Genomic DNA, 144,179 nt, shown 5'->3' on the forward strand with positions numbered 1-144,179 from the left:
TCATTCAGGTATTCTTGTGATGGCCTATCTCTCATTAATGTATCTGGCTTCTTTCAGATTACATTATGGTATAAATTAAATATCAATAATATTATTCAACTCTAAAACAACAATTTTAAAATAGGAAGCCAGCTCTCCCTTAGATGCCCCACTCTCTTCATCAGTACCACATACATTAACATCTTTTAAAGAGATCTAAGACACATATGCGACTGTTGAAGTGATGCTAGGTACAAATTGAAAAGAAAGACAATAATGTTTTTGTTTGTTTTGTTTTGTTTTGTTTTTATTAGAGGGCAGATCAACTTCTCATTTTTTTTTTCTGTATTTGCTTTTCCTGTGAAGATTTTTTTTTATGTGTGGGTAAATTTAGTATTTGAGGAAAAGAGTAAGGCTGAAATATTGTATGTCTAGAAATATTAGAACTAGAGATTAAATGTAAGTAAAGAAAAATGAGCTAAAGTTGATTATAATTATTTTTAAATACTACCCACTGCTATTCTTTTGCATAATCCATTCAGAGTTGGCTATGAGGATTAGGTTCAATGACCCAACTACATGACAGCAGAGCTTCTAAACACTAGCTTATTTTTCTTGCATATAACCAACTGAAATACGGAAAAACTTTGTTTTAGTACTTTCCTCCTTTCCCTAATCCCTGGACCTCCTCCAAAAACACAAAAACAAAAACAGAAAGAAAACCTAAGAAATCAAATTTATGGAGTTGTACAGACGAATTAAGGGAAAAATCAAATATCTGCCATCTAAATAAAAGTTTGGATTAAACAGACACCTTTGCTTATCCAACGTAATTTTAACTTTTTAATTAAAAGTAGTCAAATTTGAGGTAGCACATAATCTGTAAACATCCACATTTCTCATCCCATAAGGACCCCTACAATAGTGAATGTGGCTGACCATGGCAATAAGTTCTAGATAAGTTCAACACAATGTGTATGGCAGCATGTACAGAGTTCAATTAAGGGGAAAATGTTTTTTTTCCTTTACCCAGTTCATGTATCCTTTTTTCCCTCTCTAATTCTAGCCTATTTTCAATCCAAGTCTGCTGGCCTGATTCCCAAAGAAATTTGCATTCTGTCTTGCTTAGTTTGCCCTGAATTTAACCTTCCTCTATTGCATAAGTAGACTGTTCTTCCTGATTCCAAATCACTTCTGAACCAATCTCTTCTTTTACCATTTCCCCTCTTCCTCCACCTCTGATGTCTGATTACTCTTTAGTATTTTTGGTATCGCCTGGAGGACACAGAGAGCACTCTTGATCATACAGTGAGGCTGTAGAAATTAATATAAATGGACAATATGACAGAGTCAAATCTATACATAAGGTAATAGATTAGCACAGAATTCATATCTGAAAATCTTGGAACTATTTTTTTTTAATTGGTGACAATTTTTTTTCTAAAAATATATATGTAATATCTAATGTTATCTTGAAATTAAAGCAATATTTCACCTATAAAGGCTTCAGCTATTCAACAATTTCACCTGTCCAGAACATAGCTTAGAATCAGTAAATTTTAAAAAAAGCTTCTAGCAATTATAACAACATTCACAAAGTGGATGCCTGCCCTGATGCTCATTTACTTTACTCATAGAAAATCTCTTCAAGAGCTTATTCCTCACAGTTCTAACAACCTAGTTTATAAACCCCTAGTAGCAACAAAAAATGGGGGAAAGAAGCTCCACTGCTGTTTCCCCAAACATTCTCATATCTCCTCAAGCTTCTTTTAGCACCTCTTTCCCCTACTCCCTCAGCTGAAGCCCTTACTCCATATTAATTGGCAAAAAAAAAAAAGTTATGCCATTTTCTTTTCCCTTCTTTTACTTCTCACATTACTCAGATGTGGCCCACCATCTACTCCATTCATGACTCAGATGAAGAAGTAGCCTTATTCCTTGTCAAAGCCAATTCCCTAACATTCTCTCCACCCCTCTTCAGCTTCTTTAGCAAAATACCCGACTGTCTTCCACAAATTCACGTATATTCAAACTCTATCTATTTACCAATCCTTTCCTGTTGCCCATAAGCATATCTATATCTTCCCATTCTAAAGAAAAACAGAACCAAATAAAAAGGAAAAAAAAATAACCTTGATCCAACCATCCCCACTGGTTGCCCTTTTTCTCTTCTCCCTTTCCATATTATGCTCTTCAGAAAGTTGTCTCCATTGGAGTACAATCTTCATAACCCCTCCTACCCCTTCTTTTAAACGCATTAAAATCAAGTTTCTGACCTTTTTATTCAGCTGAAACTCCTTCCTCTATAGTTACAAATGACTTCAAATAATCTAATCTAATGGTCTTTTTTAAAACCCTCAATCTTCATAATTTCTTTATAATATTTTATAATATCTTCTATTGGATATTCCCTCTTTTTGCATTTTTATGGTACTCTTTGTTTCTGGTTTTCTTCCTATCTATTTTACCACTCTTATTCATTCTCTGTTGCTGGTTCTTCAGCTATGTCACACTTACTTTTCATGGATTTTCCTTAAGGATTTGTCCTGGGACTTCACTTTTTTCTCTATAAACTCGCTCCATGATCAGTTCAATTATTTACTCAATTATTATCCCTATGAAAAATATTCCAAGATTTATACACCCAGTACAAATCTCTCTTTGCTGATCTCCAATCTCTCATCATATTGGACATTTTAAATTAGCTGTAACATAAGTATCTTAACATATCCAAAATGGAACATTATCTTTCACCCAAAACTTTTCTATTGTTAGAGCATCACTAATACTTCAAAAATCTTTCTAATTCATCTCCCTGCTTAATCTCTCCCTAATACAATTCGTCATTCATTCAGCTGTCAATTTTATTTTTCTAAAATGTAGGTCCGAGCATGGACGCAAAGAAAATGAGTTCTAAAATCAATGGAATTAATGACTAGTGATTCCAAAATTATTAACAAAATCTTATTAAAATAAAGCCAGTCACTCTAGAAATCATTTATTACAATTGTATTTACATGTAATTATATATATATATAATATATACATAAACATAAAAGTATATGTGTATATATACATATGTATATATATAATTATACATTAGGAAAACAATCAGCATAATCACATTAAAAACAAAACCTTCAAAATCATGACTATATTAATAAACGAAGAAAAAAATTTGACAAAGTATAACACTCATTAACTTACAAAGTATATGCACAGAGATATCATTTTAATATCATGTATATGTCTATGCATGTACATGTGTAGATATACATACATATATATGTATGTATGTATGTATCATATACATTGGGAATACAACAGAACCCTTCTCAATAAATATAGGAGTAAACAAGGATGCCAACTCTTTGTTAGATATATGACATTTCTTGAGCATAAGGTTACTAGGTTTATTTGCTTCAGTCTGCTATATGCCTAATTTGTTCTACTGATTGACCTATTTTTTTTTAACACTTACCTTTCTATGATTGCTATTTTGTAGTATTGACAGTTGGTATTGCTAAATTCCCTTCCTGACCATTTCCCCCCCTTATTTCTTTTGAAATTTTTGATTGTTTTTCTTCCAGAAGAATTTAACCCAGAACCTTTTCTAGCTTTACAAAGTAGTCCTTTGGTGGTTTTATTGGTAGAATGTTGAATGAGTAAATTACTATAGGCAGTATGATTGGTTTTATCATATTGGCTCAGCCCATGAATTAACAATAAATGGTCCTCTAAGTATTTAGATTTTATTTCCTTAAATAATATTTTGTACCAATATTTATATCATTTCTCTGAATATTTTGGTTGGAAGACTCCTCTACATTTATATATTCGGTGCTTATCTTAACTGGAATTTCACCAACAATTTTTAATGGGATTTAGTTGGCAAAATACAGAAAAGCTGATTTTTTTGTAGGATTTATTTTACATCCTACAACTTTGCTGACATTATTTTTTTTAAATTAAAAATGTTTTACAATAATATGTAAACATGTTTAAACGCTCCTTTTTAAAATTTTTGTTTGAAATTCTTTCCTTCCCTTCCTCCCCTCTCCCCTACATGAAATGAAAAGCAATTTGATGTTACACATGTGCAGTCATGCAAAACATTTCCATTTTAGTTATGTTGTAAAAGAGAACAAAGACAAAAAAGAAAAAAGAAAAATAAAGTAAAAAAAAAGTATACTTGATTTGTATTTAGAAACACTGTCCACCACTTTTCCCCTCAACTATAAAAGCTCTTTCATTCCTCTTTTCTTTGAAGTAATTTACCTGTTTCTACCTCTTTCTTCCTCCTGGAAGTGCATCCCTTTTTCTAACATCTTAATTTTATTTATTTTGGGATCGCATCCCATCATAATCAACTCATACTTTTGCCTTCTAACTCCCCTAAGAATGGTAAAGTTCTTAAGATTTATAAGTATCATCTTCCCATATAGGAATGTAAATAGTTTACCCATATCAAGTTCCTTATAATTTCTCTTTCATGTTTACTTTTTTATGTTTCTCTTGAGTCTTGTATTTGAAAATCAAAATTTCTATACTGGTCTTTTCATCAGAAATACTTATGTATCCTCAATTTTATTGAATATCCATTTTTCTCCTGAAGGATTATACTCAGTTTTGCTGGATAAGTGATTCCCAATTGTAATCCTAGGCCCTTTGGCCTTCATAGTATCATATTCCATGACTAATGATCCTTTAATATAAAAGTTGATAAATCTTGTATCACCACAATTTTTATAACCGGTGTCTCAGATAAAGGTCTCATTTCTAAAATATATAGAAAACTGAGTCAAATTTAAAAGAATAGAAGTCATTCCCCAATTGATAAATGATCAAATGATATGAACAGGCAGTTTTCAGATGAAGAAATTAAAACCATTTATAGTCATATGGGGGAAAAAAGCTCTAAATCACTATTAACTACAGAAATGCAAAATAAAACAACTATGACATACCACTCAAATTGGCTAATATGACAAACAGGAATATGATAAATGTTGGATAAGATGTGAGAAAATTGGAACACTAATGGATTGTTAGTGGAGTTGTGAACTGATGCAACTATTATGGAGGGCAATTTCAAACTATGTCCAAAGGGCTATAAAACTATGTATACCCTTTGAACCATCAATATCACATCTAGGTCTGTATCCTAAAAAGAACATAAAAATGGGAAAAGGACTCACATATACAAAAATACTTATAACAGATCTTTTCATGGTATCCAAGAATTAGAAATTGAGGGGATGCTAATCAATTAGAAAATGGCTGAACAAACTGTGGTATATGAATGTAATGAAATGCTATTGTTCCATAAGAAACGATAAGCAGGCAGACTTCAGCAAAACCTGAAAAAACCTTATATGAACTGATGCTGAGTGAAGTGAGCAGAACCAGAAGAACATTGTACACAGTAACAGCCACATTGAACAATGACTAACTTTGATATACTTAGTTCTTCTCAGCAACACAAGGATCTAAGATAACTCCAAAAGACTCATGTTGCAAAATGCTATCCACATCCAGAAAAAAAACCCAAAAAACTATGGACTCTGAATGCAGCTCAAAGCATACTATTTGCTCTTTTGTTCATTTGTTTGTTTCTCCTTTCCTGTGGTTCCTCCTATTGGTTCTAATTCTTTACAACAAGATTAATGTGAAAATATGTTTAATATTAAAATATACATAAAGCCTATATCAGATTGCATGTTGTCTTGGGGAGGGGGAAGGAGAGGGAGGAGGAGAAAATTTAGAACTCAATATATCAATGGACGTGAATGTTGAAAACTAAAAATAAATGAATTTTTAAAATATCTTGTGTTAACTTGACTGTGGTGCCATAATATTTGAATTGCTTTTTTTTTTTTCTGGCTGCTTGTAGTATTTTCTCCTTGAACAGGGATCTCCAGAATTTGGCTATAATATTCCTGGGGGTTTTCATTTTAGGATCTCTTTTAGAACGTAATTGGTGGGTTCTTTTAATTTCCATTTTCCCCTCTGGTTCTAGAATAACAGGGCAATTTAACTTGATAATTTCTTGAAATATGATGTCTAGGCTTTTTTTAAAAATTGTTATGGCTTTCAGGTAGTCTAAAATTCTTAAATTACCTCCCCTCATTCTATTTTCAAAGTCAGTTTTTTTTCCAATGAGGTATTTCACAGTTTCTTCATTTTTTTTTATTCTTTTCATTTAATTTTAAAGATTCTTAATGTCTCATGGAGTAATTAGCTTCGACTTCCCTAATTCTCATTTTTTGGGAATTATTTTTAGTGAGCTCTTGTAACTCCTTTTCCATTTGGCCAATTCTTTTAAAGAAATTCTCTTCAGTGGATTTTTGTGCCTCTTTTGCCATTTGCTCTATTCTGTTCATAAAGTGTTTTCTTCTTCAGCATTTTTTTGTGTTTCCTTTACCAAACTATTGACTATTTTAATGATTTTCTTGCATCATTCTTCTTTCTTTTCCCAGTTTTTCCTCTATCTCACTTATTTGAATTTTAAATTTCTTTTTGAGCTCTTCAAAAGCGTGAGTCCAATTCACATTTTTTGGTGAGGCTTTTTATGTAGTTGTTTTGAGTTGTTTGTCTTCTTCTGAGATTGTGCTTTTATTTTCCATGTTATCATAATAGCTTTCTATAGTTATTTCCTTTTTTCTCATTCATTTTTCCAACTTATTGCTCGACTTTATCTTTATGTTAAAGTTGGATGTTATTCTTGGGTTGGAGGTGGCAATGTTCCATGCTTCAGGATTTCATGCATTTATTTTCAGAGGTAGCTTTGGGGGGTGCAAGCTCTCATTTTTTCCAAGGTTGGCAAGCTCTCACTTCTTCCAAGGTGGTATGATCTTAGGAAATGTGTGGTCACTGCCCTCCTGTCCTGTCTTCTGGCCTGGGAGCCGTCATAAGCATTCTTTTTCTCATTGGAATTGTGATCAGGCACCCTGCTCCTCCTAATACTCCTCTTCTCTTTGGAAATGCATCCTGGAACCACATATGACAACTGAGTCCTGATTCCAGTGTCAGCATAGGGTCCCTGTATTCACCTTCTGAACAGTTGTCTGACCCCTGTACCTTCTGTGGAATGAGAGCTCTGGAAGCAGCTGATGATGATGATTCAGTTACCCTGATGCCTGCTGCTGGTTTGCTGGGCAAAGACTTCAGTGGTGATGCCTTCACTGGACTGTGCTCCACTCTCCCCTCCTGCCCAGTCATACACTTCCCGCCAACCTTGTAAGTTGCCTTGTGCTAGAAAATTTTTCTACCCCATCATTTGGTGTTTCTGTCAGTCCAGAATTCATTTTAAGCAATTGTATTAACATTGTTTGGAGGGAAATTTGAGAGAGCTCAGGTGAATCCCTGCCTTTACCATCTTAACTTTTTAAGCACCCACATTCTGTTTCTATTAATTTTAGTTAAATCTCTTGAATTTTCTGGGTATACCTTCATATTATCTACAAAAGATGCTATTTTCCCCCCTTATTCCCTCAATTATTTTTTTTTCTTATTCCTACAGCTATTCTGGAACTATCTGAAACACTAGTGGTGACAAAGAGTACCCTGATTCTTTATCTGTATTCTTATTAAAATGTCTCTAATTTATCCTCATTATATGTAATGTTGGTTTTATAATATTATGTATGTAAGGATTCATTCATATTTTCCTAATGTTATTTTAACAGAAATGGGAGTCACATTTTACTGAAAAGCTTTCCCCACCACATCTGTTGACATAATTGTATACACATTTTTGTTCTTGTTATCTTATTAAGAATATTGGTAGCTTCCATAATATTGAACCAAACCTACATTCTTGCTTTCAATCTAACCTGGCCACAGTATAAGTCAAAAAGATAAGCCACATTATATTTGTACTAATATTTTATTTAAAAGTTTTGCATCAATATTCAATAAAGAAATTAGTCAATAATTCTCTTTTTGAGTCTCCCTTATTTAAGTAGGAATACCAACATATTAGTATCACAGAAGTAATTTGGTAAGTTCTCTTTTTCTATTTTTACAAGCAGTTTGTTTATGGCTTGTTCTATTATTTTTTTTCTGACACCAGTTTGCATATTTGGTTTTAGTGGCATATTCATATCATCAAATGGATGACTTATGGAACTTCATAATTATAAAATTCACTCAAAGAAATAATAAAGGTAGAAGATCAAAGGAAATTTTTAAGGCAGGAATAAAAGGAGAATGGCACAGAGGTTAAACCATATTATAAAGCATCAAATATCCTACCTTCTAAAGGATTCCTCTCCTTATCCCTCTCAACTGTATCTTCCCTCTGTTGATCATCTTGTCATTTGTATGTTGTTTCCCCTAAGCAGACTGGCTCCTTGAGAACATGGACTTTCAACTTGCTTTGTATCCCTAGAGCTTAACATAGTGCTTGGCCCATAGTAAATAATTAATGATTTTATTTATTGACTGAATTTTTAAAAAATTAGTATTGGTTAAAAATAGAGAAGTAGATCAATTGAACAGAGTAGACAACTAAGAATCAGTAGTAATAGAATTCAACAAACCAGTACAGGCATACCTTATTTAACTGTACTTTATATTATTGTGCTTCACTGATAATTGCATTTCTTACAAATTGAAGGTTTTGGCAACCCTGTGTTAAGCAAATCTGTTGGTACCATTTTTCCAACGGTATGTGCTCACATCATGTCTCTATGTCATATTTTGGTAATTCTTGCAATATTTGAAAATATATCATTACTATTATATCTGCTATGGTGATCTGTGATCATTGATCTTTGATGTTTCTACTGTAATTGTTTGGGGGTGCCATAAACCATGTCTATATAAAACAATAAACTTAACTTATAATATCGTGCTCTGACTGCTCCACGCACCATCCGTTCCCCATCTCTCTCCCTCTCTGTAGGTCTCTCTACTCGCTAAGCAATAATAATAATGAAATGAGGGCAATTAATAACACTACAGTGAACTCCAAGTGATCAAATGAAAGGATGAGTCCATGAATGCTGCAAACTTCATTTTCCTATTTTAAGAAATTTCTACAGCCATCTCAACCTTCAGCAACCAACACTCTGATTGGTCAGCAGACATCAACACTGAGCCAAGACCCTCCACTAGCAAAAAGATTTTGACTCACTGAAGTTTAGCATTTTTTATCTATAAAGTATTTTAAATTATGGCATAAAATTTTTTATACATAATACTATGGCACACTTAACAGACTAGAGTATAATGTAAATATAAATTTTATGTGTACTGGGAAACCACAAAAATCATGTGACTTGCTATATTGTGATATTCACTTTATTGCAGTGATCCAGAAACAAACCCTCGATATCACCAAGGTATACCTTTATTCGATGAAACCCCAAATATATATCACGTAGGAAGAAAAAAAAATTGACAAGAACTTCTGAGAAAACTGGAAAAAAAATCTGGCAGAAATCAGGTTTAGACCAACATCTTATAACATATTCCATAATAAATTCAAAATGGGTGTTTGCTCTTAATACTAAAGATTGTGCCATAAAAATAGAAGAAAAGTAGATCATAAACATTTCACTGCTATGAGTAGGAGATACATTCTAAGATGAAGGATAGAGACAATCAAAAAAGATAAAATATATTATTTCATGAACCTAAATGGCTTCTGTGCAAACAGAATTAAAGCATCTAGGATAAAAAGGAAAACAGTTTAATAGGGAGAGTGGGAGGGGGAAGTATCAGATTTCTCAGATAAAGGTTGAGTACTTAAGATATACAAAAAACTAACAAATATATAAGACCAGAAGATCGTTCAAGAGATGATTGGTCAACAGATATGAAAAGAACTGTAGATTATTAACAATTATATTAAAGAGTGCTCAAAATCACTATAACAAGAGAAATATAAATCAATTTTAAAAGCATTTGTTCCCAAGCAGCTTTACAGATCTTGCTTGAATTGTTTAAATTAATTTTGCTTAATTACATTTGATTTGCATTAAGGGGAAAAGTAACTCTTATTTTTGTTCATAGTTGAATGCCTTGATTAACATTTCTTTTTTCCTTTCATTTTTGAAGGATATTGTAAAGATTTGCCTGGTTCCTCAATTCTTATTAAATTTATACCCATGGACATATGATATCTGGGGCTTGAGGCCATCTGGTTATTTGCTTTGATGGCTGATGATCTTTTGCAATTTGTCTCTCTCTGTCCCTTGCTCTACAATAGTTATTCTCTTGAACACTATAAATCATTTCCTGGTTAGCAAATCCAAAAACATTTTCAGAGTCCTTATCTTCTTTGATCTCCGTGAAGTAATCTGTACTGTTTACTACCATGCCTTCTTCAGCCATCACAATACTGAACACAAGCACTATCCAACTAACCCATTAAGCTTCCCTGAATTCTACTTTTATTGATATAATTCCTTCTTGTGTCCCCACCAGCCAAAAATTGGATCAAGCTGCTAAGTGTTCTCACCTCACAATTCCATTCCTGTCAGCAATCTGGAGTAGTAAATTATGGAAAAGAGTCTTGGTTAATTTAGCTACTAGATTTTTTTCCCCACTAGTTCTATCAATTTACCTTTTGGATGTTCTTGATGTCTCTAGTTTGATTAAGCTAATGACTTTTCAAAGAGCTTGTTCTCCCCACATGTCCGTGACAAATGTTATTTGCATTTATATTAGTGACATGCTAAGGTATTCTATGTTAACGTTCTGACCACCTGTCCTAGAACCATAATAAAATGAAATCTGCCACTCCACATGGAAGAGGTGTATCAATCTACTTCCCAATGGGCTCACTTACCATCCTTGCATAGAGGGAATCTAATTTTATATGTTGACACTTTTAATAAAGGAATGTATGTAAGCTAGAGAAATGAAAAAAAAAAGCAATAGAAGAACTTAATGCTCAGAGGAAAAAATACTCTGGATGCAAATGAGAAAGATGGTCCAAGAATCTCATTTTTAGAGATCTAATTTGCATACAACCATCAATGGGAATCTCCATTAAAGTGACAACTACATGAGAGTAGGGTCTTTATTTTGTTATTTTGTTTTCCTTTATTAACTCAGGGTTTAACACAGTGTCTGGGACTAAGTACTTAACTAACTTTGAAGGTCCCTTTGAGGATACCATCTAAGTAACTCTTGCCCCTAAAAATAAAGCTAAGAGAAAAGAAATATGTATTGTCTAGTTACAGAATACATAATTCCAATTTGAGTTTTTTGTTATCATTTAAAAGAAAGAAACAAAGCAGGCAGCATAAAGTTAGCTGAGTTGAACTTAACTTAGAACTCATAAAAGAGCTCATATCTATGAGTACACCTCAGGAGAGACCAATGTTTGATTCTGGGAAATGACCTCAGAGCTCTCACTACTATCTACTGCTTAGAAGAGGAAAACAGACCTCTTCCCCTGTATTGACACAGGTAAAAAGCCTCCTTAGAATCTAAAAATGCACCTGGTCTGGAGAAGTTCTATGGATCCCATGTTTCTTTCTTTCTTCCTCTTTCTCATTCTTTTATCTATTCGTTGTCTCAGAGTTGATTCATTTTCTGTTTTCTTTGGTAGCTGTAATTGCTTCTCAATGATCTATATGTAGGAATTCTCCAACATCCTGTCCTCAACTTCACACTCTTCCCCTTCTCCCCCTTAATCATTCCCAATATCCCACGTGTTCACCCACAGCATCACCTCAATATAGAAGGCTACCCAAATTATGTCTCCAGTTACTGGCTTCCGTTCTAAATTCCAGACCCATATTTCCCAACAATATGACAACCATCTCCACCTCCAAAGTTCTTCAGTCTTATTTACTGTATTAATGTAGGACGTTTTATTATTATTATTATTTTAAAAGAAAAACCTGACATCTTTTACTGTCAGTTAAAAATGCAACTAGACTAGCTCCAGATACCCATGGTGGGATGCTTGTGAAAGCCCTAAGCCTTCCCATCTCCTCACCCATCCTGCCAGCTAAGCTGGGATACCGGGGCCCCAAAGCTGGGAACAAGTCTCAGAGCTGGGTCAGGAGGCTGGTGGTCCCCCCTTGGAGAGCCCCTGGCACCCTGGAGAACCTGCCAAGGGGAAAAAAACAAACACAACAACAGGTGGCCAGGAGTGGGGAAGGCGGGGCAGGGATCCTACCAGGGGGTGCGGGGTATGCGGTAGGAGCCCGCCAGGGAGGGGGCCAGGCCCTAGTCACCTCTTCGGACAGCGGTTTCCGAAGAGGGGCACAGCAGCGGCGCTCCTGAGCTCGGTGGGCGCCCCAAGGCCAGGAATCACACTGAGTCCCCAGCCTTCGGGGCCCGCCCCGCTCGGGAAAGAAGCCAGGACGGACGGGGGTCACTAGGTGGGCTTCCTCAGCCCCGCCCCGCAAAGGCCTGTTCTCAAAGTGCCATAAATGCGCGAGGCTCCGGAAGGGGGCCCCCGGCTGGCCCTTGTCCTTGTCCCTCTGCTCATCCCCCTCCCCCTCCCCCCATCTCTTTCCCCTCCTCTTTCCCCTCCCCCTCCTCTCTCTCCTCCCCTTCCTCTTCCTCATCCCTCTCCTCCACCTTCTGCCTTCTCCATTCTCTTTTCCCCTTCCTCTCACTCTTCTTCCCCACTCTGCCTTGTCTCCCTCCTCTTGTCCCCTCCCCCGCCCCTTCTCCTCTCCTTTCCCCCTATATTCCCTCACCTCCTCTGGTTAAACCCTAAATCTCTTCCTATAGAAAAAGAAAAAGGGGAAAAAAACTTGTCATTTAAACTTTTCTATTATCATTATGTATTAGAACCACCATCATTCTTATTACTCCGATCAAAATCTTGTAATCCTATTTCCCTCAATCAACAACTCCTTACTAGTTCACCTTCATAATTTATCTTAAATCTTGTGGTGATGGCAATAGCTTTTTACCAGTGTCTGGCCACACAACATCTAAAGCCTCTTCTTCTAATTCATTCTATGTGAATGCTGCCACTTTGGGCTTGCTAACATACAAATCTGTTCATGTTAGTACCTTAATTGAAAGTGTTTAGTGTTTCCACATCACCTGTACCATAAACTCTAAACTCTTAGCTCTAGTAGTCACAGCCCTCCATGGTTTTGCCCCAACATCTTGGTAATCTTAAATTTCACTAATATAGTTTGTTTCAAACAATGCATCTAATGTCATTAACATATTTCACACTCTCTTCCAAGCTTTTCCTCAAGCCATTTTCTCTTTTATAAAAGAGCCTTGACACATTTTATCCTGTTAAATATTTTGCATATGCTTCAATGCCCACCCCAACTCAAAAGTTAACTCCTAAATCCTTCCTTAATTTCCATAGCCAAAAGATATCTACTTCTGAAAACCTATAAAACTTTTAAAGCATCTCTTTGAAGAAGTTTGGTGGGGCTAACATGGTTTAGGAATGCTGGGACTCCGAGAATGCCAAGACAGTGTTAACTGGAATGAATTCATACACTCAAGCTGTCTTTCAATCAAGTGGCAGTTTATTGTAACACCAATAATAGAGGATGAATTTCTTTTGGAAAACTTGTAACTTAATGGGGATGAATCTAAAGCTTATATAGAAGAGGGGCAGGGAAAGGAATGTTAAGATGCTAATTAGGTAATGAAGGGGTCCAGGTGTCTTGGGAACAGGCATCAGTGATCTATGGATGGGAAAATGTAGGGAGTTTTGTAGAGATAATTTTGTTGATACTAGACATTAAGGGACAAAAGAGTTTTATTTTTGTTTTTGTTTTTAGCTGCCAAAGGCATGGACCTTGGGGATCTGGCTCTAGGGAGAGTTCTTGGGCCAGACAGAGACAAAAATCTTTGGGCCAGACACCCCTGTGTCTGTTCTGATAAGAGAATGTGTTCTGCAACAATACAATTTTTTTTTCATGGAGTAGGGACCTACTAAGACTTTAGGAACCTTCCAGAGATATGATCTTAGGGCTTTTTGGGGTTCAGGTCCTACCACCTCTTCATCTTCTTACTAGATATCAAAATCTTCCCTGTACTATATTGTTTCTATGTCTTATCCTGTACTAGATCATGAAGTCCTTGTGGGCAAAGACTATTCTTTATTCATCTCTCCACCACATCAAAAAGCCAAACAGGAGAGCTAGAATTCTTTCTCTTTTTTTTGAGGGGGCTAGTCATTGGGGTTAAGTGACTTGCCCAGGGTCATACAGCTAGTAAGCATCAAGTGTCTGAGGCTAGATTTGAGCGTAGGTCCTCGACTCCAGGGCCAGGGCTCTATCCATTGCACCACCTAGCTGCCCCAGCAGCTAGAATTCTAGGCCTACAGTCAGAAAGACCTGAGTAAACTTCTAGCATCAGGTATTTACTAGCTGTGTAAATCTGGGAGACTAGCCTTTCTTTTATCTACTGAAGTTTCTTCAGGTATAAAATTGGAATAATAATGAGCATCTACCTCTCAGGGATGTTGTAAGGATCAAAAGAGATAATATTTGTTAAGAACTTAACACAGTACCTGGAGTTAGACATAATTATCATTCATCTCTATGTTACATATATGGAAACTGAAGCAGATGGAGTTTAAGTGACTTGCCAAGGGTCATTTAGCTAGTCAAAGTATGTGGCTGGATTCGAATTAAGCTATTCTTGATTCTAAATCCAGCACTCTATCCACCAAACCACCTGTTATTACACTTATTAATGTTTTGTATATAGTAGAAAAATAAATATTTGAAAAAGTGAAACTTTATTTAAGTGCTGAAGGGCTAATATACTCAATTATCTGAAAAAATGAACTTTCCTAAATATTTCAGTTCCTAAAGCTTCTGGATAGCAGAGGCTTTGTTTGATCAATCTTTTCAGTGACAACTAGAAAGTTTTATAACTCATTCAATGGACTCACAATAGTTCTCAGAGTTTAGATAAGATTGGGTGAAGCCTCTCATGTGTGTGCTATTCAAATCTTGAACAGTTTGTCATTTGTCTGGGTGTATTCCAGGAATGAGGCACAGAGGGATTTGATTTCCTCTGAGTCAACAAAGTATTTGCATAATTTTCATAGATTATGCTTTCTTCTTCCTTCTTTCTTTCTTTTTTACTTGTGTTTCGTCTCCTTCATCTGAACACTGAATTTCTTTATTATACTTGATCACCTGTCATTCACTATTGCAAATGAAGTGTCATTTTATGTGACTTTTGCTAAGCAGATGGCTTTCATGTTTACTTAAGAATACAGACGGAGGAGCCAGGGATGAGCACATCACCCAGATGCTGTACCATGTGACCCATGGTTTAATCTATTTCTCAAATGGAAGGCAGCATTTTCATTCTGAAGACATTTCAAGTTCTAAGCACTTCACCTGTTTCTGCTCTTATTTTCTTTTTCCCTCCATAATTCTGCTTTAGTTACATTATGCAAATGGTGACTAGGATCATTTTTAAATTAACATTTATGTAGAGAAAAATTAAATGTGAAATTAGGTACTGGTGCTAAGCAGATGTGATCACATAAAAATATAACTGTGTGCTCATTTTAAAAAACAAGGTAGTGGGAAGAAGGAAGGTAGTAAACAGATGCATGTTGATATTTCAATCACATTCCCTGTTGATTTGACTGAAGTAAGATTTAATTATTGAATAAATTATTATAGGTCATGTACATTGAGCTAAAAGAAAGACACAGCACTGCCACCTAAACATAAGTTGATGACTTTTGAAAGCCTCCAAGTGAGAGTGAGAAACATCTCCTAAACCATTTTTTAACTCCATCGGTACCTATAGCAGTTCACCTTTAAATAGTGACAACCTATAAGCCCAAAATGTTATTTAAAAGCATTTCCCTTAAGGAGATTACAATACCAAGAGATATAAATAGTAACAATGTGGATGCCTAAGTTTAATTCTAATTTATACTAAGTATATACTTCACCAAAATTGAATATTCAGCTACTTAATGATCTAAACTCTCATAAATGAATTTTCATGTCAAAATTCCCCACAGCAGAGATGACCTTTAAGAGTTTAGGAGACAGAGTACATTTGGAAGGGATATTTGTAAAGCTTTACTGAAATGGAAACATGATGGCACATGGCTTGAGGTAACAGGCCTGCCTGGTACAATCATCCCTATTAGTTGTGTGGTGTCAAAAGCTGACAGATTCCAGTAGGGTATGAATAAGAAAAGGATAAAAATGGAACCTCAAATAAGGCTATTAATATACCACATGTGCCATTCTCTCTTTTTTGACATTTATTACTCTTTCCCTCAGGGAACATTAGTTTAGGGGGACAGAAGGTTAATGTTTCCCTACATACATGTGGTCATGATTAATCTTTGGGGAAATAGAGGGGGTTGTACAAATCAATACTTGTACAAATAACCAAATAACAAATCTGTTGAAAGGGTTCATAGAATATTTCGACTGTAATACTATGGATGAAGAGGAGTCAGAGGCCCTCTAGTCCAACTCCTTCATTTCATGGATGAAAAAACTAAGGTCCAGAGAAGTTAATTGAATTTCCTATTTTCACACAGGTGGTAAGAGTGGTAGAGTCAGTACCTATTTTTTAAATAGGGATTTTCATTGATGTTATCAAATATTAAATGATCAGTTTCATTATAACTGTTTATAATAATAAAAGGCACCTTTCCAATCTATTTTGTACAAATGTTTTTGATACATAAACAAGGAAGAGACAATTCAGAGAAATATTACTATAGACCAATATGCTTAATGAAGATTGATGCAATTTTTTTTTATTTTAACACATTTGCATTGATGTATTTGTTTTTTAAATTGCCATGGCTTCTTCCAGTGCTCTTTTCGCTCTTCCTCCCAGAGACCCATCCAATGTTACTAGTATTTTTTTTAAGAAGAAGAAGGAGGAAGAGGAAGCAGAAAAATCAAAAAGGAAAAGGAGGAAAAGGAAGAGAAGTAAAATCAGTGCAACTGTTTAGCAAATTGAAAAAAATACAGAAAAATATAGAATGTATAACATCTGTGGAGCTCCCACCTCTGTAAAGGATTGGATAGGAAATGCCCTTTCATGTCTTTTCTTCTGAACCTTGCTTATTCTTTATATTTTGTAACATTAACTTTTGACTTGTGTGTGTGGTTATTCTCTCCATTTTCAGTGTTGTAGTGATTGTGTACACACACACAAATACACATACAATCATATATTTTTTCTTGTCTCTGCCTACTTTATTTTGCATTAGTTAATATAAATATTTCCATACCTGTCTTTATCACTTTCAACATTTCTTCTAGCATGACAATATTCCATTATATTCATGTGCCAACCAATGAGAATCTACTTTGTTTCTAATTATTTGTTATCATGAAAAGTGCTACCGTAGTTATTTTTATGTGTATAGATACATTCTTCTTTTCAGTGGAATCCTTGAGGTATAAGCTTAGCAACTTCATTTCCGGGTCAAAAGATATGGACATTTTATTTACTTTACTTATACAATTCCAAATGCCTTTCAAAATAATTTTATCAATTCACTGCTCCACCAACAATGCACTAATGGGCCTATTTCCCTCCTTATAATCTTTGCCAATTTTCAGGGAACAAGATGAAACCTCATTGATTTGCATTTTTGTTGTCAATTGTGATTTGGAGCATTCTTTCATGTAGTGGTTGATAGTTTTCAATTCTTTTGAAATTTATTTGTTCATATACTTTGACCACTTACCTACTGAGGAATGCTGTTTATTGTTAGGTATATAGATACATAAAGTTATAGTTTTTTATATATGACCATTTTTTCTTTTTATTGGTATGTTAATTTTGTTTGTGCTTGCTTTACAGTTTCTTGAAATCAAACATATCTATTTCATATTTTAAAAACTTACATCTATTCCTTATTTTGTTTGACTACATCTCTTGTTCATCCTTTATTTTTGAAGAGGACTAATCACATCACGGTGTGATGTCTTAATTCCTGCATGAATTGGATTTAAGTGAAGCACAGTTGCACAAAGCCATCAACTTCACTTTCTTCCAGAATCATCTAAGTCCAGTGGCAAGGCAAAAGTCAAGATGACTGGCAATGGCTTGGGATTCAGTGGCTGACATTGATGTCTTCAATGTCTGACAAAGCTCTAAATGCCCCACAGCACCTGCTTCAGCCATTGGAACAAATTGGAACAAAACATCAACACATTTTGCTGGGGGGTGTCTTCACATCCTTAGAGTAGAAATCCCCTAGCTCACCAACTAATCTGAGACCTGTTGGTTACCCTAAGCCTGGTTTAAAAACTGTATCTATTCACAGCTGTGAGAAGTATATAATCTGTTTTTATCATTTTTATACTGTAAACTTTAGTATTAAATATACATCAGTTTAGAATGTATTTGGGGATATAGTGTAAACTGTTGGTCTTAGCCTAATTTTAGTCATACTGCTGCCTAGTTTTCCCAGCAGCTTTTATCAAATAGGAAAATGCTGGTAGAGTCAATATTTATAACAACTCCAGAAGACTAGAGAAAATGCTTTATGTAAATGGAGTAGTGACAGTCTTAATCAGAGTAGGTAAAATAATTCATTTAAGGACACAATTGCAAACAACATGGAAGGATTAGGAACTTCTAGGAAATAATTTTACTTTAGTAAATCTTATAAAGATGTATCTGCAGAAAAAATATTTTGGAGAGCAAGGGACCTCGCTAGTTGTGTAGTCAAGCCTATCAACAAAAGAGATCCTCCAAAATACACCATATTAGAGAAGTTCAATGGAATTTTGAAATATGTATGTATAAATGACATAGTTTTATTTTAAATATATTATAAAACATGACATGTATAAAATGTGTATATGTGTACGTGCATATATTTGTGCATATATATGTATGTGTGTATATATATGTATATATGTATATATATATATATATGTGTGTGTGTGTGTGTGTGTGTGTGTGTGTGTGTATTCGTAAAATATCTTTATACCACTGATAGGAAAGTAAGGAAGCCAATGTGGCATAGTGAATAGAGGAGACCAAGCCTGGAGTCAGGAAGAGCAAGGTTCAATGTTTCCTCTTGGTATATGTTAGCTCTGTGATTCTTCAATTCACTTAACTTTTTAGTGACACAGGCAACTCTCTAAGAATATAAGTTGCAGAGAGGTTGCTGATATTAGTTGGTTTTCTCACTGAGAATTTCTTGTAGTAATTCAATCACAGGTCAAAACAAAATTATATGACCAGGTCTGGTTCCATCAATATGCAAGTATGGCTAAATTGAGTGATGTGTAACTAATTGTCTAACCCACATAATTCATATTGAAAAATTACAATATGTATGTACAATTTTTATTATAGATCTTGTTTCTAGTGACTTTCCTTCTAAGATGTGTTATTTGACAAAAAAAAGTTTGCACCTCCCCCCTCCTCCCAATTTATTATAGCAATGTTGTGGCTTCATCTACTTTCTCTTACAATTTCCAAGCAGGCTTTAGGTATGTAATGTTTTATTGAATTATGCCTTAATGTGATTCTCAAGTGTTTTTTGCCTTTCATGTTTGTCATTATCAGACTTTGATTTGCCATGGAGCAGCTGCTGCAAATTCAAGGGTAGCCAGCACTAACATCCCATCATGGCAGCTGCCATTTTGCTCACAGATCTAGCAATAATGATGACTTATATTTATACAGTGCTTTAAGGTTTGCCAATATGTTAATATGTATGTGACTGTCTTTGAATCTTCACATCTCTCCAAGATAGAGGAATAATGCTGCTAACAGATTGCCTGTATTCCAGTTTCTTGCTTTTGTTCCAAAACATTCAAAATAGGCAATGGAAATTGGGAGAAAAGTCAGTAGACCAAAGAGTGAAGAAGAATTGGAATCTAAATTAGCATAAGCATCTAATTTAATCACAAGTTAACAGAAGTCATTGATAATGACATAAGCACTTCCCTTGCACAGGTGAAATAAAACAGAAAAATAAAGTTGTAGACAAAATAATTATTCAGCATCAATCAAAACTCTTCCCACTGGGAAAAGTGTTTAAATATAGATAACTGATCTTGTTATTTAAATAGTTATTATCCTTCAAGTTTTAACATTATCGGAATGAAGCATCCTTTAAAACTTTCTTTTATGATGTTTTTTATTTCAAGCTAATTGATACATCCTCTTGATAATTAATTTTACTTCCTGTGGTGATGAATATACAAATTCAGAGGGAGCTAGTGTAGTCATTTAGTTATGGCAGTTGTACTTTTTTAATATATCTAACAATAACTATAACTCATATGTATATAATGCTTTAAAGTTTTACTAAGTGTTGTTATTTAATTTCATCTTTATTGCAAGCTTAGGCAGGAATAGGTACATAATATAATTATCCTTACTTGGCACTTGAAAAACTGAGACTAAAATGTTAAATGATATACCTAGGATCACATAGCTGGTTTTTAAGCCAAGATTTGAACCTAGGATTTCAGAACTAAAAGGGACTTTCAAAGGCCTTCCAACTGCTTCCTTTTTCAGATGAAGAAATTGAGACTTAAAGAGGGTAATTGATTTGTTCCAAGCCACAGAGATTGAATGTGATAGAGCCAGTATTGGGACCAAAGTCATCTAACTTCTAGACTAGTCAACTCTATTTCCACTTTTCAATATTTATTTCTCAGTCTGATTTTGGGGGTTATTTCATGAAAACCTTGTGATCATATCAATTCATAACATTATAGAGACAGGAAACAAAGGATCCTAAAGGTCATCTAGTGTTTATTTTACAGATTAGGAAACTGAGACCCAGAGATTTGGTGTCTTTTTTTAAGGTCGCATGAGTAACAAGTAGCAGAATGGGGATTTGAACCTAGATCTTCTCTAAATTCTTTAATTTTCCCCCGATACCTCTCAATCTAATGACTCTTGGGGCAGCTCTACATGTGTGTTAGGGATTTCTTCCTTTCATTAAGTTTAATTTTTAAAAACATAATTTCATATATGGTTCAGCCTAAAGTTTGATTTTATATTTGGAATATGCAACTGTATGGATCAAGCTACAAAACTTATTTTTATATTTTAACATTCTTATTAAAAAATTTGAATTCCAAATTTTCTCTCTCCCTCCTAGCCCTGCCCAGTAATACTCATAGAAAAGGCAAGCAATATTATATCAATTTTAACTGTAAACTCATTCAAAATATTTTGATATTAGCCATATTAAAAAAAAATTTAAAAATAGAAGAAAATGTGAAGTATCTCATTGGAAAAACACTGAGCTGGAAAATAGATTGAGAAGAGATCATTAAATAAATATCTGAAAGACATGATCAAAAAGAAAAGGGCCTATATCAATTTGTACTCAGTTCTCTCTCTGGAAGTGGATAGGATTTTTCATTATGAGTCCTTTGGATAATTCCTTTTGGAATTATCTTGAATCATTGTATTAGTCAGGGTAGCTAAATCTTTCATAGTTGATCATTAATACAATATTGTTCTTATTGTATACAATGATCTCCTGGATTTGCTCATTGCACTGTGTATCAGTTTATTTGTTCTCCCATATTTTTCTGAAACATCTCCCTCAAAATTTCTTATCCAAAGGACTCATTATGAAAAATCCTATCCACTTCCAGAGAGAGAACTGAGTGCAAATTGAAATAATTTTCTTACACTTTCTTTTTTTTAATATGGCTAATATAAAAATGTTGTAATATGGCTAATATCAAAATCCCTTTTGAGCTCTTCCAAGGCCTGGAACTGATTCATATTTTTCTTGGAGGCTTTGGATGTAGGAGCTTTGATTTTGTTGTCTTCTTCTGGTTGTATATTTTGATCTTCTTTGTCACCAAAGGAAGACAATATAGTCTGACTCTTTTTGCCAGATTTGCTCATGATCCCAGCCAATTACTTGAGTTTTAAACTCTTTGTTAAGGTAAGAGTCTGCTTCCAATGTGGAGAGTGTACTGTCCTAAGCTTCAGGGGTTTTTGTAGCTGTTTTCAGACATACTTGTAGGGACCTGTAAATTTTCAGTTCTTCCAAGGTGGTATGATAAGGGGCGAGGTGTTTACTCTTTTCCTGGCCTGTGACCACAAGTATTCCTTTCTGTCCCCGTAACTGTGAGGAGGGGTTTCTCTCCACATCCACTACAAGCTCCACCACGCCAGCGCTCCTCCTCACCCCAGCACTGCCGCCCAGAACTGTGACCCAGATCCACACAGGGGCAAAGCAAGAGATTCCTGCCTCAGCACTGGCAAACACATCCCTGCAGTCCCTCTCTGATCAGCCACTGGATTCCCCCTCAGTCTGTGGGCCGGAAGCTCGGGAAGCAGCTGCCCCACCAAGGCCAGGCTCTTGGGGAATGGAGCTGAGACCCCACCTTCCTCTCTGACCACCGACAGAAACAGACTTTTCCCAATGACCTTCTAAGTTGTCTTTCACATTCGTGGATTGAGGAGTCTGGAAACCTCCACAGCTGCCCTCGATTCAGTCCTCTGAGGCCTGCTGCAGGTTTGCTGCGGCCTGCGCACCCATGCCACGCTGCGCACCCAGCCCGGCGCCATACACCTTTCTGATCAATCATCCAGGTTGTCTTGGGCTGGAAATTTGTTTCACTCTGTCTTTTTGTGGGTTCTGCTGCTTCAGAATTTGTTTAGAGCCATTTTTTATGAGTATTTGGAGGGGTTTGGGGGAGAGCTCGAGCAAGTCACTGCTTTCACTCCACCATCTTGGCTCCACCCCCTCTTATGGTTATTTTCAAGTACCAGTCTACATAGTACCATTAACCATGTAATTTTTCTGAAATTAATTTTATGCTTTTCCTTTGAGAATAGTAGGAGAGTCTAGATAACAATTTCTAAATTCCCTCTAGACTAAAATTCTAAGATTTTTATAATCCACCTGCCCTATATCAAATATGAATGTATCTCTTTGCAATATCCACTCGTTGCTCCTGATTGACATAAAAGTAACAACAACAATAACAGTATCTAACATGTACATAGAACTTAATGTTTGCCAGGCACTATGCTAAGGACTTTAAAATTATCATCTCATGTGAACCTCAAAACAACCCTCAGAGATAAATGCTCTTATCATCTCCATTTTAAAGATAAGGAAACTGAGGTTATAATTTGTCTAAAATCACACTGCTAGTAAGTGTCTATAGCTAGACTGAACATAGGTCCTCCTGACTCTAAACTTGACACTATTCACCACACCACTAGCTGCCAGGTTAAGTTTAATCCCTCTTGCATAAGATAGCCCTTCATATACCTGAACAGAACCTCAGTGTCTTGAGTTTTATCTCTTCCAGGCCCTATGCTCTTAGTTCCTTCAACTGATGTCTTGTATATCATGGACCCAAACTCCTTAACCAAACTGTTTTTTTCTCCATTGGATACTGCCCAGCTGAGTGATGACTTCATAAGCCATAGTACTTAGAACTAAACTTCCCATTTTGGAGGTATCATTCAATTAGTTCAGTAATCTCATCACTACAAGATTTCTTGAATCTAAAAAAAAAAGTGTTTCCTAATTTTGATTGCCTAAAAGTTTCTAGATGATACTTTTGAAGTGGGATAATACTTTAAAAAGGGGGGGGGAGAATTCTAGTAGTAACCGAGTGAAATGATAAAATTAGAGAGAAAGAGAAATTTAGACTTTTTCCCTTTGATAACCAAAGGGGGAAAAATGCTAACAAAACTGTCAATATATGTAGCATATAGGAACAGTTTTTCTGGGAAATACCTGTCCCACTGAAACACAGATGCTGCAGCATACCACTGGTAAGAAAGAACATAATTTTGGTAATAGTTTTGACTCTTTCCATCTCTGAGAAGAGCCTATCTCTACTCCAAGTACCTTTATATGTAATAGATATAAGATGTAAATTAATAAATTATTCAGTGCTTATACATGTCTCAATTTTACTAAATCTGGGGTCCTTTGGAATAAGAAATAGAGTCATGCAAGAATTCAGGAAGAATAAAGTTCCCATATTGCTTCTGACACCCACTGGCTTTATGAATCTGCCTAAGTCATTCTCTCAGTGATCCAGGCAGCTTTCTAATATTATAAGTTGCAGAGAAAGTGCTGACTTGCTTTGGAAGAGAGTGTTTCTTTCTACAAGAGTAAAGTATATGAATTAAATCATTGATCTAGCCCTATTCCTATCTATTTTTCTTCTATTCCTCAATTAGTGGGAACTTGTCCAAATCATTTAGTTTTATGTCGTTCTTCTCCCACTAAAAATTAAAGAGAGTACTATGCAAAATTTAAAGTGCTATACAAATGTGTTGTTAATAATATATACAACTTTGATTGCATTTAAGACCTAAGTAAAGACTTTTATCTAAACTATTTGAGAGTTGCTATTTCTAGGTCAGAGAATATACCAAAAGTAATGCCTAAACTGTCTAACAACCTCACAGAGATATAAAGTGGTTATTGTGAGATAACAGAAATCATATTTTAAATGCTTCCAGTTTATAAACAAAGGTTAATCTATTTATGAACATATTGAATATCTCAGAATTTATTACTATTTTGTGTAAAGAAAATACGAAACTGATAATGCTAAAATATCTAATTTCCATCGTACTTCAACATAAACATAAATGTACCTACCAATATACATTTATCAAATGCCTACCTAATACATGTCAACAATTATTTGTGAGAGAGAAAGCAAATTAAAACAGTCCTTGCTTTCAGGGAACTTATACTCTAAGCATGAGGGGAAGAAATATCATGCACAAACATATGTGCTTAAAAGCAAAACAAAAGAAACGAAAAAAACAAACAAGAAAACCTTGTGACGATGGTGGGAAAATATGAGAAACTAAATGAATCATGACAAACTACATGCAGAAGCATCATTTCATCTGAGTCTTGAAAGAAAGTAAGAATTTTAAGAGGATATGAAGAGGAAGGAGAATATTATCAGAATGGAGTATGGAGAGTCAAAATTCAAAGGGCCATGAGGTAGGTGTCAGGTATAAGGAACAGCAGGGAGGTGAGGTTGGGTTGACTTATAGAGTAGAAGAAAAGTAGTAATGAGTAAAAAGGTAAGATGAAGGCATATTTCGAAGAGCTTTACATGACAAACAGATTTTATATTTCATCATAGATATAAAGAGAGCCACTAGAATTGTGTGTATATGTATGTGTGTGTGTTTGTGAGAGACAGACAGGGAGAGAGAGAGAGAGAAGAGAGAGAGAGAGAGAGAGAGAGAGAGAGAGAGAGAGAGAGAGAGAGATGTGACACAGTCAAACTTGCACATTAAGAAAAATCTCTGTGGTAGATATGTGGAAGATGGATTAGAGTGTGGAAAGATATGAATCAAGGAGACCAATTAGGAAGCTATTGCAGTAGGATAGGTAAGAAGCCTAGGAATTCAGGGAATGAACTAGGGTATGAATGTGGACAGGTAAAGTCAACAAGATTTGTGAACTAATTGCACAATTCAAAGTGAGTGAGAGAGAATGGAGAGTAAGTATGACACCAAGGTTGAAAACTAGGGTGACTAGAATTATGGTAATTATGTTTCACCATTGTGGAAATTTGTGAAAATATCTCCCTGGCAATAGTCTGAATGCAAAGTGATTGAAAGCTAAATGGCTGTTTTCCTTTTTAAGTTATAGTTGATATTTGATACTATCATGAAGGACATTGATAATCTGGCATAGAAGAGCATTTGAGAACTTTGAGAAGCAAACACATCACACAGTGGGTAGAATGCTAGTCTTGGAGTCAGAAACACCTGAGTTCAAAATCTGCCTCATATTTGCTGGCTGTGTGACTGTAGGGAAATTATTTAATCTCTCTCAATCTCAGTTTCCTCATCTATAAAATGGAGATAATTATAACACCTACTTGAAATGGTAGTTAGGAAGATCTGTATTTATATCTATGTCTATCTAGATCTGTATCTTTACACACACACATAGACACACACACACACACACACACACACACATACATTTTCCATTAGCAGCTCTGCCTAGTTTCTACTACTCTGTAGGCATCTATAGATGCCTATCACAAAATATGCTGATCACTGTTAATCTCATCACCATGCTCCTAAATCAAGCTTTGGATACCACCTTCCACAGCCTCCTTTCCCCTTCTGAGCTCTGATTAGAGGGCTTGAGGAAGAATATTAAACTCCCTCCCAAAGCTGTCCTTTATAGAGGGTAAAACTTGGACTTCCATTTTGCTCCACTTTCTATCTGCAGCTCTGCCTGGTTTCAATTCCATTAAACAATATAGTCTCTGTTGCTACATTTACCTCCCACTCAATATGAAAATGCCCAGAACTAAGAGATAGAGTGTCTTGTTCATAAAAAAGCCAGGAAGTCAGTGTTGCTGTATTAAAGAATTCATGGTGGGGATTAAGGTATAAAAAGATTGGAAATATAGGAGAGAGTTAGGTTATGAAGGGCTTTCAAGGCCAAACAGTATTTTGTATTTTATCCTGGAAGCAATAGGGAGCCCAGTAGCATTTATGGTGTGTGCTGGAGTGGAGAGAGGTTCACTCAACCTACACTTTCAGAAAATTTCTTTAGTGTATGATTGAAGAGACTTGAGTATTAAAATCCACCAGTGTGCTATTAATAGTGATCTAGGTGTGAGATGATGAGGGCATATACAAAAGTGGTAGCAGTGTCAGAGAAGAGAAGGGGCATATTTGAGAGATGTTGCAAAGGTGAAATCAACAAGCCTTGGAAATAGATTGGATATTGGTAGGGTTGAAAGATAGTAAGGCATTATGGATACCTCATAATTTGCAAGCCTGTTGGACTAAGAGGTTAGTTTTACTCTCTACAATTATATGAAGGGGGGGGTAAAGGGGAAAGAAAATGTGTTCAATTTTGGATATGTTGAGTTTAGGATTTCTACTGGACACTCAGTTCAAGTTGTCTGAAAGGCAGTTAGAGATTTTCTACAAAGTCATTTGAGAACATTGAGAAGCAACTCCATTACACAGTAGGCAGAGTGCTAGACTTGGAATCAGAAAGATGTGAGTTCAAATTCTACCTCAGACATTTGCTAGCTGTGTGACCATAGGGAGATTATTTAATTTTTTTTATCAATCTCAGTTTCTCATCTGTAAAATGGAGATAATTACAACACTTACCTGAAATGGTAGTTTTGAGATATGAGATTGCAGGTCAGCAGAGAATTTGAGATAGGGAAGGTAGATTTGAGAATCTTTAGCATGGAGATGGTAATTAAATCTTAAAGAGCTGATGAGATCATCAAGGACTAATCTAGAGGGAAGAGAGAAGAGGGCTCAGGGCAGAACTCTGTGGGATGCCTATGATTAGGGGGCATAATCTGGATTAGGATTTATAAGAATTTCAAGTTGTTCCCCAATTGATAAAAGAAGATATAGGAAGAGCAGCCAGATTAGTAGGATGAGAAATCAGGAGAGAATATGTCCCCAAAACCTAAAGACAAGAGAATATTAAGGAGGAAAGAGTGATTAACAGTGTCAAAATCTGTAGAAAGATCAACGAGAATAAGAATTGAGAAAAGACCATTGTATTTGAGAAGTAAGAAATTATTAGTAAGAAGGAGAAGATTTGGTGGAGTGATAAGGTCAGAAGTCAGATTGTAAGGGAGTAAAAAGAGTAGGGAGAGAAAGTGAAGACACCTACTGTAGATAGATTTTTCAAGGAGTTTGGCTAAAAAGGGCAGATGAGATTTAGGGTAAAAGTTAGCAGAGATGGAAAGACCAAGAGAGGCCTGTTGTACCTGTTTTTGTTTTTTGTTTGTTTGTTTGTTTTTGTTTGTTTTTTATTGTTGTTTTGTTTTGTCTTCAGGATATAAGGGAAATTTGCATTTTTATAGACAGAAGGGAATGAGCCATAGATAGAGATGGTAAATATGTAATAAAGTAGATATCACAGAGTGGGTAATATTTTGATGATATGGGATAGAATGGAATTGCTTGAATCAATAGAAGGGTTAGCCTTGGCAAGAAATAAAGCCATTTTATCATGTGAGATAATGGTAAAAGAAGAAATAGTGGCAGAAGATACAAGTAAAAGTGAAGATGGAGCTCACAATGAGTGGTTTCAATTGTTAAAAAAAAAAAACTGATGAAATATTCTCATCTGAGAGAAGTGGAATGGGGAGCCTGGAAGCCTTTGAGGAGAGATTATAAGTTTTGGGCAAAATACTTGGAGAGTGTGATAGTGAGTTCATAGGGAGATATAAAGAGATTGCCTAGCAACAGTGAGAGCCCAGTTGATATTACGTAACACAAATTTGTAGTGGAACCAGGGAGAATGGTTGTGTGATTTTTCCCATTAGCAGCATATATATGGGAACAAGGCAGTGAATGGCAGGAGTGATCCAATGCTGAAACTAAGGAGGAGAAGAAGAAGGAGGAGGAGAAGAAGAAAGAGGAGGAGGAGGAGGAGGAGGAGGAGGAGGAGGAGGAGGAGAAGAAGAAGAAGAAGAAGAAGAAGAAGAAGAAGAAGAAGAAGAAGAAGAAGAAGAAGAAGAAGAAGAAGAGAAGAAGAAAAGAAGAGGAACAACAACAACAAGGCAAGAACAAGAACAAGAAGAACAAGAACAAGAACAGGAACAAAGAAGAACAAGAAGAACAAGAACAAGAACAAGAACAAAAAGAAGTTGTTTAGCATTTCAAGTAGTCTTTTACTTGATTCTCTAGGATTCTCTAAGTATACCATCATATCATCTGCAAAGAGTGGTAGCTGTTTCTTAATTGCCTGTTCTAATTCTTTCATTTTTATTTCTTTTCTTATTGCTAAAGTCAAAATTTCTAGTACAATATAGAATAACAGTGATGATAATGGACATCCTTGTTTCACCTCTGATCTTATTTGAAATGTTTCTAGCTTATCCCCATTTCATATAATACTTGCCAATGATTGTCAATAGATGTTACTTATTATTTTAAGGAAGAATCCATTGATTCTTATGCTCTCTAGTGTTTTAAAGCAATGGGTTTTCTATTTTGTCAAAAGCATTTTCTGCATCTATTGAGATAGTCATCTGATTTCTGTTAGTTTTGTTGTTTATGTTGATAGTTTTTCTAACGTTAAAACAGCCCTGCACTCCTGATACAAATCCTACATGGTCATAGTGTATTACCATTGAGATTAGTTGCTGTAATCTCTTTGCTAAGATTTTATTTAAATTGTTTGCATCTATATTCATTAGGGAAATTGGTCTATAATTATCCTTCGCCGTTCTATCTCTTCCTGCTTTAGGTAGAAGCACAATATTTATGTCATAAAAATAATTTGATAGGACTCCGCTTATTTTCCCAAATACTTTATATAGTGCTGGAATTTATTATTCTTTAAATGTTTGGTAGAATTCACTTATAAATCCATGTGGCTGCAGAGATTTTTTTTCTTAGGGACTTCACTGATAGCTTGTTCAATTTATTTTTCTGAAATGGAGTTAAGTATTTTATTTCCTCTTCTTTTAATCTGGGGAATTTATATTTTTGTAAATATTTACCCATTTCACTAAGATTGTCAAAGTTATTGGCATACAGTTGGGCAAAATAGCTCCTAATTATTGTTTTAATTTCTTCTTCATTGGTAGTCATTTCACACTTTCCATTTTTTGACACTGGTAATTTGATTTTCTTCTTTATTTTTTTAATCAAATTAACAAAAGGTTTATTTATTTTATTGTTTTTTTTCATAAAATGAGCTCCTCATTTTATTCATTATTTCAATAGTTTTCTTAATTTCAATTATATTAATCTCTCCTTTGATTTTCAGTATTTCTAATTTGGCATTTAATTAGAGATTTTTAATTTGCTCTCTTTCTAGTTTTTTTTTTAGTTGCATGCCTAATTCATTGATCTCCTCTTTCTGTATTTTATTCATGTAAGCATTGAGAGATATAAAACTTCCTCTAAGAGCCACTTTTGCTGCATCCCATAAGTTGTATATTGTCTCACTATTGTTATTCTCATGGATGAAGTTATTGACTGTTTTTATGATTTATTGTTTGGCCCATTCATCCTTTAGGATTAGATCATTTAGTTTCCAATTCATTTTTAGTCTATCTTTCCATGGCCTTTTATTACATGTAATTTTTATTGCATTATGATCTGAAAGGGTACATTTAATATTTCTGCCTTTCTGCATTGGATTATGAGGTTTTTATGCCCTAGCATACGATCAGTTTTTGTGCAGGTGCCATGTACTGCTGAGAAAAAAGATATATTCTTTTCTATCTCCATTCAGTTTTCTCCAGAGCTCAACCTAGAATTGCGCCCCAGATCCAAGTATGGGCAAAGCAAGAGAATCCTGCCTCAGTGCAAGCAAAGAGATCCCTGCAATCCCACTCTGATCAGCCACTGAATCCCCTCTCCATCTATAGAAAAAGAGCTCTGGAAGCAGTCGCTGTCCCAGCGTTGTGCCTGGCCTGGGGCTAGACTGAAGTCCTCTCTCACCATGGTGCAACAGACCTTTCCTACTGACCTTCTAAGTTGTCTTTGGCATTTGTGGATTGAGAAGTCTGGAAACTGCCACAGATTCCAGTGATTCAGTCCCCTGAGGCCTGCTCCAGATTCAATGAGACTGGTCTTTGCCTGCAGGGCCCATATTGAACTGGGAACTCCTCTCCCTGCCTGGGGCAACAGACTTTTCCTGCTGCCCTTCCAGGTTTTCTTGGGCTGGAAATTTATTTCACTGTCTTTTTGTAGGTTCTGTTTCTCAAGAATTTGTTTAGAACCATTTTTACAGGTATTTGGAGAGTTTTGGGGGAGAGCTTAAGCAAGTCACTGCTTTTACTCTGCCATCTTGGCTCTACCCTTCATATCTAACTTTTCTAAAATTCTTTTTACCTCTTTAACTTTCTTGTTTATTTTGTGGTTAGATTTACCTAATTCTGAAAGGGGTAGGTTGAAATTTCCCACTAGTATAGTTTTGTTATTTCTTCCTGTGACTCCCTTAACTTTTCCTCTAAAAGTTTGAGTGTTATAACACTTGGTGCATATATGTTTAAGTGTAATATTACTTCATTGTCTATGGTACCTTTCAGCAGGATATAGTTTCATTCTTATCTCTTTCAATTAGATCTATTTTTGATTTTGCTTTGACTTCCTTCCTTCCTTCCTTCCTTCCTTTCTTTCTTTCTTTCTTTCTTTCTTTCTTTCTTTCTTTCTTTCTTTCTTTCTTTCTTTCTTTCTTTCTTTCTTCTACTTCACCTGAAGCATAATATATTGTACTCCAACCTATTAATTTTACTCTGTGTGTATCCCTCTGCTTCAAATGTGTTTCTTGTAAATGATGTATTAAAAGATTATGGTTTTTAATCCACTCTACTATCTGCTTCTGTTTTATGGGAGAGTTCATCCCATTCACATTCACAGTTATGATTATTATCTGTGTCTTTCTCTTCATTCTATGCCCCCCACCTTTATGCTTTTGTCTCTCTTTCTTCCTTTCCCTCCTTCCTAGAATTTTGCTTTTCCCCACTGCCTCCCTCAATCTGCCCTCTCTTTGATCAGCCCCTCCCTTTTCTTTACCTTTTCCATTATTTCTTCTTCAGTTTTTTTTCCAATGAGGTATTTTATGTTTTCTTCTTTTTTTCATTCTTTTAGTTTTGTTTGAGAGAGTGTTGTTGTCTCCTAGAGTCATTAGTTTCCACTTGCCTATTTCCAATTTTTAATGAATTGTTTTCTTCAATTAGGTTTTGAACTTCCTTTTCATTTACCCAATTTTACTTTTTAGTGAGTTCATCTCTTCAGTGAGTTTTTGTGCTTCTTTTTCCATTTGCCCAATTCTACTTTTTAAGGAGTTGTTTTCTTCAATGTACTTTTTTCTTCATTTGGCTAACTGTATTTTTAAGGCGTTGTTTTCTACAGTCAATATTTGTACTTCCTTTTCCAAACTATTGACTCTCTCTTGCATACCTCTCATTTCTTTCCCCATGTTTTCTTCTGCCTATCTTATCTGACTTTTAAAATTCTTTTAGAGCTCTTCCAAGAAGGCTTTTTGGGTTTGAGACCAGTTCATATTCCTCTTTGAGGTTTTAGATGTGGGTATATTGACAATGTTGTTTTCTTCTGAATTTGTGTTTTGATCTTTTCTGTCCCCAGAGTAAGAAATTGTGCTAATTGTCTTTGTCCTTTTTGCTCATGATGTTTGCCTATCTCCTGGCTTTTAAAGTCGAGCTCTCCTGCTGGAGCACAGAGGCCACTGACCCAAAATTCTCTTGCTGAGGGCTAGGGACCTGGTCATTGTCTTTGTGTTCTAGGGCTTCAGGTACTGGCATCTGGACACTGTAGGAGTCTGGCAGCTTACTTGGTGCTGAGCAGGGGTCAGTAACACTGAATCTTTTTGGGGAAGAGGGGTTCTGAATCTTGCAGGATAGCTGTTCTGAAGCACCAGAAGGTGTGGCTGCTGGAGGACACTTGTTTGTTTGGAGTTGTGCTGAAGCACAGGCAGTTTTGGCTAGTAGTGTCTACCAGTTCCCTTGCCTGTGCCAACACACTGTGGGGGTCCTAGTGTTGGTGCTTGCCTGCTCCACCATCTGGGGCTCAGGATCTCCTGCTCATTTGCCTATGTTGGGCTTGCCACTGGCTTGCTGGGATGCCTCCTATTCTGTACTGCTCCCCTTCCACCAGAGTGAGAGGGATCTTTTCTGTTATTCCCCCAAGCTTCCTGGGTTAAAAAACTGCCGTACCTCTACTTTCTGCTGACTCAGCTGTTCCAGTGTTTTTCCTGACCGATATTTTCTGGGTTTTTAGAGGTCAATAAGGGAGAGAGAGAACAAATTATTTCTTATTCCACCATCTTGGCTCCTGGAAGTCTCAGAGTCCAGTAATACAGTTTTTGAGGAGCAAATATCAAATATGTTAGGGGCCAAGCTAAGGTGGTAGAGTAAAAGCAGTGACTTACTTGAGCTCTCCCCCAAACCATTCCAAATACCTGTAAAATGGCTCTACACAAATTCTAGAGCAGCAGAACCCACAAAAAGATAGGATGAAACAAATTTCCAGCCTAAGACAACCTGAATGGTTGATTAGAAAGGTCTATTGCACCAGGCTGGGAGAGAAATGCATTTCAGCATAGGTGTGCAGGGAAACACCAGGCTCAGCGAACCTGGAGCAGGTTTCAGGGGACTGAATCACAGGCAGCTGTGGCAGTTTCTAGACTTCTCAACTCACAAATGGCAAAGACAACTTAGACGGTCAGTAGGAAAAGTCTGTGATGGTGATAAAAGAGAAACTTGGTCCCAGCTTCAGTCCTGGTGTAGCCCCTGGGTGGTGGCTGCTTCTGGAGCTTCTGACCCACAGACTGAGGGGGAATCAAGTGGCTGATTGGAGGGAGATTGCAGGGATCTCTTTGCTGGTGCTGAGGTAGGATTCTATTTCTTTGCCTGTGCTTGGATCTGGGTCACAGTTCTGAGGGGAAGTCCTGGGGTAAGGAGAAGTGCTGGCGTGATACAGCTTGTAGTGTCAGTGAAAAGAAAATCCTTCTCACAATTCCAAGACAGAAAAGACTGCTTGTGGTCACTCATAGACCAGAGCAAAGGCTAGGAAAGGAGTAAACACCTCACCCTTGATCATACCACCTTGGAAGAACTGAAAGTTTACAGGTCCCTAGAAGTATCTCTGAAAACAGCTGCACAAAACCCCTGAAGCTTGAGACAGTACACCCTTCACACTGGAAGTACAGCCCTACCTTAACAAAGAATTTAAAAGCCAAGTAATTTGGCTGGGATCATGAGCAAACTGCACAAAAAATGTCAGACCATAGCATCTTTATTTGGTGACAAAGAAGATCAAAACATGCAACCAGAAGAAGACAATAAATTCAAAGCTCCTACATCCAAAGCTTCTAAGAAAAATATGAATCTGTTCCAGGCCTTGGAAGAGCTCAAAAAGGATTTTGAGAAACAAGTAAGAGAAGTAGAGGAAAACTGGGAAGAGAAATGAGAGTGATGCAAGAAAATTATGAAAAACTAGTCAACAGCTTGCTAAAGGAGACCCAAAAAAATACTGAAGAAAATAACATCTTAAAAATAGTCTAATCTAAATGGCAAAAGAGGTCCAAAAAGCCAATGAGAATAATGCCTTCTAAAGGAGAATTGGCCAAATGGAGAAGGAAGTCCAAAAGCTCACTCAAGTTTAAAATACTTCCTTAAAAAAAAGAATAGAGAAATTGGAAGCTAGTGACTTTATGAGAAATCAAGACACTGTAAAACACAATCAAAACAATGAAAAAATAGAAGACAATGTGAAATATCTCATTGGAAAAAGACCTGACCTGCCAAATAGATCCGGGAGAGATAATTTTAAAATTATTCAACTACCTTAATACCATGATAAACAAAAGCCTAGACATCACCTTTCAAGAAATTATCAAGGAAAACTGCCCTGATATGCTAGAACTAGTGGGTAAAATAGAAGTGGGGAAAGAATCTATTTGTCACCTCCTGAAAGAGATCCCAAGGAAAACTCCTAGGAGTATTGTAAACAAATTCCAGAGTTCCTAGGTCAAGGAGAAAGTATTGCAAGCAGTCAGAAAGAAACAATTCAAGTATTGTGGAAACACAATCAGAATAGCACAAGATTTAGCAGCTTCTATCCTCTGCAGAGAAGATAGTATTACAGCCACGAATGACCTACCCAGCAAAACTGAGTATAACCCTTCAGGATATTCCGTGAAATAGAGGAGACTTTCAAGCATTCTTGATGAAAAGACCAGAGCTGAATAGAAAATTCGACTTTCAAATACAAGACTCAAGAGAAGCATGTACAAGTAAACAGGAAAGAAAAGTCACAAGATACTTATTAAGGTTGAACTGTTTATATTCCTACATGGAAAGATGATATTTGTAACTCATGAGACCTATGTCAGTATTGGGGTAGTTGGAGGGGAAAAAAACAAAAAAACAAAATCAACTTATATGTATACATAGATTGACAGATAGAGGGCACAGGGTGAGTTGAAGATGAAGGGGTGATATATGGAGAATAAAATTAAGGGGTGAGAGAGGATTATACTGGGAGAAGGATAAAGGGAGGGGTTGAATGGGGTAAATTATCTCATCTAAAACACAAGAAAAGGCTTTTACAGTGGAGGGGAAGGAAGAAGGTGAAAGGGAATGAGTGAGTCTTATTCTCATAGGATTTGGCTTAAGGAAAGAATAACATACACACTCAATTGGATATGGAAATCTATCTTAACCTACAGGAAAATAAAGGGGAAGGGAGTAAGGGAGTAGGGGGGATGAAAGAAGGGAGGACAGATGGGGGAGTAGGTAATCAGAAGCAAACACTTCTGAGGAGGGACAGGGTCAAAAGAGAAAATAGAATAAATGGGGGTGGGATAGGATGAAGGGAAATATACTTAGTTTTCCACAGCATGACTACTATGGAAGTGTTTTGCATGACTACACATGTATAACCTGTATCAAGTTGCTTGCCTTCTAAATGAGGGTGGGTGGGGAGGGAGGAAGAGAGAAAATTTAGAACCCAGAGTTTTCAAAACAAATGTTAAAAAAAATTGTTCTCACTTGCAACTGGGAAATAAAATATACAGGCAACGTGGTATAGAAATCTATCCTGCCCTATAGGAAAATAGGATAGGAATGGGATAAGAAAAGAAGGGAATAGAAAGGAGGGCAGATTAAGGGAAAGGGTATTCAGAATGCACACTGTCTTGGGGTTGGTGGAGGGACATGATGGGGAGAAAATTTCAAACTCAAAATCTTGTGGAAGTGAATGTTGAAAATTAAAAATAAATAAATTAATGAACTTAAAAATGGTAAAAAATAAAAAAAATTACAAATGTATTTAGGAGAAATTCATTTTATTGTTCTGGGTCACATGGCTAGTTGATGTCTGAGGCCACATTTGAACTTCATCTTCCTGATTCCAGCACTAATTCGGTACTAGCATTCTGTCCACTGGGCCATTTAGCTGTACCTAAGTAAATATTAGTCAAGGAATTTTATATACAACAGCGGAGAGAGAGCAGACTACAAGTAATTAATACCTTGCCCATAAACAAAATAACCAAGTATACAAATTACAGACATACAGTAATTATTAACTGTATCCAAATATTAAAGGTAGCATAGAGCCCTGGACATGGAGTCAGAGGTCTGGAGTTCAAGTGTGGCTTCAGATACTGACTATCTGAAAGACTCTGGGCAAGTCAACGGACATCTCTCAGTCCCAGTCTTCTCATCTGTGAGATGAGGCTATTAATACTATCTACCTCCTGGAATTATTACAAGGATAAAATGAGTTGATATTAAATACTAGCTACTATTATCATTGTTGTTGTTGTTATTACAGCACCTACTAAATCAGTATCATTTCGCACTTGTACATAGTCTTGTAAAAACATATGCTTAATGAAATAATTGACAGCATTGGAAAAGTTACTTTGGACATATACCATTTTTTGAATGTGAAAGCTCACTAATCATGAGAAAGGGCATGAATAATAGAGAAACTAAAGCAAAATAATGAAATAGAAATTATTTGATGGAAAATCTCAAATGTGAAAAATATAAATAAATGCAAAGAAAAAAAATTCTAAAGGTTATTTTACTTTTCTTACAGTGAAAGCCCAACTGTATTTTACTATGTTACTCATATTTGTTGCTTTTGATTCTTTGAAACTGTTGAAACATAGGGTCCAGAATTTTGTATTATAATGTTGACAGTTTATCTGTTATATAAAAAAAGAAAAACAAATCCTGCCAGTATTGTAAACCTGTTACATGTTTTTGGCTACAACCTCTTGTTGAAGTTATTATACATTTTAAGAATCATTCTCATAGGGTGCTGGGTGACATTTGAAACTGATATTTAAAAAAGAATATACATAAATAAATTTACAGTGAATACTTCAATTTTATTTCAAGCTAAAATCAACAGAATTATTAACTCACCTATAGAATGAGGTATGGCTAAATTAATACAGTGTTGTATTCTGGAATTTTAAAATCATTTTGCATTATGATTTCCTCTTCTTTGACTCCAGTTTTTGGTACTTGCATTGAAAACCCATGGAGTCTTTTTGGCTGTGCCATTGGGAACTGAATCCTTTTAACTGAGTAACCTCAATAGCAAAGCTCTGTTTGAAAGCACATTTTTTTTTTAAATTTTCCTACCTAACAGCTATACAATGTGCCGTGATCAGATGAGCAGAAAAGATGGGTATAGAAATATTGCCTTTTGTTGTTTGCCCCCATCTAGGGATGTCTAATAACTCTTGTTTGGAAATATCAGCTGGAAAAGGTTTGATTCACTAGGCTGCATACTTACTGCACTGGGTATTAGGAACATGTCTGCCTGAAAGGATGCACAGCAATGTTTCCTCCTGCTAGAGAGTTATTGAAATGCCACATGATGAAACAGGCAGGAAATATAAACCTATTGCTGCATATAATGAAGTTCTGTCTGCCAACCCTGACAGTCTTTGTTATCAATGCTTTCTTCTCACATAAGGGTTTCTCAATATTTTGATAATATTATTACTATTTTCCCTTAGATGGGTTTTTTGTAAATAATTATTAACAGCTTTATTTTTAGAAAGAGGGACATGAGCACCCCAATCATGCTACAGACACTTTGTTGGTATAGTTACATATGTGAGGCTTAATGAGTTTCCATGTCAGACCTACCTTTCTGTATTTTAAGAATGTGATTAGAATTTTTACTTCTCAGTTCCCCCAAGGTCTTTCTGCCCCCTAAGTAGGTTAGCAATCTCATCTTCTTTTGCACATTCTTTATAAATTTATGTATGCTAAGCTCTTTTTTCAAATTGGCTTCAGGAATCACCCAACTGATAAGCATGTTAAACTAATACACACTGAACTAGTCTGCTGACTACAGTAGTAGTTGTTTAGTAAGATTTCCTGCCCATATTTATGCACATGTAATTTGAGCTAGTGTATCTATCTATCTCTTTAATAGCTAGGATGCTATATAGTTAGTCTAATATTTCACTGGTACACCAAAAGTATTTTCTTGGTTATACAATTGTGGTCAGTTTATTCTGTTTTCCCCCTAAAGCAAGTGCAACACTTTCCCCAAATGCCAGATGGAAAACTAATTATGTATAGAACAAACACAGCTGTGGCTAGAGCAATACCTTTCCTACTAGTATATCTTATTCTGGCTTGAAGGAATATATGCAAGGGGAAAAGCCAAGTGTAATATTTTCATGTCTAGTTTGTCTTCTCAGATGGTCAATACGGATGCCACTTTCAAAGAGAGTTAAGATGTATTTTTCTTTGATAGAATTTCACAAGGAAGTTGCCAAAGGAGAAGTGCATGCTATGTATGGACAGAATATAATATATAACCAGGGGGTTAAAACAGTAATAAACAGGAAATGCATGATAGGAATAGAAGATAGGCTGGTCACATGGCAAGTGTGAAGAATGACAGGCAGAAAAGAATATTGTCTAATACCTTCACAACGTCAGAAGAAAACCAGGTAGTTGTATATAATATTGGGTAGATTCTACATGATAGACTTACGTGAGGACATGGAGAAGAGTCTTACATTTCTTAGTTATCTTTAATCTCTCCCTCTCTTGATTGCTTCCCTACAGACTCCAAACATTCTGAGCGTCTCCTCCATCCTCAAAAAAGACCCAAAAACTAAAAAAAAAAATCCTCACTTGCTCAATCCATTCCTGCTATATATTATAATTTACTTTTCTCTCTTTTTGTGACTAAATTCAGAGAGGCAGACATCTACAATTGGCACCTCTTTTTCCTTTCCTGTCATTTTTTTTTCTTAGCTTTCTACAGCCTTCTGATCTCATCATTCAACCAACACTACTCTCTCAAAAGGTACCAGTGATGGTCTTTTCTCAATCCTCATCCTTTTTTTTTAACCTAACTGCTGCCTTTGACACGATTAACGACCTTCTTCTCCTTGATACTACTCTCCTATTTCTCTGTTTTCATTACACTACTGTCTCCTAGTTCTCTTTTCTGATGCTCCTTTTCAATCTCCATTCATGGATCTTTATCTCCATTACACTACTAATTGTGAATATCTTACAATATCTCTCTTCCCTGACTCCCTCTTCTCTTCTCTCTCTACATTATTCCAGTTGGTGATCTCACCAGTTCCCATGGTTTTAAAAATCACATCTTCAATCTTCGCCAGCCTTTATCTTTGTGCCAACTATATACATATATGTGTGTGTGCATGTATATACATATGTATATTCATATGTATAAAGACACATATATTTATACATATATGTGTATGTATATGTATGTGTGTGTGTGTGTGTGTATTATATATATATATATATATATATATATATATATACAGATACATATACACACAAACAAACATCACGCACACATATACACAAATATATCCGTATACAAGCATATCCCTCTCTCCTGCCACAGTCACCTTTTTGGCAATGGTTCTCATTCTCTCAAGCCTGGAATATATCGCAACAGCCTGCTGGTTGGTTATTCTCCTTGCCTCATGTCTTACTGCACTGAATTCATTCATCTACTCTGCTTTGAGAATGAACTTCTTAAGATGAAGTTTGATAGTGACATATTCCTATTAAAAAATTCCAATAGATACCTACAACTTCCACGATGAAATAAAAAAGTGCTGTCTTTTGGTGCTCATATCCCTTCATAATTCATAGCTCTTTATTGCTCCTCATCCCATCTTTCCAGTCTCCTTGTACCTTATTTACCTCCATGCACTCTGGGATCCACTGACACTGGCTTCTTTGTTGTTCTTTGTTGAAGAGACACATTTTTTTTTTTTGCCTAAAGGACGTCTGAAGTTCTTTTTTTAACTCTTAGACACTAACATTCTAAATTGTGCCGTGCCTCTGTGGCATGACCTCTGACTGAATGACCTTGGCTAACTTGCTTAACAGTGACAAAAATCAATAGTGTGTAGTCCAGTTGACAAATATTTGAAATAAAATAAAAGAGAAAAGGAAAATTTTCATGATTTATTTAACACATTAACAGTATGGTTAAATATTGTATCTGGTAACCATATGCAAGATATTATTACATTTGAAGTGTTCCCAGTTGATCTAGTTCTTCTCTTTAGGCACATAATGTTAACAACATAAAATTCCCTAAGTAGTCTAGATATATGTTTGTGACCTTGAAATTTTGGCATTGAAGTTATAAAAAGATGATATCATAGAACTATTAGCAATGTAAGGTATGTTAATGTTGTGATTCAATATCTCTGAAATAAGTAGAGAATATTGGAGAGATTGAGATTCATGCATAGAATAGTCCTAACTACAATGATAATTGCTTAATGAAAAATCTGAAAGCTTTGCTAGTATAAGATGGGGATGAGGAAATGATAACAATATAGTTTGTGTCTGTAGAGCACATGTATTTGCCTTTTAGTTTACTGAAGAGATGGTTGGAGAATAGACATGGTTATTTTTGAATTTGTGTTCATAAAGAAGCATGAGATAAATGGCCATTCTCAGGTGATCTATTTAATACATCTTATAAAGAGATCAGTGGGCTGTATTTGTGAATACTTGACTATATTTACTAGATTGACAGACTTTGAGAGCCCATTGTAGACTTAGCAGCCACCTAATCCAATTAATACACTAAAGGAGCCTCCACTGTGACATCCCTGGCAAGTCATCATCCTGCTATTGTTTGAAGATCTCCAAGGAGAGAGAACCCAATTGCTTTGAGGTAGCCTATTCCACTTTTGGACACTTCTAATTATTAGGAAGGTTTTTTCCTCCTTGACATGGAATCTAAACTTGCCACTTTGCAATTATGATTATTAGCCCTTTTTCTGGTTGTACTCTCTAGGGCCAAAGGGGGAAAATGTCTCTTCTCCACATGATAACCCTTCAAATATTTGGACAAAGATATCTCTACCACCATCCAAAAAAAATATCAAGCTGTCTAATCCAACATTGCATTTTTATCACTTGATCCTTATATGACAAAGACTCAAGACTTTTGACCATTGCTGTTGCTCTCCACTGGACATTGTCTAGTTTATCAATGTCCTTAAGCTTTGGTGCCATCAACTGAACAAATTCACCACCTGTGGCCTAATGATGGAACACAGTATGACTATCACTGCCCTTTAATTACAGAAGGAATCTATGCCTTCTTAATGTAGCCCAAGATCACATTAATATTATTGTGCTACCAAATCATATTGCTAAGCCATATGAAACTTACAGTCAATTCAAATGCTTATATTTTTTAAAGACTATTCTGCCTCTGATATCTTCTGCTAATTAAGTGAAGGGGTTTTTTTGTATGTAATTTTAAGAATTGACATTTATCCTCATTGAATATTGTCTTATTATATACCACCCAATGATCTCGTCTGTCACGATTCTATTGTATCTTGACTTAACAATCCTCTGGGTAACTTTGTGCCCCTGAAAATTTGATGAGCATTAAACCTCTGATTTTATCCTAAATTTGATAAAATATTTTAAGTTGTTTGTATATATACATATGTATGTATGCATATCAGTATTTGTGTATGCATATGTAATGTATATATTTGCATATGTATGTAGATAGATGGATAGATAGATAGATAGATAGATAGATAGATAGATAGATAGATAGATGGATAGATTCTTTGGACACACCAAACATGACTTGCCCCCACTGACACTAAATCCTTAAACACTACTGGCTGTTCAATCAACTTGATATTCACCTTTTTATATTATTGTCTAATATATCCATTTTTCTCCATCTTTTCTACAGAAATAGCATGTAATACTTTACTAAAAATTTTCCTAGTAAAATAAACTATATATGTGGTATCTCTCTCATCTATTAATTTAGTAATGCTTTTAAAAAAGAAATTATGTTAGTTAATGAATGACCTGTTCTTTGATGAAAACATGCTGGATAGTTCTAAATGTTTCTTAACCACCTTTTAAAAAAGTCATTCTAGAATATTTCCAGGAATTTAGGTCAAACTTCTTGACCTATATTTTATAGAGTCCACTCTTTCCTTTAAAAAAAAATTCTAAATATTTTCCTTCATCCAATCTCATGTTGAGATTTTGAGCTATTAAATTCTGATTAATGACTGTAATTTCTTACCCCTCCACCTCTATGATTTCCTTTCTCTTCCTTTACCTTTGCTTTCATAACATGAGAAGTCCACTCATACTTGACCTGAGTTTAACTCTTGCTTTAGCCAATAACTTGCTATGTGAACTTGAACAAATTTAACCTCTCCATATGTAAAATGATGATAAAAATAATCACTTACCTTTCAGGGGAGTTGGAGGACTAAATGAGATAATATATGTAAGATGTTCTACAAACATTAAAACATATTAATTTCAACTATTACTGGTCTCTTCCTGTGTTCCCAATCTATTACTAATATCATGGCTTTGCCTTCCTCACTATGCTTTTTTGATGATGTGGGCAGGCATTTCAACTCTTGAAGCTGGTTCAAGCCCTGTGCATATTTTCCTCCATTGATCACCCCGTCTCAGTTTGTAGGTTCAGAGAAATGAGTCATTAGGAAAGTCGAGATTAAAAACATTATCAAGGAAGTGAATGATTGGTAGATCATCATCATCATCATTATCATTATCATAATCATTATCATTATTATTTTGGCAATATGAAGTTTCAACTACCTACTTTCTAATGAAGGACATTGATAAGAATCCCAGAGAAAGAGAACACATGGATGTGTTATGATTTGAACCACTGGAAGGGTTGTCCACATGGATGACATCAGAGGTACATCCAAGCTCCAAAATATGCAAATTAAACTCCATACATCAACTCAAGGAAAATTGGATTTTTTTTTCACTTTCCATTTTCCTCTAGAGTTCTCTCCCCAGAGGGCCTATTTTTCTCTACAATCACACATTGAATTGAAAGTGTAAGGGCAGCTATGTGGTGCAGTGGATGAGCTCTGGCCTTGGAGTCAAGAGGACCTGAGTTCAAATCTGGCCTCAGACTCATAACAGTTACTAGTTGCATGGTCCTGGGCAAGTCACTTACCCCCGATTGCCTCACCAAAAAGGTAGGAAAAAAAAAAAAGTGTATCATCACTTGAGTATAAGAAACACATAAAATTTAGTGAAAAACTCTTAGCTATTTTTAAGAGTAGCCAAACTTACTTTTGTTTATAATATTGACTTGAGAGATTTTGATTATCTTGGTTTTGTAAAACAAAACAAAACAAAACGAAACAATGCTAAAGGCAATGTGGTAACTCAGAGATAAATCTTTTATGTGAAAAATCTTAGCTAGGAAGTTAGGTAGGATAGTGGATAGCATGGCTAGACTTTTAATGAGGAAGATCTGAGTTCAAACCCAGTCTCAGATACTTGCTAGATGTGTGACACTGAGAATGTAACATATGCTTTGTCTGTATTAATTTCCTCATCTGAAAAATGAAAAGAATAATATTACCTACCTCCCAGAGTCATTAGGATAAAAAGAGAGATATAAAGCACTTTGTAAATCTATGTGATTACCTATTATCATTATTACCTAATTGTTCTGTATAGATATGACAACATTTGAACCAGAAGGTATTTGCTTTATCTCCTTATATGGATATTGAGGGGCACTGTAGTATTACTGAATGTTTAACAGATTGAAATTGAGTTTATATAACTACTACGTATGTTCCTAATCATGCTGTTGGTAGTGTATATAAACATTAACAGCTGTTGTTTTCAAAATGTATTAATGATTTCCATCTCATTTCTTATTTCTCCAGGAAGTACTGCCAAAGCTCCAATGCAAATACATTGAAACATTTTACTTACTGACAGATACTATATCAGCACTTTTTGAGTTCCTACTTTGAGTAAGACTAGGTGTTCTGAAGACTATAAAGAAGAAACTTAGAGAAGCTCTACCTTCAAGTAGCCTATCATATAGTTAGAGGACAAAGCATAAACACACATAGAGGTCAGTACTATCATGACTAAATCTTTACACATTATAACAATGCAAAAATGGAAGAATATGTAACATTTGATTGATAGGGCAAGCATCCAAGAAGTTCTTCATAGATTAGAGGTGTGGATTGAATCTAATAAGATGGAATTCAACAGGGATAATTATAAACTTTCACTTACCTAATATTTCTCCATCCATAACATTTCTACATTGGCTGATCTGAGCTTCACTCCCATCCAGCCAGCTTTGGATTGCTTCTCAGATAACCATTTCTTGTTTTTGAGCAGCCCTCCAGGCCTCTGTATCCTGGGAACCCTTTGACTTGAATTCCCATGGAATTTTCAAGGTTGGACCATACCCTTTCTCTCAAAGGTTATTCTTGATAGAGGGGCTAAGAGGTGGGAGAAGAATGAAGCACAGGCAGCAGATAATTAATTAGCTATAAGTGGCAGTGACATGAGTGCTACAAGGTTATATGATAGAGAGTGGGTTAGGCTGGACTGTGATGGCTATATGATGAATCTGTACTATATGTTGAATCCATTCATTTATGAATAAGTGATAGTTCTTATAATTGTAATTATATGCAGCTACTTTTCCAGTGGGATTATTGAATCTTGTTATCCAAACAATGCAGATTTTTAAAAATGATGTATTTATCCCTAGAAATTTTTTTTAAGGTGACATGATAATTTTCTACTCTCTTTTTGGTAGACTTATTTTATTTTATGTTTAGACCAAGTCTATATGTAGTTCCTGGTGTGAATAGAGTGTCTATCAGTTCAGATATGAACCTTTTCTATAACTTATAGTGTAGTTCTACAGAGTTACCTGGGGCACGAAGAGTCCAGGTGACTTGCTCTATGTTGTGGACTCAATATATATCAGAGACAGAAAATAAATCCAAGTCTTCCTAACTCTGGGACTAGCTCTTTCCTCAGTATGTCACAATGCATCTCTTCTTGTAGAATTTTATTCATTCATTCATTCATTCTTTGATTCTTTTGTTTTTAAGGCTCCTTGAGGGTAGAAGAAGAAGGTTTGATATTGATGCTTAATTAAATTATTTATTTGTGTGACAGCAAAATAAAATAAAATTCATTTTCATATTCAAAATAATGAAAGCATATTTTCATAAGATAAACTTAAAGAATGTATAATGTTGGTCTATTTTATAAATACACAGAAAGAGAGTATATTCAAGAAGATGTAGGGAAAACAAACATGAATATTAAAATAGTACTTTAAGTTTTACAAAAATCTTTAGTTATTTTTTTTATCTGACCCCCATAATAACTCTGTGCGAGAGAGGCTACTATTATGCCCATATTAAAGGTAAGGAAACTGATGTTGAAAAAAGATAAGTGACTTGTCCAGGGTTATGATTAGTTTCCAAGACAAGATTTGAACTCACCTCTCTCTCCTTCCAAGTACAAACATCTCTTTACTTTTCTACTCAGCTACCAAAATAAACCAAGGAATTCTACTACTTAGTTTACTAATTATAAGCCTAACATATTTAACATTTAATGTTAAAGTGTTTGTTTCCCTTTGTGCCTTACATTGGCTTAATTTCCCACCCAGTATGCATAAGGCATCCTTCCTTTCTTTCCCCCTTTTCAGTTTCTTTTTCTGTGTTGTCTTCTCACATTAGATTATCAATTTTTTGAGAGCAGTATTTGTCTTTTTTTCCTATTTATAGTCCTAGCTTTTGTATAATGTGTGATATATAGTATATATATACATATATATATATATATATACATATATATATATATATATATATATACATATATATATATATATATATAAGTATTTATTAACTGAGTAGTGAGAAACTGAATACATCTGATATGCAAGGACAAGCCTCACTAAATTCAGAGGTTCATCAATAGATTAGTGGTAATTTGTTTTGATCTCAAATCAAGAAGCATACTACTATCTTAATTAGCTGTGACATTCTGTATTTCTGGACATACCATCCATATAAAAAGTATTACTTATTTCATTTATTTTTCTTATTTAGGTCTAGTATGATTTCTTTAAAAAGGTAACTTATTTTTTAATATTATTTATTTATTTTAGTTTTCAACATTCACTTTTGAAAGATTTGGAGTATAAAATTTTGTCCCCCCTTTCCCCTCCTATCTCCCCAAGACAGCATGCAATCTGATATATGCTATACATATAAAATCATATTAAACATATTTCCAAATTTTAATCACGTTGTATAAGAAGAATCAGAACAAAATGGAAAAACCAAGAGAAATAAAAAACAAAATAAAAAGAGAAAATAGTGTGCTTCTATCTGGATTCAGCCTCCTTAGTTTTTTCTCTGAATGTGATAGCATTTCCTATCACGAGTCTTTTGGAATTGTCTTAGATCATTGCATTGCTGAGAAGAGTTAAGTCTATCAAAGATGGTCATTGCACAATGTTGCTATTACTGTGTACAATGCTCCCCTAGTTCTACTCACTTTACTCAGCATCAGTTCATATAAGTCTTTCCAGGATTTTTTCAAAGTCAACCTGCTCATCATTTCTTATGGAACAATAGTATTCCATTACATTCATATACCACAGCTTTTCAGCCATTTCCCAACTGGTGGGCATCCCCTCAATTTCCAATTCTTTGCCATCACAAAAAAAGCTGCTATAAATATTTTTGTACATGTGGGTCCTTTTTACCATTTGTATGATCTGTTTGGGCCACAAACCTAGAAATGCTATTTCTGGGTCAAAGGGTATAAACATTTTTATAGCCCTTTGGCTATAGTTCCAAATTGCTCTCCAAAATGGTTGAATCATTTCACAACTCCATCAACAATGCATTAGTGTTCCAATTTTCCCACATTTTCTCCAACATTTATCATTTCCCTGTTTTGTCATGTTAGCCAATCTGATAGGTATGATGTGATACCTCAGAGTTGTTTTGATTTGCATTTCTCTAATCAATAGTGATTTAGAGCATTTTATCATATGGCCATAGATAGCTTTAATGTCTTCATCGGAAAACTGCCTGTTCACATCCTTTTACCATTTATCAATTGGGAATGACTTGTATTCTTATAAATTTGACTCAGTTCTCTATGTATTTTAGAACTGTGGCCTTTTTCAGAGACATTGGCTGTAAAAATTGTTTCCTAGCTTTCTTCTTCTCTACCAATTTTGCTTGCATTGGAATTGTGCAAAAAACTTTCAATTTAATATAGTCAAAATTATCCAATTTGCATGTAATAATTTTCTCAGTCTCTTGTTTGGTCATGGATTCTTCCTTTCTCCATAGATGTGACAGGTAACCTATTCCTTGCTCTCCTAATTTCTGTGTAGTTTCACCCTTTATGTCTAAATTGTGTAACCATTTTAAACTTATTTTGATATGTGGTGTAAGATGTTGGTCTATGCCTTGTTTCTGCCATACTATTTTCCAGTTTTCCCAGAAGTTTTTGGCAAATACTGAGTTCTTATCCCAGAAGCTAGTCTTTGGGTTTACTCAAACAATCAATTATCATAGTCATTGACTATTTTGTCTTGTGTACCTAATGTATTCCACTGATACACCATTCTATTTCTTAGCCAGTACCAAGTGGTTTTGATGATTGCTGCTTTATAATACAGTTTTAGATCTGATATGACAAGGTCACCTTCCTTTGCATTTCTTTTCATTAATTCCCATGATATTCTGGACCTTTTGTTCTTCCAGATGATTTTTATTATTTTTTTCTAACTCTTTAAAATGATTTTAGTAGTTTGATTGATATGACACTGAATAAGTAAATTAACTTAAGTAGAATTATCATTTTTTTATATTAGTTTGGCCTACCCATGAGCATCTGATATTTTTCCAATTATTTAGATCTGACCTTTTTGTGTTAAAAGCTTTTTGTAATTGTGTTCATATAGTTCATTTGTCTTGGCAGGTAGACTCCCAAATATTTCATATTGTCTATAGTTATTTTAAATGGAGTTTCACTTTCTATCTGTTGCTTCTGAGCTTTGTTGGTAATAGAAATGCCAATGATTTATGTGGGTTTATTTTACATACTGCTACTTTGCTAAAGTTGTTAATTATTTCAAGTAGTTTTTTAGTTGATTCTCTAGGATTCTCTAAGTATATCATCATATTATCTGCAAAGAGTGATAGCTTTATTTCTTCATCGCCTATTCTAATTCCTTCAATTTCATTTCCTTCTCTTATACATCCTTTGCCTTCTGTAATATCATATTCCATCACTCTGAAACTTTAATGTAGAAGCTGCTAGGTCCTGCATAATCCTGACTCTAGTTCCGTGATATTTACATTGTTTGTTTCTGGCTGCTTGCAGTATTTTCTCCTTGCCCTGATAATTCTGGAATTTGGCTACAATAGTCCTTGGAGTTTTCATTTTGGGATTTCTTTCAGGAAGTGATTGGCAGATTCTTTCAATGATTCACCACCACAACTTGCTCAGACATTCCCCAAGTGGTGGACATCCCCTCAATTTCTAATTCTTGGCCACCACAAAAAGATCTGCAAGAAACATTTTTGTGCATGTCGTTCCTTTTCCATTTTTTAATGATATCTTTGGGATACCAGCTGGTTATAAGACTTTAGGACAGTTTTCCTTGATAATTTCTTGAAACATGCTGTCCAGGCTCTTTTCATTTATTTATTTATTTATTTTTAGCATGGCTTTCAGGCAAATCAATAATTCTTAAATTATCTCCTAGATCTATTGTCTAGATAAATTGTTTTTCAAATGAGGTATTTTATGTTTTCTTCTATATTTTATTCTTGTGATTTTATTTCACTGATTCTTGATGCCTCATAGAGTCATTAGCTTCGACTTGTCCAATTCTAATTTTTAAGAAATTGTTTTCTTCAGTTAGCTTTTGTACCTCCTTTTTCATTTGGCCAATTCTATGTTTTAATGAGTTGTTTTCTTAGTATACTTTTTTTTCCATTTGGGCAACTGTATTTTTTAAGGTATTGTTTTCTCCAGTCAATTTTTGTCCTTCATTTTCCAAGCTATTGACTCTCTCTTGGGTACCTCTCATTCATTTTTGCAACTTTTTCTTCTACCTGTCTTATTTAACTTCTAAAATCCTTCTTTGGCTCTTGAAATAATGCTTTTTGGGTTTGAGACCAACTCATATTCCCTTTTGAGGTTTCAAATGTAGGTATGTTGACAATGCCCTCTTCTGAGTTTTGTTTTGATCTTCTCTGTCTCCTTAATGACTATGATCAGTGTTCATTTTTTGCTTTTTGCTCATATTGCTTGCCTATTTCCTACCTTTTAAAGTTTATCTCTGCTTCTGGGGCACAGGGGGCACTGTTCCAAACTTCTTGTGCTGGGGTCCAGGAATCTGGTCACTGGCATTGTGTGCTGGGACCACAGGTGCTGTCAGCTGGAGGCCGTAGGGTTTTGGCATCTTACCTGGTACTGAGCTGGGGTCTTAGTGGTGGTGTCTGGCATGTGCTGTGGCCACATAGGATTTTTCTGCATTTCCCCAGGGCTACATGGAAAATATGTGGGTGTCTGGCTGTTGAAGGATACCTGCCCACCCAGCTTCCTATCCTGGAATCTTGTCTGAGTGAGAATGACTTTTCTTGCTGATCCTCCAAGTTTTCCTGGCTTAAAGACTGCTCTACCCAGTCTTCCAGCTGCCTCTGTTGTACCCAAATTTTTCGTGGGGCACTATTTTCTGGTTTTTTGTTTTTTGTTTGGTTTGGTTTTCCCTCCCACAGGTCAATATGAGAGAATGATAATGATTTACTGCTTACTATGCCATTTTGACTACCAGAAGCCAAGGTAACTTATTTTGAAAAACAATTATACATGAAAATATTTCTATCACCAGACAGGCTTGTAATCTATATATATGAGAGAGAGAGAGCATAATTGTTACACTAAAAGTAATACAGTGACAAAGTGCTTTTTGTGTTGAAAACTCTTAATATAGTATGCCTTTTAAAATTAATTTTCATAAAATTCAGCTTTCCTAGAAAATCTCAGAGACTTCCAAATTCATACTAATTTTGTGGAATGAACATTGAACTAGGAGACTTGAATTCTGGTCCCAGATATATCACAACTGTTGTATAACTTTAAAAATGTCACTGCTCTGAGTCTCATTTTCCTCATTGATAAAATAAGGATATTTCTTAAGTTTCCCTCTGATTCTATATTTAACCAGTGTATTCATGAGTATGTTATATGAATTAGGATCAAAAGAAAAACATTGAATTTATTTTTTTTTCTTTTCTGTGCAGAAGGAAGAGTCTAATTTTAAACTCCAACATATTCTTGAGAGGATTCTAAAAATGGAAGGAAAGGAAAAAAATTTAAAAAGAATTCTAAAGCAAAAGCAAAAACATAAAGGTGAGCAATAGGTGGGTGATGTTTATATGATTCATGTTCTATGGCAATAACAACTTTTGAGGTAATCATATTCTGGGCTTTCAATAAATATTAAACAATGGGATAATGAAATATTTTCCAACAATATTTAATCATATAAAATTTTGTACAAGATGACACAAAATACATATTAGATCAAGAATTTTATACTCTGTGGTTATTCTTCCCAAAGGAGAGTAACCAAGACAGTGAATCAGATTCATTACTCTGGGCAAATTATAACCTCATATGACAAGTTTCCATTTTTTACTTCCTCTGGCTTTCTCACTGGATTAGTGTGTAAAAGTTGAATCTTTGAATCTTCAAAATATGGCAAATGAGCCAACATTTGATAACAAACAAAAAAAAATGTCATTCCCAAGACTGATATTGACTGGTGAGAAAATAATATAAGGCCTTTGGAAAATACATATGCTGCTTTCCCAATGCATTTCACATAGATGAGGATTATAGGACAAAAAAGGTATTTTAGTTAATAACTTTGGTTATTATATAACCATTTTGATGCCAGTGCTCACAAATATAAATGGGGTCAGAAGATTAGATCAAATAAGATGTTATCTGTTATTTATTAATGGCTTCCAAGTGACCCCTTAATCCTTGGAAAAATCTGAAGCAAGGTAGACTACAATATAACACAAAGGAAAGACATATCTTAAATATACCCTTAGTTGCTTGTATACTCACTAAAGACTTTCTTGCTTCATATACAAAGATCTTTAGTGGCTTCCTGGTTTCCATCTACCTTTCCTTTTTTGTATGAGGGAAGGAACTGTTTCATTTTTCTTTTTCATTTATTCATAGTCCCTGGCATATAGTAGTTACTTCATAATTCATTATTAATTGATTATTTGAATAAGTTCAGAGAGGTTGCCTATAATTTACCTTCACACATTGTAAGTGTGTCAGAAAGAACTATTTCCTCAAGAAACTCCAATGAATCCTCTTGCCGCTAGGATAAAATTAAAACAAGGTTTTAAACAAACTTGGCAGCCTGCTTCTAGCCTATTTTTTTTAGGGTTACTACACATTTCACTCCTTGAAGTACTTTATAACTCAGCCAAACCTACTTGTTTTCCTTTCTACACAACATTATATATCACAACTCCATGCCCTTGAAGAGGTTGTTAAATCTACTGCCTTGTGACATCTGCTTCTAAAATCCTGCCATCCTTCAAAGTCAAATTTAATTGCCACCTCCTACAGGAAGCCTATTTTGATTCCCTTCCTCCTGCAATAATCACAAGTATTTAAATAGTGTTTTAAGGTTTGTGAGGTATTTTACAAATATCTCATGTTATCATAATAACAGCCCTGGGATGTAACTGGTGATCTTTTCCTCTTCTACCAGGAGAGTAAATGACTTGCTCAGGTTCACATAACTAGTGTCTGGGGCAGGATTTTAACTCATTTCTTCCTGACTCTTGATTTGAAAATCTGGGGCAGCTAGGTGGCACAGTGGATAGAGCATCAACCCTGGAGACAGGAGGACCTAAGTTTAAATCCAGTCTCAGACCAGATACTTGACACTTACTAGCTGCGTGACCCTGGGCAAGTCACTTAACCCCAATTGCCTCACAGAAAAAAAAAGAAAATCTATCCATTATTTCACAACCATTTCTATTGTTCTCCCCCAGTAATTACTTCATGTAAGTTTAAATTTCTGTGTACATGCTGTTATCCCATGACATAATTTAAGTTTCTTTTATGCAGAGATAAATCTGTCTCTGTCTCTCTAGGAACTGCTATGAATTCTGGGATTTAGTAGGTAAGCATGGTACACTGGAAAGAATGTTGGTGCTGGAATGAGGAAACTTCATTTCCAATCCTAGTTTTTCCAAGTACTACCACTTCTGTGACTCTGAGTAAATCACATCCTTATTGGAACTCAGATGCCTTATTTGCAAAAAGGCTTGGGAAGATGAAATATGTGACTTCTAAGGTTCTTCTAAACCAAAAATCAGTAATGCATGTCTATAGAATGAAAATTCTGCAAATTTCTCTTTCTATCTGCTTCCTCCACACATTCACAAAAGACATGTTCTATCACTGAACCATTTTGTCTCTAAATATTCATTGGACGGTCCTTCCTAGCTCTCATAAAATTGGTATCTATGAAATCAAGTCAGTTCTGAAGCTATCCCAGTGCATTGGTTTCAAAGCACTGGGTATTCTAAGCTAGATTAAAGTGTACCAACTGCAGGACCATCATAAAACCTCTAAACATTCCCTGTCTCATTGCTTTACTGTCTAGTGTCAAACTCTTTTCACCTCCAACATCTGCCTGCTCCTTATTAGATTTGGTGGAGAGCAGGACTGGTCTTTGGTAAGAAAGTCTAAAGTTCCTTTGGCTTAATTCCTTTGCTTTCTTTGAGCCCTTAGGAGAAATGCCAGAAGTACATCGTTATGACCCTTTTCACTACAAAGCGGTATTTTCCACCTCAACTCCTAGGGACTCTCTTTTAAGAAACACAGCATATACTAATAGAAAAGATATATTTAATCTAGCTAGCCCCTGGAGATGTGGCCTAAGCAGATTTACTGGAACAACTTAAATGTCACCATCAGCAATTACTCAGTTCATTGCCCAGTATCTTTCTGTGCTAGTTTTTTTTTTTCTGAGAGAATAAAGAAGTTAATGCAGTAGCCTTGCAAGAATGTTACTTCTCAGAAAATCACCAAGCTTTCTTCATGCTAAGGAGGTTGCAATAGTAAAATAAACCACCATTTTCTTTAAAATTTGCCTAACATAAATCAAAACTTCACCTTTTAGTTTTCAGGCACATTTTTCTCCCTTTAGCAATAAAGCAATCAGGTCACCCTCATGAAACACCAGCCAAGGGTTAATTTTCTAGAAATCCCTACTCTCATTTTTTGAAAGTATAATATTTATGTGGGATGGCACTGGACATTAAATATTTCGATCTTGTGAGTTCTTATCTGAGATTAGCCTCTAAAATGTTTTCTTTAAAACCTCAAAGTCTGCAGTCTGAAAATATGAAAAACCTTTTTCTTTTTCACATGCATGATTAATCCAAACTACACTACCAGTTTGAGGTCAACAAAAATTCCCAGTGCTATTGCAAATAATTAATCAGCTATCACTAATATTATACCCCTTTTAGGCCATGTATTTTATATACTATTTTACAATTATGATGCAGAATCAAATACTTCTAACTTCTTGATGAAGTCCCCAGTTCTAGAATTGCTTACTATTTCTATTTTCATATACAATTCCATATTTATAGCATGAGGCTTGAGGTAGTGCATCATTTTCAACATGTCAAAAAGCAAAGATTGAACCTTTTGTCTCAGTTCCATAGAACTGTGAAGAAAATTTCACACTTTGTAGGAAATAGGTGAGGGAGGAGAATCTATTTTCTTTGCTGAAAAACATACAGAGTGTGTCTAACTCTCCTGACATACAGACATAAAGCCGTACAATTATCACTTACATTTCTATAGTGCCTGGTAGTAACAAAGCACTTAGATGCATTGACTGCAGGGAAGGACTGAAGGAAGAAAGTAAGGAGAGGGGGAAAGTGGAGGAGGGTGGAAGGAAGGAAGGAAGGAAGGAGGAAGGAAGGAAGTATTAAGTACTTAACATGTACCAGAAATTGTGCTAAACAATAGCAATACAAATATAAAAATGAGATATTTCCTACTCTCAAGGAGTTTACATATTAATTGGGAAATGAAGTATATTTGTGGATGTGGTAGCCAGATCTTAGTAATCACAGTTTGATGGTGAATTGATCTACACTTTGGTTAATTGATATCATATGCTCAGAGCCAAGTATGGAAAGGGAAGGAAGAATAGGGACATGCAGAAAGGTGAATAGCAAGATGGCTGAGAATTCGATGGCCTTTTCTCAGTGCTCATTTTCCTCGTTCTGTGGCCTTTGACACTCTTGGTCACTCTGTCTTTCCTGATACTTCCTTCTCTCTAGGTTTTTGAGACACTATGGTCTCCTGGTTTTCCTCCTACCTGTTTGACAACTCCTTTTTATTCTCCTTTGCTGGGTCCTCATCCAGATCATGTCCTCTAACAATAGTTGTCCCTCAGTGTTCTGTCCTGGATCCTCTTTTTTTGTCCTTCTATACTATTTCATTGGTGATCTCATCAGCTCCCAAGGATTTAATTACCACCTCTATGCTGATGAGTCTCAAATCTACCTTTCCTTCCCCAAACTCTCTGTTGACCTCTAATCTCATATCTCCAACTGCCTTTCATATATGTTGAACTCTATGTGCAATAAATATCTTAAAGTCAAATTATTCTAAACAGAACTCATTATCTTTCCTCCTAAACTCTACTACCTCACTTGTTACTATAAAGAACAACACCACCCTCTCAGTTCTTAGGGTCATAACCTAGAAGTTTTCCTGGATTTCTCACTATCACTCCCCTCTCTTCCACACCCCATCCAAGTTGTTGCCAAGGCTTGCCAGTTTCATCTTTTCAACATCTCATTAATACACTCACTTCTCTCCTCTGGCACTGCTACAACTCTGATGCAGGTCCTCATTACCTCATGTGTTGATTATTGCTATAGCCTACTGATGGGTCTGCCTGCCTCATTTTCCCTACTCTAATACATTTGCCATTCAGCAACTAAAGGTATTGTCTGAAAATGCAGGTCTGATTATGTCATACACACATATGTATGTGTGTGAAAAAAAAATATATGGAGACATAGTTAGATCTATTTAGATTTTTCCCTCTTTGAAGCAGTTAAGATGAGATTGTAGTTCAAGCATTGCCTGTACCCTCCATCTTCCCTTCCATTGTAAAAATTATTTCTTGTGTCTCTCTTATATGAAATAATTTCCCCCATTCTTTATCTCCCTTCTCCCTCTCCCAAGTACATTCTGCTTAGCCCTTCCATTTTGAGATAACTCAACTTAACAGACTCACCCCCATACCCTTTATCTTAATAGACTCTTTCCAAATGAACTAATTACGATAATTTTTTTTTTAGGATTTACATTGATCATCTTCCTTTTTGGGAATGCAAACATTTTAGTGGAATGTAAACATTTTAGCCTTATTAAGTTCCTTAAGATTTCTCATTTATGTTAACATAAACAATATAATATAATAATTGCTATTATTTATCTAAACCATTGGAGTTCTAATAGTCAGCATTTAAAATACCTTTATTGATATAGCTCATAGATTGAGAGCCATAAAAAACCTAACAGGTCATCTAATCCTAACTTTTATCTTACATTGAGGAAAGTAAAATCTAGAAAAGTTAAGTGATTTACCTAATGTCATAAATAGGAAACAGCTGAGCTGAGAGTCAAACCCAAGTCTTCTGAGGCTCCAAAAAATTGAGAACCAAATAATTTTGACTCCAAATCAATTTCTCTTTCCGTTTTATCCATCTCATGTTACTCAGTAAATATGTTGTAAATGAAGCATTTGGAATTTTAAAACTCTTAACTCAGTGCCTTAGTTGTTTGTTTGCTTTTTTCCCCCAAGAGGAAATGAGGTAGTTAGTAGGATAAGTTTATAGTTGTTTTTCATCAATAATTTAAAATGATTAACTTGAAATTAAAGTTTTCTGTTTTTGTTCAATTTTTAAAGTAAAAGCCGACTTACACAATAGAGAAAGAATGTTGGCATGTACAATATTAAATGACTCAAGAAGTTTCTTTATTTTAACAAATTACCTATAATAAATAGAAGGAATACTATGTTCCTCCGATCTAACAGTTTTACTATATGCCTATAAAGAGTAATCTTTTCACCTTTCAGGCTTTCAGTCACATGCGACCCCCTTCAAAACATAGTCTAGGTTAAATGGCTTCTCTCTGGTCTCCTTCCATATTCTTCTGTGTAGTAGCATTTACTACTGTAAAATATGAAGTTACTAAAATCCTATTGCAGCTGCTGATGAAAGAGTTCTTAAGAGATAGAACTAGGAGCAATAAGTGTAAGATGTAGAAGAAAATCTGATATTAGACAAAACTTGTTATTAGACAAAACTCCATAAGAAGTGTAGCTATCTGAATGTGTAATGGACTCCCCAAGAAGGTAGACTATTTACCCCCACTTTTAACTACAAGCAAAGGCTGAATGACCACTTGTCAGGTATGTCATAAAGGAATTTTTTAAATTCAATGCCAAATCCAATCCATTAAGCATTTATTAATTGCCTGTTTTGTGCAAGGCATTTTGCTAGACATTGGACCCATAAAAAGAAAACAAATAGAAAGTTTCTGCCATTAAGGAATGTACATTCTATTAAGAAGGTTTAAGGATTCTAAAAAGTTGAGGATTCTAAAAGTTAGTCATAAGAGACAACTTACAGAAAGACATGGAAGTGGTAATTAGTCAACGAGAATTGACTAAGAGCCTACTATATTCCTAAAACTGCACTAAGTGCTAGGGTTACAAAGAAAGGTAAAATGAGAGTTCTTGTTCTCAAAGAACTCATGGTGTAATACAGAAGACTACATGTAGACAACCATGCATACACAAAATATATACAGCCTGAGTTGTATATAGTCTCAGAGGAAAGGTGCTAAGATTAGGAAGGACTGTGAAAAGACTGGTAAATGGTGGGCTGAGTTTAGGGAAATAAGATTTTTAAAAAGTTATATATGATAGACTTCTGGAGAACATTGAATGGGAATAGAAAGGGGTATATTTTTTCTTCTTTTTTTATGGTGTTGATCTTTTTTTTAAATTAATTTATTTATTTTTAGTTTTCAACATTCATTTCCATAAGATTTTGAGTTCTAAATTTCTCCCCATCTGGTCCCTCCCCCCACCTCAAGATGGTATGCATTCTGAATACCCTTTCTCCTAATCTTGTACACTTTTTTTTTCAAAACAACACATGACACTTTCACAAAAATTGACTATGTGTGTGTCAGGTCATAAAACTTCACAAACACAAGTGAGAAAGCAGAAATATTAAATGCACCCTTTTCAGATCAAAATGCAAAAAAAATGCATTCATTAAAAGAAGTTGGAAGAAGATATTAAAATTAATTGGAAACTAAAGCATAAAGCTAATTCTAAAGAATGATTGCATCAAAGAAATCAAATCACAGCAGTAATTTCATTAAAGAAAATGACAACAATGAGACAGCATAACAAAATTTCTGGGATACAGTCAAAGAAGTATGTCCCAAATTATAAATTAAGTTTATATCTCTAAATGCTTACTTCAATAAAAGAAAGATGAGATAGATGAATTAGTCATGGAACTAAAGAAAAAAACAACTAGAAAAAGAACAAATTAAAAATCCCCAATTTAACACCAACACAGAAATCTTGAAAATTAAAGGGGAGATTTACAGAACTGAAAGTAAAAAAAAGAATAATAATAAATAAAACTGGGGTGGTGGCAGCTAGGTGGTGCAGGGGATAGAGCACCAGCCCTGGAGTCAGGAGGACCTGAGTTCAAATTTGGACTCAGACACTTGAGACTTAACTAGCTGTGTAACCCTGGGCAAGTCACTTAACCCCATTGCCTAGCAAAAAATAAAATAATAATAGTAATAATAATAAATAAAACCAGGAACTGATTTATAAAAAAAAATAAAATATATAAACATTGGCAAATTTCTTTTTTTAAAAAAGAAAGTAGAAAATCAAACTACCATCATCAAAAAATTAAATGAATGAATGCATGCTGGTGAAGATTAAAGTAATTATTAGGAGCTTTATTACCAATTAATATGCCAATAAAACTGACAATCTAAATGAAATGGAAGAAAGTTTTCAAAAATATCAATTGGCCAGATTAATAGAAGAGGAAATAAAATACCTAAATAAGCTTCATTAAAAAAAAAAAGAAATTCAAGAAACCATAAATCAGTTCCTTAGGAAAATATTACTATGACCATATGGATTAATAAACAAATTCTACCAAAAATTAGAAAAAAAAAACTATTAATGATAATACTATATAAGCTGTTTGAAAAACAAATAAGCAAAGAAGGATTCCTACCAAATTCCTTTGTGACATAATTATGATTTTAATACCTAAACCAGGGAGAATAAAAACAGAGAAAGAAAACTATTGAAAAAACTATCTAATGAATATTGTTGCAAAAAAATTAAATAACATACTAGAGAATCTTGAACTGATTAATAAATAGAGTGACTGTTCAAGGGAATATATTAGGTACGCAATTCATTGTTGTCAAACTTCATTCTCGAAGAGGACCAAAATGACATCACTATGTTGGAGTTAAGGTAAATGTGTCCAACTGTGGCTAATAGATCAAAAAGCGCTCAGAAGGCAAATGGCCACAGTAATCCACCACTTGATAAACCCAAAGATACTAGCTGTTGGTGCAAGAATTAAATATTTGACAAAACCTGCTACAAAAACTGGAAAGTAATTTGGCTAAAACTATACATGGACCAACCCCTCAATATACAACAATATAAGGTCAAAATGAATATGTGATTAAGCCATAAAGTATAATATCATAATCAAATTAGGAGATCATGAAAAAAATTATTTATCAGACCTACAGATAAGGAAAAAGTTTATGACCAAAGAAAAGATAGAGAGGATCATGGAAGGTAGCACAGATAATTTTGATTATATGAAATTAAAAAGGTTTTGTAAAAACAAACCCATGCTGCTGAAATGAAAAGGAAAGAAGAAACTGGAGGATTTACAGCAAGTTTCTCTGATAAAGGTCTCATTTCTCAAATGTATAGGAAACTGAGGTAAATTTATGAAAAAATAAAAGCCATTGATCTATTTGATAAATTGTCAAAGGATAAGAACAGGGAGTTCTCAGAAGAAAACTCAAAGCTATCAATAACCATATAAAATGCTCTAAATCACTGAAATTTAGAGAAATGCAAATTAAAATAACTTACTATAACCCCCATGCCCATTAGATTGGTTAAAATGACAGAAAAGGAAAATGACATGTGCTAGAGGAGATGTGGGGGAAAGGCACATTAATATATTGTTGGTAGAGTTATGAAGTGGTTCAACCATTCTGGAGAACAATTTGAAATTATGACCAAAGGGCTGTAACTATGAATATTCTTTGACCCAGAAATAGCACTACTGTCTGTATCTCAAAGAAATAAAGGGAAAATGAAAGAGACTTAGGTGCATAAAAATATTTACTGCAGTTCATTTGTGGTAGAAAGAATTGGAAATTAAGGGGATGCCTATTGTGATGGAATATTATTGCCATATAAGAAATGGTGATCAAGATGGTTTCAGAAATATCTGGGAAGACTGATGCAAACTGATTCAAAGTGAAACAACCTAAACCAGGAGAACATTGTATATAACAGCAATATCGTAATGAAAATCAGTTGTGGAAGATATCTATTCTGATCAGTACAATGATTCAGTACAATTCCAAAGGACTCATGATGAAAAATGTTATCCACCTCTAGAGAAAGAACTGATTAAATCAAAGTGAAGATTGAAGCATATTTTTTCACTTTATTTTTCTTGCTCTTATTTTTGCAACATGGTTGATGTGAAAATCTGCTTTGCATTACTTTGTATGTATAATCAGTATCATATTTCTTGCCTTCACATTAAGCAGGGAAGAGGGTGAAGGGATGGAGAGAATTTGGAACTGAAAATAAAAATTTAATTTAAAAAAAGACCTTTTTTTTTAATTTAAAGTCCTTCCTTCATAACCTGGCCACTTCCTACCCTTTCTAGTTCTCTTATACTTTACTTTTTTCCACTTACTCTATGATTAGGCTTCAGATACCTACATGTAGTCATTCAAACATTTACCTTAGCCCCCCATCTCTTTCTCTTTGTCCCACCTGTTACCCATTCATATATTACTCTGCCTTTCTGGATTCTCTGACTCTTTTTAAGTCTCATCTCAATTCCCACTTACTGCAAAAAGTTTTTTTTGGTTTGTTTGTTTTGTTTTGTTTTCAAAGTTGCCCAAGCTGATAGGGTTTTTCCTTCTCATTTAACCTAGTTAGTTCATGTAGTGAAATATGGGCAAGGCATCAGGAAGACCTGAGTTCATATCTGGCAACATACATAGTAGCTGTGTGACTTGGACAAGTCACTTAACCTCTGTTGTCTGCAGTTTCTTCATCTGGAAAATGGAGATAATAAAATAACCTACATCCACTCCCTAAGTTTACAAACCATATAAGTGTTAAATGATGTTATCGCTATTATTAATGTTGTCATCATCATCATCATCATCATTAATACTTTACTTTTAATTTACTCCATATGTATCATATATGTACCGGCATGTTGTCTTCCCAATTTGAACATAAGCTCCTTGAGGTGAGATATTATTTTTTTATTCATTTTAATTCCCCAACTCTTAGGAAAAATGTTCAGCACATAGTCTCAGATCAATAAATGCCTGTTTAATAATACATTTCATTTGTCTCCACAAAAGTCAGGAAAGTCAAGTTATGCCACTGGCAGAATTGCAATGTTTTTGAAGGGAAATTATTATCCTTCTTGAGCTGCTGTTTCCTTATCTATGAAAAGAGAAGTTTGCACTAGTTGGCCTTTGAGATTTTCTTCAGTTGTAGAGCTCTAATCTTTTAATTCTGAATGAATTATTCTAATGAAGCAGCAGATTATATTAAGATGTCTGTGGTTAGGCAGGGGGAAAGGAAGCTTTTTATTGGTATTCTTTATTCCATGGATAGGTGGTTAAAATTGGTGGCAACAGCAACAACTTTCTGCATCAAGATATTTATAAAGATAATAACTTCAGATATCTACCATCTCTGCCACAGCTCACTTCTGCCTTCTCTTGCCTCTTTCCCTGTTTGACCCTGGGCTAATGGTTCTTTTCAATTTTGCATACTCCTACTCCTTCCTCTGTTTTTACACCTCCAGAATAATTCTGTTTCTGAGATAGTTCCACCTTTCAGACAAGTAATTCTAGTTATTAATTAATTAATTCTGAGTATTACACTTCCCTTAAATCATGGTTTTGATTTATTCAAGAATGGGTACAGGTGGGGCACAGTGCTGTGCCTGAGCTTCTGAGCCAGAGCTCTGGCTGCGGGGCTGTCTGAACCTGACTTGAGACAAGGGGAGAGCTCCAGTAAGTGCAGCAGAATCAGTCCTGGGAGTAGGGTCCTAACCCAAATAGTGACCCTCCTCCCACTCCCATGCCTTGAGGATTTCAGTGGTCCCTTTAAACGATATGAAGAGGAGAAAGCAGACTTTTAAGGAAATTGGCCTCCATAAAGAATGGCCTTCTTGGATAACCCAATGATCATCCTGGCTCATACCTGGCAAACTTATATGACAAGCAATGACATGGGAATGTGTGAGATGGTCAGGATTGGTCATGATTGATCATGATGCAGATCTGGAATGGATCAAAAATGCCAGGGAGTAGTGTTGAAACTCAGGGCTATGTCTATACTCAATCTGTTGACATTACTTCAAATTGCGACTTTGGCATCAGAAGATGCTCAAACACAGCTCCAAGATTAGACTGACTTCAAAAAGAGAGACAAACAAGAGAAAATGCAAAAATTCCTCATGGAAAGAAATGCTTCTCATTTAGCAGAGGACCTCAGCTCATTGTTTGAAAAAAAAAAGAACTTTGAAGTCAAGTCTTCAAGTGTGGGGAAACAGTTGCTCTTCTCCTTGTGCCTAGAGCAGTGACCATTTTAGCTGAATAATCTTTTTTAAGAAGTATTCAAAATCTGATGGTAAACGTCATGTAGGGACCACTGCAACAAAAAAAAAAATTGATATCTACCTCTCATTGCATACAAGGCATGGCAGTTTTGGCCATGGCATATGTGCTGACCTAATTGGTCTAATCTGCTGGCAGTATACAAGTGAAGGATGACAACACAAGTTCAATGACAATGTCAGAGCTTATTGTCTCCATATTGCTGAGGATGATGGTGAGGTTGACATAGACTTCCCTCCCCTGCATTCCAATGAGCCCATTCATAAATTTGGCTTCAGTACTTTGGCTTTGGTTGAGAAATATTCATCTCTTCCAAATAGTTGCTCTTTGTTCAAATAAATGCTGCTCATGGATTCTCCCTTACTTAGGTGGACAGTAAGAAGATCACCATAAAGGACATCTTACAGAAGGCAACGAAGTGGAGGAAGGGCTCTCAGAAGGGAGCAGGTCCTTGGTATTGCCTGGAGAAACAGAATGAGTCCAATGTCCCCATGGACTTAGAATGCACCCTGGAGAGCCAGAGTACTTTGGAGTTCTGCCTTGTGTGACAGAACAGTGCCAGGGGAGAAGGGATTTCAGAGGAGTATCCTCAGACTGACATAGCCACAGTCCAAGACATGCTGTCCATCACCATTACAAATCTTTCAAAGTTAACACTATTCACCAACTCAGATTCACTATAGCTGTGCAGGTAGGTATCTCTGGAGACAAAGTGGAGATAGACTTCTTCACTAACCAAGAGGCCAGCACAAAACTCTGGCTTAAACAGAAGCCCATTTCAATTGATTCTGACCTGCTATGTGCCTGGGCCCTTGCTGAAGAAAAAAGCCCAAGTCACATGATATTTAAACTTACCTATCTAAGCAATCACGACCACAAACATCACTAGTTTGAGTCAGATGCTGTTATTGTCAATGAGACTGTGCTGGAGGTGAACTATATTCTGAAATCCCAAGCAAGCAATGTCTGGGCTGATTACTTTGCTCAGAAACAAAGGAAACTGAGCAGGAGAACAAGCTTTACCTTCCAGGAGAAGAAATCAGGGAAGTAGTAATGGCTGGAACAAAAACACTGATGTGCCACCCTTCACAGCAGCAGCAGCAACAGCAGCAGCTCCCCACAGCCTTGGTGAGCATCAGCAAGGGACAGCACTAGCCTCTGGACAGTTTCTCATGGTTGAAAGATCCTGACTACCATGTAGAGGACAGAATGGAACCCAGAATTTGGTGGGCCACCTTATGCTGTTTCACTGAAGCCCCTTCAGTTGGGGCTAACACTCAAATGAGGAGGACAGATATTTGGATTAGAAGCCAGACAAGATCACATGCTGGATGAACTCCATTATGTAGCACATACAATCAAAAAAAAATTGACTTCTACTTTTTTTCACTGCCTGATATAAAACATTGAAATTTAAAAGAAAGATGTCACTTAGAGCACAATCAAATGTCTTCAAGTTAATACCAAACAAAATGTGTACTTTTTAAAAAAAATAAACTGGCATAATCTTAAAAAAATGGATATAAGCTCACTTCATATTCAGTCCTGATTGATTCTATTAAGAAAAGGTAAATACGTTTACATGGTTAGAATAATCCAGGGCACCCCACCCTCATTTGTTTGTGTGTGTGTATCTTTAAGAATCTGTTTAACTCTTTTCATTTATTCCTGATAACTGCAGGAGGATCATATTGACTTTTGAACATAAAACAGTATAGTCATAATGTCTGCTTAGTACTTTATGAGGAACTTGATAAAACATTTCCATATTAGTCATTTCGTACGAGAGTAAAAATTTTAAAAAAGTGAAAAATTGCATGCTTCAGTCTATATTCAATCAATATTTGCACTTTCATCATTAGTCCATTAGGATTGTCTTGTATCATTGTATTGCTAAGAATAGCTAAGTCATTCATAATTCTTCATCTAACAATATTGCTGTTAATGTACACAACATTTTCCTGGTTCTGCTCACTTCACTTTGCATCACTTCATGGAAATCTTTCCAGGTTTTTCTGAAATCATGTTGCTTATCATTGCTTACAGCACAATAATATTCCATTACAATCATATACCACAGCTTCTTTAGCCATTCCCCAATTGATTAGCATCCCTTTTGATTTCCAATTCTTAGACACCACAAAAAGTGTTAGTATAAATATTTTCATACAAATAGGTTATTTTCCCTTTTTGTGTGTCATTGGGATACAGCTCTAGCAACGGTATTGTTGGATCAAAGAGTAAGCACAGCATTATAGCCCTTTGGGCATAGTTCCAAATCAGTCTCCAGAATGGTTGGATCAATTCACAGCTCTACCTTTGCAACTTCACTGCATTAATGTCTTAGTTTTCCCACACCCCCTCCAACATGCAACATTTTCCTGTTCTGTCGTATTAACCATTCTGATAGGTGTGAAGTGTTACATTACCTCAGAGTTGTTTTAATTTGCATTTCTCTGATCAACAGTGATTTAGAGCAACAAATAAGCTATCTTAATGCTATTGTTGTAATCATCAACATCATCAGGTTTGTTTTCTAGTCCATATATATTCAGTTCTATCTGCTTCGTTTCTAAATCTTCATCTATAATAACTTATAATGCTAATTGATGCTCATGATTTTAAAACGTTGCAAAACTCTGAAATGTCTTGTGCATCACTAAAGATTAAATTTTGTTCAATAGAATTTTAGGGTTAAATGCACTTTATTGTATTTTAATTCTTCGAAAGCTTAATGATGCTTTGAAGTAATATAGTCATAAAAATGATCAGGTAGAACACTTACTTTTACCTTTAAAATACATTCATATACATTATCTTACATGAGAAAAATAAGAACTCATTTTCTTCTCATGTAAAACTGTTTTTCCTTCAAAAAACCCTATTTCTTCTGCCATCTTACCTGAGTTACAAAAGATCTTAGACTATTGCCTCTCCTACAAGCCCCACTTCCACGTTGTGAAGATTGATTCTATATCCACAATATGTTTCATGTGCCCCCTCCTTTCCACTCATATATCAACTTAAATTAGACCGTCATCATGTCTAGCCTTGAATATTGCAACAGTGTTTCACCTCCATAATGTGTCCTCTACACTGTTGGAAAAAAAGTCCTGAAAGCATGTTTGCTATGATTTATAGTAATTCAATTTAGCAAGATATTAAATTAACCAGAGTACCCTGTTCCATGGCCATTCTGTATAACATTTTCTTTATCATTTTGTATCATTCTTTAACATAGAGAATTCTATGTCAAAGCATTCTCTTTTACATAATTAATGAAAATAATCTTATCAACTAATTTTATTTTTATTATAAATTGGGGAACAAACCCTAACGTAAATTAAGAGTAATTTATATCATACTCTTATGTGGTGTTTAGGACCTCATAATTAGTCATTCAGATCAGAAGATGATATGAATTTCAGGGACAAAATATTCATCTGAAAAATTGGAGAAGTAACATTTTGATGGAATTATTTTTCATTTAAAACAGGTAATATTTTCTTAACATTCCCATATTTTAATTATTATTGCCTCATACCCAAAAATATTGGATAAATATTGTCATGATGAGATTAGCAACATTCATTTTTATCTCTCCAAAGCCATCTAAATGATAAACGATCAGGACCAGAATTTCATTCAGTCAATTGTGCTGTCTCATGCTATAATCTTACCTAATTTTTTTAAAATGATGAGCAGTGGGGAGGAGAAGAATGAGCTTGCTATTAAAACAGCAATTATCTTTCAGATGCCACCTCTAAAATACCTAAGAATACCTTTGGGTTTTTTCTCTATCCAATTAATAATTGTGAGATTGTAGCTGTAAATACTCCAAAATGTGCTATATTATGCAAGAATCTATTAAAGGATTTTATCCAAGTGCAGCCTTGGAAGGATTTGTTTTACCCTGAGAGAACTTCAAAAATATCCTTCCTCTGAAAATAATGTCACTTATGATGCTATTTGTAATTCTAATAAACACTCTTGTTATAATAGTTCCATTGGATTTAACAACATCCAAACCGTGCACAGAATTCTAATGAACATGGAGGGGGAAAGCAGAAGAAAATACAAGGACATCTGATATGATAATGGTTACCAAAGTCTATCTGGTAAAAGGTTGGACTAAATGACCTCTAAAGTTTATGTTAATTCTAAGATTCTGTAAGTCTGAGATCTCTTTGCAAAGGATGTTTTTATCTTACTTTTCCTACATAACAGAAATATGTATAAGAAACTATGCATTTCTAGGCAAATTTTTTTAACTCCCTATGGAATTTGTCAGCTTTTAATGAAAGATTTATCCCCTTCCTCCACTTAAGGCAGTTTGGAGCAGCAGATCAAGCTCCATGTTTAGAGAAGTGGTTGAATCTCACTTCAGATATCTACTAGCTATGAAACCCTCAGCCATAAGTTGGGAATAATAAAGATCTTTGTTATATATACTGTGTATGTCTGCTATGCACTTTACATAGTATTTTTCTAGCTATTTAATTGCTAGTATTTTTGCTAGCTAGTATTTTAATTTTTGCATCATATTTGCATCATAAAAGGAATTTAGTAGGACTTCACCTATTTTCTCAAAGACTTTACATAGTATTTGAATTAATTGTTCTTTAAATGTTTGATAGAAATCACTTGCGAATCCATATGACCCTGGGGAATTTTTCTGAGGGAGTTCATTGATGGCTTGTTCAGCTCCTTTCTTTCTTTTTCTTTCTTTCTTTCTTTCTTCTTTCTTTCTTTCTTTCTTTCTTCTTTCTTTCTTTTTTCTTTCTTTCTTAGATGGGGTTATTTAAGTGTTCTGTTTCTTCTTCTGTTAATCTGGGTAATTTATATTTTTGTAAATATTCACCCATTTCACTCAGATTCGCAGATTTATTTTCATATAATTGGACAAAATGGCTCCTAATAATTGCTTTAATTTCATTTTCATTGATGTTAAAGACACACTTTTTTATTTTTGATAATGGTAATTTGATTTTCCTCTTTTAAATCAAACTAACCAATGATTTATCTGTTTTTTTTTTTACAAAACCAGCTCCTACTTTTATCAGTTCAATGATTTTCTTACTTTCAATTTTATTAATCTTTCTTTGATTTTCAGGATTTCCAATTTGGTGTTTCCTTTGGGGATTATTTTTTTTTCCTTTTTCTTTTTTGTAAACATTTTTATTTAAAGTTTTGAGTTCCAAATTCTATCCCTCTTTTCTTCTTTTTCTCCCCTCCCCCCTCCATGAGATGGTAAGCAATCAGATATAGGTAAGCCATATGCAATTATATAAAATATTTCCATGTTAGTAATTTTATGTAAGATTTGAACAAAGGATAAAAGGGAAGAAGTGAAAAATAGTGTGTTTTAGTCTATATTCAAATAATACCAGTTCTTTCTCTAGAGGTGGATAGTGTGCTTCATCATTAGTCCTTTGGGATTGTCTTGCATTGATTGTATTGCTGAGAATAGCTAAGTCATTCACAGTTCTTCATCACACAATATTGCTGTTATTGTGTACAATTTTCTCTTGGTTCTCACTTTGCATCAGTTCATGGAAGTCTTTATAGGTTTTTTACTGAAATCAAGCTTCTTGTCATTTCTTAAAGCACAATGGTATTCCATTACAATCATATACCACAGCTTGTTTAGCCATTTCCCACTGAGGATTTTTAATTTGTTCATTTTCTAGGTGTTTTTTTTAAATTATTCTTTTAGTTGCATGCCCAATTGATTTATCTGCTTTTTCTCTATTTTATTTATGTAAGCATTTAGAGATATAAATTTTCTCCTAAAGTACTGCTTTGGCTGCATCCCATAAATTTTGGTATGTTGTCTCATTGTTGTCATTCTTTTTAATGAAATTTTTATGTTATTTCTATTTGCTCACAGACTCATTCATTTTTTGGAATTAGATTATTTAGTTTGCAATTAATTTTTACTCTCTCCATGGCCTTTTATCAAATGTCATTTTATTGCATTATGATCTGAAAAAGGATTACTTAAATTTTTTTGCCTTTCTGCATTAGGGTGTGTGGTTTTTATGACTTAATACATTGTCAATCTTTGTTTAAGTGACATATACTGCTGAGGTAAAGATATATTTCTTTCTATCCACTTCAGTTCTCTCCAGAGGTCTATCATATCTAACTTTTCTAAAATTCTATTCACCTCCTTAACTTCTTTCTTGTTTATTTTTTTTTAGGCTAGATTTATCTAGTTCTAAGAGGGGAATATTGAGTGCCCACCATGAGGATAGTTTCATTGTCTATTTATTCCCATAACTACTTAAACTTCACCTAGAGAGATATGGATGCTATACCATTTGCTACATATATATTTAGTATTGATACTACTTCATTGTCTTATGGTATCTTTTTACAAGGTGTAATTTCCTTCTTTTATCTTTTTAAATTAGATCTATTGCTGCTTTGTCTTAAATCAAGTTTGCTACATATGCTTTTTCTAAAAAATTCAGCTGAAGTATAAAAGATTCTTGTCTAGCAACTTCCTTTTATTCTACATATGTATCTCTATATCAAATTTGTTTCTTCTAAACAGCATATTGCAGGATTCTAGTTTTTAATACATTCTGTTATCAGCTTCTGTTTTATAGGAAGTTCATACCATTCACATTCACAGTTATGATCATTAACTGTGTATTTCTCTCCGTATGATTTTGCTACTGTTTAGAATTCTTTATATCTCTTGGTCTCTCTGTCTCTGTCCATGTCTCTGTCTCTGTCTCTCACCCCTACCCTGCCCTTCCTCACTAGTGTTTTCTTTCTGACCACTGCTTTCCCCATCATCTGCCCTGCCTTCTATCAAATCCCTCCTCTCCTTTTATATTCCTGTCCTCTACTACTTCCCTATAGGATAAGATAGATCTTTATATCTATCTGAGTGTGTGTTATTCTTACTTTGAGCCTGTTCCAGTGAGAATAAAGTTCAGTCAATACCCACTCCTGTCTTTCTCTCCACTGAAATAGGTCTTTTGCATCTCTTCATGTGAGATAATTTACCACATTCTTTATTTTTAAATTTTATTAATTTATTCTGATTTATCAAAAATCACTTCCATATGCCTTTAGGTTTAAAATTTTTCTCCCCCTTTCTCCCCATCACCCTCCCAAAGACGGTGCACAATCTCATATAGGCCATACACTTACATTTCTATTAAACATGTTTTCACATTAGTGAAGTTGTAAGTAAAAATTAAAACCAATGGGAGGAACCATGAGAAAGAGGAAACAGAACTCAACAGAAGAGAAAAAAAAAGATACTGATTAAATTTTCACATTTATGATTAGTATCTGTGTCTTTTTCTCCATCCTTTTCCCCCCCATTTATGCTTTTCTTTCTCCTCTCTCCTTCCCCCCCACCAGTACTTTGCTTTTCACCACCTCCTGCTTCAGTCTCTCCTCCCTTCTATTATGCCCTCACCTCTTCTTCCCTCCCTTCCATCACCCCTCTCTTTTTTCCCCCTTTTCCCTCCTACTGCCCATAGGGCAGGTTAGATTTCCATACCTAACTGATTATGTTATTCCCTTCTTCAGCCAAATCTGATGAGAGCAAGGTTCAAACAATGCTCACCCCCCCTTCTTTCCCTCTGCTGTAATAGGATTGTCTGTCTTTTCCTGTAATGTAATTTACCCTTGTCTTTCTCCTCCTTTCTCAGTACATTTTCTAAGATCAGATTAATCCTCTTACTTGGATCCATTTAACCTACTTGATCAGATTTTTTTTATCAGTACATCAAAGTCAACTAATATCCACCTCCTTTATGTATACTCCTTTAACTTGGTGTAATAACAATACAGTTCTCAAGAGTTGCAAGTGTCATCTTCCCTTGTAGGGATGTAAACAGTCCGCCCTTATTAATGGCATTTTGTATCTTTATGTCTTTCTTGAATCTTGTATTTGAAGATCAAATTTTTTGTTGAGCTCTGATCTTTTTATCTGGAAGGTTTGGAAGTCCCCTATTTCACTGAATATCCATTTCCTCCCTTCAAAAATCATGCTCATTTTTGCAGGGTAGATGATCCTTGGCTGAAATGCAAGCTCCTTTGCCTTATCGAATATCATGTTCTACTCCCTTTGGTCTTTTAATGTAGAAGCTGCAAGTTCCTGTGTAATCCTGACTGTGGTGACATGATATTTAAATTGCTTTTTTTTTTGGCTGATTGCAGTATCTTCTCTTTCATCTGGTAGTTTTGGAATTTTTCTATTATATTCTTGGCATTGTCAATTTGGGATCTCTTTCAGGTGGTGAGCGGTGTATTCTTTCTATGGTTATTTTACCTTCTGGTTCTAGGACTTCCGGGCAGTATTCCTTTATGATGTCCTAAAAGATACTGTCCAGGCTCATTTTCTCATCATAATTTTCAGGTAATCCAATGATTTTTAAATTCTCTCTCCTGAATTTATTTTCCAGGTCGGTTGTTTTACCAATGTGGTATTTTAAGTTTTCATCCATTTTTTCATTTTTTTGTTTCTGTTTGACTTATTCTTGCTTTCTCATATAGTCATTAGCTTCCATTTGTTCAATTGTATTTTTTAACAGATTGTTTTCTTCTCTTAGTTTTTGAATTTCATTCTTCAATTGGCCAATTGTGTTTTTTAGGGACTTGTTTTCTTCAGTGTACTTTTTTTCCAATTGGCAATTGTATTTTTTAAGGACTCTTCTACCTCTCTCATTAGATTTTTAAATTCCTTCTTGAGCTCTTCTAAGAAGGCTTTTTGGGCTTCAGACCAGTTCATATTCCTTTTTGATGTTGCAGATGTGGGTTTGTTGACAGTGCTGTCCTCTTCAGAATTTGTCTTGATCTCCACTCTTCTCATAATATGAATCTATGGTACATTTCTTTTTACTCATGGTTTCTTTATTCCCTGGCCTTTAAAGAGATTGAGCTCTCCTGCTGGGCAACAGAGGGCACTGACCCAAGCTTCTTGTGTTGGGAGCCTAGGTCTTGGTCACTGGCGTTGTGTGCTGGGGTTTCTTATATTGGCAATTGGAAGCTGTAAAGTTTTGGCAGCTTAGCTGGTGTTGGGCTGGAATCAGCAAGGCTGGAACTTTCAGGCAGTTCTAGGTTGCCTGCTTTTCCTTTCCTTTAGCTTTCTTCAGCTCCTTTTAGATGGGTGCTGCAGGTATTTATCTGCCTGTGGCCCCTTGCAATGCTGCCTCCCTTGTTTCTGCTAATGCACTGGGAGATTTCTTTGTGGTAGAGTGCCGAGGCACCTGGTGGTTTTCTGAGCTGGTTTCCACCACTTCCCCTGCCCTCACTGAGGCATTGGAGTCCAGGTGTTGGTGTTTGCCTGCTCTATCACCTGGGCTTCAGGATCTTCTCCTGGTTGACAATTGGAGTCTGTAGGGTTGGAGTCAGCAAGTCTGGGACTTTAGGAAGACTCTAGGTTGTTTTCTTCAGCTCCTTTCAGATGAATGCTGCAGGGTGCTTATCCACCTGGGGCCCTTTTTAGTCCTGCTTTCCTTATTTTTGCTGAGGCACTGGGAGACCCATTTGCTGGGCTGCTGCACTGCTGTTCCCTGTCTTTCTTCTAGTTCAGCTGTTTCAGGGTTTGTTTGTTTGTTTGTTTGTTTTCTAGGGTGATATTTTCTGGGTTTTCAGAGGTTGATAGGGGAGGGTGAGAGCAACTATGTTTTTACTCTGCCATCTTGGCCAATTGACCCCATTCTAATCTCCCCTTCCCTCTTCTCCCAGTGCAATCCTTTCTCACATCTTATTCATTCATTCATATATTTCATTTATTTATTTTTTTATTGGATATCATCCTATCAAAGTTAGCTTATACCTGCACCCTCTATCTATGTTTATACCTTTGAACTGCCCTAATAGTGATACAATTCTTAAGTTACATGTATCATTTTCCTGTATAGAAATATAAACAGTTCAACCTTATTTCATCCATTATGTTTTCTCTTCCCTGTTTATCTTCTTATGCTTCTCTTACTTCTTATATTTGAAACTCAAATTTTCTGTTCAGTACTGGTCTTCAGGAATGCTTATAAATTCTCTATTTCATTGAAAATCCATTTTCCTTCTGATGAATTATGCTCACTTTCCTTATGTGGGTGATGTTTTGGTTGTAATCCTAGCTCCTTTGCCTTCCAGAATATTATCATCCAAGTGTTCCGATCATTTGATGTAGTAACTGTTAAAACCTGTGTAATCCTGACTATGTCTTAATTGTTTCTTTCTGGCTGCTTGCAGTATTTTTTTCATTGACCTGGGATTTCTAAAATCTGGTTATAATATTTCTGAAAGTTTTCATTTTGGAATCTCTTTGAGGAGTTAATAGGTGGATTCTTTCAATTTCTAATTTACCTTCCAGTTTTAGGATATCAGGAGTCTTTTCCTTAATAATGTCTTCACATATGATGTCCAGGTGCTTTTTCTAATCGTGGCTTTCAGGTAGTTAAATAATTCTTATATCTCCTGCATATACTGTCTAGATCTTTTGTTTTTCCTATGACGTATTTCACATTTCTTTTATTTTCTCATTCTTTTGATTTTGCTTTATTGTTTCTTGATTTCTCATGGAGTCATTAGCTGCCACTTTTCTCATTTTAATTTTTAAGAGGTTATTTTCTTCAGTGAGCTTTTGTGCCTCCTTTTCCATTTGGCCTATTGCAATTTTTAAGTTTTCTTTTTCCAGGCTGTTGACTATTTTTCATGATTCTCTTGCATCATGCTCATCTCCTTTCCTCAATTTTTCTTCTACATCTTTTATTTATTTCTTATAACTGTTTTTGAGTTCTTACAGGAGTCATTTTTGCACCTGACATTGATTCACCTTTTTTCTTTGAGGCTCCATATTTAGGCATTTTAACATGCTTGTCCTCTTCTGACTTTCTTTTGTCCTTCACTGTCATCATAGTAAATTTCTATCAGGTGCTTTTTTATTTTAACCATTTTTCACCATATTTTGGGACTTTTAAAGTTGGGCACTGTTTCTGAGACATATGGTGCAGTGTCCCAAGCTTCTTTTCCCAGGGATGTGGTCCTCACCTCAATTTTGCTGCTCTAGGGCCATAAGACTATTTGCAGGCCTGCTATGCTGAGATCTTGGGGCCTTGGCACTTGCCTGTTGTGGCAGTGTGTGTGTGTGTGTGTGGCTTCTCCACTTGCCTGCTTCATTTGGGGAGCAGTACTTAGCTACTGGCCTGCTGTGCCAGTGCTGCGGGGCCTTGTTGCTTACCTTCTCTGGGTCTTGGTGCCTCTCAGCTGACTTGCTGGAGTGCAGCCTGCTGCTGGCTTGCCTAGATGCCACCTGAACTGGACTCTGCTCCCTTTTTACCCAAGTGAGATGGACCTTTTCTGCCAACTAAGTTGTCTGGGGGGATATTTGTTTCACCCCATCCTTTTTCTGGTTCCATTATTCCAGAATTCATTTTGAGGCATTATTATATAACTGTTTGGAGATGGATTGACAGAGTTCGGTTGAGTTGCTTCCTTGCTCTGCCATTTTGACCCAACCTTCACAATTCTAATTTTTAAGGAATTATTTTCTTCTATGAGCTTTTTAAAGTAATTTTCCATTTGTTCATTTCTACTTCTTAAGGAGTTCTTTCCTTCAGTGAATTTTTGTACCTCTTTTTCGGTTTAGCCAATTTTGCTTTTTGAAGCATTCTTTTCTACATTGGATTTTTGTGCCTCTTTTAATAATTGGCCAGTTAGGATTTTTTTAAGCTATTATTTTCTTTAATATTTTTGTAGCTCTTTTTTCAAGCTGTTGATTTCTTTTTCATGATTCTATTGCCTCACAGTTACTTTTTCCCAACTTTTTTCTACCTCTTTTATTTGAGTTTTAAAATTATTTTTTGTACTCTTCCAGACATTCTTTGTTGTTGTTGTTGTTGTTGTTGTTTTAGGCAATGGGGTTAAGTGACTTACCCAAGGTCACACAGCTAGTAAGTGTTATGTGTGTGAGGCTGGATTTGAACTCAGGTGGTCCTGAATCCAGGGCCAGTGCTCTATCCATTTCACCACCTAGCTGCCCCATAGTTCAACATATTTTTTCTTAGGCAATTGGAGTTAAGTGACTTGCCCAGGGTCACACAGCTAGTAAGTGTCAAGTGTTTTGTCTGAGGCTGGATTTGAACTCAGGTCCTCCTGATTCCAAGGCCGGTGCTCTATCCACTGTGCCATCTAGCTTCCTCTTCCAGACATTCTTTTTGGGACTTTGACCAAATTACATTTTTCCTTTATCCTTTGCATATAGCTGTTTGACATCATTGTCTGCTTTTGAGCTTGTGCCTTGTTCTTCCCTGTCACTTTAGTAAATTCCTGTTGTCAGTTTCTTTTGTTGTTGTTGTTGTTGTTGTTTCTGTTATTGTTATCTCATCTTCTAGCCTGTTTCTTGATTTTAAGTTTATGTTAAATTTGGTCCCTGCTCTTGGGGTAGAGGGAGCATTTCCCAAGCTTAAGGCCTTTCTTTCTGCTGTTTTTAGAGCTAGCATTGGCAGTTTATATATGTTTGGTGCTTCCAAGATGATATGATCTAAGGAGAGTTGTGGTCACTACTCTCCTGGCCTATGCTCTTGCTTTTTCCCATGAAGGGTAAAAAGGGTAAAAACCTTGTTCCCCGTGGCCATCAGTGCCAGCACTTTTCCTGGCCCTGAGACTGTAACCATATCCCACACTCTTCAGCAATTATAATTGCTGGGGCACTCCTCTGCCTTGGAATTGAGACCAGGGTCTCTTCTCCCTCATGAATGACCACTAGCAATCCTCTCCATCCTTCAACAACAACTTGTGCTTCTACTCCTTTGTGACTGCAAGTCTTACCTCTCCTTTTGGCCCAGAACACCTATGACCCAGAACTGCACTTGGATAATGCAACTGGGTCCTGAATCCAGCACCAGCAAAAGTTCTCCTGACATCTCTTCCTGACCAGTTATCTGACACTCCCACCTCCCACTGTCTATGGGCTGAGAGCTCCTGAAGTTGCCTCTACCCATGCAGCTTCCAAGACCTGATGCTGAGCCCTTGGTGTGGCCCTGCTCTCCACGCCCAACCATTATCTTGGTGAGACAGAAATTTTCTGTTATCCTCCTAAGTTGTCTTAGGCTAGAAAATCATTTTACCAAATTGTTATTGGTTCTAACACTCCAGAATTTGATTTTAGGTGTTATTTTAAAGTTGTTTGAAGACAAATTTAGGTGAGCTCAGCTGAGTGATTCTATAATTTGACATTTTGACTCTGCCTTTCACTCTCTTCTTTTTTCCAGATTTTTCCTCTAGCACTCTTAGTCTCTTTCTTTATTAGGAATTTCATTAGACTTAGGTCCCGTTATCATTTTCTTTGAGGCTTTATTTACATCTGTTTTACACTATCTTCTTAGTTTATGTCTTGGTCTTCCCTGCCACCATAGTAGTTTTTATGGTGAAGTTTTTTGTTATTGTGGTTGTGGTTTGCTGATTCTTCTAGACTATTTCATGGTTTTCAACTTTATGTCAAACTTTGGCTTTTCTCATTTAAGGGTCGGGAGGCACTGTCCCAAGCTTCAGCATTTTTTTTTCATGATCCTGTGGTTACTAGATTCTTCTCTCCCTAAACTATCTTGCATTTATTTTAGTTGGAGGGCAGGGACTCTTCCATTTTTGCCTTCCTATTCCCAAGACCTATACAGTACAGGACCTGGCACATACTAATTGCCTAACAAATATCTGTTGCATCATTGGGTGAGATGAAGGTAATAATGAAAGCTAACATCAATAAAAAGAGGGGACTTTAGTGACAATGATTAATATTAAAATAAGCCAAAACATCAAACTACTTTCAAGTGAAAATGTAATGTATATCATATTTAATAAAACAATTTTCATACAGTAGTCATCAAAAGCATCTGGTATGGTTAAAGAATTCAGAGGTAGTTTAATGTAATAAACTAGACAAGGAAGATTCAGATACAATAGAACTAAATATTCAAATATCTGATAAAGGGAAAAAAATATGTTACCTAGGGGGGAAAATCCCAATTTAATAAATACTGCTGGGAGCACTTGAAAGCAGTCTGTTAGAAATTAGGCTTGGGCCAACACATCACATCATACTCCACAAAGCATTCTAAGTATATATGTGACCTTAATATAAAAGATCATATAAAAAAATTAGAAGAGAAACAGATCATGTACCTCTCACAGTACAGGTAAGAGAGGTATTCTTTCTTAACGATAGAGCAACAGATAGGGCCAATTTCAAAGAATAAATTATATAACTTTGATTACTTGATACCAAAAAGCTTCTGCACAGACAATCTTAATATATCCAGGATAAGAAGGGAAATGTCCAAATAGTAGAAAAAGTTCTCTGATAAGGATTTGGTATCTAAGATATATAATCTATCTATCTATCTATCTATCTATCTATCTATCTATCTATCTATCTACCTATCTGTCATCACTAATAGCTATTCCCAAATAGACAAATAGTGAAAGGATATAAACACACAGTTCGTAAAGGGAAAATTACAAAGTATTCACAACCACATTTTTAAAATGTTCCAAATCAGTAATAATAAGAGAAATGCAAATCAAAGCAATCCTGAAGTTTTACCTCACACCCTGAAAATTGATAAAAAATTACAAAAAAAAATTGCAATAGTCAATGTTGAAAGGGGTGTGGGAAGATTAGAATGATAATGTATTGTTGGTGGAGCTATCAAAGGTGACCCCCACTTTGGAAAGCAATTTGGAATTATGCAGATAATGTGAATAAAGTGTCTATACTCAGAAGCAGAGACTTAGTTACTGGGCTTATACACCAAGGAAGATATTGATAAGGGGGGAAAGTCCCTATATATTAAAACATATATATATATATATATATATATATATATATATATATACACACACACACACACACATATATACATATATATGCATATGTATATATGTATATATGTATATATGTATATACATATATATGCATATGTATATACGTATATATGTATATATGTATATACATATATATACATATATATATATATGTATTTCAGCTATTTTTGTAATAGCTAAGAATTAGAACAAATCTGATGCCCATAAATTGGTGAATGGCTAAAACACTTGTGGCTAAATAGTTACATATAAATGTAATGGAATACTAGTGTGGTATAAAATATGATATGTAATGAATACAGAGAAGTATGGAAAGATTTATATGAATTGATGCAAAGTGAAGTAAACAGGGCCAAGAAAACAATATACATAATATCTATTACATTTTAAGTGGAAAGAACAGTAACATCAGCAAATTTAAAATATGTGAGGATTATAAAAGTCAAATGGAATTTAAAGGAAGAGATACGAGAACATATCTCTTATCTATCCTATGTCAACATAGGAAGTCCATAGGCATTACACATTGCACATTTTTATACTTTCTTGATATCTCTACCAGTTTTATCAAGCTTCTCTTTTCATCTCACTTAAAAAATACTATTTGTCATATGGGATGGCTCTCAGGGTAGGGGAGGGAAAAGTGTACATGGGATGCCATAGTGATGTATCAAACAAAAAATGCCAAGAAAAACTGAAAAAAAAAAACCTTACCTGGAATACTGATCAAGAAGGATAATTTAAGTATCATTGATTGCCTGAAAACAATGATAAAATTACAGGGAACCTAGATATTTCTTTCAAGAAATAATGAAAGTAAATTGCCCAGATCTCTCAGAAACCAAGGGGAAAAGTGAAAATAGAATTAATCCACCAATCACTTCCTGAAAGGAATCACCCAATAAAAACTCCAAGGAGCATAAAAGCCAAAATCTAGCACTTGCAGCTCAGAGAAAATATACTGCTAGCAACCAGAAGAAAGAATTCATATACTAAGAAACCACACAGAATTTGACATCTACCACTATAATGAAAAAGTAGATAGCATGGAATAAATATCCAGAAAAGCAAAAAGAAATAAGCTAACAACAAAAAATAACTGATCCAGCAAAACTGATTTTAATTCTGTGGGAGGTTAAAATGGGTCTATAATAAAAAGGAGGACTTTTAGTTTATCCTAATGAAAAGAACAGAGCTAAATAGAAACTTTGAAATACATTCATAGGAAGAAGGGAAAGTATAAAAGAGTTAAATGCAAGTGAATACACAGAAAAGGCTTTATAAGGATAAAATATTTGCATTCTAATGGAGAATAAAGGTAATACAATTTACCCATGAGAACTGCAATGTCAGCATGTCTCTGTCTGTATGTATGGTTCAAATTGTTGCCTACCTCCTAACTGAGAGGTGATGGACTGGCTATGCAGAGGGATGCACACATTTATCAGATATGGCCAATATGTAGTTATGTATTCTATTTGATTATGTATAAGTTTTGCTGGGGTTGTGACTTTTTTTCAGAGGGAAGGGATTGGGAATGAAAGAATACAGATAATTGTTAAAAAAAAAAACTTTAAATTTATAAAAAGAATTGATTATACAAGAATAATCTAATTTTCTTCATTGATGAGACTACTAAACAGATCAATAGACCATAACAGAATAAGATGAATTTAAATTTGTTTGTTTTTGAGCCTGAGTCAACCTATTTTGCCTAGACTGGAAATGCAGCAACCTCTTGTGCCCAATACACATCAGTACAACATCTTTGATCCATTTCTGACATTGGCCAGTTTGTTTCTCTTTAAAGGACTGGGAAACTGTTCTCAAGGGCTCACCAAATTGGTGCCAGGCTTATCGGGGCATTTGTTTGATTTAGCTCACTGCATCTCAGAACATAGCCACTCTATTAGCAAGGATTACAGGAATGAATTGTCATGCTTGGCTAAGAACTGGTTTGATGACTGGACACAAAGAGTATCAATTTCAATTTAGATGCATGGCTTTGGAGAATTGATTCAAGTATCTCTGCTCAAATCAGTACATTTTAACATATTTAAATTATTTTGATAACAACAGAAACAACAGAAACAAAAACAACATAAATGACATGCTCATGTCATTTCCAGGTTGTGAAAAACTGAAAGGCACAGATAAATATTGGATGACAGAGAATTTTGTGTTTAGTATATTCTGTATGTAATATGTATGTGTTTTTTATGCCTCCATGTGGTCCTGTGAGTTCCCTATGAATAAATTATCTTTACCAATACAGATTAAGAATTGTTCTTCAACATATTATCTTAGAGACTTGAAAGAATAAAGATTACAAGTGATAATGACAAGCTAGGTTATTGAGTTGTCTAAAATAATTCAATTTCACATTAATGTATGCTCTTAAACTTCTAAATCATCTTCAGAAATAAGGATGGAAATGACATGTCTAATAACAGTTGGTCTAAGCTTAGCATGAGTGATCAATGTGATGGAAAAGCCTAAAAAATGGATCAAATTTTATTTTCAATTAAGAATCACCACAATTCCATCATGGAATTGAATTCTGGCATGGTGTGTTAGATTACCTCTTTTTTTTTTTCCATTTTTTGAGTACCATATATTATGAAGGAGATTGAACAACTAGAAAACACCTCTAAGATGGCAAGAAATGCTGTTAAGGGTGTTAAGTCCATGCCATATCAGAATCTGGGTTGAAGGGAATTTTCTTAGATGAAGAAAAATTTTGAAACATGGTGAGATATAAGGTGAGATCACATCAGAGGGTCACTAAATGTTGTAGTTGCAGAAATTAAGAAACTCAAGAAGTTGCGAGGTTAGCAGTCCCATGCTGCTATTAGCAAGAACTCTCCCATTAAAATAAGATCCTTTGACATATACATAAGTTTCATGAATCTGGGATCTTTTCATTTTGGCAGCATTACTTTTTAGGTTATTGATTATACACAACACTGAACATTTTCACAGTCCTTCTTTGGAAAACCAGAGTGAAATGTACCAAATTAAAATATTCATTGAACACATTGGAAAAAAAATAGGTCATGGACAAGCATGGAAATCATTATTCACTGGAATTAGAATTAACTCAGAGAACTATACTGCATTGACAACGTAACTTTATGAATTTCTTATAATAAATTACATCTGCCCACAGTCAGTCAGAGACGGCATATACACAAAAGTCCAAAGCATAGAAATAAGACTCGTAAACAGGAGAAGAGCTATATACAGAAAGAAAGAATATTGTCATCTAAAATGAATTTTGTGATTTGCAATGAAAGTATTTTCAGGAAAATAAGAGAGAAGTAAATATTTTTCCTAAGTTCTAATTGGATTGTGATTATATGGGCCCGTTGGAGCTTGTCATCAGGCAGAAAAAATGTAAAGTGTCACCTCTCAGTCCTCAGGGAAAAGAGAGAGAGAGAGAGAGAGAGAGAGAGAGAGAGAGAGAGAGGAGAGAGAGAGAGAGAGAAGAAGAAGAAAGGTAGAAAAATGGATGTGTTCTATGATCTCCTTCTAAGCTACAGAGGTGAAACAAAAGTAAAATACAATATAATATCATTTTTCTAATATGAGAAAACAACAATACAGAAGATAAGAAGAACAAAGATAAAAATACAAGCGTTCTAGTACATATCCATCATTTTCAAATTAGAGAACTTACCAAACATTGTAACTCTATTCCTCTAGTAAGGGTGTAAACTATTAGCCATTTATCTTTATCATTATCATTATTATAATTATCATCATCATCATCATCATCAACATCATCATTATTATTATTATTATTATTTCTGTGTGATGGGGACAGTGTTAGTTTCTCCTACAGAAAAAGACATTCAATATTCAGCCTTAATATTCAATGTGTAGCTTCAATAGCTGCACAAAAGACAATTTTGGTTTTGTTTTTTAGGCAATTGGGGTAAAGTGACTTGCCCAGGGTCACACAGCTAGTAAGTGTCAAGTGTTTGATCTGAGGCCAGATTTGAACTCAGGTCCTTCTGACTTCAGGGCCAGTGCTCTATCCACTGCACCACCTAGCTGCCCCTACAAAAGATAAGTACTGCAGAGAGCTTACTTAAATTTAAGGTGAGAGAATTTCTGCAGCTAAATTGCATTCTGCCAAATTTTGATCTGGGAGTTAAAGGCAAGCCTGAAATGTTATCTACCCTCAAACTGGGTTTCATTTCTTTAAATAATCTCAATCCCAGGTAAAGTTTGGTTCCATAAGTTTTGATTTTGATACATTTTGGGCTCTAAGACTTGAGTGAATATTGAAGACATCCAAGTGGGGTCTTCCTCTTCTCAGGAAAGTATACAACATGGTCTCTAGAAAATCCCTGCATCTACCTTTATTAGGCTACCTTTCAAACCTTTCCCACTATTCTTATTATCCCACCTGGGACAGATTAAATATTCATATATATATATATATGCATATATATGTATATATATGTATGTATGTATATATATGTATATATATGTGTATATATGTATATATATGTGTGTACATATATATATATATCAGAAGGAACTGATATGTATCTATGAACACTCCAGGAAGCAACCTGCTAACACACAAGTCATATGTATGACTTTAGCACATATCAAACTTAGCCACCAGAGACCTGTTGTGAAAGATAATGAGCTATCTTCACTAATGTTCTTGCTCTTCTCCAGTTCTTCCTTTCTTTTTTTTCCCCCTTTTAAGCAACGGCAAGCAGAGCAATTTGCATGTACTATGGAAGTAAACCATAACCTTTAACCAACTTAGAACTTAAAATACTGAATGTGTGACCATTTCCCAGAAAGGAATGTCATCTAAGGAAAGAACTAGCCTCTAGAATACACCATATTTCTTTAGGGTGACTTTAAAATTGGTTTGTTATCAATATAGTTTTCAATGAACCAAAGGAAACCAACAGTAGAAAAGAAACAATAAAATGCCTCTCATTCGGTGTCTTTGAAAATATAAACAATGAGAAAAAAATGATTCTCAGCCGAGAAATAGGATGGACTTCCACTTACCTCAGAAGCACAGAGGGAAAGATAGCTAAGCTCCCAAAGTCTGGTTTCAGTTTAAAATCTTCAATTTCAGAAGTGGGAGCACTATGCATTCAAAGCCACTTGATCAAAATTCACCCAAGCATAGTTTGAATCAGCCACCCTAGCAGGCCTCCTCTTCTGAAGGAGATTAAATTTATCCATTGAAAATTCACCTAAATTTTTTTTAACACATCACAAAAGGTTCAGCTTCTATCTTGCATTCTCCTCTTTTCTGCAGAAATACCCTGAAGACAAATGTTTTACTATATATTTTTATGCTGTATGGGCTCTCAATCAAGAGTGTCTTTATATTTGGGTTTCAGATCAGTACACAAACACTACACTATGTTGTAAGGACAGTATTTCCAAGTTTCTATCTTAACTTTAGAAGCCAAACAGCTTTAAGGGCTTCATTTTTTACCACTTTAATTTTTAAAGGAAAAACTTTATAACCGGTTATCTTCTCCTGACATTTAGATTTCATTTCAGCTCTCAGTGCTTAATACCACATATTATTGTAGTTGAATGATGTGGTGTTTAATTGGCTGTTAGCTGAGTGACTTTTCTGGAAATTGAATACTTTCCAAGAATTGTAGTTTATTATTTATTCCCAGTTAATATTGGCATATGGTTAATAAGGTACTGAGCTAATTACATTTCTCCTTTCCCTTATTTCAGCTGCTAAAATAATTAATAAGCAGTTCCTTCTAATCAACAATTTGCCTCAGCAAAAGTAATGGCTCATTTAAATAAGTTATGTGTCCCCTACGGGACTTTTGTAGGCTAGTGTGAATGCTGGTCTACTGTAGAATGCTAGAAAGGGAAAGAGGGGGAAAATCCAATTAAAATAAACATTTCAGGACTTGTACTTTGTTGTAATTAAGACTACAGCTCAAGTAATATGCAGTAATGTAAAACTGATGTTCCACTCCAGGGTAAGTCCTGAATTGCATTATAAAATGAAATCTAATAACAAATATGAATAATTCTAAAGATAATTAACTTTGTAAGTATTAAACATAAATATTTATATGTTTATTACCATTATTCAGATTAACAAATACGCATGCATGTGTGTATATATACATATACACACATGCACATATACACACGCATGCCATAATGAGAGAGAGAGAGAGAGAGAGAGAGAGAGAGAGAGAGAGAGAGAGAGAGAGAGAGAGGGAGAGAGAGACATGGAAACAGCAGATGACTTGACTTTTTATTCTTAATTCTGACTTGGGAGATGGTAGTAGTCAAACTAAGGAATCAGCTTGGACTAGTGGCAAGCACACTAGATTTAACATTTAAAAGTCTGCATTTTAATGCTGCCTTACTACTAATTAGTTCTGTGACATTGGGGAAAACTCTTGACCTATGTGAATCTTCCTTTCCTCATTTGTCAAAGGAGAATTATGAAACCTGTTCTGTCACCTTTACAAGGCTCTGGTGAGGATCAAATGAAATAACATATAAGAAAATACTTTACATACTTAAACTCTAGTTCGAGAGTACAGCATTATTTTGAAAATATCATTCATAAATTTTCTTATTTATAGAAATTAAGTAATAAAAAAGCATATGACTAAATCATTTTCTAGGAGTGCTGTGATGAGCAGTGAGTGGGTAGCTCAGAATTATCACCAGAAAAAACTGAAGCATGGAGAAATTTACAGATATCAAGTAGTTCTGGAAATACAGTCAGAGAGTACTGGAACAGTGCATTGTATGACTTAAGCTCTGGTTTCAGAGGCATGAAACACAATGAAGAAAAGAGGAGAAGGGGCTATTTGTTGAGACAGAGCCTGAAAGGAAAACAGTAACTACAGTAAGATTCAGCATAATTATATAATGGACCTCCTGAAGCTATAATTCAATAATACTCTGAATCATCCAGAGAACTAAAGTAAAGGGTAATAGATTCCAGACATTTGAAGAACTTTGTTTACAGTTAATTGTCTCAGAAATAAAAGATGACAATATGGAGGAAAACCAGTAAACCACTGTAATTCTCCCATATTTACCTCTAAACAATGACAAAATGGCATCCCCCCAAAAAAAATCCTTGAAAAGCACAGCAAGCATAAAGATAGATCTAAACAATCTTTTAGCCCAAGAAACTTAGAAGATTAGCAAGAAAGGTCTGTCTCACTGGGGTAAAAGGAGAACAGGAAACCAAAAAGGCAATAACAGCAAGCCCCACCTCAGGAAACCTCTGAGCCTCAGTGCCACAGAGCATTCAAACACCCACACCAGGATCCCCCACTTGCCTCAGCATAGCCTTGGGTAAATAGGCAACCTCTAGGGCCAGATCACCATGTGCTTCAGTGTATCCAGGGGAAGCACAGAAGCACACTATCAGCCTCAGAACTTGTCAGCTGCTAGCACTAGGACCCTGAGAGCACCAGGAAAGTTGTCAGATCCCTATAGCCTCCAAAAGAGCCAGTCACCCTCCACCATAGCCTCTCAGTGCAGCTTCTCAGGGCAAGATCAGTAGAGCACCAGGTAAATAGCCAGGGCCTGCAGCCCCTGGAAAAGAAGGCTGAGACAGTGCCCCTTCACTGGGAGCAGAGTTCAGATTTAAAAAAGAAAAAAAGCCAAAAAGCATGAACTAAAAAACAAAAAGGAATCTGACTACAGAACATTATTATGCAAAGGCAGAGCCAAGATGGTGAGTAAGGGCAGGGACTCACCTGAGCTCTCTCCGAAACCCTCCAAAAACTTTTAAAAGGACTCTAAACAAATTCTACAGCAGCAGGACTCACAACAAGAAGGAATGAAACAAATTTCCAGCCCAAGACAACTTGGAAGGTAAGCAGGAAAGGTCTGTTGCACCAAGGTAAGAGAGGAGTACAGTTCAGTGCATGCCGCACTAGCCCAGACCACACGCAGCTGACCCAGAGCAGGCATTAACGTGACTGAATGACTGGCAGAAGTGGCAGTTTCCAGAACTCTCAGAAAAGAGACACCAAATACAACTTAGAAGGTCAGCAGGAAAGATGTGTCTCACCTTGGTAAAAGTGGACCACAGGCTGCCCCAGCATAGCTCTGTGCACAGCAAACCAGGAGTAGGCCTCGAGAGTGACTGAATCAGCAGTGGTAGTGGCTATTTCTGGAGCTCTCAGCCCAAGGGGGTTGAACAACTAGTTAGAAGGAGAACAGAGGAATCTTTTGTGTAGCACTGAAGCAGTACTCTGTTGCTTTGCCCATGCTTAGACCTGGGTCACAATCCAGGAAGAAAGCTCATGTTTTTTTCCCCCATTAATTAATTTATTTTTCGTATTCAACATTCAGTTCCACAAGATTTTTGAGTTCCAAATTTTCTCCCCATCTCCCCTCCCCCCACACCATGCTGGCATGCATTCTGAATACCCCTTCCCTCAGTCTGCTTACCCTTCTATCACCCCCCCCATCCTCTTCCCCTTCTGTTTTTCTGTAGGGCAAGATAGATTTCTACACCCCATTGCCTGTATATCTCATTTCCCAGTTGCATGTAAAAACAATTTTTAAAACTCATTTTTAAAAGTTTGAGTTTCAAATTCTCTCCCTTCCTCCCTTCTCATCCATCCTCATTGAGAAGGCAAGAAATTCAATATAGATTACACATGTATAGTCATGCAAAAATCTTCCATAATAGTCATGCTATGAGACTACCTATATTTACCTTCATCCTATTCTTCCCCCTGTTTATTCTATTTTCTCTTTTGACCCTGTCCCTCCTCGAAAGTGTTTGCTTCTGATTACCCCTCCCCCAATCTGCTCTCTTTTCTATAATTCCCCCTCTCTTATCCCCTCCCCTCATATTTTCCTGTAGGGTAAGATATATTTCCAAATCTAATTGAACATGTATGTTATTGCCTCTTTAAGCCAAATCTAATGACACTAAGATTCATTCATCCTCCTCTTCCCCCCAATGTAAAAACTTTCTCTTGCCTCTTTTATGTGAGGTAATCTATCCCATTCTACTTCTCCCTTTTTCCTTCTCTCAGTATAATCCTCTCTTATCCCTTAATTTTATTTTTTAGATATCATCCCTTTACATTCAACTAACCCTGTGCCCTATGTGTGTGTGTGTGTGTGTGTGTGTGTGTGTGTGTGTGTGTGTGTATAATATATATAGTATGTATGTATGTATGTATGTATGTATTCCCTCCAACTACCCTACTACTGAGAAGGGTCTCATGAGTACAAATATCATCTTTCCCTGCAGGAATGTGAGCAGTTCAACTTTAATAAGATCTTTATGATTTCTCTTTCCTATTTAACTTTTCATGCTTCTCTTGAGTCTTGTATTAGAAAGTCAGATTTTCTATTTTGGCTCTGGTCTTTTCATCAAGAATGTTTGAAAGTCCTCTATTTCACTGAATATCCATTTTCCCCTGAAGGATTATACTCAGTTTTGCTGGGTAGGTGATCCTTTGACTGGCAGAATATTATATTCCAAGCCCTCCAGTCCCTTAATGTAGAAGCTGCTAAATCTTGTGTTATCCTGATTTTGTTTCCACAATACTTGAATTGTTTTTATTTTGTTTTGTTTTGTTTTTCTGGCTGCTTGCAATATTTTCTTCTTTACCTGGGTACTCTGGAATTTGCCTATAATATTCCTAGGAGTTTTCCTTTGGTAATCTCTTTCAGGGGTGATTGGTGGATTCTTTCAACTTCTATATTACCCTCTGGTTCAAGAATATCAGGACAGTTTTCTTTGATAATGTCTTGAAACATGATGTCTAGGCTCTTGTTTATCGTGGTATTCAGGTAGTCCAATAATTTTTAAATTATCTCTCCTGGATCTGTTTTCCAGTTCAGTTGTTTTACCAATGAGATATTTCACATTGTCTTCTATTTTTTCATTCTTTTGGTTTTGGTTTATAATTTATTGATTTCTCATAAAATCGTTACCTTCCATTTGCTCCATTTTTATTTTAAAGGGATTATTTTCTTCAGTGAGATTTTGGACCTCCTTTTCCATTTGACCAATTCTGCATTTTAGACATTCTTTTCCTTATTGGCTTTTTGGACCTCTTGCCATTTGGGTTAGTCTATTTTTAAGGTGTTATTTTCTTCAGTATTTTTTGGGTCTCTTTGAGCAAGTTGTTGGCTTGTTTTTCATGATTTTCTTACATCACTCTCATTTCTCTTCCCAATTTTTCCTCTACTTCTCTTACTTGCTTTTCAAAATCCATTTTCAGCTCTTCCATGACTTGAAATAAATTCATATTTTTCTTGGAGGCTTTGGATGTAGGAGCTTTGACTTTGTTGTCTTCTGGTGGTATATTTTGATCTTCTTTGTCACCAAAGTAAGATTTTATAGTCTGAGTATTTTTTCCTCTGTTTGTTCATGTTCCCAGACAATTACTTGACTTTTTAAACTCTTCGTTAAAGTAGGACACTGTTTCTAGTGTGGAGGGCATATTGTCCTAAGGTTCAGGGGTTTTGTGCAGCTGTTTTCAGAGATACTTCTAGGGACCTTTACATTTTCAGTTCTTCCAAAGTGGTATGATCAAAGGAGAGGTATTTATTCCTTTCCAGGCCTTCGTTTTCTGCCTTGGAATTGTGAGGAGGATTCCCTCTCTAACATTGACACAAACTCCACCCATGCCAATGCTCCCCCTCACCCCATGACTGCCACCTAGGACTGCGACCCAGATGAAAGCACAGGCAAAGGAAGAAAATCCTGCTTCAGTCCCAGCAAAGTGATCCCTGCAATCCCCCTCTGATCAGCTGCTCCATCCCCCCCACCATCTATGATCCAAGAGTCCTGGAAGCAGCCACCACCATCACCATAGCCTCAGGGCTGTGCCAGGGTTGGGGCTAGACCACACTCCTCTCTCATCCAGATCTGACAGATTTTTCTTCTGACCTTCTCAGTTGTCTTTGGTGTTTATGGGTTGAGAAATATGGAAACTCCTACAGCTGCCAGTGATTCAGTGCCTTGAGGCCTGCTCCAGGTTTGCTGGGGCCCTGTCTTTGTTGGTGTGTGCAACACTGAACCGTGCTTCCCTCCCAGCTTGGTGAAAGTGACCTTTCCCATCAACCATCCATATTTGATTGGGCTGGAAATTTGTTTCACTCTCTCTTTTTGTGGGTTCTGCTGTTCTAGAATTTGTTTAGAGTCATTTTATAAGTATTTGGAAAGGTTTGGGGCTACTTTGTTTTTTTAAGGTGTTACTCAATAGCTGTTGAGCCATTTTTCCTGATTTTCTTGGATCACTCTCATTTCTCTTCCCAATCTCTCCTCTACCTTTCTTATTTAATTTTCAAAATCTTTTTTTAGCTCTTCCATGGACTGAGACCAATTCACACTTTTCTTGGAGACTTTGGATGTAGGAGTTTTGACTTTGCTGTCTTTTTCTAAGTATGTGTTTTGATCTTCCTTGTCACTATAATAACTTTCTATAGTCAGAGGTTTCTTTTTTTTTCCCATTGTTTGCTCATTTTCACAGCTTATTACTTAAAGTTTAGCTCTTTGTTATTTGGCTTTCCTGGTGGCAAAACCAAGATGGTTGAGTAAAAGCAGTGACTTCCTTGAGCTCTTTCCTAAACCCCTCCAAATTTCTGTAAAAATGACTCTGCACAAATTCTTTTTAAGAAATTGCATTTAAGAAATTCATAAGGAGAACATGATGCTAGGTCGTGGATTTACTGAGGGCCTGGAAATCAAGGTGCTAACACAATTATAATGTTTGTTTAGTTGTTTTACAATTTATATAAAATATATACATATATAATTTATATTAAAAATGGAAAAATTTTGCCTTAAGTTTATATATGTATAAATATATATAAATATAAATATAAAATATAAATATATATATAAAGTAAAAATTTTGTAATATGAATTTAGCACAGCATTAATCTTGATGTCATGATTGATAATGAGAACTTCAAAGATCAATGTTTACTTTTATTCTTGCTATACATTGTAAATATTTGTTCTGAATTAAACTGTTGTATTTTATTTATGACAAACTATTCGATTTTTCAAAATTTTGTTTCTCATATTCTCCTCATACTTTAAAAGTAGTCATTATCATTTGGAGAGAAAAGAGAGAAAAGAGGAAGAAACTCTCCAGAAATATTATTTGAAGTTTTCTTAAAACACTTATAGGAACTTATTAGTAAACACTCAAGGGGATCTCAGGTCAATCATGTGCCTTACATATCAACATTTTAAAATTCATCTGTAAATTATTTTTCACTACAACTGAATTACCTTTGAACTTGCCCAGTATGAGAAATTATGTATTATATGGTACTTTGTTATAAATATACAATACAGGCCAGACTTCCATGCTGCAAATGCCTCAGGGAGCTTCTAGCTTTAGAGGCTCATGAAAAATACTTTTCACTCTTCAAATTTCAATGTAAATGTAAACTATTATATTTGAAATTATTATTCTCCTCGTAATTGGTAGGAATAGCTTCTATGGATTCTACTTTACATGAAATGGCAACTTCAATCATCACTAGTCAGCAATGACTAGTGATTTGACCACACTCAGAATGCTGACAGCAAAGCTATGAGAGAGATCAGCTTCCCAGCAATTTCATTTTACGAGGTCAGAATTGAATTATAGATCCATGGAAATTCAAGCATTCAGTACCATGAATTGAAGAAGCAGAGTTCCTCAGACTATGAGTATTAGAAGCCAGCAAAGAAAATAGTGAAAGTCAAAATGGGATAACAGCTTTACACACAAGTTCTGAGCAAGTGCTAATAAAGTAACATCTAACAGCAGCAAGAGAAGCAGCAACAGCTACCAATACTATCACCACCCTCCATGGAAATCTGTGCCCACAAAATCCCTTACCAGAGTCAGATAACAAGCAAAAACAAGTGTCCAAATGAATACATGGGGTATGGTACCGTTACCATACTAGAACGGTCTTTACTCTCATTACTGTAGTTTTCTCTACATTAGTGTGGATCATAAGTCATTCACACTTTACCATCCTGCATGAGTCTTGTCAATGCATTCTCATAAATCCTCTATGAGGGGCCCACATTACATGTTAGGAGGCCATCATCTAATGCCTTGACATTGTGAGGATGATATTGGAATATAAATGGTACTGTCCAAGGATTTTCTTCGAAGCACAACAATATATACATTAACAATATTTATGAAAAAGAAGGAAAGTACAATCTTATAAAGGAACAAAGTGGGGGTATTTTCTGGCTTGTTTAACCAAATTTTACCAAGTGCTTCAGGGTCAGAGTAAAGGGTAAAGAAGAAATCATAATATGCCTGATGATTAAATGTTGTTGACTTCATTTTTTTTACTGGGGTTATTCCTGTCTTGATTATATACTCTCTAGAAATGTGCTTTAAATGCTTCTTATATCTTGACAAGATGCTGGTATTGTTTCACAAATTAAATGTTTTATTACTCAAGGAATAGGAATATAGCTTAAATATCTTTGCAGCAGCTGTTTAACACATGATTATAAAATTAAATATCTTGAAATCAATTATAACAGTTTGAAAAGCAAAAATATAATGGCTATTCTATATTTTCTTATCATTTTCCCTACTTCTTGTGGTTTATCCTTTGTTTTCCAATAGGACCCATGACATCACAAATGATGTCTTGACTTGCATGCACATTCAATTTAAGTGAGATAGAGTTGCACAAAGTTGTCAGCCTCACTCTCTCTTCTAGAGCCATCAAAGTCCAGTGGCAGGAAAAAAGTCAAGAAGATTGGTGATGGCCTGCAATGCAGTGGATGACCTTGGTACATTTGATGTCTAACCAAACTCTAAGCTCTCCACAGCACATGTGTCTGCTGCCTTCATGGCCCTTTGGGGAAAAAATATTCTCATCTGCCCATTTCACCTGAGTAAGTCTTCACATGCTTTGGGTAGACATCCCAATAACTCACCAATGAGTTTGAGATTTGTTGGTTTCCTCAATTAAGTTTAACCCATCTGTTAAGATGGTTTTACCATGGTATGCCTGCCACACATGCTACAACTTCTTGGAGCCACAGGTGAAAGCGTTTTCTCTAGTAGTGGTTAATAGGGTGGTGGAATATACATATCTTTTGCCCTGCTGAAATGGTTTGGGGACTAACACTTGATAGGACAATTGATAAAAGTGAGATTTGGGCCTACACTTTTGCTAAAGGTTAGGAGAATTCTGGTGAATTAACTCTCTCTACTAAGACAGATCAACAATAGCCCTGAGCACTTAAGTGAAAGGTCTTCAAACCAAGATAGCTACCCAAATAAAAAGCAGACTACCCAGCAGATAGATAGATAGATAGATAGATAGATAGATAGATAGATAGATAGATAGATGGATGGATAGATAGATAGACATAGATATAAATATAGATATATAGATACATTGATATACATATAAATATAGATGGACAGATGTATATTTATTACAACATAAGATTATTATAATTAAACTAATTACATAACTATATATGATATATATATATATATACATGTATATATATATATATATAAAATAAAACAAATGTATACACATTCATTTATATAGAAATCTCATTTATGTAAGAGAAAATGGGTGAGGGCGATTAAAAGGGAGGAAAAATTAAGGGAGGGAGTAGTTAGAAACAAAAAAGACTTAAAGATGTTCATGGTAATGAGAGAGATAGATAAAGAGAAGAAAAGAGGATGGAGGGAAAGGCAAAGGTAGTAATCACGAATGAGACTGTGAATGAGATTAACTCATTCATAAAGTGGTAGCAGATAGAATGAATTAGAAACCACATTCCGACAATATGTTGTTTGTAAGACACACACTTGAAACAGAAAGACAAATAGAGTCTAAAAAAGAAGTCGAGGCAGAGCAGAATCTCTCATGCTTCAGCTGAAGTAAAAATGATGAGGGTAGCAATGATGATCTCAAACAAAGCAAAAGTAAAAATATATCCAATTGAAAGAGATAATCAGGGAAACTACATCTTTCTAAAAGATACCAAAGAAATTGTGTAATATCAATACTAAACATATAAGCACCAAATGGTTTAACATCCACATTCTTAAAGGAATAGTTAAATGAGTTACAAGATGAATTATATAGTTAAACTCTACTGGTGGAGAAATTAAACTATCCCCTTTCAGAGATAAATATGACCATAAAATAAATAAGAAAGAAGTTAAGTAGTTGAATAGAATGTTAGAAATGTTGGATATGCTAGACTGAGAAGAAAATTTGTTGAGAATAGAAAAGAATAAACACTTATTCAACTGTATGTGACACCTTCACAAAAATTTACCATGTAGTATGGCAAAAGAACCTCATAAACAATTGCCAAAAAGCAGAAATATAAATGCAACCTTTTCAGACCATAATGAAATAAAAATTGCATTCAATTAATGGCCATGAAAGCACAGACTAATAATTAATTAGAAAGTAAATAATCTGGTTTGAAGGAATGAGTGAGTCAAAGAACAAATCATAGACACAATAAATAAATTCATTAAAATAATGGTGGCAATGAGATAACATATCAATAAATTGAGCAGGCAAAAAAAAGAAAGAAAAAAGAAAATTAATAATCTCTAATTAAACATCAAAATGAAAATTTGCAAAATCACAGGAGAGATTAATAAAATTCAAAGTAAAAAACTCTGAACTAATCAATAAATCTAAGAGCTGGTTTTGTAAAAGAAACAAAACAACAATAAAATAAAAAAATTGGTTAATTTGATTTCAAAAAAGAAAGAAGAAAAACCCAAATTATTAGTATCAAAAATTAAAAGGGTGAAAGCACCACAAATCAAGATGACATTAAAAGAAATTATTAGTTCTTTTACTCAATTATATGCTTGAAAAATGGAAAATCTAAGTGAAATGGGTGAATATTCACAAAAATTTAAGTTGCCTAGATTAATAGAAGAGAAAATAGAATACTTAAATAAGCTTTTTCTTAGAATATTAAGTTGAACAAGTCATAAATAAGTACTCTTAGAAAAAATCCCCTTGACATATGAATTTACAAGTAAATTATCCCTAACTTTTAAGGAATAATTAATTTTGATACTACATACATTATTTGAAATTTTATATATATATATATATATGTGTGTGTGTGTGTGTGTGTGTATGTATATATATATATATGTGTGTGTGCATATACTTATGTGTATATATACACACATACATATATACACATAAGCATATATGTATACATACATATATACATATATACATATATACATATATACATATATACATATATATACACACATATACATATACATATATATGTGTGTATGTGTATATATGTATATGTGTATATGTATATATGTATGTATACATATATGTGTGTATGTGTATATATGTATATGTGTATATGTATATATGTATGTATACATATATGCTTATTGTATATATGTATGTGTATATGTATATATGTATGTATACATATATGTGTGTATGTGTATATATGTATCTGTGTATATGTATATATGTATGTATACATATATACTTATGTGTATATATACACACATACATATATACACATAAGCATATATGTATACATACATATATACATATACACATATACATATATACACATACACACATATATATGTATATGTATATGTGTGTGTATATATGTATATATGAGAACTACAAAATTGCTTTGTATGACATGGATATAGTTTCAAAAAAATAAAACAAGAAGAGTGAAAACAGAAAGAAAAATATAGATCAATTTCCCTAACACAGATTCAAACAAAAATTTTCATTAAAATAAAAGTAAGGAAATTATAGAAATGTATTACAAAGATCATGCACTATGTGCAGAAGGCATTCTTCCCAGCAATGCATGGCTAGTCCAATATAGGAAAACTATAAGCATCATTGACCATATCAATAACAAAAACCATAACAATGATTTGATTATACCATTAGATACAAAAAAACTTTTCACAAAATTCAACACCCAAATTGATAAACCATCAAAGGACATGAACAGGCAGTTTTCAGTAGAAGACTTAAAGCTATCAATATTGAAAAAAAACACACACATTAGAAACACGGAAATCAATAAAGCCATCATCAAAATGATGAATAGTATTTAACATCAAGAGCAAGGTTTATTTGTAATGGGGATAAGCTAGAAGTCTTCTTAAAAAGATCAAGGGTGAAGCAAGTAAATCCATTATCACCACTGTTATTTAATTTTTTTTAGAAGCACTAGCTATGCAATAAGACAATAAAGAAAAAAAATTGAAGGAATAAAAATAGGCAATGAGGAAATAGAACTATCATACTGTACAGATAATATGATGGTACACTTTAAGAACCCTCGAGAATCAACTGAAAACCTATTTGAAACAATTAACAACCTTAGCAAAGTTGAAGGATATAAAATGTATTTGTTGTTTTTCATCCATGTCTGAATCTTTGTGACCCTATTTGGGGTTTTCTTGGCAATGATACTGGAGTGTTCTGCCATTTTCTTCCCCAGCTCATTTTTACAGATGAGATATTGAGGCAAATAGGGTTAAGAGATTTGCACAGGGTCACACATCTAGCTAATGTCTGAATCTGGATTTGAACTCAGGAAGATGAGGCTTTCTGACTCTGGGTATGGTGCTCTATCCACTGCACCACTTAGCTGCCCAGCTTATAAAATAAACCCAGTAAATAATCAGCATTTCTATATATTACCAACCAAACTAACCAGGAAGATATAGAAAGAGAAATTCCATTTAAAATTCTGACACTATAAAATACTTGGGAATCTACACACCAAGGTAAACCCAGGAATCATTACAAAATGCTCTGCATATATAAACAATTGGAAAAATACTAATCACTCATGTTTAACCTGAACCAACATGATAAAATGACAATTCTACTTAAGTTTACTAACTTATTCAATGTCATACCAATTAAACTACCAAGGAATTGTTTTATAGATCTAAAAAAAGTAATAACAAAACCCATCTGGAAGAGCAAAAGATTAAGAATAGCGAGGGATTCCCAAGCTGATAAATTATAAAAGGATATGAACAGGCAGTTTTTAGTAGAAGAATCAAAGCTATTAATAGTCAAATATGAAACTATTAGTTTCATATTTGACTATTAGTCAAACTCACTATTAGAGAAATGCAAATTGAAGCAAATATAAAGTACCATTTCACATCTATAAGATTAGCTAGTATGGCAGAAAAAAAAGAAAAATGCTGGAAGAGATGAAGAAGAGTAGGTTCACTATTGCGCTGTTGGTGGAGTTGTGAAGTGTTCCAATCTTTCTGGCCAACAATTTGTAACTATGCCTAAAGGTAATAAAACTGTGACTTAGCTATATCACTACTAGATCTGTATCCCAAGTAAATAAAAAGTACCTATTAGAACAAAAATATTTACAGTAGCAGTTTTTTTGTGATGGCAAAAAAAATTGGAAATTGAAGTGATACCTATCAATTGACTAATGGCTGCACAAGTTGTGGTATATGATAGAATGCTTTTGTGCTATAAAAAATGATGAGGAGGATTGTTTGAGAATAAGCATTGTATGACATTTAAATTCATGCGGCACAAAGTGAACAGAACCAGGAGAACATTGTACATAGTAACAATATTGTAAGGAAAATCAAGTGTAATGACTTGGCTACTCTAATCAAAACAATGATCTAATACAATTCCGAAGAACCTATGATGAAAAATGTTTTCCATTTCCAGGAAGAGAACTGATGAACTCTAAGTGCAGATTGAAGCATACTTTTAAAACTTTCTTTTTTTTTTTGTTTTTGTGTGTTTCCTTTTGCAATATAGCTAGCATAGAAATATGTTTTCCATTACTTCACAAATATGGTTAATATCATATATCTCGCTTTCTCAAGAGGTGAGAGAGGAGGTGGAGGGAGAGAATTTGGAATTCAAAATTTTTTAAAAAGTTAATTTTCCATGTAATTGAGAAATATTTAATGAATAAATAGAAATAAATATATTCAAAATAGAGGGCTATAATACGATCTATCTATAAGCTCAGAGCCTTTGTTGCTATGTTGAATGATTTTGCTTAATTGTTCATTGTTACAGGAGATAGCTCACTGTGGGAGTTCAGATTAAGGAGCTTGTGGGGAGAGGATAAGGAAGAAAAGGACTGATAAAAGGTGAGATAATCTTGGGACTAGAAAATGTCTCAAGGGAAAGTAATCTAGTCTTTTTCTTTAACATCCCCATTAAAGTTTTTTTTAATCACTCAGCAAACAGTGGGGCTCCTGACTACTGTAAGACTCTCTAACCTGAACAAGTCATTCAAACTTCATGAATCTCATTATCTTTGTTGGTAAACTGAGGATTAGAATGTTCACACTCCCTATGTTGATGGCTCTTTTTAAAGCTCAAATATGATGACATATGTAAAGTAATTTGTAATCGTGAAGAACTATCAAGCATCTCTGTTTCCAAGCTACAACGGTACTGTGTTTGTGGTCTTTTAAGAATGAATTATTATGGGGCAGCTGGGGGCGCAGTGGATAGAGCACCAGCTCTAAAGTCAGGAGGACCTGAGTTCAAATCCAGCCTCTGACCAAACACTTGACACTTACTAACTGTAGGACCCTGGGCAAGTCACTTAACCCCAATTGCCTAAAAAAAAAGAATAAATATTTATTACAATATTATATTTAACATAAATAAGGAAAAAACAAAATAAGAAGTCCATGTTTATATTTAATAACAACACTAATAATAATAATACTATGCCATTCATTCCATAGGAATCTGTTCTTTGATAGGTCAGGTATTTTATTGCTATGACGGTTTTAGCTTCTCCTTAATGACTTCCTTTTTTGTGTTTAGAATTGATGATACTTCTGACTAAGGCCTAAAATCTAATCAGATTACCTTAAACTGAACAACATCCTTACTAATTTTACTCTGCTTTAGGACCCAAATGAGATATGATCTAAAAGCAGACAAAATTTCCTATTTCCACATGATCCATAGAGATATTTTAGATGTCATATTGAAAAGATTTCTTTTAATCTTTGTTTACAAGGGAAAATATTACTATTTCATGCTCTGTCACAAATTGACAAATAAGATATATTATGTGTGATCATGTGATTTCACTGGTTAGAATTCAGGAGACTCTTCATTCTGTAATTAATTGGCTGTATTAACCTGAACAAGCAACCTAAACTTTTTGGGTTTGAAATGTCTTATCTATAAAATGAGAGGTTAGATGATGCAATATTTAAGGTCTCTTACAGTTTTGATGGTCTTTGATTTTATAAGTATGAAAAATCTCAATATTTCTCATAAGCACTCTAAAATTTTCTTTCTTCCCTCTGTGTCTTTCTGTCTGTGTCTCTGTCTGTCTGTTTCTTTCTGTGTGTCACTCTCTGTCTCTGTCTCTTTCTTCCTCTCGCTATATGCGTCTCTTTCTCTGTCTGTCTCTCTGTCTCTCTCTGTCTCTGCCTTCTTATTTTTCTCTCTCTCTCAGTAGCACTACCATTCTCCCATTGTCTAGGTGAAAATCACGAATTCTTTTTTAATTTCACATTCTCCATTGCTTTATCATGTCCATAAATCTTACCATTCCTCCTTTAGAATATCTTACGGAGGTGTCTCTTCCTTTCTACTTTACTCTTACTTTTGAAATTCTGAGTCATGTATAACTAGGACTTGTTTTCTTCAGTAGCTTTCTAATTTTTCTATCCTCCAATATACATCCTGCCTAACAAAATTATTGACTTCATAGTATGTGATTGGTTGAAGACACATTCTAATTCCCTATAATTGGTGCTCATTTTTTTACTGTTGTTGTTGGTTGAATTGAATCAAATCATGTTGCCTTAATCTTTCACTCATAAATCTACAATGGCTACTTTTTGCCTATGTCAGTTCTGTAATACTTCAAGGGAATATTATTTCATCAATGTGGATATTCCACATAAATAAAAATAATAATCTATTAACAACACCTCATCATTTGCTATTAACTATGTCTTCCTGTAAATGATTCATTGAGAGTCATTTCAATATGCTAGAGGCTTTACCTGTCACGTAGGCACCATAGTAGATAGAGTGCTAGACTTGGAGTGATGAGGACCTGACTAGGGGTCCTGTATCAGATACTGACTAGTTGTGGGCAAGTCACTCACCATCTGTCAGCTTCAATTTTCTCATATGTAAAATATGAATAATGGTAGCACCTAACTTAAAGGATTATTAAGAAGGTTAAATGACATTATATACATGAAGTAGCCTTTAAACATTAAAGCATTATATACATGTTACCTGTTATTAATATTATTATTGTTATTATTATTTCTTTTAAAATTGTATGGTACCAGCATAATAATTAAGTTGTCAGTCCCTTGTTCTCACTATAGGACAGAACAAACTCCGTTTCTGATCATATATTTCCTGGATTTCACTCCTTAAGCAAATTCATGTGCATAAGTAATTGTTGGAAATGTGCTGAAGATTAGTTAGGCACAAAATTACTCTTGAAGCCACCAACAATTCTGATTGATATTCAGATATTGTTCTAATCTGTGAATCACAACCCACATAAATCATTGTAGGATAGTACTAACATCAAAAAAAAATGCATTCAAGGAACAACTTCGATTCATTGAAAGCATTACAGAACTTCCTAAATTCACTTCAGTCCATTACACTTATTCAATCCTGAATCAAGTTCATTGTCATGTATATGTATTTGTGTGTGTATACAAACTAGTTTTTTATATAATCTCATTTGACCTTCTTAATAGCCCTATGTCAGATGCTATCATTATTCAAATTTTACAGATGAGAAAACTGAAGCTGACAGATGGTGAGTTGTTTGCCCACAGCTTCAATATTTGATTCAGGATTCCTACTCAGGTCTTCATTACACCAGATCTAGCACTCTATGTACCTAGAAGACAAGTAAGTTCCCTCATTTTGTATATGTGGCAGATATTGATAAATGACATTGAATTTGAATCAGAATGGTATTATACATACACACAAATATGCACATGTGTGTATGTGTGGGCACACATATTTTGTGGGCTAATCTAATGCTGGTCTAAATGCATGTCATAGAATGCCATTACATTGAAGTACCCTCTTTTTTCCCCCTGCTACGTTGATGCAGTTATTGTTGAAATACAAAAATGAAGAATGTGAGTGAGGGCTTTTTTGTATTTCCTTCCTTCCTTCCTTCCTTCCTTCCTTCCTTCCTTCCTTCCTTCCTTCCTTCCTTCCTTCCTTCCTTCCTTCCTTCCTTCCTTCCTTCCTTCTTTTCTTCCCTTTTCTTTCTTTTTTCAAAATATAGCTCAACATTGTTAAATAATTCATCTTGTCTCCAAATAACTGGTGATCAGCTTTGTTTGATAGATTGAAAAAAAATGATGATCACTTAACATGAACTATAGATATGGTTCTAATGAGACCTTGAAAGCTAGCTGATGGGTAAAATCAGAATGCTGCATGATAGCTATTTTCATAGCAGCAAAATGCCAAAATTGATATTTTGTCCTTTGTTGGTTGATAATATTTGTCTAACTCCTAGGGAGGAGGAAATAATTTGGGGGGAGAGAGAGAGAGAGAGACAGAGAGAGACAGAGAGAGACAGAGACAGAAAGACAGAGAGAGAGATTTAGGAAATTAATAATATATTAAAATGATGATGAAAAATGTAATACAGTATTTGCTGTATAATATATCCTAACTTCAATAAAACATTCTAAGTGTCTCATGTAGTCCATAGATCAAAACTAGATGATAATAAATAAATGATGGAAAATAATATGAGTGGAAATGGAAATGGCTCTAGTTGGGATATTTTCTTGAAGTTGCCACAGTCAATTCAGTTAATTCTAACTGTATTTATTATTTTATTTAATGAACTAGAAAAATTGGTAGTTCCATTCATACATTTTAGATATCAGGCTTAACTGGAAAATGTAGCAAATGAATATGGACATCAGGAAAGGTACAATGAAACTCTGAGAATTAATAATAAAAGTAGAGATTAAACATGCCTAGAAAATGATAGCTGAAATATGGGGGGAATCTTAAAATACTAATTGAATATTAGGATAAACTTACTTTCAGTTCAAATCTAAGATTTCATTTTTTATTAACTAAACTCTCCCATATAACTTGTGTGATATAAAAAGTTTATCTTAGTGTAGGAAATAAAATAGATGTCTTGTTTTGTTCTTTCCTACTAATGCCCTTTATTCACTTTTCCTTCTTCTAGATCTCTACAACATTAACTAAGGTTGACTAGCCTCTCCAGCTTTATAATTTTTCCTTCCTTCATGTCCTGAGACAGCATATTGTCCTTCAACTTATTTAATTGATTTTTATCAGTCTCCTTCAATACATTATTGTACTTTTCCCACCCATTTAAGAGAAGCTTTTACTTAGGATTTTTTCCATGGCATGCCTGTCTTCTCTTTGAATTACATTGTTATCTCCCTTAGCAATATCATTTGTTCCAGTTCTTCAAACAACATCTCCCACCCTCACACAATTTCATATATGTATATATATATGTATGTGTGTGTGTGTGTGTGTATATATATATATATACATTTTTTCCCCAAAGTTTTTCTGATATTATTATTCCTTTCATTGACCACAACTATGCTGTCTGTGATCCTGGAAACCTTGATATTATCTTTACTCTCTCCAACTTTCATATTTAGATTAGTCAAAACTCACATATTTATCCCCTCCTTTTCTTCTTTCACTAACAACTAATTTCTGCTACATGGACTTATGAAATAGCTTCTTACACTTCTATGTTTTTTTTTAATCTTTCATTTTGCTGCTATGCTTAGCTTCCCCAAGTAATGGAGGCCTAGTCAAAGAGAGTCAAGGACTGATGAGAATGAGCAACATGCTTGGGACTGATCCAGTCACATGTTTGCATTTCAGAACATACACAAGTATTCTATTACTATTTCCTGTCTACTTACCACACGGTGAAACAAAAGCCCTTTGGCTGGCAGGTGAGCCAGAACAAAGTGTGCAAAGACCACTTACCAACCAAAAGGCAAATGAGATAAGAACTGCTAAAGATCTCCTGGTAGAGGAAAATCTGTGGGCCTTTCTCCCCTTGACTACTCTCATGAGGCCAATGAATCCATGCTCTTCTAATTGTTTTGACTCCTGTCTGTGTCTCCCTTGGCACAGGGATTTGGTACCTCAGAAATAACTGGTGTCTTTGCAATGTTATAAGCTTGCGACTTCATTCTGATGTGTTTCCCCATTATCAATCACCATTTATTGCTACATGCATTAGTCTACATCCATAATTTATCAATTCTCTCTTTGGTAATGGAAAGTTTTTTTCATCATGGGCCCTATGGAATTGTCTTAGAACATTGTCTTGATCAGAGTAGCTAAGTCTTTCACAGTTGATCATCCATGCAATATTGTTTTTAATATGTGCAATGTTCTTCTGGTTTTGATCACTTCACTTTGCCCAAATTCTTATGTCTTTCCAGATTTTTTCCTGAAGCCATCTTCTTTGTCATTCTGTATAACAGAGTAGTATTCCATCACAATCATATACCAAACCTTGTTCTGCCATTCCTCAACTGATGAGCAAAGTGTCAGTTTCAAATTTTTGCCACCACAAAATGAGATGCTATAAATAATTTTTGTACAAATAGGTCCTTTTTACCTATTATTTAATCTTTTTGTGATACAAATTTAATTGTGGTATTACTAGGTCAAAGTGTATCCACAGTTGTGCATAGCCCTTTGTATATAGTTCCAAATTGCTCTCCAGAATGGTTGGACTAATTCACAACTCTACCAACAATGAGTGTGTTAGTGTCCCAATTTATTCACATCCCTGCCAGCATTTGACATTTTCTTTTTCTATCATGGTAGTCAATATGATAGGTGTGAGGTGATATCTCCCATTTATTTTAATTTTAATTTCTCTAATCAGTAGAGATTTAGAGGGCTTTGTTTTAAAATTTGGCTGTGGACAGCTTTAATTTCCTCTTATGAAAACTTCCTGTTGGTATCCTTTGACCATTTCTCAACTGGGGGATAGCTCTTATTTATTTTTTTAATAAATTTGGCTCAGTTTCATATATATTTGAGAAATGAAGCTTTTCTCAGAGAAATTTGCTGTAATTTCCCCCCAGTTTCCTATTTTCCTTCTAATTTTGGCTGCATTAGTTTCATTTATGCAAAGGCTTTTTAATTTCAGGTAATCAAAATTATTTATTTAATTTCCCGTTATCCACTCATCTGTTTTCTTATAAACCCTTCTCTTATCCATACATCTGATAGGTATATTTTTCTATGTTTCTCTGATTTAATTATGATATCATTCTTTATGTCTAAATCATTCATCCATTTTGACCTTATCTTGGTATATGGTGTGAATGTTGGTCTATGCCTAGTTTCTGCCAAACTGCTTTCCAGTTTTTGTAGCAATTTTCATCAGATGTTAAGTTTTTACCTCAAAAGTTTGGATCTTTCAGTTTATCAAACACTAGATTACTATGGTGATTTATTACTTTACGTTTTGTATCTAATCTATTCCAGTGATTCCACCACTTTATTTCTTAGCCGTTACCAGATTGTTCAGCTCAGCCTTTTACCTGGCTACATCAGGGAAATGGGGCACTGTCTCAAAGTTATGATTTTTTTCTCACTGCTGTTTTCAGTTCTAGTTCTGGGGATTTGGAAGTTTATGGTACTTCCAAGATGATTGTCTACTATGGGAAGAGGTGGAGTTACTGCTCTTCTTTGTTTGAACTATGGTTCTTACTGAGGAAGAGCCATTGATCTCTTGGGATTTAAGTCACAGTGCTCCACAGAACCTGAACTCCCTTGAGATTGGAAGTGATACTGTGTCTCTTGATTCCTTCTGGTGAAAAGCAATACTGACCCTCAGGGCTTCTACTCTGCCTTGACTGAACATGTTTCTCTCCACCTTTGAACTATGACCCAGAAGTGAGTGTAAGTAACAGAGTTAGCAAACAGCATCTGGTCCTGTAACCACTACTAGCACAGGGATCCCTGGTAATCTCTTTCTCATTAGTTAGCTGGTCCTTTTACCATCTCTGGCTTGAGAGCTTCCAAACCTACTTCTTTTTCTGCCACCATCTCCTAGTCCCTTCACTGATGTTTCATCCATGTGGGCCTCCACTTACATGCCACAGATGTCTTTTCTGACCTCCCAAGTTGTGTGATGACTAATATTGATAGACTTAACCTTTCTCAGCAATACAAAGATCTAAGACATATCCAAAGGCCTCATGATGGAAAATCCTATCTACATACAAAGAAAGAACTATGGAGTTTAAATATAGATTGAAGCATACTATTTGCCATTTTTTTTCTTCTGTTGTGTTTTGTTTCCTCTTTCTGGTGATTCCCACTTTTGGTTCTAATTCTTACTTACAACATCACTAATGTGAAAATATGTTTAATAGGAATGTATACGTATAGCACATATCAGATTGTGTGCTGTCTTGAGGAAGGAGGTGAGGAGGGAGGTGGAGAAATATTTAAAACTCAAAAGCTTATGGAAGTGATAAATCAAAATAAATTAAATTTAAAAAAAACATAAAAAAGAGTGCTTGAAAGTCCTCTATTACATTGAACATTTATTTTTCCCCTTAAGGATTATACTCAGTTTTTTCTGGGCAGGCTATTTTTTATTGTAATCCTACCTCCTTTATATGCCTCTGGAATATCATATTCCAAGCCCTCTGATCTTCTAACATAAAAACTATCAAATCTTGTGTTATCCTGACTGTGGCTCCATGATATTTGAATTGTTTGAATTGTTTCTTTTTAGATGCTTACAATATTTTTTCCTTGTCCTGTGAGCCTTGGAATTTGGCTATAATATTCCTGGGAGTTTTAATATTGGGACATTTTTCAGGAGGTAATTGATGGATTCTTTCAATTTCTATTTTACCCTCTGGCTCTAGAATATCAGGGCAGTTGTCCTTGATAATTTATTGAAAGATGATTTCTAGGCTCTTTTTTATATCATGGCTTTCATGTGATCCAATAATTTTAAAATTCTCTCCCCTGGATCTGTTTTCCTGGTTAATTGTTTGTTTTCCAATGAGATATTTCTTCTATTTTTTTCATTCTTTTGATTTTATTTGGTGGTTTCTTGATATCTCAAAGAAATTTTAGCTCCCACTTGCTCAATTCTAATTTTTAAGGAATTATTTTCTTCAGTGAGCTTTTGTACTTCCTTTTCCATTTGGCAATTCTACTTTTTAAGGAGTTATTTTCTTAAGTTAATTTTCATACCTCTTTTTCCTCTTAGTCAACTCTGCTTTTTAAGGAGTTGTCCTCTTCAGTTAATTTTTTTTATATCTTTTACCATTTGGCCTATTCTGCTTCTTAAGGCATAGTTTTCTTCAGTATTTTTTATGCTTCCTTTACCAAGCTATTGATTTTGTTTTCTTTTTAAGGATTTTATTTCATCCCTCTCATTTCTCTTCCCACTTTTACCTCTACCTCTCTTATTTGATTTTTAAAATTCTTTTTGAACTCTTCCATAACCTGAGATCAATTCATATTTTTCTTTCTGAATTTGGACATAGGAGTTTTGATTTTGTTGTCTTCTTCTGAGTTTGTGTTTGTGCTTCCTCGTCATCATAGTAACTTTCTATAGTGAGGATCTTTTTTTGGCCCTTTGCTTATTTTTCCAGCTTATTACTTGACTTTTAACCCTCAGCTAAAATGAAGCTCTGCTTCTCTAGTAAAAGGGCCACTGTTCCAAGCTTCAGGATTTTTGTGCAGCTGTTTTAAGAAGTGGCATGATATAGAGAGAGGTGTGTTTACTTTCTCCTCTTCTGTTCTTTGAGCAACCACAAGCATTCTTTTCCACTCTGGAATTGTGACCCAGGTTCCAGTTCCTTTGTTGCCTTCTCTTCATCCTGGAACTGAGACTCTGTGACCCAGATCCAAGTGTAGACAATGCAGCAGAGTCTTGCACCTAGTGCCAGTCAAGGGAACCCTGTAATCTTCTGACCTATTGTCTGATTCCCTTACAGTCTGTTGGCTGAGAGATCTGGAAACCACCACTGCAGCCACTGATTCAGTTGCCCCCAAGGCCTACTGATGGTTTGCTGGGGTGAGGCCTGTGTTGGACTGTGCTCCACTCTCACTAAGCTGCAAAATATATTTCCTGCTAATGTTCTAATTTGCCTTGGGCTGGCAATTTCTTTCTTCCTTCCTTCCTTCCTTCTTCCTTTCTTTCTTTCTTTCTTTCTTTCTTTCTTTCTTTCTTTCTTTCTTTCTTTCTTTCTTTCTTTCTTTCTTTCTTTCTTTCTCTCTCTCTCTCTCTCTCTCTCTCTCTCTCTCTCTCTCTCTCTCTCTCCCTCCCTCCCTCCCTCCCTCCTCCCTCCTCCCTCCTTCCTTCCTCCTTCCCTCCTTCCTTCCTTCCTTCCTTCTTCCTTTCCTTCCTTCCTTCCTTCCTTCCTTCCTTCCTTCCTTCCTTCCTTCCTTCCTTCCTTCCTTCCTTCCTTGTTCTACCACTCTAGAATTTGTTTGGGGAAATTATTTAAAGTTGTTTGGAGGGGTTTGGGATAGAACTCAGGCTAGTCCTTGCCTTTTATTAGCCAACTTGGCTTCACCTGGATTCTTTTTCAATTGGCTGACTAGACAGAATTGGCCATCTTTCACAACTACTAAGACTGGTATATGCTTTCTCTTCTTTCAATGATGTTCAAAGATGTCTTTTTAATCGAAAGACAGGGGCCACAAATTAAGCTGGTTTCGAGTAAAATCTACTCCCCCACCCCCTTTTTTTTGGCCCCATGACTCCAAGAAATGGATTTGGGATTTTGTTGTCTATTTTGTTTTTCCTTTTCAGTTCAGGTAAAGGTATTGGAATCTCCATCAAATCTAGACTTGAGTCATTATGACCAAGGAGGAATAATTCAAGGCCACATGATGCAGCCAGACCAGCAAAAAAGCCAATATCTTTCTGACAAGCTTTGGACTTGGATCTTGGTTGGAATATATTATATAGGCAATGCGCTAAGCTGTTAATATTCCAAACCCCAGGATACTATGCAGACAGCTGTTGGGAGATGTTTGTTTGTTCTTGCTATACACTTGAAGGATACATTCCTTTGTAAAATCTAATCTGACCATGAAGTGGTTAAATTAAACTAGAGTGCAAGAGATGACCTAAAAATTGAGAGGACACCATTAGTAGGTGCTGCAGCCAGTAGCAGAGAGGCTAGACCCTCTAAATCCCCAACCATGGGGAAGGTGTAAAAGGTATTGTGCCTGGCCTACAGGCAGTGGAGGCCAGGGTGATCACTGTTTGACTTAGTTATCAGAAGCTTCTCTTTAGCTACTCTCCTTACTTTTTGATCCTTGTCTTCTCACTGCAATAGTAGACACCTTAATTCCTTCAGGGGTCTCCCTCAGGGTTCTCCTTATAGCTTCATGTTCCCAGCTTCCTCATGCTTGGGGTTGGGAGCCTATTTGAATCTTTATGTAGAGAACATACAACCTAGAGCAAAATGACCACCAAACACTTTCTAGTTCTTTTCCCCCATGGGCCTGAATACCTCTTCTCCTTTATTCATCTCCGTATTTTCAGATCTTCCATTCTCTGTGCTTCCCTATCACAGTTTTACTCCCTTTCCTTCATGTGGATAGATAGGGTCAATGTTTCTACTTTTTGTGGTACTGTGAGCAGGAGGACAGACTAAGTCATGCCCACGGGAGAACCATTAAGGAACCAGCATAGTCAGATCCTGAAACACAAACCCACAATGTTCTTTTTCTGAGCTTTTTCCAGCGTAAGGACTGATCTGGGTTTGGGGACAATGAGTCATAGCTTCAGTTATTATAGTTCTCTGATGTCATTCCATAAGGTTTTTACCTTGATCTTTGTTTCTGCTTTAACTGTCATCAATTTCACACCCATAGCCTTCCTTTGAAGTTGTTAGGTTCAGAGTTATAGTAAAAACAGCTATGCTGCTCTCTTGCTGTTCACATGACTACTGAAGTTGCATAAATATGCTCATTTCCTTGTGTCAGCATGTCAGGTGAGTACATATATACATACACACATAGTATAGATGTATATGTGTATGTATATATATATATATATATATGTACATATATGTATATGTACATGTACATGTATGTGTGTGTGTATGTAGCTATTTGCCCCTGGCAAATGCACTGTAGAGTTTCTCTTTTTAAGCTACACTTCTAGGATACCCCCAATAGGTAGCATTTGTCTATAAATACTCATATTTGATTGACTAGAATCTCCTATGATCACAAATCTTGTACATTCATTTAGATTGGCTCAGGGGGAAAAATGTTATTTGCTTATATAATGCCTTTGCTTTGGGGAATAAACCTAAGAGATATATGTAATACTTCCCCCCCGCCCCGATCTTCAATTTGAAAACAAATTTTAAAAGTATGTTGAAAAGTTAGACTCAATATCCTCCTCTCCTTTTACCCTCATGGCTATAAAACTGTAATATGTTATCTGTTCCTTTAAGAGTTACCTGTTTTATTCCTCTCAGAATATTGCAGAAGATCAGTGACTAAATACTTGAACTATAGAATTACTGCACATACAACAGGATTATCCTGCCAGAGAATAAATCCAAACTTGGAGGTCTTGATAAAGGGAATGAAATGTGCTTTCCAAGAGTAGTTCCAATCAAATGTCAAAAAGGTACAGTGGGTGAGAAGTGTTGCCACAGGATTAAACATATTTTAGCTTGCTAGATGTCATTCTGTGGATTTTTGTTTCCTTGTTAGGTGAGTGAGATTTCATTAAATTTGGTGACAGGTGAAACAGGTTAAAACTCAAGCACGTTGTAATAGAGATATGCTGCAAACACTAGAACTGCTAAATCTAAATCTGAGGTTAGCAAATGGGGCTAGACAGCCAGCTCTAAAATCAGAGAGACAGAGAGTGACAGAGACAAAAACAGAGACAGAGAGAGATAGAGAGCTAAAATGAGAAAGACACAGAGACAGACACACACACACACACACACACAAACAGAAATAGAGACAGAGAAAGGAGAGAGGGAAAAGGGAGAGGGAAAGGAGGAAGGAAAGGAGGAAGGGAAGAAAAGAGAGAGAAGAAGAGGCACGGAGAGAAACTCATGTCTTATTCCTAAGTGACATATCTGACTTATTTTGCTATCTTTAGAAGTAATATCTCTTGGTAGTTATCACTTTTATTTTCAAATTGGATTTTACTTTGATAGGGCAAGGATTGAACCTACCCAGTGGGGAGGATAGTCTAACAAAATGAAAACTGTTGATATCTTAAGTTACCATTTCAAAAAAATAAATAAATGAACACAAGGAAGTCTGACAGAATTATGTATTGGGTGTCAGCAAAGGAATTTCTATTCAAAGTCGTCCTTGTCAGTTTTGCTCTTGTATATTGTGGGAACATTGTTGAAGGACAGTAAGGTTTTCTCTTAGAAAAGAGGCCAAATGTGTAATTCACCACCTGATAGGTTTACACAGCTATGGTAGATTATTTTCTAAAAGCAGACAGGTTATATTTCTTGGTTTCACTATCAATTGCTTAACCCTTACCACCTTATGTTGGCAGTGCAAATATAGTATGAATAATAGAGCTACTCAAAGGGTCCAAAGAAATCAATACTGAGTCCAATGGTTATTAAAATTATGGTTACTTAGAAATGAAATAAAAACTCTTTTAAATCCATGCCTCAAATGGTACTTTTTGTCCTCATAGGATAAAAGGATCATGGATTCAGAAATGGAAGGAACTTCATCAAGTCTACCTCTCCCATATTTTACATGTGAGGGAATATAAGCTAAAGATGTATGTATGTATACACACACACATAAAAATGTATATGTATATGTGTATGTATATATGTGTGTGTGTATATGTATGTATGTATATGTATATATATATATATGTGCATATGAGTTTAAGGGACTTGGTTACTGCAAAACTAGTGTTTCTTTCCATCAGTCAATCAATAAGCATTTATTAAGCAACTACTGTATGCCAGGTATTATATTAAATTATAGGGCTGCAGAGTCAATATGCAATCCCTTCCCTCAAGGAGTTCACAATCTATTTATCTTTCATTATACCATGCTTTCTCTCTTCATTCATACATCCTTTTCTGTTTCCTTGTTTATTATTTTTTGCATTTTCACTTTCCATCTAGCTTCATCTACCTGATCCTGTGGGCAACAAGGTAGTTAAGATTTTTTAATTATGATGAAAGTATCTTTTTGTCGAGTGAATGATGTAACATGATATTTCATAGCCAATACTTTTGATATTGAATTTTTCTTTGTGAAAATCCAAGACTTTACACTGAGGTAAAACTCCTGCTTTAAATTCAGAATAATGAAATATCTTCAGCTGGTATCCTGAGAGAAAACCCCTGGAAGTCATTAGTAATTTAAACATTTCTTCCCCAAATTTAACTTACCTGGTTTCACTAGTATTTCTTTTGCCCCTCATCTGGAGTCATCATGTGACTATCACTTTTCTCTCAGATGTAGGATAAAGTGGCTTAGTACAATGAGGCAGTAATAATATTTGGGGGAAATTGTTATCTCTGAACTGAACACTTCTCTAATTTAACATAGAATGTGCTGATAAGATTGGAAGCCACATTTTGGTATAGTGCTAGGAGCTACCAATATGTAAAGCTGATATGTTTGGTCTATGAATACAATGGATTGTAATCAAGAGATCACAGTTATCTAAGATATAGATAGAGCATCTTGCTAAGATGTATGTCTGATATACTTGAATGGAACTCAGCTTAAGAAAATATCAAATGACTATAAGCTTTACTATTGATAGCCAGAAAGTCCTTTCCCCCCTATTTACTGTCTTCCTGTTTGTGAGGTAAAAGGAATATATTATTTTATTTTCATATCCTTTCAATTTTTCTAGTATTTACAAAATGTTAGTGGAATTTATAGTACAATAAAATTATAAAATATTCTCTTTGTGACATGTGAACAAAAAATAAGACACTTCGTCTAAGACACAAAACACCAATCTCATAATAGAAAAAAATAAAAGATTAGCAAAAAAGAAGAGGAATACAGAAAAATGAACAGCTACTGTCATACCTACACTTTTCAATTGGTGTGAGTCTCTCAAAATATTATAGTAAAAACTGTTAACAGCTTAATATATGCTGTTTGTGGAGTATGTTGGCAAAAGCATTGAGTCGAAATATGGACTTAATTCCAAATACTTCAACTGAATATCTGTGCAAGCTTGGATCAGTCACTTATCTCTCTTCTCAACTTACCCAACTGTGAAATGGGGTCCTCAACTAAAGTATTGTTCTGCTGCTTCCCCATAGCTTCAGAGTAACAAGATTAAAAAAAAATTAAAATGTTCACATATTTAACATCACCTAAATTTCTCGCAGTATCTCTTTCCGTTCCATAAAAGCCATCTTTCCCTTTCCCTAAAGCCATCACATATGACAGAATATTTTAAAGAAAATAAAAATGAAGAAAAAATTAGCAAAATAATTTCAATATTCATCAAAAAAAAGTGAAAATACAAGTCCATACCTATGGACCTCTCACCTGCACAAAAAGAGAAGTCAGAAATAGAGTCCTAGATTTCTTAAGATAAGGCCAGAAAAGGAGGGTCTCTGAAAAATCTTATCATTTTAAATGAATTTCTATGAAAGGCTAGGGGATTGAATGTCATCTACAGACCAGACCAGCAAAATTCAGAGTGCTTGATCGTTAAAAGCTTGGCTATCAGGCAATTATATTTTTGGCTGCAGAAACTTGTGAAAACCCTTCAGCGGAATCACATGATCTATATCACTAGAGGGAATACCTATACCAAAGAAATCACATCTCTTCCGAAGTATAGAAGAAGGAAATTGGGACAAGTAAACACGACCTATTTCACAGAATTATGGTAACATATTAAATGAGAAAACAAGTGTTAGAAAGTACTCTGAAATTATAAAGTGTACTACACTTGTAAAGTGATGTGTTGGTCCTCATGGTAATTGTGTTTACCATGTTAATGATAGTAGCAGCTCTACTACACATATTTCATTCATTCATTCATCAAAGACTACTTAAATCCTTACTAATTGAAAGGCACTGAACTAGTTCAGTGAGTGATATGAAGGTATATCAGAAATCATTTCTGACCTAGAGAAGCTTATAATTTAATGGAGGAATAAAGACAAAAAATAATAACAACAGTAATAGTTGCAATGGCATAAAAAGGAACAGATTGCTATCAGAGACTTTAAAGGAGAAAAGTAACAATTTTTCACGAAAAGCAGAAACAGTTGACCTTACTTAGAATGCTACATATTATTTTCATAAGTTGGAGAGAGGGTGATGACATTACAGAAGGGAAAGAGGCAAGTTAAAAAACAAGTCATGGTTTTAGAGAGATGGCTTTCTTTGTGAAATGAAAGTTTTTTTTTTTAGTGTAGTACACTCCAGAATATTGTTGACAAACCCTCAAATGTACATGGAACACAAGAACATGTAAAAGTACAATCCACTGCTTCCAAACACACACACACACACACACACACAGTTTAAAGGCTAAAGAATTAGTACAGGTTGCATAGCATCAATCAGTCAAGAAACATTTGGTAAGTGCCTATTCTATGCCAGACACAGTGCTAAGTACTAGAGATACAAAGGCAAAAGCCAGCTTCTACCTTGAAGGGGCTTACAAACTAGTGGGAGAAACAACATGCTAACAATTATATACAAACAAGCTGTATATAAACAGCAAAATAGGAAATAATCAACAGAAGGAAGATACTAAAATGAAGAGAGGTTGGGAAAGATTTCTTGTAGAAGGTTGGATTTTAGGTGAGCATTTAAGAAAGCTAGGAATGTCAGGAAGTGGAGATGAGTAGTGAGAGAAGAGCCAACGAAAACGTCAGGAGTCAGAGGATTATCTTGTTTGAATAACATCGAGGAGGCCAATGTCATTGCAGATAAGAGTATTTGGAAGGGGAGAGAGTGTATGCATTGTGTTAAGAAGACTGGAAAGGTAGGAGGTGACAAGGTTATGAAGATCTTTGAACTCCAAACAGGATTTTATATTTGATCCTGGGAGTGCCAGGAAGCCACCGAAGTTTACTTAAGAGGGGAGTAATATGTTCTAACCTATGATTCCAGAAACCACTTTAATGACTGAATGGAGAATGCCCTAAAGTGGAGAAAGTCTTAGAGCACATCTCTCTCTCCTTTACACAGTCTAAGAGTTGAACCAAATGAGCCTATTTACTGTCTCTCACACCTGCAATTCCATTTCCCATCTCTGTATTTTGGTCAGGCTATATCCATGTGCAGGAAAGCATTTCCCTTTTCATTTGTGTCTCTTAGCGTTCAGAGCCTCCTTCAAAGTTCTGCTCAAGCATTACCTCATAAAACAAACTTTCCATGACCCCACCCACACCCTAAATGCCCTGTCCTCCCAAATTATTTTCTATTTCACTTCCATATTGTGTGTATATATGAACATACCTGCATAGGTACGTATGCCTATATCTGGATATGCAGGCATGTGTATACTATGATATAGATAGACACACAAACATGTGTTTGTGTGTGCATATACACACATGTATATCTAGATACACATTTATATTTACATATAAAAATATCCTTGAAGGCAGCCTCTGCTTCATTTCTGTCTTAGAATCCCCAGTGCCTGGAACATATTCGGTAGTTAATAAATACTTGTAGATTTTTAAGACTATCCTACTGATAGTATTATTTTCTAAGGGAACACATAAAACAGGAAGGACCACTTAAACCACTCTTTCCAGAGACTTGCTGCTTCCATGCCAGAAGGTTATATGGAAGAAGTTGACAAAGGACTTTAGGTGAATATAATGTCTTCATCCAAAACTTCAAACTGAAACATAACATTTAAAAATAACATTTTATTTTTTTAAATAATTAATTTATTTTTAGTTTTCAACCTTCACTTCCATAAGATTTTGAGTTCTAAATTTTCTCCCCATCCCTATACTCCTCCTTCCCCAAGACACCATGCAATCTGATATAGGCTCTACTTATATATTCATATTAAACATATTTTCACATTACTCATGATGCAAAGAAGAATTAGAACTAATGGGAGGAACCATGAAAAAGAAGAAACAAAACAAAATAACAAAAGAAAAGGAGAGCAAATTGTATGCTTCTGTCTGGATTCAGACTCCAAAGTTCTTTCTCTGCATGGGGATAGCATTTTCCATCATGAGTTTTTTGGAGTTGTCTAAGATTCTTGGATTGCTGAGAAAAGCTAAGTCTATCAAAGTCAGTCATCACACAATGTGGCTGTTTTTGTGTACAATGTTCTCCTGGTTCTGCTCATTTCATTCAGCATCAGTTTGTATAAGCCTTTCTAGGTTTTTAAACAACATATTGTAGGATTATGGTTCTTAATCCACTGTGCTGTCTGCTTCTGTTTTATGGGAGTGTTCATTCCATTCACATTCACAGTTATAATTACTATCTATATCTTTCTTTCCATCCAATTTCCTACTCCCTGTTTATGCTTTCCTCTTTCCTTTCTCCTTTCCCTCCTCATCAGTTTTGCTTTTGACCACCGCCTCCTTCAGTCTGCCCTCTCTTCTGTCAGAGCCCACCCTTTTCTTCCCCTTTACCCTTACTACTTCTTCCCTCTTTTCTGTTTACTCCCTCTCTTTTCTTTCAACTTTCCCTCCTACTTCCTATAGGGTAAGTTAGACTCCTGTACCTAACTGATTATGTTATTCCGTCTTTGAGCCAAATCTGATGAAAGTAAGATTCAAACAATGCTCATCTCAGCTCCCTTCTTTCTCTCTACTATAATAGGTTTTTGTGCTTTTTCATGTGATGTAATTTACCCTTGTCTGCCTGCTCCTTTCCTCTTCTCCCAGAACAATCCCTTTTCCCCATTTGATTAGATTTTTTAATCATCACATCAAAATCAGCTTGTGCTCATTGCCCTCTTTCTATGTATAGCCCTTTTAAATGTCTTAATACAGATACAGTTCTCAAGAGTTACAAGTGTCATCTTTCATTGTAGGGATGTAAACAGGTTGCCCTTAATAACATGTTTGTCTGTTTGTTTTTTTCTTTCCTGTTTACCTTTTTATGTCTCTCTTGAGTCTTGTATTTGAAGATCAAATTTTCTGTTGAGCTCTGGTCTTTTCATCAGGGAGGTTAGGAAGTCCCCTATTTCATTGAATATCCATCTCCTTCCCTGAAAGATTATGCTCAGTTTTGCTGGGTAGTTGGTCCTTGCTTGTAATCCGATCTCCTTTGCTTTCTGGAATATCATATTCCACACCTTCGTATCTTCTAATGGAGAAGCCACAAGATCCTGTGTAATCCAGACTGCGGTTCCACAATACTCAAATTGTTTCTTTCTGGCTGCTTGCAATATTTTCTCTTTGACTTGGTAATTTTGGATTTGGGCTACAATATTTCTTGGTGTTTTCAATTTGAGGTCTCTTTCAGGAGGTGATCAGTGGATTCTTTCAATGACTATTTTACCTTCTGGTTCTAGGACCTCAGGGCAGTTTTCCTTGATGATTTCTTGAAAGATTGTCCAGGCTTTTTTTTTTTTTCCCTTCTCTTCATCATGGTTTTCAGGTAGACCAATAGTTGTTTAAATTCTCTCTTGGATTTATTTTCCAGGTCAGTTGTTTTACCAATGAGATGTTTTATGTTTTTGTCTATTTTTTTTCAATCTATTTTTTCTGTTTGACTGGTTCTGATATCTCATAGATTCAAAAGCTTGGATACTTGCCTAATTCTAATTTTTAGTGAATTGTTTCCTTTTGTTAGATTTTGTACTTCCTTTTCCATTTGGCCCATTTTAATTTTTTAGGAGTTCTTCTCTTCAGGGAGTTTTTGTGCCTCCTTTTCCACTTGGCCAATTCTGTGTTTAAAGGGGTTGATTTCTTCTGTGTACTTTTTTTCCCCCCATTTGGCCAATTGTAGTTTTTTAAGGACTTGTTTTCTACAGTCAATTTTTGTCCTTCCTTTTCCAGACTATTGACTCTCTTGTACACCTCTCATTTCTTTTACCATTTTTTCTTCTATTTCTCTTATTTGATTTTTAAAATCCTTATTGAGCTTTTCCAAGAAGGCTTTTTGGGCTTCATACCAGTTCATATTCCCTTTTGAAGTTTCACATATGGGTATATTGACAATGTTATCCTCTTCTGAATTTGTGCCTTGATCTTCCCTGGGGTCAGAAGCACTGGTGCTCTTGGGGTGGGGCTGGGGAGTCTGGTCCCTGCAGGATGCCTGCTCACCTGGGCTTCTTCAAAGCATTTGAATGTTTGGCTACTAGAGAACACTGGCACATGCGGTTGTTTTCTGAGTTGGTATTTACCAGTTCCTCTGCCTGTGCTCAGGCACTCTGGTGTCCTGGTGTTGGTGTTTGTGTGCTCCACAACCTGGGGCTCAGGATCTCCCCCAGTTTGCTCAAATGGGGATTGCCACTGGCTTGCTGGGTTGCTTCCCAATGTGCTCCCTCTCCCTCAGATCAAAAGGGGCCTTTTATGTTAATCCCCCAAGCTTTCTGGTCTGCAAGAGTGCTGTACCTTGTCCTGCTGGCTCAGCTTTTCCAGAGTTTTTCATAGGGTGATATTTTCTGGGCTCTTGGAAGTCAATAAGGGAGGATGAGAGCTATTTACTTCTTACTTCACTTTCTTGGCTCCCAGAAGTCCCAAGAATGCTATTTTATCCTAATTAGACAAACTACCAGAGCATATGCCCACTCTTTGTCTCTGACTCTCTCTATGTTTTATCTCTGTATCTATCACTTTCTTTCTCAAATACACACACTGTAACACAATTATACACTTCTCTACATATCAGACATTATAGCTATACCTGTTATTCTGGATATGGTACATTATGCAAACTACATCTATCTTTTGTGTATGCTTTAGGGATTAATGAATATTAAATATTCCTTTATTAATATAAGATTTTCCAGATATCTTCTATGTGACGCATGGTCTTAGAGAGTAGCCTGGGGCAATAAGAGATTAAATGACTTGCCCAGGGTCAAATATCTCCATTGTGTGTGAGCTGGAACTTGAACTCCTTTTATTTTGATACTAAAACCAGTTATATATCTACTAAGTTATGTTGCTCCTGAGTAAGTCTAATGCAGGGGCGGGAAACCTGAAGCTACAAGGCCACATGTGGCCCTCTAGGTCTTCAAGTGCAGCCCTTGATTGTAGGGCCACACTTGAAGACCTAGAGGACCACATGTGACCTCAAGGCCACAGGTTCCCTGGTAGTATCTATCTATCTATACGTGTGGTGTGTGTGTGTGTATGTATATACATACATACATACATATATGTAGATATAGATATACATATATCTTTTGAAGTTTAGAGGCCAAATGAGCTAATGTTTAACTTAGATCCTTGTATACCGCTTGTAAAAATATGTTAGGGAGAGGGGATGAAAAAAAAAGAGTGGGGAAAGAGAGAGAGATAGAAACAGAGAGACAAAGAGACAGATGGAGAGAGAGACAGACACAGAGAGAGAGAGAGAGAGAGAGAGAGAGAGAGAGAGAGAGAGAGAGAGAGAGAGAGATTGATTTGGGCATAGAGCAATGTTTAAAAAAAAAGTGCCCTTGCCAAGATCCTAGGTTTCAGAAAAGTATTTATAGAGGGGAAATTAAGGAATAAAAGAACAACCCCTTATGAAATCCAACTTTAATTAAGCATTAGAATATTTATCTGCATTGTGATTATTCACAACCCTGTGTCAATTAGCTTAATCAGATTGTTCCTTTTAAAAACAAAGAACAACTGTTGTGAAGGAATGAAAGACTAAAGAATAGGAACTACAAGGAAGCAGGGTGCTAGAGATGGTTGCACTTGCATGTGTGTCCTGCTGCTTATTTTCTTTGTAACCAGAGGTCAGTATAGTGGATCTGGTTACTTGGGATTGAAAGTAAGGGAGAAAGTCAGCAGGAAAAGGAAGGAACCACAAAGAAAACATTTTGCCAATACTTTGAACCTTTTCTTGGTGTTACCTTGAATATCACCATCAAAACTATAATTTTTTTAAAAAAGTCCATAAGAACTTACATTTACTCTTTATTAACTACCACTGTTGAGGTCTACATAAGTTGGCAAATCTTATAATTTGAATTTGAAATCAAGTCTCTCTACTGACTTAATAATTCAGTTCCAAGCCCCTGAATGTACATGAAACTGTATTTTATAGAGATTCATTAGCATTCGTGAGAAATGTCCAAGCAATATAAAGATCAATTCAGCCTATATTGTTGAAGAGAGAATCATAATTCAATTGGTTTGTGCCATTGTTATTTCCCTAATACAAAGTAATCCTCCAAAGGGACTGCTAATATACAAAAAGTTAGATGATGGGGAAAAAATGCTTTTGATAGGTATTACTATCTGGAAGGGACACAGTGACAGAAGCTTTGGTACACCTTTGCTATAGTTATGGGATTATTTAGTATGAATTTTTTTTTCCAGAGATGAGCTTTTTTTTTTATTATTTAAGCATATGAAATTTATGAGCTGATCATTTTTTCTCTGCGTGTCTTATTTTCTTTTCATTCTTTATGATGCTCAAGGGTCTCTTCTTTAATAGTTTTGTATAGAACATTCATGGCCATCATCCATAAATTTCATTTGTGCTCTACATTTCCTTTAAATTTAGTTTAGTAGATGTATAGTGATACTTTATGTTCAGCTATCATTTGTGAAAAACCAGTTCGGAAATCATCTAGCATTAAAGAGATTCTCCAGCCAAGCATGTTAATGAACTCTTTGCCTGTGATCACTGGTAGCAGGTTTTATTTCTCTAAGAGAATTTGATTTCATTCATGAATATCCACATAAACTCCCAGGAAGATTATTTTGGTTTAAGCAGGTGTTCACATCTATGCTACTTCAGTGTCAACATTCATGCTTATACTTCAGCAAATATCCCTGTACCTACTGCCTAATTTCTGTGAAATAATTTTATTTTGAAGTGTAAATAGCTGTAGATCTACTTAGCAGTTGAAAGTGTCATTATAAATTACTCAGTAAGTTTTTAGAAAATTCAAAAATGGAATGGATTAGGAATGTCCAGGTTAAATAAATTTTACCCTGGGTATTTTCTTAAAGGATAATAGTCATTAAGTTAAAATGGGCTCTTTTGAATTTGTTTGCATTTTCTGAGACCCAAGGACTACTTTTGAAGAAATTTTGAATAATATTCACTAAATAGGATTGTGTGTGTGTGTGCATGTGCATGCATGTGTGTATGTGTGTGTGTGTAGTTTCAAGGAATGCAGAAAATGAACAATTATATGGAAAGGAAGGGCACAGTTGAATAAAGCATCAGTTTAAATATTTAATTTTGTACATACATTTGCCTCATCCTACAAATATATTATAAGATATTTGAATGTTAGATAATTTAGTATTTTTACATTCTAACTCACAATGCTATGGGTATAGCAGATAAAGAAGTCTTAAATTACAGGCTTTAAAAATTAGAATACTTAGTAAAAATCCTTGCTCTCCTTGGGTATCTTTCTGTCAGTGTTTTTCTTTCTGAGCCTTAATTTCTTTATCTGTAAAATTTGAGGTTTGGAATATGCAATTTCACCATGACATTATTACTCTAAATCTGATAAATATGCACAAAGGAAAAATATTTTGCTTAGTTTTCTTTGCTGTATTTGGTGTTGGTAGATATAGAGGGAAATCCTAAATCAGGAAGCATTAAAAACCAATTCACATATTCTTTATTCTTCCACCTCACTGCACTATTGAAATTAGTATCCATTTTAATAGATCTTGCAAAGATACTATTCTTGGGTATTATTATTAATAATATTGTTGTTGCCATCATCATTAATGATGAAGATATTATTAAAAGTGACAGTAATGATTTTTTAGTCTCATTTCATGCTTTTAGATGTACAAAGTGCTTGACTCAAAATAACTCTTAAGATAAAGATTCTTAATCTTTAGTTCTTCTTTAATATCTCATGGAGCACTTTGGAAGTCTGATGAACCCTATGGAGTGCTTCTCAGAAAAAAATATTTCAATTACCTAAAAAATATAAAATTAGGAAGGAATCCAATTATATCAACACACACTTATCAATAGCAAAGTTTACTAATCCCAAATTAAGAACACCTATCTTTAATGAAAGGAGTTCAACCATCATTGTCCTATTTTACACATAAGGAAAATGAGTTTCTAGTAAGTTAAATGACTAGTCCATACCTTTGATTGTTAAATACATTTTACATCCATTATTTACATTTAAAGGGACAGTGTGGAATAATGAATAGAGAGGTGTTCTTATAACCAGGTGGAACTGTATTCGGCCTGTTCCCAGACACTTACTGATTTAGTAACATTCGCAGGTCACTTAACCCCTTGATGCCCCAAGGCAATTCTAAGATTATAAATTGGGAAGAAAGTATCAATCCTCTTTGAGAATGAGTTCCCTGCAACAAGGAAATGAGAGACCCAGTCCTACAAAATAGTTACAAGGCATGCTTGAATACATTTTCGAGATACAAACTTTCAAAATCAAATAGCCTCTTCCCTCAAGGAGTTTACATTCTGAAGACAGAGCCTTGGAATATTTGGTTATTGACGGGAGCAGGCAGAAGAAAAAAGTTCTTGTTTATCATTACCATCCTTTGGTGCTTTAATTGATTTCTGTACACATGTGTTATTGTTTAGTTGTTTTCAGTTGTGTTTTACTCTTCATGATCCCATGTGGGGTTTCCTTGGCAGAGATAGTAGAGTGGTTTTCTAGGGGCCTCACCTGCACTGTACCAAAAATGCTCTTGCCCACTGCCATACCACACTGGCTGAGTGTGTACTTTGCTCTTCCTCACCCATAGCTGTAGCCTGGAATCATTTCTGCTCAGCACAGTTAGACCTAGCATCCAGAGACGGCTGAAGGTCTTCCAATCTTCCCCTACTTAGCCATCTGATCGCTGGGCTGTTTCTTAGATGAAAGTTCATGAGGTGAAAGTTCTTGAGGCCTAGGCTGCTTCCTGACCAAGCTGCCCACAGGGGTTGTTATCTGTTGATTCTGCAGAGTTGGCACTTCACCAAAACCAAACCTCAGCCCCTGGAGCTCATGTCTTTCCTGAGGTCCTCTCGAATTATATTAGAAGGAGAGCTGCTTTACTGCTTTATTTTTGCTGCTCTACATTCATTTTGAGGTGACGTTGTTTCTGTGGAGGAAATTTGGAGAGCCTAAAATTTTCTAACCTACTCAGCCATCTTCCCAGAATCCGCATAGTGAGATGAATAATCCACATTGAAAGAATAAAAATGGTTCTTTTATATAAAACCATTGGATCTAGAACTAAAAGGAAATTTCAGATTGATTCATTATAACGATATAGATATAGATATAGATATAGATATAGATATAGATATAGATATAGATATAGATATAGATATAGATATAGATATAGACAGACATAGATATAGATATAGATATGGACATAGATATAGATATAGATATATTTAAACCTAGAATGGTTGAATGAAATAGCAGGAGATGCGAATTCTAATCTTGGCTGCCATGAATTCCTTATATAATTTATTAGTAAGTTATGTAATCTATGAATCTCATTTTGTTCATATGTATAATAAAAGCATTACACTAGATAATCTAAAGTATCCATTTCTACTATATTTTTATGATTTTATATTAATATTCCTTCTGTTGTAATAAGGATAAAAACACCTACTTCACAGGATTCATATGAGATTCATAGATTATAGAAGGTGATGTGATTTGAGAAAAAGGTGTGGGTCACTGCTCTTCTGTACTCAAAGTGCAGCAAAGGGCCAGGAAGAACCCATGATTCATTGGAATTGCAACTGACACTGCTCCTCAGGGCCCCTTTTCCATTGGTGTCTTAAATGATACTGGTCCTCATGATCCCTGAACCCTTGTGACCAAAAGTGATATTGTTCCTCAGGGATCCTGCTTTCTTTTAACTGAAAGTGCTCCTCTGCACTCCTGAACAGTGATTTAGAATTGGGTATAATGGAATCGTCAAATAGCTTCTGATCCTGTGTTCAGTGATAGCTCAGAGGTCCCCTTTAATCTTTTTCTGACAAGTTGCCAGGTCTTCTTAATGTCTCTGACTTGAAAGTTTTTGAAGATGGTGCTACTTCTCTTGCCACAACCTGCTCCCTCCCTCAGTGTTTCATCCATGTGGTCCCAGGCTCAGTCTTCACACCCATGTCAGATACCTCTTCCAGCCCCCTAAGTTGTGTTGAAATGGAAGAATACCTCACTCTGACATTTAGTTGACTCTGCCACTCCAGATTTGATTTAAGGCATTTTGAAAAAGTCATTTGGAATGAATGTTGGAATAACTCATTTGAGTATTTCCTCTACTCCTCTACCTTGTCTCTACCTTTGGAAGTCTGGCTTTTATACAGTTTCAAATAGCCTGTGAGTCTATGCCTTAAATGACAGTTAGAAAGCATTAAATTTAATCAAATGAATTGTAAATCTGTTAAAAATATATAAAAGTGGGTTTCAATGCCAACATAAAATATTATATTCTGAATTCTGAGGGGAAATTTCCCCATCCAGAGTGTCAAGACTCAGATACAGATAACCAAAATGATGAGGGCTGATATCCTATTTCAAACAAGTGCCATACAAATATCCTGGGACACTCCATTTCAACTGTGATCATTCTTATTTGAAAGTTAGGATTCATACAAAAGGTCATTAAGTTCTGCCTATTTGATGGCTCATTTTCAGTCTCCTTTAGTCTCAGATTCCTACAGGTCATCCCCCATATCATACCCTCTAACCATAGGGGTTAGTGGTTCTATTGTTGTGGTTCTATCCTGGTCCTTAGTTTGTCATCTCCCATGTATTTAATTATCATTATTGTGCTAATGATTCTTAGATCTACCTGTCTTTCTCCAGCCTCTTTGCTGACCTCATTTCCAAATGCTTTTTAGATATTTCTAACTGTATGTTCAGGAGACATTTTAAATTCAATGTATCAAAAATAGAACTCATTATCATTCCCCCTAAATCCTGCCTTCTTACTGTAGAAGGCAAGCATATCTTTCCAATCCTTCAGGTTCAAAATTTAGGAGTTATCGTTGACTCTTTACTATGCCCCCCAAACCGTGCTTACCTTTTGACACAGAACACTACTCGGTCTTTATCCCAAACAGAACAAAGAAAAAGGAGAAGAACTTATCTGCACAAAAGTATTTATAGCAGCTATTTTTGTTACGGTAAACAATCAGAAATTGAGGAGATGTCCAACAATTCAGGGATGCCTGAACAAGTTTTGGTGCATAATTGTGATAGAATAATCTTGTGCATAGGAAATGATGAGAGGGATGGTTTCAAGAAAAAAACAAACAATAACACCTGGGATGATCTATATGATACAGAGTGAAATTAGTGGAATCAGGAGATTGTTATACAAAGTAACAGCAATATTGTAAGATTGACTGTGAAAGACTTTGCTGTTCTGTTCATTATAAGGATCCAAGACAATTCTGAAGGACTCATAATGGAAAATGCTGTCTCCAGAGAGAGAGCTGAGAAATTCTTGAGTACAACGTGAAATATAATTGTTTCATCTTATTTTTCTTGCTTTTTTGTGACATGGCTAATATGGAAACATTTTGCATAATTTCACATGTATAATTGATATCATTGCCTGCCTTTTTACTGGGTGGGTGAGGGGCTGAAGAAAGGTGTACTTTGGGGTACTCAATTTAAACAAAAAATAATTGTTAGAAATAAATAAATAATATTTTTTAAAAGTGATACTTTCTCTCTGTATAAGGGAGATACTTAAAGCTCATTGAAGTTTCTGTCCAGTGACTGATTAACACGTATGTAGCTAATCTCAACGGACTCGCTTTGTTATTTTTTGATGCTACCAAAGCTTTCTAATTTTAATCACCAAGAGATGACACACCTGATACAAGAAAACCAAAAATATGCCATTCATCATATATATTTGGAGAAGCATTGTTAAGAATTGTTTCAGCTGAAAGCTGAATGTTAATATGCACGCTTGGGAATTGATGCTCTGTTTATTTGCTGTTTGCTGTGCTGCTTATCATCCCACATTATTACTCTGCATGCACTGACGACACTCAGTCTCCCCTTCTTGAATTATATATTGACACACTAGGACACTTGAGAATTCAGTTACAGATTTTGTGGGAATACATACACAAATATATAAACTATCTATTGTTCACAGTATATTTACTGATGGAACTAATTTTTATAAGGTGAGAGCTCAGTTAAAACTATTTTAATTTTTCTTGATGAGATAATTAAGTGATTAAACATGTCTTATATCACAAAAATTCACTATCAGTATTATGTAAAAGTTCACAACACTTATTTTCTCTTCTTGATACAGCACCCTTTTGTTGTTTTCAATTAGAAGTGTTATTGAGTTACTTTTTTTCACAGGGCAAAAAGGCAAAAACAACCATTTTGCCACTAATTTCTATTTAACAGAAGAATAAACTAAGGAAACAAATAAGAATAATGAAGTGGATAGAGTGCTGACTGATCCTGGAGTTATGAAAACCTGAGTTCAAATCCTGCTCAAACATTTACTAGCTATGTGACCCTGTATATGTCACATGACTAACGTCTGCCTGTTACCTCATTCACAGGGTCATTTTGAAGATAAAATGTGATAATTATAAATGCTTAGCAACATAGCCTGGTCCATAGTAAGAACTACATAAACTATTATTGCCTTCCCTTTTGTTTTATTGTTTGTTTTTTTACACTTTCACAAGCAAATCAGACTAAATCAGAAGGAAGGATATAGAGAAGATATACATAGTATTAGATATGTTCTTTCTGGCAAGAAGAGCAGCATGCTCAAAGCAAGTCTCCCAGTCTGTCTGTTTTGTTCTTCCTTTGACAAGTGTTTAGTAATTTAATGGCTTTATAATACCGTAAATGCAGATACAGCCTGCATCAGCATGGAATACGAGCCCTCTATGCCTTATTATCTTATTTGATTCTTTTCCACATTTCCTAGAAATCCTCCAAAGAGGATTCAGTGAGCCCAGTGGAAAACTTCATCTTGGTCGGCCTTTTTCACATGCCATGGGTATTTGCAAAGGACCTGAATTATCCATCATGATATTCATGTGATCAGCAAACCACTTATTTTTTCTCTTATACAAGCCCTTAATGATACTTTCACATGATTTTTGGGTACATAAGCCACCATTAATTTTATGCTATGTTAATTCTTCTGTCCAGTAAGAAGGCATTATATTTGTTTTAATGGGTGAAAGTTAACTCCCTACAGTGTTTGATACTGGGAAATCTTGACTGGGAAAGTAATCCTTTCTAGCTATGAATGGGTAAAATAATGCTTTTCACAAAAATAAGTATGGACAACTTTTCTTTATTGCTATCATTACTTTTTTTCCCCTTTATGTGGTTATATATATCCTTCCTACTTCACATTATTAAAATATTACTAAGGTTTATAGATTTCATATATAGATATTCCTTGCTATCAGCTTCTAGTCTTTAACTGCATGTACTAGTAATATTGACTGTAGCACTCTCTTAAAAGGCTATGTCTAATAAGGTGCTGGCTCTAGCAGCTTTCAATATAATGTGCTGGTGCTGTAATTAGAGAAGCCCCTTTGAGGAATGAGAACAAGGTGAAATATATTGTAAGCAATTGTGTGGAAGGTCATTTACTGGGTCATTTTAGAAGAAAGATGGACTATCACCCATGAATCATTAGGCTGGCCACAATTTTTTTGCCTTTTGGTGAATTTTCATGCTTGTGAAGCAACACGCAGATTCAGGGAGGATTTGACTTTATTGTTAAGGTTTTCTACAAAACTTCCTCTGAAATAATAATATTTTTCCCAGTGTTGGTAAATATTGGAAAGAGAGGTAGAGGGCCAGTGTGATATGTTTGTCATTTCCTTTCTTGGTATCACTTATGCCATGGCTACATTTGGTACCTTCCTCCATGGTTTGGTATCCTCAGTGTTCCAGTAAGAACTTTATCTATGATGATAATGCTATAAAATATAACCCAAGGAGTGCAACTGATATGGCCATTATACAGAAGTCCAGCCCCATCACCCAAAAAAATATATTTGAGGGCTTCATCTAATTATATAAAGAATTATATACTTTCTTTAAAATCAAAAGCCGAAACAAAGAAGTAGACATCTAATTTTTTAATGATTCACTGTTATAGAATGGAACTGATTGCCAAGAGGCATAATGTTATAGTAGACATCTCTTGACTTGAGATAAGAAGACCTGGGTTCAAATCACCCTCTTAGAAACTTGCTAGTTGTGGGTCCCTAGGCTTAGGCACTTTGGGCCTTAGCTTCCTCATCTATAAAATTAAGGGGTTGTATTACATGTTAACTAAGATTCTTCACAGTTCTAAATCTATGATTCTTGTAAATAAACATTCTGATCTGATATTACTATTCTGAGGTCTTTAGGTGTTGACATCCTTTGCAACTTTATGACCCTATGACTTTTCCTGCAAATTCTAGCAAGGTAATTTTGTTGCTAGATGATTACCAACCTATAGATATATAGCCTCAAAGATTTAATGAAGGCCAACAAAGTCCCTGTTTCATATCTCCCTACTGAAAGGATACAGAATAGGACCAAACATCATCCGTTCAAATACAAACTCCACTATTCGAGAATGGATGTGATGGAAAACCACGGATGTTCCAGACTGGACTATTGCTGCTTCTCTGCTGCCTCTTTTTCCTTCCCCTTCTCATATAACTCTTTGCTAGAACTCCTTTTAATATTAGGACAGGTGATGGTGTTGTTCGGTATTTAACAGTTGTGACAGTGACCTTTGAAGCTGCATGTTCTAGGAAACTAAGGCTTTCCTGGACAAAATGAAAAGTTTTTGAAGGACGTCTCTGAAAGTAGGAAAGAGGAAAACTTGCCTCTTCTCCTCTATCACATTGTTCACTTACTTCATAATTTATTTATGTGTATAAGAAAATCATTAGAGGAAAAAAGATAAAGACGACATTGATCTGATTACCCTACTAAACAGAAGCTTAGTAACTCTCCTGATATTTTGTAACTAATGTATGTGAGAAGAAAATGTACCAAGCAGACCTTTATTGAGGGATTGTAAACTCTATCATAATTCACTCTAAGCTTGAATAAAAGACCTAAAAAGAACATTTTGGTCTCACTAGCTTATACAAGCTCAATTTGGTATTACAATGCCCCCTTTAAAGTTTCTTTTGTGAACCTTATTCTTCCTCTAAATCTCCAAAAGCTATGGTTCTGAACAAAAAGATAAAGTTCAATCTTAAGCCATTTCCAAGGTTGGCTCAGTCTTTGCATCTTGACCTCAGAAATCCAATTTAGGATTTAATCCTTCTACATGATAATAGATGATTCCTTTTTCACTAAGTTGTTCAAACAATCATAGCGGGATTTAAATAAGTCAAATTCCTTCCAATGAAATAACTCAGTTTTAGGTTCTAGAATAAAGTCTTCTCGGTGTACAGAGTCTTCTTTTCAAATAGAAAGCTATTCTGTAATTCTCATTCCAAAAATTACTTGGACTTTGTGATTATGGAAATCAGGTTGAAAATTGTATAATTAAAGAAAGTTGCTTGAGGACTGCAGATTTTTATGATGCTATTAGAACTGACAGGATCCCATTAATAATTTGTATTTCATTAAAACATGCAGCAAAAGAAGCAGAAAAAGTCATCAACCTCAAAACCTTTCTCTGGCTCCTTAATATCTCCCAAATGAAGTTCAAACACTTTAGCCTGGCGTTCACTACCCCGTTTTCCCCTGGCTGGAGTTAGCTATTTTTGCAGACTTAACTAATACTACTCCCTTTCCACATATTCTAGGGTCAAGCGAAACTGAAGTCTTCCTTTTTATACATTACATATTTCTGCCTTCATGATTTTGCATAAGCAATTATTTGTTCCTGGACCCTAAGTCATAATTCTACATTAAATTCCTTCCTATCCTTTTAAATTGAATGCCCATGTTCTCTCCTGCTGATAGCAATCACTGATCCATTCGGTGAGTGAGTGGTAATTTTTCCTCCTTAGACCCTACAGAGCACTCTTTAAAAATCCATTCTCTCTCTCTCTCCCTCTCTCTCCCTCTCTCTCTCTCTCTCTCTCTCTCTCTCTCTCTCTCTCTCTCTTCTCTCTCTCTCTCCTCTCTCTCCCTCTCTCTCCTCTCTCTCCCTCTCTCTCCCTCTCTCTCTCCTCTCTCTCCCTCTCTCTCCCTCTCTCTCTCTCTCTCTCTCTCTCTCTCTCTCTCTCTCTCTCTGTCTGTCTCTCTTTCTCTCTCTCTCTCTCTCTTTCTCTCTCTCTCTCTCTCTCTCTCTCTCTCTCTCTCTCTCTCTCTCTCTCCATATATATTATATATACAATAAAATTTGTATTATACTTATTTGTAACCGTGTTATATCCTCTTGCTAGGCTACGAACTTCATGAGGGCAGGAACATGATTTAATCTCATCTTGTTATCTTCCCTAGGATTCATAAAAAAAAAAAAAAACTTTCTACAGACTATGCATTTAAGAAATGGCTGACAAATTCAATCAAATTTCATTCCTTTATTTCCAGAAACAGTAGAAGGAGGTAAGAATTGATATTTGGAGACAGAGGGGAAAATCACAAGTCTGGAATCTGATGGAGCATTATGCAGAATTTATTTCATCTCTCCCAGTTCCTCATATGTAAAATGTAAATAATAATATGTATATGTATATGTATGTATATATATGCATATGTATACATACATATATATATGCATATATATACATACATATATATATACATATATATATATATATATAAATAAAACTACCTTGTTTGATTGCTGTGAGAAGTTTTATTTTTTAAGTTGTTGACAAAAATTTACCACCACACTCCTCATCATAATCATCATTTTTACTTAGACACTTTCCTTTTTATACTCAACTTCAGGATACTTAAAAAGAAATGACCATAGGACTTTCTGTACTATCGATGATTTCTTGTAAGTTTTAAATTGTTTTCCTTTATGAATTTAGATGCTAAGGCATTCAGAATATATAAGTTTAAAATGGACACTTTTCTATAGTTCCTTTCAGCATAAAATAGTTTCCTTATTTATCCCTGCTCACATGGAGAATTTTCATTTTTGTTTTGTCTGATAGGAAGCTTTCAGCATCTAGCTTTTTGTATTTCCTTGATGAATAGTAAGTTTTTTCCCCAGACTCTCATTTTTGTACAATGTATATTTCTTTTCTTAGTTGTGTTTCTTCTGAGAAATGTGTTGTTTTATTGGATTGTTTAATCTGCTCACATTTAATGTTTATGAGTTAGATTTATATTTTCTTCTGTTTTTGTCTCAAGTATTATTTTTTCTGAATTATTTTTATTCCTTTTCTTTTACAACATTACTTTCTTTCTATGATTAGTTGTACTTACTCTGCTTTCCTCTCATGCTCACTTGTCTTCATACCCCTGGACATGTTCCAGTCTTTTTTCTGGTTTTGGATTTTTAACTTAGTGATTAATTTTATTTTTCTTACTTTTATTCAATTTTCTTATTTTCTGTGCTTTTCCTGATTCTTTTCTCCCCTTTCAGTTAAGTGGTTAATTCAAAAGTCACCCCTCCTTTCAACATTTTTGCTCATTTTTTTTTACATTTTTCAAGAAAACAGCATTTTCCTTTTTCTCTTTATCAGTTCTCTCTCTGATTCTTCTAAACTTTTGTTTTTGAAAACTGATCTTCATATTTTGTTATTCCTTCTTTAGTATCTTTGTGTTCCTCATGAAATTAAAGCTTCTAAATTTTCATGTTTGACAGCCCTCATCTAAACATTTTCTAAGACATTACCTTATAAATTATTATCCCTTCACAACTTTTTTGTTGTTGTTGCTATGCCAACATAAGTGGTAATGACTTATAAGGTAATGTCTTAGAAAAATTTCTCTGTGTCTCAAACTTTGTGGCTCAGTTTTATCCCCTTTTCTCTCCGTGATCATTTTGTTTCCCATTCACTATACATTCTCCTTTCTGAGACAATGCATTCCCATTCTTCTGGATGATAGTTGTTTTCAGGAGCTCTGATATCCCTTCTCTGGGACTAAATGTTATATGTTTATACTCAGTACTCTCAAAAAAAAAAAAAAAGGTCTTCCTGAGCATCAAATCCCTGCAGGTCGAACTCAGTTTAAAAATTCTCTCCATCTCCCATTACAGAATATATTTCTTCCATCACATTAATGTTCTCTAGTTGGAAACCTATTCTCTCCTACCACCTATTGTTACTGAGAGATTATAGGAATAATTTTCTCTTCCTTGATTACTATGAATTTGATTAGATTAAATCACACACCACCTATGTCTCTCTTCTCCATTCTTCCCATTTATTCACCTTCCAATTGCACAGCACACAACCACATAATAAATTGATTCATTTCAAGTAATGGTTGTAGGATATCGTCCAAATTTTTCAAACCTATTCATACATCGACATCTTTATCCCCTTGTGGAATTTGAGCAGTGAATCTTTTAATGGTTCCAACTTATTAATTTTTACTATTTTACTTACAAAGCCCAATAAGTGCCCTTCTCTGTCTGTTTTTCCCCCCTTTTAATAATCTCTACTGTTGGAGTAATTTTTTGAGGCTTGTGCCTTCCTTGTTAGCTGTATTACTGACTTTTCTTCTTTTTCTGTTATTTGTAGTGTTTGTATATTGAGTAATCTGATTTCTTTAAAAAAACTATTTTAAGTTCTCTTTTTAACTTCTCTTTTATTGAATATCTGTATATTATCCTTGATAATTAGGTGATCTTCAGGGGTCATTATTTTGTATTGTACTAGAGATACATTTCTTTTCAGAACATATTATTCTATTCCCTCTTATGGATTCTGGTATGTGCAGAATACTCTTGTTTTTATTAAATATTCAACTCTTTCTCTTATTGACTTTAAGAATCTTTTGATTATCATTAAAATTGTTAAATTTGACCATTACATTTAGTAGTTTTGGTCAGTTTTCTTATATTATTTCTTTTATTGTGAAAGTTCAGGAATTTTGACTTAGCATGCTTTTCTAGGAGGACTAAGATATGTAATTTTTTCCCCCCTAGGAAACTGCCCTTGAAAGCTATATGTTTTAATTATACATAGATAATTTGATATTTTCATATTTTTTCTTATCTTCTTCCAGATCATTTTTCACTTCAGTATGTTTTTATTCCTAATCTTCTGTTCAGTCTTTTATTTTTTTTTTGGAAATAGTTGATACAATGGACATTTTTTTCTATTCTAATTATTTCTGCTGTTGAGATCATGAAGTCTGTCACTTGTTTTCATCTAAATTCTTCTCTCAAAGTTTTGCTCTGTCTCTTGAACCATTCTGGATTTATCTTGCTGTGGTTCCATGCTCCCTTTTGAATAAAGTGGTTTTTTTTATTTTTTTCCTTAGGCATTTTATTTTCTTTTATCTTGAAATATTAATTTAGAATTTATTTGTAATTTCTGGCATATATTATTTAAACCTCAATTCTCTGCTAACCTCTATTCTACCACGTTCAACTGTTAGACATTTCAAAATAAATATCCTGTAAAAACCTTAACTTCAATATGTTCAAAATGGAACTCATTATCTTTTCTGAAAACATTCTCTTGTCCTTCAAAATTTCCCTATTACTGTTGAGGACACCACCATCTTCAAGTCACAGAGACTCACAACCTAAGTGCCATTCTTAAATTTTTATTCTTTCTCACCCTCTCCGTATGCAATATTCTGCCAGGGCATATAGATTTTATCTTTGTAACATCTCTCAAATATCTACTCTTCTCTCCTCTGACACTGTCAGTACCCTAATATAGGCCCTCAATATCTCATTCCTGGACTATTACAATAGGCTTCTGCTTGGTTGGTTTGCACAAGTCTCTCCTCTTTCCATACAATTGTCAAAGGTCTCTACTTAAGGTGTAAATCTGACCATACTTGCCCCTCCTATCCTGCCCACTCAATAAACTCCTTTTGTTTCTTTTCATCTCCAGCATTGAATATAAAACCCTCTGCTTGGTTTGCAAAGCCATTCACAGCCTGGTTCTCCTACAACCACCACCTTTATAGGATTCTTTTACCTTGCCTTCCACCATATACTTTTTTAATCCATTGACACTGGTTTACTTGTTGTTCCTCAAGCAAAATACCCCATCTGCCAATTCTGTGCATTTTCACTGCCTCTCTCTCATGCCTAAATGTTCCCCCTCTTCATCTCTGACTCTTTACTTCTCTGGCTTCCTTCAAATTCCTGTCAAAATGTTAACTTCAACAGGAAACTTTTCCTGATCCTTCTTAATTCTAAGACCTTCCCCCTGTTAAATATTTCCAATCTATCCATCATATAGCTTGATTTTACATAGTAATTTTCATATTGTTGCCCCCTCCTGTTTTTGAGCCCCATGAGACCAGGGAATATGTTATATTTTTCTTTGTATCTCTAACACTTAGCTCAGCATCTGGAATAAAGTATGTGCTTAATAAGTATGTGCTGGCTTCACTTGACACTAACAATATTGCTGTACTGGCTGAACACCGTTTCTTACCTACCAAAATTTCTCCTCTTCAACCACTGCAGTGTTCAGAGTTAAGATTAATAAAGTTTGAAAGAGAATTCTATGCTAATCCAGAAATAGTGTTTGCTAACAAAGTAGCCAGAAGAATGGAAATTTCTGAATATAATAGCACAAAGTCATAGGTTGTTTTTTTCATCCTTCTGATACAAGAAAACTTTTGGGGAAAGGTGACAAGTGAACACTAGGGATTAGTGGTTTTAGCTGTTAATTCATGTGGCTATTGTGTTACCTACTGGACTCAGCTGTAACTGCTGTACTGTTAGTGTGTGCTTTCTCTTTGGGAATTTTTGTTTATTTGTTTGGTTTGGTGAGAATTAATGAGGGCTGGAGAAATGGTTGGTACATCACTTTGTTAGTAATGTGATCCAGACCTGTACCTCCATTGCCCCTTTAATTATATTTTCAAGAATCCAATGAGAGACATTTTTATGATCTCTTAATAAGTATGTTACAGGTCTATTCAAAAATTAGTAAAACAATAAAAACTGAAAGATTTTTGATTTTACACATGATGTTGTATGGACATGTGTAGATGTGTATGAGCATGTGCAGGTTCATGTACATTAAAATATACATGCATTTTATCTTTACTAAAACATCTGTTGAAGTGGGTCAGCCACCAAACCAAAATCATTAGGTTAAATTGTTGTTTCAGTTATTATGCTGTTATTTTTTTTCTGGTGATTTAATTGAAATGTTTTGGGTTTTATTTCTTCCATAATCTTGAAATTATGTTTATACCTTCTCTGAACCAGATAATTTAAAGAAACAATGATTTAAAAAATATATAGCTGTAAATGAATCACTTTTCATTAAATTTTAAATTATATATATATATATACATATGTGTGTATCTATATATACATACACACACACACACACACACACACACACACACACACACACACACACACACACATATATATATCAAATTGACTATGTGCAACTTAGGAGACAGAATGCGAAGAAAATTAAGAAGGGAGAGAACAGTAACATGGTGGTGGGGAGGCAGTTAAGGAAATGCTCACAGAAGAGGTGGCACTCATTCTGAGTCTTGAAGCCAAGCATTTGAAGAAGCAGAGGCTAGATAAGTTCATTCTAGGCATGTGGAGTGGCTTGTGAAAATATTAAGGTAAAAGATGTGGTAATGCTTTCAGGAAATGGCTAGTGATTCAATTTGACTTAAAATTGGAGTTTGTGAAGGAAGGCAGTATGAAATAAGGTGATAAAAGTAGGTGAAAGCTAGATTATAGATTTCTTAAGTGTCAGTTTTAAGACTTCATATTTTATCCTAAACATATAATAAGAAGTCACTGAAGGGTTTTAAGCATGACACTGGTGTGGTCAAACCCATGGCTGAAGTAGATTATTTTGGTAGCAGTGTGGGAGGTGGGTTGTATATAGAAAATAAAAGGAAAAGACCATTCAGGTGATAACTTTTAATCATCTAGATGCAGGACTATGAAGATCTGTAGTAGTGTGGAGGTTGTGAAGGTGGAGAAAAGAGGAAAGGTTTAAAAGATATAGTGGAGGAGAAATCAATATTTGGCAGTTGATTTGATTTTTCCAATACCATTTGATCAGCACATCTTTCATCATACATTCCCCTGATGCTGGGCTGTGCCCCATTTTTTCCTTTAAAAAAACAACAACATCAAGAACCACTAAGCATACTCAATCAAAACAAATCTCAACATTGGCCATGTTCAAAAATGTATTTCCCGTTCTGCATTTTAAGGCCATCACATCTCTGGCAGCAGATGGACAGCATACTTTATATTTGCTTCTTTGCTCCAGTTCTTTTTCAAACTTGCTTATATATTATGTGTTGTAGTCAGCTAATACCTTCCCTCCACCTCAAGGGCATCTCCACTGTCCTCTTTATGATACTTATGTTTAATTCCTTTGATACAGTAGTGTTACATAATTTAGAAATCATGCTTCACATCCCATCTTATCCAGACATATACCCAGATTGCACCATTTCCCTACTTCAGCCTTGATCTGCCCTGCCATGATTCTTGTCATATTTTCCATAACCCCTTCCTTCCTTCCTTCCTTCCTTCCTTCCTTCCTTCCTTCCTTCCTTCCTTCCTTCCTTCCTTCCTTCCTTCCTTCCTTCCTTCCTTCCTTCCTTCCTTCCTTCCTTCCTTCCTTCCTTCCTTCCTTTCTTCCTCCCTTTCTTCCCTCCTTCCTTCCTTCCTTCCTTCCTTCCTTCCTTCCTTTCTTCCTTCCTTCCTTCCTTCCTTCCTTCCTTCCTTCCTTCCTTCCTTCCTTCCTCTCTCTCTCCCTCCCAACATATCTCTCTCTCTCTCTCTCTCTCTCTCTCTCTCTCTCTCTCTCTCTCTCTCTCTCTTTCACACACACACACCACACACACACACACACACACACACACACACACACATAGACACAAACACTCACACAAAGATTTTTCACCTCATGTTCTGGCACACTGATCAAATCAGTGCTGTAATTATTTTTGGAAAAGGTGTCAGTTGGCTTCCCTAAGGATCAGATCACAATCCGTGCCACTTCCCAAACTAATGCTTGGTTTCCTGATCATAATTCTCTTAATATGCTGTCTCTTCTATTAGAATGCAAGTGTCTTGAGGACAGGGGCTCTCTCAATTCAGTATTTGCATCCCTGGAACTTTGTGCAGTTCCTGCACGTAATAATTCTTAATTTTTTTTCATTCATTTGTTCATAAACTCAAGAATTTACAAAATAATTGAACTGAAATTTTATTACCTCCTCTAACCATAATTGTCCATATATATCCAGTTCATTAATAAAAGCTTATATATATAAATGCTTTATATCAAACAGTGACATAAATTTTTGAAATATCCTTGACATCTTCTAATTCTTTTCCACTTCTTATTTTGGAAATGAAGAAACTGAATCACAGGGAATTACAGTCCAAGGATGCCCAAGCACTTAATAGATGTTAACCCAGTACCTTCTGCCTACACATCTAGCATTTCCACTACAAAGTACCTGATATTTAATTAAAATCACCCTCAGATTGTGAAAATTTCTTCAAACCCAGGACACAACCTATCTTTAACTTGCTGTCTAACACTTAAAGAGTTACCTGATACCCCAAAATTTTATGCGACTACGTGTCATCATATACTTAGTAGATATCAGAGGCAGTGTTGAACTCAGGTCATTTTCACCTATAGTCCTACCCTCTACCAATACACCCCGGTGCTTCTCTGTGTTAAAAGAACTGGTAAGGAACTCTACCAGAGTTATTAGTTACAACTTTCACTAAACTGTGAATATATTTGGCACATGTTTCTCTCTGGACTTCTCAAAAAGCTTTCGTATGACTTTAGGGCAACTAAATGCATCTACTTGTCACTTGGCTTGAAAAAGCTTTCAGAAGTAAATTTATTATTCTCAGAATTCAGGCCTGATGGATAGCAATGACAAGCATTAGAATATCAATGAACACAGCAATTTTCTAAAAATATTATAGCCTTTACTTTCCCTTTTCCATGTTATAAGGCAAAACATTTTTTATCTGTTTATCTTCAGTTAGAGGTGGGGAAAAACATATCTTTTCCTCAACTTGTAATCCTTTAGATTTAAAAGATGCCTCTGGGTATCTAGGTTTATATGAATCCATTATCTAGTATATTTTGCATTTCTAATAGGTCACCGACTAACAGAATTTCAGAGTTAGGAAAAACTCCAGAAGTCATGTATCCCTACTATAGGAATCCAAATCCATTGATATAAATCTCACTAAAATCTGAGGAATACAACCCATTTCCTTTGTGCTACAAATTCAATTGTTAGGAAGCTTTTCCATTTAGAAAGCCTTAAACTGTCACCTAAAACTGAGCAAATTTCTACGAATTGCTCCTAGTTCTAACTTCTTGGACCAAACAGAAAATATCTACCTCTTCAACATGGCAGTCTTTGAAATATTTGAAGGCAACTATTATATGTTCCCTAAAGTTTTTCTTCTAAAAGCTATAGATCCTTAATTCCATAAACTGGTGCTCCGACTGCATGATTTCCAGTTTATCCACCATCTTGATTGGCCTCTCTGCATACAGTAGTCAATGTCATTCTGAAAATGTGATAATGGAGGTTGGGCCAAGATGGTGGAGAAAACCTAGGAAATTACCTGAGTTCTCCCCTGCTTCCCTCAGGAAACCTCTGAACAGATTCTGGAGCGACAGGTCAAAATTATGGAGTGAACATTTTTTTCCAGCTTAATATATCTTAGAAGGATTTCAGGAAAGGTCTGTCTCACTTGGGTAAAAGGCGAGCATAGCCCAGTGCAGACAGTGTACAGGCAAGCCAACGGGAGGCTTTTAGTCCCAGCATGTATCATCAACAAAGGCCTCTCTGTCCTGGCTCAGCAGGTCAGTGGCATACCAGGCCAGCTGTGAGGCCTCCAGCACTAGCACAGAAAGCAACCTGCCAGCCCTGGAACCCAGGGCACAACAGGTGCAACAATGCCAGGCCACCCAAGTATACTGGGCAAGCCACCAGCACCTGAGGCCTCCGTGTAGAAAGCCAGTGACCTAGCCCCTTTGCCCCAAGACAAGAAGCTTGGGACAGTGCCATCTATGTCCTAGGAGCAGAGCTCAACTTAAATTGGCAGGAAACAGGCTAAGAATGAACAACAAAAAAAAGGAATGAAAAGAAAAGAATAGAAGAGAGCCCTGAACATAGAAAGCTACTATGGTAACAGGGAAGATCAAAACACAAACTCACAAGAGGACAACAGTATCAAAATGTAAAGCTTCAAAGGAGAATGTGAATTGGTCACAAGCCTAAAAATCCTTCTTGGAAGAGCTCAAAAAGGATTTAAAAAATCAAAGAGAGGTAGAAGAAAACTTGTGAAAATAAATGAGTTATGCCAGAGTTAAGAGCTTGGAAAAGGAAGGATAAAAATTCACTAAAGAAAACAATTCTTTAGAAAATAGAATTGGCCAAATAGAAAAGAAAAAATCCACTAAAAAAACCCACGCCTTAAAAAGTAGAACTGGGCAAATGGTAAAGGAGGTACAAAAGCTAACTGAAGAAAATAATTCCTTAAAAATTAGAATTGGGCAAAGGGAAGCTAATGACTCTACAAGACCTTAAGAATCAGTCAAACTCCCAACCACAAAATAAACAAGAAAGAAGTTAAGGAGGTAAATAGAAGTTTAGAGAAGTTAGATATGACAGACCTCTGGAGAAAACTGAAATGGGGATAGAAAGGATTATACCTTTTCCTCAGTGGTACACATCACCCACACAAAAATTGACCATGTATTAGAGCATTAAAACATCACAACGCAATTCAGAATGGCAAATGGCAGAAATATTAAATGTGTCCTTTTCAGATCATGATGCAATCAAAATTACATGTAATAAAGGGCAATAGAAAGATAGACTAAAAATTGATTGGAAACTAAATAATCTACTCCTAAAGAATGAAATCATAGAAACAATCAATAATTTCATCAAAGAGAATGACAATAATGAGACAACATACCAACATTTATAGGATGCAGCCAAAGTAGTACTTAAGGGAAGTTTTATTTCTCTAAATGCTTACATGAATAAAATAGAGATGAACAGATCAATGAATTGCGCATGAAACTAACAAATAAAACCTAGCAAAACAAAATAAAAATCTCCCATTTAATACCAAATTAGAAATTCTGAAAATCAAAGGAAAGGATAATAAAATTGCAAATAAGAGAACTATTGAACTAATAAATTAAGAACTGGTTTTATGAAAAAAAAAACAATACAATACATAACCTTTTGGTTAATTTGATTTAAAAAAAAGAAAGATAAAAATGGGATAATAATGTGGTCTCAACAGAGAAGATTATAACTGAGTTATTGACTCCTTAGTCTTTGGTATTATGCTTCTCTGAAGGCATTCTAAGCTATCATTAAGAGGTTTTTGGCAAGCCACATAACATTACTGATACATTTTAAGTTTGTAGTTAACTAAAATATTTTTTTTCAGATAAATTGCTATCTATTCACAGTTCCCCTACGTTAACTTCTCATAATTTTTTTTACTTCCTTGCACTAATTTTATTTCATTATCCGTATTTGATCCCTTTGTATATAGAAATATAAGGCAATGATTTTTCCCCTCTCTCATGTTCTTTGCTTTCAGTTCTCAGCAGTGATGAAAGTACTTTTTTGCACCTCCAAGGTCTTTAGTTTCTATCCCATGACTTCATAATCTTTAGCAATTTTTTTCCACATTCCTTATCATAGTACTATTTCTCACCATATCAATAAAAAACTGAAAACTAAAAGAAAAACTAAAAGTTCAGTCAGTGAAGGGTAGTGGAAAGTTTGCTGGACTAGGAGCCATGTAGACAAGAGTTCCAATTCTGCCTTAGACGCTATGATCTTTTGCAATTACTTAACCTCTTGAGATTCAGTTTCCTCCCCCATAAAAGAAGTTACACTAGATGACTTTACTGTTTGTTCCACTTTTAAATCTATCATCCTACTGTATTAACCAATTATATCATGAGACTGTTATCTTAACTTGTGTATGAATTATATATGAGTGGGGCAGAGCTACACAAAGTTGTCATCCTCACTGTCTCCTTCTGAGTCGTTGAAATTCAGTGGCAAGACAATTCAAAAGAATCTCCATTTAATGTTGACTCCATTTAATTCTGGATACATGCCTCAACAGAATACTTGTTATAGAATAGGATAGAATAGAATAGAATAGAATAGAATAGAATAGAATAGAATAGAATAGAATAGAATAGAATAGAATAGAATAGAATATTATTTGTCCTAGATTAATGTACAGCCACTTCAGTGCCCCTCAGCCTACAGCCACCAGCCACTATGATTTGTTTCCTTTTGGTTCAATCAAATAATGAATGTCTTCTTTCTTGCTGATATCTTTTAATCCTCATGCTCACTTCATGGAACATGAATGCCTCCTGACACTTTAGAAGGTCCAGCTTTGTTCTTTTTTGGGGGGAATAGGGAGTGAGGCAATGAAGTTAATTGACTTGACCGGGGTCACACAGCTAGTAAGTGTTAAGTGTCTGAGACCAGATTTGAACTCAGGTCCTCCTGACTCAAGGGCTGTGCTCTATCCACTATGCCACATAGCTGCCCTCCAGCTTCACTCTTTACAGGAAAATGTCAAACCCATAACACTGTTCCCAAATTCATTTTTTATCTTATTCTTTCTGCCACAATCTTCTACCTCCTAATCTCCTGATTAGGTTATGATTATCTTCTGTATCCATTGCTTTTTGTGTACTTTGTTCATAGGACCAAAGTATTTAGTGCTGGATGGGACCTTAAAAGCCACGTAGTCTATCACTCTAATTTGTATAGATGAAGAACAAAGACTCAAACCAGCTTATGTAAACGCAGTGAAACTCATCTAGCCTTGAGAGAGCAAAGTTGAGGTGCTCTACTAGTACATTTTTACATTCCAATTCATGTAACATTTCCCTTAAGATTTGGATGCTATGCCATTTGGCGTATATATATTTAGTATTGACATTACTTCTTTGTCTATGGTGATTTTTAGCCAAATGTAATTTCCCTCTTTATTTTAATTAAATATATTTTTGCTTTGCTTTTCTGAGAGCGTACTTGATAATTCTGACTTTTTTTCCTTCAGCTTACGCATAATAGATTTTGTGTAAGCTCTGTATTTTAATGGATCATGTGTCTCTCTGTTTCAACTGTATTTCTTGTTTGTTACTTCTTTTTTTTTAACGTAGTAGTTAATTAACGTAGTAAATTATTTTTCCCAAGTACATGTCCAGACGATTTTAAACATATTTACAGGATTTTGAGTTCTAAATTTTTCTTCCTTCCTCCTCTATCCTGTTCTGGAAATGGTAGGCAATTTGATATAGATCATACATATATCAAATATACATTTGATCTGTAGAGAGCAAAAGGAACAAAAAAACATGAAAGTAAAAAAAATAGTATGCCTCAATCTGCCTTCAGAGTTCTGAATTAGTTCTTTATCTGGATGTGGATAGCATTTTCCTTTTTGAGTCCTTTGTACTTGTCTTTGATCATTGTGTTGCTGAGAAGAGCTAAGTCTTTCATAATTGAACGTCACACAATGCTGATGATACTGTGTGTACCTTTTCCTAGTTTTGCTTATTTTACTTTGCATCAGGTCCTTTGCCTTCCAGAATATCATGTTCCATGACCCTTGATCCTTTAACGCTGCAGCAGCTAAGTCCTGTGTAATCTGCATTGTGGTTCTCTGATATTTAAATTGTTTCTTTCTGGCCATTTCCAGTATTCCCCTTTGACCTTGTATTTCTGTAACTTGGCTATAAACGGCTTGGAATTATTATTTTGGGATCTCTTTCCTGTAGTGATTGGTAATTTATCTCAATGCCTGTTTTGCCTTCTGGTTCCAGGATATCAGGGCAGTTTTCCTTGATAATTTCTTGAAAGATGCTGTCCAGGTCCTCCTTTGTTTTGTTTGTTTTTTTTCAATGAGGTGTTTTTCATTTTCTTCTACTTCTTCATTCTTTTGAATATGTTTGATTGATTCTTGATGTGTCCTAGGGTCATCAGCTTCCACTGTGTCTGGCATGTGCTGAGGCAGGTAGGATATTTCTGCATCTCCCTGGAGCTACACTGAAGCAGTTGGTAGTCTGGCCATTGGAAGCTGCCTGCTTCCCTTGGTCTACATTGAAACAGGTGGCTAGGAGACAGCATTGGCAGCTACCTGTTTGCACAAGGCTGTGCTGAAGCAATTGATTGTCTTGCCACTAGAGGATGCCTCTTTGCCCAGGGCTATGGTGAAGCATGTGGTGGTTCTCAGAGCTGGAGTCTGAGATTCATCTGGCTATGCTGATGCCTGTGGAGGGTCCTGGTGTTTGTGTTAGCCTGCTCTACCACACTGCAGCTCAGGATCTCCCACTGGTTTGCTGAGGTGGGGCTTTCTGCTGGCTTGCTGGAATGCTCCCTGTTCTAAACTGTGCTCCCCTTTCACCTGAGTGAAACAGACCTTTCCTGCTAATCTTCCAAGTTTCTTGGGCTGAAAGATTGTTTCACCCCATCTTTTTTGCTGGTTTTGATTTTCCAGGATTTGTCTTAGGATGCTATTTTATGGTTGTTTGGAGATAAACATAGGAGAGTAACAGTGATTTACTGCTTACTCCACCATCTCAGGTGCTTAAAATCTCAACTATATTTCTTATAAATACATGTTATTGGATTCTGGTTTCCAAGCCTTTCTGCTATCCACTTCCCTTTTGTGGGTGATTTTATCCCATTCATATTCACAGTTATGATTACTAACTGTGCATTCCCTTCTATCCTATTTTCTTCTGTTTATCCTTCTCTATTTATCCTCTAAATACTATTTTGCTTTTTTATCCTTTTTTTCTGCCTTCTTTCAGCCTTTTTTATCTGTCCTCCATTTTTTCACCCATAGTTCTCTTATTCCCTTCCACTCCTACTTCCTTTTTGGGTAATATAGATTTTTATAGCCAGTTGAATGTGTGTGCGTATGTATGTGCATGCGTGTGTGTTTGTGTGTGTGTGTGTGTGTGTGTGTGTGTGTGTGTGTGTGTATGTATAGTCTGTCTTTGAACCTATCTAGAGGAGACTGAGGTTCAAGCATTGTATAGCTCCATCCAACATTTTCCCATCCATTGTAAATACTCTTCCTTATGTAACTCTTTTATGTAAGAAAATTTTCCCATTCTTCCTTCTCCCCCCTCTTCTCCCAGGGCATCCCTCATTCTTTCTCATCCATTGTTTTTTACATAATTCCAATATAACTGAATCACCATTATTCCCTATATATAGAATCCTTCTAAATTTCCCGATAATGATAAAATTCTTATAAATTATATGCATAATCTTCCCATCTAACAATTTTAAACATCTTAACCTTATTGATTATGATATAAATCCTATATTTTTTCTTTCATGTTTTATGCTTCTATTGAGTCTTGTATTAGAAAGTCAATTTTTCTCTTCAGCTCTCACATTTTCATCAGGAATGCTTGAAAGTCCTCTATTTCATTATCTATTTTTTTTTCCTGCTGAAGGATTATGCTCAGTTTCTTAACTGTAATCCTATTTTTTTTTAATTTCTAGAATGCTATATTCTAAGCCATGTGCTCCTTTAATGTAAAAGCTGCTAAATCTAATATTATCCTGACAGTGGCTCCCTATATTTGAAAGGTTTCTTTCTGGCTGCTTGAAATGTTTTCTCTTTGACCTGGGAACTTTGAAATTTGTGTGTAGTAATACTGGAAGTTTTCATTTTGAGATCACCTTCTGATGGAGATCAATGGATTCTTTTAATTACTATTTTACCTTTTGGTTCTAGAATATCAGGTTAAGTTTTCCCTGATAATTTCTTGAAATATGATATCTAAGCTCTTTCTTTTATCATGGATTCAGGTAGTTCAATAATTCTTACTTTATCTCTCCTAGATATGTTTTTTCAGGTGAGTTTCTTTTCTTTTTTTTTTTCTAAACATATATTTAACTTTTTTTGGCTATTTTTTTTTTCTTTTGACTTTGTTTTATTGTTGCTTGATGCTTTAAAGAGTCATTAGTTTCTGGTTGCCCAATTCTAATGTTAAAGGAATTACTTTCTTTTCTTTTCTTTCTTTCTTTTCTTTTTTTTTGTTAATAAATTACTTTCTTCAGTGAGCTTTTGTACTTCTTTCCCCTTTTGGACAATTCTGGCTTTTAAGTAGTTATTCTCTTCAATGAAATTTTGTTCTCCTTTTTTTTTCCATTTAGCTGATTCAGTTTTTTTTAAGATATATTTTCTATAGTATTTTTGTACCTATTTTACAAAGTCCTGAATTTTGTCTTTTCATAATTTTTCCCCTTTGTTCTCATTTTTTTGCCTAATTTTTCCTCTACCACTTTTATTTGGTTTTGAAAATAATTTTTAGCTCTTCCAGGAATTCTTGTTGGACTTGTATCCAATTTACAAGGCTTCCTTTTCTCCTTTGAGGCTTTGTTTGTAGTTGCTTTTACTTCATTGTCTTCTTCTGAGTTTGTATCTTATTCTTTCCTGTCAGCATGGTAGCTTTTGATGGTCAAGTTCTTTATGTTGTTATTGTTTGCTCATTTTTCTAGACTATTTATTGACTTTGAATTTTATTTTACAGTTGGGCTCTGTTTCTGGCATGAGAGGCAGAGGGGTTGTTCTAAGCTGTAGACTGTTTTGTTGTGCTACTTTCAGAGCTATTTCTGGCATTTTGGAAGATTTTGGTGATTCTAAGGTAGTGTAATTTTATGAGATGCATGGTCATCATTCTTCTGGCCTGTGCTGTAGTCTTTATTTTGAAAGAATGTCTGATACCATTGGTTAGCAACCAGTATTCCTCCTCAGACTCCCTGCTACCTGGAGATACAAAGTAATACTTCTTCTCAGGGCCTATGTTCCCTTTTGATGAAAATTCCTTTTCTCTGTCCTTGAACTATGACCTGGAAGTGGGTACTGGCTATGGAATTGCCAAGCAGCACCTAGTCTTGTATCCAATGCTAGCATAGAACCTCTTATAATTTTTCTGACAAGTTATTGGGTCCCCTTACCTTCTCTTGCTGGAAAGTGCCTGAAGTTGCTGCTGAACCTGTCACTACCACCTACTCCCACCACCTGTATTGTATCCATGTGGGCTCCAAGCCTGCCACTTTCATGTCATAGATCTCTCCTTAAGACTTCCTAAGTTACCTTGGCCTGGAAAAATGTCTCTTCCTGATCTTTTGTTGGATCTGCCACTTCCTAAATTCAATTTGAGACATTATTTTGAAGTTGTTTAGAGGGAAATGTTCAGCGGTCAGCTGAGTGAGTCTTCCACTTTGCCATTTTGGCTCAACCCATATTGCTGGCTTGATTTTTCAAGAAAGGTGAAACTAAAATAAACTAGTTAGAGTTGGGAATCACATTATAAATAACATCTGTCGAAACAGTTTCAGTACATTCAGAGGGTAGAAGCCACACTACAAGGAGCCAAGATGAGAATAAACTCCAAGAGGTAATTACACAAGGTTGATACCTTACTAGGGGAACTGACGAATCCAGGAATAGGTTGAATCATCAGGCAGAGGGATCATTGAGCTAAAGGAATACAATGAGAAGAAGGGAGCTGGAAAATCTGTATAGAGCATTCTGAAAGTAATCCATATTAGAAATGAGTTACCACAATTTAATACTTTCTTGTTCAGTTACAAAGAAATTTCAAAAACAAGTAATCTAGTTAAACAGTGCTTTCCTCACATCTTATTCTTGTAATAGATGTTCCCTATGGGAAGAGTTTCTGAATGTATATTGTTTGCAGAATATATTTGAACTATTTGCTGGTTATTCAGCTGAGCCATATAGATACATGCTTTAAGTTATCTTATTCCAAGTCTTCATTACACTTCAATTTTAATGGCCTCTTCAGTCTCTTCTTACTCCAAATCTATGGTCCTATCATACATCTTTATTCTTGTTATAAATCTCTGCTACCATAGTCAGAGAAATTAACCCTCTGACAAATATTCCATAAAATTGGGAATGAGAGCATAAGACCACCCCCTGAAAGAAGTACACTGGCAATAAACAAACAAAAACACAAAGAAAGAAAGAAAGAAAGAAAGAAAGAAGAAAGAAAGAAAGAAAGAAAGAAAGAAAGAAAGAAAGAAAGAAAGAAAGACAGCCTGTCTACTGCATCAGCAACTTGTTAAGT

At 35.2% G+C, this 144,179-nt stretch overlaps 1 pseudogene; it reads left to right on the plus strand.

Annotated features, from left to right (window-relative positions):
• Positions 1 to 61,429: 61,429 nt before the first annotated feature.
• Positions 61,430 to 62,937, plus strand: LOC110214675 (target of rapamycin complex 2 subunit MAPKAP1 pseudogene; annotated as a pseudogene).
• The last annotated feature ends 81,242 nt before the right edge of the window (positions 62,938 to 144,179 follow it).

The sequence above is a fragment of the Phascolarctos cinereus genome, unplaced genomic scaffold, assembly GCF_003287225.1.
Source record: "Phascolarctos cinereus isolate Bilbo 61053 unplaced genomic scaffold, phaCin_HiC Scaffold_4;HRSCAF=312, whole genome shotgun sequence".
Taxonomy (NCBI): Eukaryota; Metazoa; Chordata; class Mammalia; order Diprotodontia; family Phascolarctidae; genus Phascolarctos; species Phascolarctos cinereus.